This window comes from Mustela nivalis (assembly GCF_964662115.1).
Source record: "Mustela nivalis genome assembly, chromosome: 6".
Lineage (NCBI taxonomy): Eukaryota > Metazoa > Chordata > Mammalia > Carnivora > Mustelidae > Mustela > Mustela nivalis.
The window spans coordinates 31,937,840-32,058,656 of record NC_139025.1 but is presented as its reverse complement, the minus strand read 5'-3'; the positions used below and the strand labels follow the sequence as shown (position 1 = coordinate 32,058,656).

The 120,817-nt window shown below is 44.3% G+C and overlaps 3 protein-coding genes and 2 pseudogenes across 7 annotated transcripts; 3 read left to right on the top strand and 2 right to left on the bottom strand.

Moving 5' to 3' along the window:
* Nucleotides 1-2,225: 2,225 nt before the first annotated feature.
* On the bottom strand, nucleotides 2,226-19,385 carry ERH (ERH mRNA splicing and mitosis factor). The gene is made up of 4 exons (XM_082734019.1): nucleotides 19,286-19,385; nucleotides 14,763-14,850; nucleotides 6,196-6,316; nucleotides 2,226-2,732 (listed from the first exon to the last, which is right to left on the bottom strand). The coding sequence occupies exons 1-4, from the start codon at nucleotides 19,286-19,288 to the stop codon at nucleotides 2,630-2,632; spliced, it is 315 nt and encodes a 104-aa protein (XP_082590145.1). The 5' UTR covers nucleotides 19,289-19,385; the 3' UTR covers nucleotides 2,226-2,629.
* On the top strand, nucleotides 7,877-9,597 carry LOC309868082 (ADP-ribosylation factor-like protein 8B pseudogene; annotated as a pseudogene). The gene is made up of 2 exons: nucleotides 7,877-7,908; nucleotides 8,051-9,597. The product of its transcript is annotated as an ADP-ribosylation factor-like protein 8B pseudogene (transcript).
* Nucleotides 19,386-19,499: 114 nt separating the features above from the next.
* Nucleotides 19,500-81,215, top strand: SLC39A9 (solute carrier family 39 member 9). The gene is made up of 7 exons (XM_082734007.1): nucleotides 19,500-20,503; nucleotides 41,639-41,747; nucleotides 64,070-64,267; nucleotides 72,670-72,738; nucleotides 73,796-73,881; nucleotides 75,191-75,325; nucleotides 77,249-81,215. Exons 1-7 carry the CDS (start codon nucleotides 20,408-20,410, stop codon nucleotides 77,477-77,479), a joined length of 924 nt encoding a protein of 307 aa, XP_082590133.1. The 5' UTR covers nucleotides 19,500-20,407; the 3' UTR covers nucleotides 77,480-81,215.
* Nucleotides 50,740-51,146, bottom strand: LOC309868081 (large ribosomal subunit protein eL42 pseudogene; annotated as a pseudogene). The gene has a single exon. The product of its transcript is annotated as a large ribosomal subunit protein eL42 pseudogene (transcript).
* Nucleotides 81,216-90,273: 9,058 nt separating the features above from the next.
* PLEKHD1 (pleckstrin homology and coiled-coil domain containing D1) lies at nucleotides 90,274-120,452 on the top strand. 3 transcript variants are annotated; one of them, XM_082733996.1, is made up of 16 exons: nucleotides 90,280-90,664; nucleotides 90,773-90,835; nucleotides 91,472-91,569; nucleotides 94,240-94,312; nucleotides 102,356-102,449; nucleotides 102,790-102,879; nucleotides 103,109-103,185; nucleotides 104,051-104,142; nucleotides 105,162-105,214; nucleotides 112,978-113,072; nucleotides 114,453-114,546; nucleotides 116,167-116,345; nucleotides 116,902-117,034; nucleotides 117,385-117,529; nucleotides 117,899-118,048; nucleotides 118,269-120,452. In XM_082733996.1, exons 6-16 carry the CDS (start codon nucleotides 102,841-102,843, stop codon nucleotides 118,439-118,441), a joined length of 1,230 nt encoding a protein of 409 aa, XP_082590122.1. In that variant the 5' UTR covers nucleotides 90,280-90,664; nucleotides 90,773-90,835; nucleotides 91,472-91,569; nucleotides 94,240-94,312; nucleotides 102,356-102,449; nucleotides 102,790-102,840; the 3' UTR covers nucleotides 118,442-120,452. The 3 variants fall into 3 exon arrangements, with proteins under 3 accessions (XP_082590120.1, XP_082590122.1, XP_082590121.1); XM_082733994.1 differs by lacking the exon at nucleotides 94,240-94,312 and having other exon boundaries at nucleotides 90,274-90,664; nucleotides 91,027-91,569; XM_082733995.1 differs by lacking the exons at nucleotides 90,280-90,664; nucleotides 90,773-90,835; nucleotides 94,240-94,312 and having other exon boundaries at nucleotides 90,906-91,569.
* Nucleotides 120,453-120,817: the final 365 nt, after the last annotated feature.

Below are 120,817 nucleotides of genomic sequence, written 5' to 3'. Positions count from 1 at the left end.
AGTAAGGTGCTGCAAATATTTTAACTCAAGAACTGCCCGTGAAGTGAGACAGTTAAAAATCCCCCTTTTACACGCCTTAAACCTTTTAGATCAAATGCTGAGAGAGGGAGCGTTGTCAAGAAGTATCTTAGAAATGCTCAGGTATATAAAATAAGATGGAGAAGAGAATCAAGGATTTTGTAATTTGTCTGTAGGTTTCACTTGTAGGTGGTAGTGTGAAATATTATTGTATGAACAGTAATCAGACCTGTATTCCTTGTGGTTAGGAAAAGGCCAATCAATACACCAACTCTTAACAAGATGGGAAGGGTGGCTAGAGCTTGGCTAAACCACTGAAGGTTTTATCAGACTTCACCCTCCATGGTGAAAGTCTCCTTCTGTTCCTTTTCTGTGTGATTCTGGACATAAATGTCTACTTCCACATTTATTCCAGTCCTATTCTTCCTTAAGCCTTATAAAATATGATCCGAAATACTGCTTCCCTCCCTTTTGCTCTCATCACCCAAAATCTAGGACCCAGATGTTTTCCACTTTCCTTAGAAAATAGTATTTTCCTCTGCAAGCCCAATATTAGAAACTGTATTGTATCTGAGTATCAAGGGGTCCCATTCCCTCCAGGCGTGCTCTAGAGTTTTTTTTTTTTTTTCCCAAAAACTGAAGCCAAGATCACATCTGTTACAGAAATAAAAAACTATATTGGCAGGACAGACCAAATGAAAAGCAGGACAATCTGACTTACTGTTGGATCTATTCCTTTTTCACTGAGAGCATTTAAGCTTTAAAATCTGGCTGATTCACAGTGAAATATTAACCACAGCTATATGTAACTTAGTAAGTTATGCCCCTTAATTCAATTTTATTTTTTAGAAGACTTTATTTGAGAGAGAGAGAGCACAAGCAGGGAGGAGGAGCAGAGGGAGAGGGAGAAGCAGACTCCCTGCTGAACAGAGAGCCCGATGTGGGGCTTGATCCCCAAACTTCAGTATCAGTGATGAGGCAAAGACAGACACAACCGACTGAACCACCCAGGCATGCCAAGCACCCTAATTTTTTTAAAAAAAGATTTTATTTATTTATTTGACAGAGACCAGCAAGAGAGGGAGCACAGGCAGGGAAAGTAGGAGAGGGAGTAGCAGGGAGGCTCCTGCTCAGCAGGGAAGCTGATGCAGGGCTCGATCCCAGGACCCCTGGGATCATGACCTGAGTTGGGGGCAGATGCCTAATGACTGAGCCACCCAACTGCCCCCAAGCGCCCTAATTTTAATGATACTTTGGTACAGTGATGACATTTTTTAAAATAAGATTTTATTTATTTACTTGATAGAGAGCACAAGTAGGCAGAGCAGCAAGCAGAAGACGAGGGAGAAGCAGACTCCCTGCCAAGCAGGAGCCCAACAGGAGGTTCGATCCCAGGACCCTGGGATCACGACCTGAGTCAAAGGCAGCCGCTTAACTTACTGAGCTGCCCAGGTGCCCCAGTGATGACATTTCTTAATAGAAAAACTAATCTACAGATAAATTGAGTACACGAGACTACGAACTCAGAATTTCATTCTGCATAAAATAAGAAAAATAGTTAAGGCTCTAACGTGGAAGTAGGGCTAGGGACATGGGGAAGGCCAATCATAAAGCCTCCAAAGAAAATGCCAATCTTAGGGAGTGTGTAAAGATACTGGCTGTTGGTGAAGTGTGAGAACAGCAGAATTGGGGAATGTTTGCACATTTGGGATGACTGGAAGTACAGTGCAGTGTATGTTCGAGTCACAATGAGATCAACACTCTTTCCATTAAAAAAGCAAGATTATCTTGTCCTTTTCTTTGGTCTTTCCGTCACCCTCACACTTTCATACAGAAGTGGTAAACAGTGTTCAACTGCTGAAGACTATGAGAAGGACACAAGAAGCTCCCAGAAAGAGTACATTACCAAAATGAAGAACTAACTTGGCTGCTGCTGCAGACCCGCTACGTCACCAGAAAAACCCTGCATAACATTTGCATCAACAGCAAGTACAAACCTTGGAGCTACAACCAAGACTTACTTATTAGCCTGGAAAAAGGAGGGGAAAGCTTGTTAGCCTCACATAAACCACAGTGAAATGTACTCAATACATACATAAAAGGTTTCTCCAAATTCTTTGTGTGGCAGCCTAATGGTTTTGAAACTGATGCTAAGGAAATTCAATGTTCAGAGACCAAGAAAAAAAAAAAAACACTCAAGGGGAAAATATAACTAAAGAACATTTATTCATTTTTTCACTAAGACTTTATCTTGAGGACATAACTAAACTGTCACCACCACCCCCACCCCAACCTGAAGAAGGGTTAGTACAGTGAATGTTATAAAGCAGATATGAACAGTTTGAAGGATTGGAACCAACATTAACTGACAAACAACCTCCATCTAAATTATCATAAAAATGTTTAAGTAAAAAAAAAAAAGGTGGGAGGGAAGGGGGCAAAGGGGGTTTCAGATTGAACAAGATTCTCACATTTCATCTAATACATTCAATCCTGGCTGGAGTATACCAAAATGGAAACAGGATTACTATAATACAAAACTTCCACTACAGCACGCTGTACACACCTGTGTTCCAAGCCCACCCCCATCCCCCTACTGCTTCCAACTCAACTATTTCCCGGCCTGCTGAGCCTGCCGACGAAGGAGCACATAGATCTTCTCTTTAATCCAGTCTTTGTTATAGGGCTGGTATGTCTGGGTATCAGCTCGGTAACTGAGAAACAGAAAGGTAGAAATAATTATAATGGTCAATTACTGTTGTGTTTTTATTTATTTAAAAAAGTTTATTTATTTATATATTTGACAGAGAGAGAGAGAGAGAACACAAGTAGGCAGAGCAGCAGACAGAGAGAGAGAGGGGGAAGCAGGCTCCCCGCCGAGCAGAGCCCGACGTGGGGCTCGATCCCAGGACCCTGAGATCATGACCTGAGCCAAAGGCTGAGGCTTAACCCACTGAGCCACCCAAGCACCCTATTGTTGTTTTTAAAACCCTAAATTATAACTGCCCCATGATGGTACAGGTGGGCGTGTTTATACATGAATTTAATGAAAACATAGAAAGAGCCGCTCACATCACTGCTGAATTATAAGTGATAGGAACTTTAGACCACCAAATACAATTTTACAGCAGAAAACGAAACCAAGGTCTAGAAACCTTAAGTTAAATGCTCAATGTGTTACACATCTACTTCTTGACATAGTACGACCAGAAACTGTGAGTTCTTTCTCCTGTCTAGTTACAACTTTTATGGTTTATTATTAAAATACAAAAACTAAACACTGGTACAAACTTGAGATTTGCTAAATTTCTTTAGAATTAGCTAAAACATCTTAAAAAAATATGTTACTACTATGAAGACTTCTTCCCTAAAAAGTGTTAAGGAAATCTTTTAACCTCTATCTCAGGATTTCCCCTTTTAAAAAAGAGTTTTATTTATTTATTTGAAAGAGAGTACGCACTTGAGTGCACAAGCAAGGGAAGGAGCAGAGAGGGAGAAGCAGACTCTCTCCCCTGAGCAGGGAGCCCAACTCAGGGCTCAATGCCAGGACGCCAGGATCATGACCTGAGCCGAACACAGAAGCGTAACTGACAGCCACCCAGGTGCCCCAGGATTTGCTTTTATTTATTTATTTGACAGAGAGATCACAAGTAGACAGAAAGGCAGGCAGAGAGAGAGGAGGAAGCAGGCTCCCCACCAAGCAGAGAGCCCGATGTGGGGCTCGATCCCAAGACCCTGAGATCATGACCTGAGCCGAAGGCAGAGGCTTAACCCACTGAGCCACCCAGGTGCCCCCAGGATTTGCTTTTTAAGGTAAATCATACTACAGGCTCGTACAGAATTACTGGAAGACGTAACAAGCTTCAAAATAGTTCTAATCAGAAGAGGAGGGTCAGGAGAGCCAGGACTGGCGGCATTAGCAATGAGACTCCAGTGGACTCCAGGCATCCTGAGGCCAACATATCAATGAATAGCCAACCACTCAGGGTATCTGTACAAGACTAAGTACAAACATTCCAGTGACCTACCACTGAAATCTCATTGGTTAAGCATTAAAATCATTTTTGGGCTAAAAAACTAAGGCTAGAGTATAAAAAAGCAGAACATAAGTAACTAGAGATCGCACAAATACAAATCACTTCAGTGTCTCAAAGGCATGTGCATCATGTGGTAGAAACACTACATGGCATCCAAGAGACAGAGATGCACTTTGCCTTTAAAAAAAAAATTAAAAACCCACCAACCTTAGGGATACTTTAGAAAAACAGAATATCTAATTTATCATTATATAAAGTTATAAGATAATTTATAACTTTATAAGTTACATATAAAGTTATAAGATAACTTATCTCAATCAACTCACTTAATCCTTATTACAGCCCTATGAGTGGATACTATTTTTTAAAATTTATCTGAAAAGCAGACTCCCTGCTGAGCTTAGAGCTTGATGCAGGGCTTGATCCCAGGATGGGGTCATGACTTGAGCCAAACCAGATGCTTAACCAACTGAGCGACCTAGGTGCCCTGCGAGTAGATACCATTACCTCCTCTTTCTTTTTACAAAGGAGGAAACCAAAGAACAAGCAACTAGCTCAGTGATTTGGGCAGGCAGCAGAAGCTTAAAACACTCCTTGACAGAGTCCTCATTCTTAACTACTGAGCTAGGAATCTATGCTCCAACTACTGGCATGACAGACAAACTCAAAAGAAGGAATATTTTATACCACTATCATATTCTTCCCCTGAATAATAAGGTCAGAATCTGGTTTATTAAAAATGCATACATCTTCTACTTTTACAAAATGCTTAACAAAAAAAAAAAATAAAATAAAATAAGGGCTTACTAATCTCCTTTTGTTATAATGAGAAATATTCAAAAAAGTTAAATAATTTTCTCTGAATATTTTTTTTGTGCTTCCTAATTAAATAAGGGTTAACTTAGTCTACTTCAGATATGGTACAAAAGACTACAATATTTGTATCAATACTGGAGAACAACTAAAACAAGAACACAAATTTTTCAGAACTGTATCAGGGCGGGACAGACTTAAGATTTAATTATCTGGGGTGGGGGAAGTGCACAGTGGCGGGGGAGGAGCAGAGGGAGAGGGAGAATCAGACATCACACTAAGCACGGAGCCCAATGCAGGGCTCAATCCTGAGTCCCTGAGATCATGACCTGAGACCAAAATCAAGAGTCAGATGTTTAACTGACTAAGCCAACGAGGTGCCCCAAAAAACTTTCACACTGGGGCGCCTGGGCAGTGGTTATGCATCTGACTTCAGTTCAGGTCATGTTCTCAGGGTCCTGGGACTGAGTCCTGCGTAGGACTCTGTGTTCAGCGGGGCGTCTGCTTGACCCTTTTCCTTTGCCCCTTGCCCTCAGTTGTGCTGTCACTCATGCTCTCTCTAAATAAAATCTTTAAAAACAAAAAACAGTAAATAAAAACCCCTTTAATAATATATTTCATTAGAGACCAGACCTGAATCACTGGAATGTTTTGAGTTAGCTAAGTAAAACTCAAATATTCCAACAAAATACAAGTTTTCAACAGGAGTCACTGGTGAAAAAGCAAGTCCTGGTCTGGCCCCAGCTATAATCCAGGAGTCACATGAAGTGCCTGTGAGTAAGACATATATATTTCAAAAACATATTTGCTTCTAGGAAGTATTTGGCATGTAATATTTAAGCACCTGATGACTAAAGATTATCTCATTATAAGGTATTCTCATTTTTCCTTTGTCATGAAAACAGAGTCATCTTAGTTTTAACCTAAAGTCAACTTCTTTAGGACAAAGACTTTGAGGGAGAAAAAAATAAAAAACAAAAAAACTAAAACCAAACGAAACCCACAACAAAACAAAAAACCCCCAAAACCCCACCCCCCAAAACAAATGACTTTGGTTTAAGAAACCAAGATCAGGACTTTGAACTTCTCAGCATTACCTCTGCATACCAATTGCCATCAATTAGCAAAATTCTCAAGCTTCTCCTGCGCGTGTAGGTTTATGTTGCCAAATTATCAGCCATATGTAGATGAAATATCACTACATAGTAGTCAAAATGCAAATACCAGTTTCAGGCATAGAGTGACCTCACAATACCATAAATCACCTCAAACGGCTGGATGAATAACAGAAAAACACACCTTAAGAGATATGGTGGCTAATACTTACACAAGGCAGCTGAGGTCTGCCAGATCGTCAATAAAATCAAACAACTGACTGATATCATATGTGATAGAGGGGCTGTTGGGATTCATTCTCTTCAGATGTTCTTCATACATTTTACAAACACCTATGAGAGGAGAAAAAATAAGATCTTACAACTGTATAAACTTTAGATATGAACAGCATATATATAACATATATATAGCAATGCCATAGTATTTTTTTAAGGATTTAACTTTCTAAAGTAATCTCTACACCCAATGTGGGGCTTGAGCCTACAACCCTGAGATCAAGAGTCGCATGCTCCATTGACTGAACCAATCAGGGACCTCCATAATACTTAATTTTATAAAGTTGGGCTGGGAGTGGGACGCCTGGGTGGCTCAGTTGGTTAAGCCACTGCCTCTGGCTCAGGTCATGATCCCAGGTCCCAGGATCGAGCTTCACATCAGGCTCCTTGCTTACTGCTTCTCTCTCTGCCTCTGCCTGCCTCTCTGCCTGCTAGTGCACAAGCTTGCTCTCTCTCTCTCTCTGACAAATAAGTAAGTCAATAAATAAATGAAATCTTTAAAAAAAAAAAAAAAAAAAAGTTAGGCTGGGAAAAGAACAGTAAGTTGGTCACTTTCATTTTAGTTTGGCACTAGCAAATTTCTTTTAATTTTATCTATTTGCCAGAATGTTCAGTATTTTATGCCTTAATAATAAAATAAAATGATTACTTCAAGCCACTAGGTCTAAAAGAACTTTAAAGGCTTGTCATATGAGAGTCAAACAAGTGATGACAGTGTGGGTCTCACCAGGTTTTTCAATAAACAAATATTCCTAAAGACTCAGAATAAATAAAGAAAAACAGCACATTTGGGAATGAAGGATGACAAAACAGCCTTTCTATCCTGCTTTCAAATTTTGATACAATGCAAAAACAAATGAACAAAAAACTGGCACCCAGGAAGAGATTATGTTAAGAGTACTTAAGAGACGGGTCTCTGGATTCAGAGACTTGAATTCTAGCTCTGTCTTTTACAAAATAACGACTCCGTCCCCAGAACCCTACTTGTCAAATGGTGAGGATAACAATATTCTTGATGGAGCTATGGTGAAGGTTTTGCAAAATGGTGCATATAAAAGCATTATTAGCACATGTAAGTGCATGTAAGTACTCAAATATAAATCGTAAAAACACAATAAAATGAATCAAGTCACTGATAGCAAACACACATTAATTATCTAAAGAGGACATTATTTAAATTTTATTCAGTGACATACTCTTGTTTCCACACAATGGAAAAATAACCTTTTCTGTCAATTCCCACTAACAAATGCTTTTAATACCCTATGATGAATGAACAAGCGAATAAATGTCATCTGGGAAAACATGTCTTATCCTTTACACTCAAGGTCCTTCATGTACCTATAAACAGATTTAGTAAATTTCCCAACAGAAAGTAATATTATAAAAAAAGGTATGGTGTGCCTGGGTGGCTCAGTGGGTTGAGCCTCTGCCTTCGGCTCGGGTCATGATCCCAGGGTCCTGGGACTGAGCCCCACATCGGGCCCTCTGCTCAGCAGGGAGCCTGCTCCCCGCCCCCCGCCTACCTCTCTGCCTTCTTGTACTCTCTGTGTCAAAATAAATAAATAAAATCTTAAAAAAAAAAAAAAAAAAGAAGTAATATTCAACTCAAGATCTATGAAGAGCTCTCGAGTTAGGGTTTTTGACTGGTACTGGCACACCACACTGTGATCAGAGAGATTACTCATGAGTTACTGAACAGAAAGGTCGAAGTAGAAAGGAAATAAAAATCAGCAAAATGGGTGTCCGCCAGTGGTGCACCTCAGCCCCGAGGAGAAATTGAGGGGTCAGGGCTGAGGCCCGCTCACGCGGGAGCCGTCGCTGCTGCTGTCCTCCTGCCCTCCCAGCAGCCATCACGTTGGCGCTCAACTCCCGCCTGCTGGACTGGTTTTGCTCACTCTTCTGGAAAGAGGAAATGGAGCTGATGATGGTGGGGCTGCAGTACTCGGGCAAGACCACCTTCGTGCGTCAATGTCATGGCGTCAGGTCAGTTCAGAGAAGATATGGTACCCACAGTGGGCTTTAATGTAAGGAAAGTAACTAAAGATAACATCACAATAAAGATTTGGGACATAGGAGGACAACCCCGATTCTGGGGCATGTGGGAATGGTAATGCAGAGGTGTCAATGCCACTGTTTATATGACAGATGCTGACAGATGCTGCTGATCGTGAAAAGATAGAAGCCTCTAGAAATGAACTTCATAATCTTGGGATAAACCACAGTTACAAGGAATTCCAGTGCTAGTACTTGGAAAACAAGAGAGAGCTTCCTAATGCCTTGGATGAGAAACAGCTAACTGAAAAAATGAACCTGTCTGCTAATCAGGACAGAGAAATTTGCTGCTATTCAATTTCTTGCAAAGAAAAGGACAATACAGATTCATACTTCAGTGGCTTATTCAACATTCAAAATCTAGAAGAAGCTGAAGCATCTCCTGAAGTCTTCCGGTCCTTCCTGGCTATAATCCTGGAATTGCTGTCCGTTCCTCTGAAGTACTTCCCAGAATATGGTCCTTCGAAACCCAAGAAATTGCCTTTTCCAAAGTTTATTTCTTTTGTGCATTGCTGAAGGTGTGCATCCCTAATCCCTCATAAAGAATCACCTAAAGTTGTCATGATAAAGTCAGCACACACAGAAAAGCTGCTTATACATACTTGTCTCAAACAGTGTGTAGAGCCTTTTTAAAAACAAAAACAAAACAAAAGAACACATACAAAAAAACACTTGACCATCTTAAATCAAGAAAATGGCATATTTCTGCTCTGGTATTCCTGGGCCAGACTTTCATATTGGTTTTCAGTAAATGTCTATGGTATTTCATTGTAGAATCCATTCGCTTAATACTAATACTGACTTGATAACAACATGAAGTTTCTAGTGCCACACAGTATTTAAGAAACCTTAAGCTTGACTCATGTGGGATATAAACAGAATGTTTACATATCTCACAAATGCATGTGAAATGTATAACTACACCTTGGGAATTTTAAAAAATGGTCTGCAAGGAGTGAGCTGAGGCCCCAGATCCAGTGTTGTTATGGTTTTTTATACTGGTGAGATTGTGTATGAATTTTTAAAACATCTGCTTTCTGAGAATTCTTCATCAGAGATAGCAGTTGGCGATATGAGAGGAACTAAGGCATGCTGTTGTGTATCTGTCCAGATCATTACTTCTCTATTTTTTCTACTTTTTCTTTTTCTCTTTTTTGGAGTTGGGAGCGGGGCGCGGAGCTCAACACACTTTTATAAAGGGTTGGGAACTGAAGATTTTCTCAAAGGCTTTCATGGATTTAAAGCATTCCAACCAATGTAATAAAATGTGTTAAGAATGTCAGACTTTGGGGCGCCTGGGTGGCTCAGTGGTTTAGGCCTCTGCCTTCAGCTCAGGTCATGATCTCAGGGTCCTGGGATCGAGCCCCGCGTCGGGCTCTCTGTTCAGCGGGGGAGCCTGCTTCCCCCTCTCTCTCTGCCTGCCTCTCTGCCTACTTGTGTTCTCTCTCTATCAAATAAATAAATAAAAAAATCTTTAAAAAAAAAAAAAAAAAAAGAATGTCAGACTTTGTTCAAACACCTGTTTGTTCTTTTTATCTTGTCATTAAATCAGTGCTGCCGCATGACACTCTAACTCTCCACTTTTTATATCCAGACTGCTTCCCTTTCTCTCTCTGCCTGCTTGTGATCTCTGTCAAATAAATAAACAAAATCTTAAAAAAAAAAAAAAAAAAAAGGAGGAAAACAGCTCCATGTACAACAGCATCAAAAAATAAAATTCTTTCGGGGGGCGCCTGGGTGGCTCAGTGGGTTAAACCTCTGCCTTCAGCCTAGGTCATGATCTCAGGGTCCCAGGATCGATCCTGCATCAGGCTCCCTGCTCAGCCTGCTTCTCCCCTCTCTGCCTTCTGTTCTGCCTACTTATAATCTGTCTCTCTGTGTGTCAAATAAATAAATAAAATCTTAAAATACAATTCTTTGGAATAAATTTAATTAAAAAAGCATAGAGGGGCGCCTGGGTGGCTCAGTGGGTTAAAGCCTCTGCCTTCGGCTCAGGTCATGATCCCAGGGTCCTGGGATCGATGAGCCCTGCATCGGGCTCTCTGCTCAGCAGGGAGCCTGCTTCCTCCTCTCTCTCTGCCTGCCTCTCTGCCTACTTGTGATCTCTGTCTGTCAAATAAGCAAATAAAGTCTTAAAAAAAAAAAAAAAGAAAAAGAAAAAAGCATAGAATATACATTGAAAACTACAAAATGTCACTGAAAGTAAAGATTTCAAGTATTTGAAGATCTAGTATTCATGGATCATGAGACTTAACATTAAGTCAGTAATGCTCCACAAGGACACCTGGGTGGGTCAGTTAAGCATCCAACTCTTGATTTCAGCTCAGGACACGATCTCAGGGTTCTGAGATCTGAGCCCCTCATCAGTCTCCTGGTTCAGCAGGGAATCTGCTCCCCACCCCCACTCATGCTCTCTAATAAATAAATAAATCTCAAAAAAAAAAAAAAAAAAAAAAAGGAAGAAGATGGTAATGACCTTCAAAATGATCTATAAATTCAATGTAATCTCTATCAAAATCCAACCTAGTTTTGCAGAAATTGACAAGCTAATCTTAAATTTGATATGAAAATACAAGAAGCCCAGGATAACCCAAAGGATCTTGAAAAAGAACAAAGCTGAAGACTCACAATTACCAATTCCAAAACTTACTATGAAACTACACTAACAGAGTGTGGTACCGCTTCCACATTAAGTACCGCTTCCACAGATCAATAGAAAAGAAAAGAGGGTCTGCAAATAAACCCTCACATTTATAGTCAATTGCCCTTTAAAAAAAAAAAAAAGATTTTATTTATTTATTTATTTGACAGAAAGAGATCACAAGTAGGCAGAGAGGCAGGCAGAGAGAGAGACAGGGGGAAGTAGGCTCCCTGCTGAGCAGAGCGCCTGACGTGGGGCTCGACCCCAGGACTCTGGGATCATGACCTGAGCAGAAGGCGGAGGCTTTAACCCACTGAACCACCCAGGTGCCCCAGTCAATTGCTTTTTTGATCAGGATACAAAGACAAAACTTGAAAAGAAAGAACAGTCTTTTCAACAAATGGTGCTATGACAGCTGGAGAGTCACATGCAAAAGAATAAAGTAGGGCCCATACTTCACATCATAAATGGCCCAGAGACTTAACTGTAAAAGCCCAAACTATAACACTCCTGAAAGAAAATACAGGCACAGATTTTCATGACTTTGAACATCGCAATGGATTCTCAGATATGGCACCAAAACCATCAGAAGAAAAAAAAATAAACTGGAGTTCATCAAAATTTAAACCTTTTGTGCTTCAAAGGGCACTACTGAGAAAGTGAAAAGACAAGCCACAGACTGAGAGAAAATCTCTGCAAAACATACATCTGATATAGGACTAGCATCCAAAATATACAAAGAACTCATAAAACAACAATCCAAAAAAAAACAAAACAAAACAAAACAAAAAACACCAAACACCAAAAATCAAAAAACCAAACAACCAAAAAGTGGACAAGGGATCTGAACAGACAGCTCACCAAGGAAGATAAACAGGTGACAAATAAGCATGATGAAAAGATACTCAACATCATGTCATTAGCAAACTAAAAATTAAAACGAGGTATCACTATCTACCTATTAGAATGACAGAAATCTGAAACAATGACAGCACCAAATGCTGCGAAGGATGTGGAACAATGGGGATTCTCATTCATTGCTTGTGAGGATGCAACATGGTACAGCCACATCTGAAGACAGTTTGTCAGCTTTCTACCAAGTTAAATACAATCTTACCATATGTTGCAACAATCACATTCCTCAGTATTTACCCAAAGGGGTTGAAAATAGGTCCACACAGAAACCTGCACTCAAATGTTTGTAGCAGCTTTAACTGCCAATACCAGAAGCAATTACTATGTCCTTCAGTAGGCAAATAGATAACCAAACTGTGGTATTTTCAAATGATGGATTGCTCAGCAATAAAAAGAAAAGAGCTTTCAGGCCATCAAAAGATACTGAAGATTCTTAAAAGTACACTCTCTTGGGGGCACCTGGGTGGCTCCACTGGTTAAATGTCTGACTTTGACTCAGATCATGGTCTCAGGGCCCTGGGAAGCCCTGCTCAGTGGGGAGTCTGCTTGTCTCTCTTCCTCTGCCCCTCCCCTGGCTTGTGCTCAAATAAATAAATAAATAAATAAAATCTTTAAAAACAAACAAAAAACCCCACTATTTTGTGAAAAAGCCAACTTGAAAAAGCTATACCCTGTAGAACTTCAACTACATGACATTTTGGAAAGGTGATGATGCTATGGAGACATTAAAAAGATCAGTGGCTGCCGGAAGTTTAGGGGAAGGAATAGGTGAAGCACTAGAGACTTTTACTTTTAGATCAGTAAATGGTAGATACCTGTAATTATATAAGCCAAAACCCATAAAATGTCTGAAGCAAAGGCTGGACACTAATGTAAACTATGGCCTTTTAGTCAATAATAATGTATCAGTACTGCTTCTACAATTGTAATTAATGTACCACAGTGAAACAGGATGTCAGTGGTAGGGGAAACTGGAAGGACAAGGTAGAGAAGAAAGGGTGTGATGGAATTCTCTGTACTTTTCAATGTTCCTATAAACTTACAACTACTAGAAAGAAACTAAAGCTATTAATTTAAAAAGACATGGAAGAACCTCAAATGCATACTGCTGAGTGAAATAAGCCAGTCTGAAAGGGCTACATACGGTAATGATTCCAATTCTATGACATTCTGGAAAAGGCAAAACTAAGGAGGTGATAGTAAGACCAACAGTTGTCGGGGGCAAAGGGTGAACTGGGGAGGAGGGATGAACAGGTTGAGCACAGGGATTTTTAGGGTAACTGAAAATTGTTCTGTATGATACTATACCAATGGGTATATGTTATGCATTTGGTCAAACCCAAAGAACTGTAGAACATTAAGAATGAGCTTTAGTTAATAATAACAGACTTTAGTTAATAGTAGACTTTAGTTAGTAATAATAACAGACTTTAGTCAGTCACTGTATCCATACTGGGTTCATGCAGCACCTGGGTGACTTGGTTAAGCATCTGTCTTTGGCTCAGGTCATGATCTCAGGGTCCTGGGATCAAGCCCCATGTCCAGCTCCCTGCTCAGCAGGTAATCTGCTTCTCCCTCTGCCCCACCCTCTGCTTGTGTTTGCATGCTCTCTCTCAAATAAATAATCCTTAAAAAAAAAAAATTGGGTTTATCAACTGTAACAAACATATCACACCAAGGTCTTATTAATGGGGGAAATTGTGGAGGTGGGGAAAGGAAGTACATGGGAACTTTATATTTTCTATTTTCTTCTGTAAATCTTAAACTGCTCTAGAAATAAAGTGCATTAATTAGAAAGAAAAAAAAAACAGGCTTCACTAAAATCAGCAGAGGTTGGCAGGGTACTGCAGAAGCGAAGACATGGTAATACAGTTAAGGCCCTAATGTGCCAAGGTAGCACGTGCACAAAGTCCACCATAATGGTCAGCAGAGAAAGGGTCCTGAAATGGAAGGAAGAACAAGAGCTGCTATTCTTTTAACATTAAGAGAATCTGCAATCAGGAAGGCATGGTGCCAACTACTTAGATGTCTCTAATTATTACTAGTTTTTTTTTCCCACAGATCTACCCATTGTTGGCTTTATAAGGACAGATTTTAAGGCTAACCCAGTTAGTTTTAGATAATCAACAAATTCAGAGACATGCCCAGCAGCAAAAACAGAGAATATAAAAGCTTTATAGGAAGAAATAAAGAATGGACAACTGCTAAAAAGGGTGCAGAATGTGCACAACTGGTTTACTTGATATGATGATTAAATGTAAGGATGAATCCAATTTATGATGATCCAATCTATACCCTCTCATCTAATGGTTTGCTGAGTAAAGAAACATTAAGGGCTAATAGTTCCCTTCAGGGTGGTGTCAGCTTATCAAATGCACAATAAATTATACTTATTTGTTTCCATTTGCTTTTATTCTGAGCTAATTTTTAGTTTCTAACACTCTGATGGAGTATAACTAAACCTCAACAGCTTTTAATGTTTATTTGTTCAGACATTAGAAGATATCCCTAGAGCCAGTCTTAACAACTCTATAGTGCTTGAGTTTAACCACAATACATAAGGAGTAACTGATAAGATATTTACATATCACAATAAACAATGGGATATCAACATAACAAAGGGAGGCTTCAGAAAGTCATTCATTGTTTAAAAAAAAAAAGTCATTCATTTAATCAGGAGCTGGATAAAAAAATATTTGCAGCCAAAAGATAATATATATAATCAATGCTTGAACATTCAACAAATAAGGTCCTTAATATCTTCCTTCCCTGCTCAAATTAATAATTCAAGAAGTCTGGAGAAAAAACAAGCCCAGTTCCTAAATGAGACATGTTCTAATGTGAATGTCAGGAAAACAAAAATAAAAACTCTTGATTAGTGTTTAAACTCACCCTCCATGCATTCATTCACAGATTCATAGTCAGCGTAAGTTCTGCCTTCTGGCCTCTTGGTAGGCTGTACCAGCAAAATGGTGTGAGACTGCAGGGGGAAAAGTGATTTCAACATAAATTTCCAACTCATATTTGAGAAATTCATAGTATGATGTAAAATCCTCAGCCATGACACAATGACCATTGGTTATTAAAATATTATTAATTACGGTGCTCGTCCTACATTTATGCCTTCGTGCAAGTGTGGTGTCAGAAGGTGGACTGCCAGCTTCTCCCTAAAGTCTCTTCTCTGTAAGGTGTCCCACTCCTTAAGGGCTGCTTTCTGCAACTACTGGACCTACTGCATGTAAGCATTCAGCATAAACTACGTTGTACTCTTTTTTTTTTTTCTTTCCTATCATTCTCCCCAACCAGATCATAAACGTACTTAGTTTTCTATCTCTACTGGTCACTTTCTATCTCTAGCCTTATTAAGTCTCTTAATAAAAACTCAGATGGGGGCGTCTGGGTGGCTCAGTGGGTTAAAGCCTCTGCTTTTGGCTCAGGTCATGATCTCAGGGTCCTGGGATTGAGCCCTGTTATCGGGCTCTCTGTTTGGCGGGGAGCCTGCTTCCTCCCCTCTCTCTCTGCCTGCCTCTCTGCCTAATAAATAAATAAAATATTTCTAAGAAATAAAAATAAAAAAATAAAAACTCAGATGGAGGCTGATAAAAGTAGAAAAGGGGAAACACTATTATGACTGTAAGCACTGGATCTGATTTATGTTTTTTCCAACCTTGGCACAACAGTGGAGTCACCTCTTAGTCAGGGCTTAGACTCCAACATGAAGGCAGAAGATAAATGGGCACTATAAAATTAATAGAGTTAACATTACCCTAGAAAAACCATTAAACTATTCACCCAGTAGATGACTCACCTTCAGAGTCTCAAAATCACATTAAAAAAAAAAAAAAAAAGATTTTATTCATTTATTTGACAGAGAGCACAGCAGTGGTGAGCAGCAGGCAGAGGGAGAGGAAGAAGCAGGCCCACCGAGCAGGGAGCCCAACATGGGGCTCAATCCCAGGACCCAGGGATCATGACATGAGCAGAAGGCAGAGGCTTTAACCCACTGAGCCACCCAGGCGCCCCAAATCACGAATTTTTAAACACTAGAATCACACGAAATAGATGAGCACACTGTGATGACTGTGAATATACCTCCAACAGCAGACAGACTTCATATCTTCCACCTCATTCATCATGCTCAGTAGGGGGCACATTTTTGTTAGTGGGTCTATTGCAGTTTCTCAATCTCTGCACTTTTACAATCTGGGCTTGAAGGGTTCTCCTTACAGAGGTAGTCCTATGCATTGTAGGATGTTTAGAAGCATCCATGGCTTATTTCCACTAAATACCAGTAGCACTTGAACCCCCTGCTCCTTCCTGAACAAAACTGTGACAACGAAAAATGTCTCCAACTACTGGTCTATTGAAATTATGGACCCTTCCAATCTTTTGCCAAGTGTGTAAGGTCAATTAATTAAATCCAAGTATGATGCAACCTCATTGTAAACACAATCCTCCAACTATTCATATTTTTCTCTTTTACTTTTTGGGGTCCCAAAAATCCTTTATGGCAGGTCCCCCAAACTGTTTTGAAGTGGCAAGAATTGTTAAGTATCAAGATATTGGAACTGGGGGCGCCTGGGTGGCTTGGGTCATGATCCCAGGGTCCTGGGATCGAGCCCTGCATCAGGCTCTCTGCTCAGCAGGGAGCCTGCTTCCTCCTCTCTTTCTCTGCCTGCCTCTCTGCCTACTTGTGACCTCTATCTGTCAAATAAAATAAATAAAATCTAAAAAAAAAAAAAAAAAAAAGATATTGGAATAGTTGAGGCCTAGAGTTTCTGAATAAGCATCAAAAAAAACCCAGTACTCTGAACACTATATAAAAAGCAAAGAAATTGTTCATATTCCTCCCTCCTCATCAAGAACCAACTCACTCTGATGAAAACCTTTTTCCCCCCAAAGATTTTATTTATTTGACAGAAAAAAAGTGACAGCGAGAGGGACTACAAGCAGGGGGAGTGGGAGAGGGAGAAGCAGGCTTCCTGGGAACCCAATGTGGGCCTCGGTCCCAGGACGCTGGGATCATGACCTGAGCTGAAGGCAGATTCTTAACAACTGAGCCACCAGGCGCCCCTGATGAAAAGTTTGAGAGGATGTGAGATAAAAATAGACGTTGGTGACAAGAGATGAAGGGTAATTTTCACCTATAATGACCTGAGTAGTCAAGGCCTTTGTTAAATAGGCATTATAAACCAGAGAAAGCATTTTATTAGACTGTTACACAGCATATTTTCTAAGTCACCTACTCAAAAAACAGTAGTTATGATGGGTCACGTGTTGAGAAGAAAATAATTTTATAGAAACCACACTAGCATTCCGGCAGTATGGCTCTCGCTCTGTACATTAGCCACACCAGTGGCTACTATATTAATTCTGTTCTCATTCTAATGCAAACTGAGGGACTAATTTACTTAAGAGTAAAGATAAGGAAATGGCTATTCACTACGCTAATTTTTACAGTCTTAAAATGAACCTCTGACAAAGCTCAGTATTATCAATACTTACTACGCAAAGATGAGGATTAAAAACTACTAAGAACAAAAAGAAATGACTGAATTTACAAATCTGTAAGCAAAACGAGTATTATTTTTAAGTGGCAGTGCCTCTTATTAACATTTTAAGATCATAAAACTTCCCAAATCAATTTTGATCACTTTCTTCTTTCTGGAGCTATTTTTGAAGCCATTTGGTTTTATTAAAAAACAAATACATATACACAATATAAGTACATTCAAGCATATACATATGTATTTAAATTTCTCACAACAGAAAAATAAAATTGCAAAACCTAAATCAGGAAGAGGTATACAGAATTACCTTAGCAAAATCCTTATTCTCTCTGATTACCAGGCACAAGTGAATTACTTTAACGAATAATCTTGCATTACTAACTAAAAGTCTCACACACATGAACTCTAAGAACCATTCTACTGCTACAAAACAATACATACGATTTGCCCATAGCTTCAAATGCTTCTCCCAAACTATCAAAACAAAACAATAAAAACCAAAAAAACCCCTGCACCCAAAGTTTTTATTTTTAATAAAGCCAAAGGTATTTAAGACCATTGAACCAGGGGTGCCTGGGTGACTCAGTGGGTTAAATCCTCTGCCTTCGGCTTGGGTCATGGTCTCAGGGTCCTGGGATCGAGCCCCACAAGGAGACCCACATCGGGCTCTCTGCTCAGCAGGAAGCCTGCTTCCCCCCCCCTCTCTCTGCCTGCCTGCCTACTTGTGATGTTTGTCAAATAAATAAAAAAATCTTAAAAAAAAAAAGACCATTGAACCAAAAATTGTTTTATACACAAATTCTAATTTTTAATGCTACTTGGATTGAGAAGGAATTATCACTGATATTTGCACAACAAGAATGGGTTATTAATTGCTGTCACTTCCTGAGATTTTAAGCATTATAGCACAATACCAAATAATGACATTAAAGGCAGGGAAAGAAGGAAACTCAGAGATGAAAACACTTGTCCAAGTTCACATTGTTAGTTACCACAAAACAAGAACTGGAAACCCAGTCTCTCTTAATTCCTGGTGGTTCTCTGGGAAACCATGCTTGATCACACACTGAAACGTCCCAATTCAGAAAAGTACAACCTCAAAAAGTTCCTTGCTAACAACAGCTGTGTAACTTGTTAACAGTAACGGCAGCAATCAGAAAACGAAAGCTGAAGTGTGGAAGTAGCCATGATTCCTCATGATCCCTGTGGACCATATCTCCTTTTTGGTGGAATATAATAAAAAATGCAAACAAAATACCCACTCACTCCACTACCACCCCGATCAGATCTGAAGGAACCTGGACCCTCAGCTAAGCCTATCTTTTCCGCTTTCAGTCCCAAGAGAATGAATGCGAACAAGACTGAGGGCTGGGAAAAACGCCAGGTCAGGCATCTGGGGTCTTGGAAAAGAGAAAAATACGTTACGTGTATATTTAAAGGCAGAGCACAGAAAAGCAAAAGAGAGGAGTTGAGAAAGCGCACACAAAGCAAAGACGATTCCTCCCGGCCCACACGCTGGGTGTAGTACACTCAAATCTGTCAGCTCTGGGGACAGGTTTGTCAGACATCCCTCGGCCATTGTTCCCACACTGGGCCAGGGAGTATGGAGAGAACGAGCAGCATCCCCACGCCTGCCTCTACCAAGGAGCAACTGGGACAAAGCGCATCCTGCACACCGCAAGGCTCGCCGGAGCCCGCAGGCGGGCGCGCAAACGCAGGGCGGACCCGGGCTCCGGGGCCTAGTGCCAGGCCAAGCGTGTCCGCGGCGGGAAGGGGAAGGGTCCAGTCACAAACTGGGGGGCCAGGGAGGTGCACGCTCGACCTGGATGGGGTGGGGAAAAGATGAATCGGGTTGGGATCGCCCCAAAGGCCGGGGAATCGGGGAGCCGCTGAGGCCTTTCTCACCATCGCGCCAAACTCTCGCTGCAGCCGCTGCCGACACCACCGCCGCACACGAGCTTAGCCGCAACGCCGCCAACAGCCAATCCCCGCGAGAGGAGCCGCCGGAAGTCGTCAGAAACGCACCGCGAAAGAGCCTTATGGACCATAGAGGTGCATACATTTCCGGCAGCTAGAGCGGATACTGACTCTGTCTCAGCCATCTTGCTTAAGGGCTATGAAATACACAGGGAATTACTGCGGAACTTGAAAAACTATCATTTCTTGTGAAGACACAGTCTATCATACTCTCGTTATCAGAAATACGGATAGAGTAAACAGAGCTATGGACTCTGACACCAAACAGCTTGCATTAGCCCTACTCAAAAATGGCGGCAACATAAGAATCCCGGGCCATAGGTCGGTTGTAACCCGGAAGTACTCTTCTTAAAGGAGGGGGGCGGTGAAGCAATCCGGAAGTGGATGTAATGAAGAGGTGCCACTTGGCGGCCATGGCAGCTGTAGTATCCGTGGCTCTGGGTCAAGGCCCAGCGGAATGGAGTAATATGGGCAGCATCGGATATAGGGCAGAGACAGCTTTGTATCAGCTCCGCTGCTGAACCCCTGAGCCCATCGTTAGAGAGCTGCAGGACTCTTTCCTATTCTAGACTCGGAGGAGAGTTTCCCGGGACTGGTGGGCTGGTCCCAGCCTAAGGGGGACTGCCCCAGGGACGGAGGGGCGCCGGGAGAAAGAACAAGTTTGCTTGGGTTTTCCTCTTTTTCCACCTGGGACTTTGTCTGTGGAGGGAGTGGACTGATTTTTCCACCATCCCGAGACTGAAGAAATCTCCCGCATACCTTTAACTGCTAACCGTAGGGAATGCAATGACTGGCCTCTGAAAACGCAGGGGCTGGGACCTGAGATTGCTGAAAGTTCTCTCTGGTGCTAAGATCAGCAAAAGGGGGCTATTTCCAGGTGCGTTCCAGAGAAAGGGGTTTCGTGAACACATCTGCTGGTGGGGAGGACGAAAGAACTGGCAAGTCCACTTGTTCTCTTGGAATCACCACACGCGTTTAAGGACCTCCGGACCCTTTGAAGCCACTGAGAATTTGTAGTCTGGTGACTGTGGGTAAATAAAGGAGGACAGAATGGATGATTTCATCTCCATTAGTCTGCTGTCTCTGGCTATGTTGGTGGGATGTTACGTGGCTGGAATCGTTCCCTTGGCTGTTAATTTCTCTGAGGTAAGAAATTCTCAAATTTCTGTCAGCTGTTGAGAAGTAGTGACAGTTGTAAAGGGAAGATGCTTTCTCAATATCAGAGATGCACAACTTTTCTTAATAGAAACTAATCTCATTTTAAGCACTAGAGTCCTTAACGTGGAGTGGGTGAATCCACTGACGATCCTGGGGTACTATGAACCTTGTGAAATTGCTTACAAAAATTTAGGGCTCTGTGCGTTTTCCTGGAAAGAGGCACCATAACATTCTTTTGATTCCCAGAGGTTCCAAGGAATCGAGGTTCTGGATTGCTGTCAAGAAACATAAATGGAGAATATTATTTGTCCATATGCGTAGAAATGAGTATAGCTCCTTTTTTTGAGAAAATGAAGCATAGTTTTTTGGGGGAAAGGTAGTTTTTTGGATTAGAATCCAAAAAAGCTTTCTGGTGATTTGAATTTTTTGTGTTAGAATAAAGATAAGACAAAAGCTAAATTAGATTGCTCTTAACTCACATTTCCTTTTTTTTTTTTTTTTAAGATTTTATTTATTTGACAGAGATCACAGTAGACAGAGAGGCAGGCAGAGAGAGAGGAGGAAGCAGGATCCCTGCTGAGCAGAGAGCCCAATGCGGGACTCGATCCCAGGACCCTGAGATCATGACCTGAGCGGAAGGCAGCGGCTTAACCCACTGAGCCACCCAGGCGCCCCCTCACATTTCCTTTTAAGGAAGCATTGGAAAGCATATTTGAAGTTGTTTCAAATCTTTGCTTAGAAATGAATTTTTTGTGAATGTGTTTTGACATTTGGGTCAATTTGTTCATTTGTCATTACTTGAACAAACATAATGAACAGACATTAACTAGTGGGGAGAAGAGACGAAAGCAGTGAAAATACAGATAAGTTCTTCATAAAGACTTCATAGCATGCACAGTGCTCAAAAGATTTAGGGAGAAAAACTACTACATTTGGAGGGAACAGGATTTCATGAGTATCTTAGGGTTCCGCAGAAAAATAGGCCCAGTTTCACCACCATGAAGGAGCTTCATGAAAGAGGAAACTGGTAATCCTACCAAAACAAGCCCACAGACTTATTTTGTTAAAGTAAGTGGCAGAATATTCACTTTTATTATTATTATTGATTTTTGTCTCCATTTTCTCAAGACAACAGTTGGCTAGAGCTGAGTAACAGTAGATTGTCATAGTCCTCCTTGGATGTTGAAGCCTATTTCACTTATTTCGGCCACCTATCCAGTACTTTGTGAGCTTGCTTTATTTGGACATGAACTTATAACTGCATTAAAATTTAATTGACCTTATTAGGGCTGACATTTGTGAGATTTAAGTTGGTTTGTATATTTAAAAACTGATTGAGGTAACTTTGATCAGAAATTAAAACTGATTCAGGTTGCCTGGGTGGCTAAGTGGGTTAAAGCCTCTGCCTTCAGCTCAGGTCATGATCCCAGGGTCCTGGGATCGAGCCCAGCGTCAGGCTCTCTGCTTCTCAGGGAGCCTGCTTCCTCTCCTCTCTCTCTCTCTGCCTGCCTCTCTGTCTACTTGTGATCTCTCTCTGTCAAATAAATAAAATCTTAAAAAAAAAAAAAAAAGGAAATTATAACTGATTCAAATTCGAAATCAACAAACGTTTTATTTCTATAAAATGCTTAGAACTTTTCCCATTTCAGTATTTTCTTGAACTATTTATTTTTATTTTTTTTTAAATTTTTTTTTATTTTTTTATTTTTTATTTTTTTAAGATTTTGTTTATTTATTTGACAGAGAGAAATCACAAGTAGATGGAGAGGCAGGCAGAGAGAGAGAGAGAGAGGGAAGCAGGCTCCCTGCCGAGCAGAGAGCCCGATGCGGGACTCGATCCCAGGACCCTGAGATCATGACCTGAGCTGAAGGCAGCAGCCTAACCCACTGAGCCACCCAGGCGCCCAATGAACTATTTTTTTTTAAAAGATAATCAGTATGACATGTCATTTATGGCTGTCTGAATTGATGGTCAAGTGGTCTTTTCTATCTGTAGGCCTTAAAATGCTATAAATCACATTCAAAATATCTGTTTATTATAATAGCAGGAACAGTGCATTTTGAGCTCTTAGAATAAAAATGGAAGTTATATATAACATCAACTTAGAAGTAGACATCAACTTAGAATTCAACCAATGTTTTCTTTCTTCTGGTAATTAAACATTTTTTCTAGATAGATTATACTATTATAAATTGATGTAACATGAAACTAGTGAGATGATTTTGTAAAAAGTAAACTTCATTCATGGGGGCTGGGAAGCACAGTTTCTGCCTTTAGAACAGTTTCTACCCCAAGCTCCTCCATTGGCTAAACTACTGTACTTTTTAAGGAAATCTGGCTTTTCTTAGGGACTAGTGTTATTATAAAATAAAGAGACCAATCTAATTTATTTTGCAGTTCACTTTCATGTATATGAAAAGATATGCTATTTATTCATGTTCTTAATCTAGCTGCTGTTTTGTCACTCAATACCTTTTTTCCTCAGAATTTCCCAGAGGCAGGAATAAGAGTTTAAAAAACCCATTAATTATGGCAGGAATAGTATTTAGAAATGAGTTAAAATTAAGTGACCCAAAAATTGCTGTAGCAGTTCGTGCCTACCTGCTATACCTGACCCTCAAGAGGTTTACATGACATTGATCTCTCAGTGACTTTCTTCAACATTCCTTGTACCCAAAACAACTTTCTTGATGCTTTTGTAACTTCTTCCTTGTTTTTTGACCTGGTGACTTTGCCTTTATCCCTAAATGATTGCTGAAACAAAGGAAAAGAAATCTCTGATTCTTGAAAGCACTTACGAGTAACTGATAATCAAGATGCTCTCTTCTTCAGCCTATGGGAAGAAGGAAAACTGAACTTGTAAAGGAGGCCAAAGCATACCTTACACCAAGGAAGTCCCTTGTGGTAAAGGAGTTGGAACTACCAGCTTACCACTATCTTAACAATGTTAGATTCAGTTGGTAATGAGCAGTTGTCTTTGACTCTAAAGGAAAAAGCTACCTAGGTAGGTTGAGAGCCTACAACTTAACATTACCTAGAATTAACCCCACTTAGCAGGAACTCTGATTAATGAATGAAGTTAAAATGTAAACCATGGCCAAAGTGGTTGTAGATTGATTATCTAAGGATTGTTACTTACTTGAGCATGTCTCCTCTTTGCCACAGAGCTGGTAACAGAGAGCAAGCTGTTTGCACCAGAGATCTAGGGCAGTGCTCCTCCAACTATCTGGTAAATGACTAGCTCTTGTTTTTGTTTAATTTCCATTCCATTGCAGACCAATATATTTATAAAAATTAAATACTAAGAAAATGAAGTGAAAAAATACAAATTATAAACTCAAATGTAGTGTTATTATTTTTTAAGATTTTATTTATTTATTTGACAGAGATAACAATTAGGCAGGGAGGCAGGTGTGGGTGTGGGGGTGAGGTAGCAGGCTTCCTGCTGAGCAGAGAGCTCAGTGTGGGGCTCTACCCATGGATCCTGAGATCATGACCTGAGGCTAAGGCAGAGGCTTAACCCATTGAGCCACCAGGTACCCCTGTTATTATATTTACTAGACATACTCTTATATGTCTGTTACTATAACCCCTGTTAACTAAGTAACTAATAACTAACTAATAACTAATAACCCCTGTTATTATATTTACTAGACATACTCTTATCTGTTACTCCTCTAATTGTAATATTCATATTCTATGAAATTTTTTGAAGACTTTGTCTCAGTTTCATACTTTCCTTGTTGCACACCATTTTGGATTATAATGCCACATTCTTCATGTGTTAAAATAGTATGGACCCACAGGTATGCAGATGAAAGTAGTGCTGCTCTTACTTCAGTAAAGAATTCAAGATATTAGTAACACACGAATCTTCCAGGAACTGTCTGGGACAGATAGTGTAGTTCAAAATCAGTGTCACTATTTGAGCAAGCTATTTAACATCAAAGTCTCTTCTTTTAAATAACCTTATAGGATTGTTGTGAGGATGTAATTAATTATATGCATGCAAGAATATATTCTAGAATGTGATAAGAACTTCAGAAAATCTTGAGGATTATTCTCCTTACTAATTATGAAAACTCTTTAAGATTTTCATTTTTAGAACTTTGTTCAAAATTATAATTTTTAAGCCTTTATTTTGGAACAGACTTCTAATAATGGGTAAACTCCTCCATTTCCCTCTCCAGTTACCAGAAACTTCTCAACAAGTTGGGATCTGAAACGTCTTGTTTGGCGGTTGGCATTCCTATTCACCATGAATGTTCCATTTTGAGAGACCAAGCCTTCTTCTCTAGTCTCCCTGCCTTAGAGTATTTTTATTTGTATTCACCTTTCTTTTCTTCATTTATTTTCATTTTAAGGCTTGTCTTGTTTTTCATGTGTTAAAAAGTTTTGTTTTGTGTCTAACCATGATAACTGACTCATTCAGTAATAGATATCTTTAGGGCTTTGAGTTAACCAACAAATCAGACATTTGTGTCTGAAGAATAAATTTGTTCAGTTAGTATGCTCTTCTCTGACAATTGGTTCTTTTTGAAATAAATGTGACACAGTTGCATTTTTCAGGGCTTTTGCATTGTATGTTAAAAGTTTTATTCTCTTCAGGTAGTGCAACAGATGTTAATGTTGTGCCTATTGGGAATTTCATTTCTAAATTCAAGCATTTTACACTTTGCATTCTGATTTATCCATGTTTGGAAAGCAATCAGTAATTTTGCCTTTCCTCAGATTATTTTTTTTTTAAGATTTTATTTATTTGATAGAGAGAGACACAGTGAGAGATGGAACACAAGCAGGGGGAGTAGGAGAGGGAGAAGCAGGCTTCCCGCTGAGCAAGGAGCCCCATGTGGGGCTCCATCCCAGGACCCTGGGATCGTGACCTGAGACGAATGACTGAGCCACCCAGGCGCCCCAGATTGTTGTTTTATAAGGTTATTGTTTCAATAAGTATCTTTGCTAGATAAAAGTATTTGGATCAGATAAAATCTGATTGAATATTTTCCTGAAAAACTTTCTTTTCCCGAGGATATTCTATGGATAAGTGTTACTGAAACTTACCTGTTTAATAATACTAATAATAGTTAAAGCTTATTGAGTGCTTTCTGTGTAGTGCCAGGCACTGATGTGCATTGTCTTATTTAATCTTTAGGAGATTGAGGTAGATACTGTTAAATCTCATTTTACAGATGTGCACACTCCCGCTGAGAGAGTGTGGTAGACACTGGTAGGGATGGAATTTGAAACTAAGTCAGTTTGATTACCAGTCCAAAGCACTTGACTGTTAGGTGGTATTTCTTTTTCTGATGACTTGTGTAAAGAAGGATGAAAATACCATGAATCTAAATTGGCACCTTAGCTCCCCAAATTAGGAATGTCTTTAACACGACTAACATTATCTCCATTAGCTCCCCAAATTAGAAATATCTTTCACATCACTGACATTTGACCTTCCACAGTAAAACCTCCTATCTTGTGTTTTGTAGTGTAGCAGAATTGAAACCACAGAGATAAACCATCTTCAGATAGCACTGAAATGTTTAAGAAAGAGTGGATTTTGTCTTAGATGCCCTTTAAATTGACACCTGCCAAGTTAGAATCTAAAGCAGTTCCCATTTTGAACTATTTAAAATTAATTTCATACTTGATGTCTTCATAGTCAAGTCAGTTCTAAATTGTGATGTTCAAGAATTCACATCCTTTTTGAGGGAAGAAGACCTGAAATGGATTCTGAAATGCTTTTGTATGTGACAGGCTTAACCTTTCCTTTAATTGCAGAAGAAGTGCAACTTTTGAATGCTAACAAGGTTTAAGATCCTCTATAGCTCAGTTTGGAATTCGTGGTAACAAGTAGTAATACTAAGTGTAAATACAGGTATTTCTTAAAACCTTTGACAGAATTCTAGAATGTTGAATGTCTAATTTTATTAAAATAAAATAAAATAGAAATAGTATCAATTACTCTGGAAATTCTTCTGCCCCAGTTATATGGCTTTTAAGTGATGATGTCTTATGGTTAACTAATAGATAAGTACATCATACTATCTATTGCAAGCCCTGTATTTCTCAGGGGGTCAGTTTTCTAGTAACCAAAAAATTATACCCTGGCTTTTGTACCTTGTATGTTTCTTTCATGAGTTCTTCATGCATTTGACAAGGGCAAATTGGGGAAACAAGATGGGTGCTAAAAGCAAAAAATTAAACAATGAAATGAGTTTTGTAGTGAAGCAGTTTAGCATTGCATTTAAGAGTATAGATTCTGGGATGAACCTAGAGGGTATTATGCTAAGTGAAATAAGTCTGTCAGAGGAAGACAAATACCGTATGATTTCACTCGTGGAATTTAAGAAACAACATGAATATAGGGGAAAAGAAGGAAAAACAAAACAAGATGAAAATAGGTAGTCAAACCATAAGAGGCACTGAATTCTAGGAGACAAACAGAGGGTTGCTGGAGGGGAGGTAGGTGGGGGCAGGGGTAATTGGATGATGAACATTAAGGAGAGCACTTGATGTAATGAGTGTGATATGCAACTGATGAATCACTAAATTCTACCCCTGAAACTAGTAATACACTATATGTTAACGAAATTGAATTTAAGAAATTGAATTGAAGAAGAGTATAGATTTTGGAGCTAAATTACATAAATTCAGATTGTGGCTCTGCCATTTGCTGCCTGTTGTTATCTTGGGTACATTACTTGAACTTTTGTAAAGTGAAGATAATAGAAGTATCTATCTTGTAGGATTGTTTTAAGGATTAAATGAATTGATATATGTGAGATGACATTCTTGGCATAGTAAATACTTAATAAATATTAGTTATTATAATAGAGATGAAGGAGAATATTGGTAGCACCTCTTTTGTGTGGAACTTGTCCATCCAGAAACTTCGTTAATCTATAGCACCAGAAAAGTGTGTGAGTAGCTAAATAGGTAGCCTGAAGAGCAAGCATTTTACTTGCTCTCTTCTGTTCTTAGGTGTCACTTGGCTTCTGTGTCTTTTTTGGGTAATTTTAGTAGGTTAGTGTGTCATTTATCAATTTATTGCCTTTCAGCTCCAAATTTACTCTTCATTGACTACTCTGCAGAAACAGATCTGGGCCCTTTAAGTATTTTTCCTTTGCCAGCTGGCACAGTTAGAGGATACTGGAGAGAAATTGTAAGAGGAAGGGTGTTTCCTTCTTGGTCCATGTTTGCTCCTGGGCAACGACTCGGGTGACGATTCTTAGAGCACAGGCAGCCAGCCTCCCCAGTGCCCAGCGTCCCCAGTGCAGCCTGCTGCACACACACATTTGGCTTCTCTGGCCGCCAGGTAGGCTTCTCTGGCCGCCAGGTAGGCTTCTCCAGGGCCCAGCTCCTGCACTGCAGGCAGGTTTTCAAGCCAGAGGCTCCTGCTAAACACATACTTCTCCAGCACCCACCAGTCAGTAGTTCTCACTGGCACCACCCTGCCTTGGGTAGTTTTATAGGATAGGAGAGTCTCTCCTTGTAACACAGTTTCCCAGCAGCCAAGAGTACATATTTCTAGCAAGTTTCTCCAGTGTGGCACCACAGAAACTTCTCTGCCTCTAATATTGTACTTTATAATCAATATAGATTTGATCTTCCTATTTCCGGCACAGAGGTCCTAAAACCCTGGAATTTCCAAAGTGATGAGAGCCATAAAGATGTCTTTTGCTTTGTGAATGAAATGATTTCTAGAATGCCCCTAGGTCCTAAGGTTGGAGGCTGGTTGCCAGGAGAACCATGTGATTGGAAGGTTGGAACCTTCATTCCAAACCTGGAAGGGAGAGGGCCAGGAGGTTAAATTAATTGCCAATGGCCAATGATTTATTCAGCCCTGCCTATGTAATGAAGCCTTCATAAAAACCCAGAAAGACAGGGATCAGAGAACTTCTAGGTTGATGAACACATGGAGATGCTGGGAGAATTTTATGCCTGGAAGGGGCATGGAAGCTCTGAGCCCTTTCCCCATACTTGGCCCTGTGCAGCTCTTCTATCCGGCTGTATCTGAATTATACCTTTTCATAATAAACCAATTAATTAATCTGATAAGTAAAATGTTTCTTTGAGTTCTCTGAGCCACTGTAGCAGATTAATCAAACCCAAGGAAAGGAGGTCAGAAACATAGGTGACAATCTGGACTTGCACTGGCGTCTGGACGTAGGTGGGGTGCAGGGGCGCCTGAGCACCTGGCTCCAAGGGGGAGGGGTCCCAGACACACCAGGTTTGGCCACTAGCTGCTGACAAAATCCGAAGGCAGAGAGATAAGTAATTGTGAAATGAGAAAGGAGTTTATGTCAATGAGGTCAACACCAAGATGGCAGCTGGACTAAAGTCTCAAAGAGGTTTTTCCAAAGTACTGAAAATATTTCCAGGTTTATATGAGGAAAATGTGGCGCAAAGCTCAGTGGGTGCGGGCAGGTGGGCAGTAGCCAGGTCAGTCATTGCCTTGGGGTCAGTTATACAGGGTCTTGCTGCCTCAGGGCAGCCATTACTGTTTCAGGGGGTAGTTTTGTTTCCTTTGGGGGATGCTTTGCCTCTAGGGTCTTTTGCCACAGGTAAGAGATAAGCTGGAAAGAAGAACTTGGTAAGTTAGAAAGGTCAAGGTCAAAATGGAGGCAGTTGAAGTTCTCTTTTATAAAGCTGGGGGGCAGTCTTATAGGATAGAACCCTTAACCTGTGGGGATCTAATGTCTCCGAGTAGATAGTATTAGAATTAAGTTGGATTGTGGTACACCCAGCTGATGTCCCAGCATTGCTTGGTGTGGGGACCCCCCACCCCCACCCCACATACATCAGAATGGGTCCCAAAACCTTTTACTGCTCTTCATTGAGTCCCAGGCATGCCCTTTCAGCAGGGTTTAGATATTCGCACACATAGGACCTCTTCTTTGACCACTCTTACCTCAGTCCTACATCAGGCGCTCCTTTTATCTGCTATTCTTAAGAGTTTGGTCCTATTAGTTAACTTCTCATAATTCTGTCCCCTGTTTTAAACTTCCCTTGTTCAAATTATGATTTTTCTTTCTTGATTGGACCCTGACTAATACAACTAGGTAATGGGTCATAAAAGTCAATAACTGCTAAGGCTGGACTGTGAATCAGGCCTGGAGTAAGATAAAACACTTCAAGTGCTATGATAGGTGGTAGCTGACCTTGAGTGTCAGTGCCTGGGAGTCAGGAGGGAGGGGCAAGAACTGTGGTCATCTGAACAACCTGTGTCATTGGACGACCTAAGTCTTGGTGTGGCCAAATCATCCCACTTTTCAGAAGCTGGAAATTGGGATTTTTACATGAAATACTCTGAATTTTATATTTTGGCTCTAAATCAAATATTTTTAGATCACTGTGTGGGCCAGACAACCCATGTTTATGAATTGCCAGTCTAGAACTCTGGGCTAGACTCATTTCTAAGCCCTTTGAAAACTAGAAACAGCGGGGTACCTGGGTGGCTTAGTGGGTTAAGTCTGTGCCTTCAGCTCAGGTCATGATCTCAGGGTCCTGGGATCGAGCCCCATATTGGGCTGTCTGCTCAGCCAGGAGCCTGCTTCCCCTCTCTCTGCCTGCCTCTCTGCCTACTTGTGATCTCTCTCGCATGCTCTGTTAAATAAATAAATAAATAAATAAATAATTTTGAAGAAAGAAAGAAAGAAAAAAAGACTAGCTTACAGGCATAAAAAAGGAAAGAAAAGTAGAAACTGCAAACCAGAAGGGTTGGGGGAAGCAAGTGGGGAAAATACATCACAACATGACAAGAGGGGGAGACTAGAAAACATTTCAGATTATTACAGAACATTGAAGTGCAGTTGTTAGAACCACTTAATAAAGTGGAGGACATCTCCAAGTGTACATTATTAAGGTCATTGTGCTCTCTAATCCAACCACAGTATAATAATTAATAATAATAATAGCTGCAGTATTAATTTATGTGTCAAGATCTTTGTTGATTTTAACAGTAACCTTGAGAGCGAAGAATTCTTATTCTGTTTATGGATGAGGAAACTAAGTTCAGAGTGAGTTTAGTAAATTCAAAGCCGCTATTTTTACAGCCTCTAAATAAATGAACAAATTAAAAAAAAAAAAAAGCTCGGCTATATAATAGGCTCTTTGTGAAAATTTAGAAAATATGTTCATCTGTAAAAGGAAAATAAAATCATCTACCTTTTCACTGTCCAGTGAGAATTGCTAGTAACATTTTTTATATCTTTCCATTCTTTTTTTTCTATTTGCTTTTTTTTTTTTTTTTAAAGATTTTTTTTATTTATTTATTTGTGAGAGAGAGAGTGAGAGCGAGCACAGGCAGACAGAGTGGAAGGCAGAGTCAGAGGGAGAAGCAGGCTCCCTGCGGAGTAAGGAGCCCGATATGGGACTCGATCCCAGGACGCTGGGATCATGACCTGAGCCGAAGGCAGCTGCTTAACCAACTGAGCCACCCAGGCGTCCCTCTATTTGCTTTTTTAATGTGGTTAATTATGTGGTTTATGTATAATTTTACGTTCTCCCTTCTTTCACCTGGTAGTATAACATAAGCATTTTCTTTTCTTTCTTTTTTTTTTTTTAAAGATATTTATTTATTTATTTATTTATTTATTTGATAGAGATCACAAGTAGGCAGAGAGGCAGGCAGAGAGAGAGGAAGGTAAGCAGGCTCCCTGCTGAACAGAGAGCCTGATGCGGGGCTTGATCTCAGGACCCTGGGATCATGACCTGAGCTGAAGGCAGAGGCTTTAACCCACTGAGCCACCCAGGCGCCCCAAGCATTTTCTTTTATTACTAAAAATGTATTCTGGGCACTTTTTAATGTTTTCATTACACTCAGTTATTTTATGCATAAAAGTTATTTTTATGTATTTAACTTGTTCTCACATTTTTGCTATGACAGTAGTTTTGAATGAATGTTTCTGTGTCTAATGCTATGAACATATTTCAGATTATGTCCTTAGGAGTAGAATAACAAGATCAAAGGAAATAAATGTTCTTAAGAAGGTTCTCAATCTGTTTTATGAAGTTTTTTAAAAAATGCATTTTTTCCAACAAATGCAAATGACACAGTCTCACAAACGTTCAATACTATTTTGTTTTTAAAGATTTTATTTATTTATCTGACAGAGAGAGAGAGAACATATAAGCAGAGGGAACAGCTGGCAGAGGGAGAGGGAGAAACAGGCTCCTGCTGAGGAGGGAGCCGAGTGTGGGACTCGATCCTAGGACCCAAGGATCATGACCTGATCCGAAGGCAGACGCTTTACTGACTGAGAACCCAGGCATTCTGAATACTAGGTTTTTAAGCTTCGCTAATTTGATAAAGGAAAAAAATTTTAGGCGGGGTGAGACAGAGGGAGGGAGAGAATCTTTTTTTTTTTTAATATTTTTTTAAAGATTTTATTTATTTATTTGACAGACAGAGATCACAAGTAGGCAGAGAGACAGGCAGAGAGAAAAGGGAAGAAGCAGGCTCCCTGCCAAGCAGAGAGCTCTATGCGGGGCTGGATCCTAGAACCTTGAGATCATGGCCTGAGCCGAAGGCAGAGGCTTTAACCCACTGAGCCACCCAGGTGCCCCAGGAGGGAGAGAATCGTAAACAGGCTCCATGCATAGCATGAGCCTCATGTGGGGCTCAGACTCAAAACCCCGAGATCATGACTTGAGCCAAAATCAAGAGTTGGATGCTTAACTGAGTGAGGAACCCCAGAGTCCTGGGTAAATGTATTTTTATTATTTTAATTTTCTCAGGTCAATTAAACATCTTATATATTAATAATACAGTATGAATTGCCAGTGTTTTCCCAGTGGGTTTTTATTTGTTTTTGTAGTCACACTGAACCACCACAAAGGGGATTTCCATTTATGCTTAGCTCTTTTATGTTTGAAAAAACGCTTTAAAAAAATCAGTCTTGTTTTCCAAAATTGGAGAAAGTGGCATTAATAGAGTATTGCTAATTATTATCTCTAAGTCAAAAGAATTAAGAAAGTGGAAGCCTGTATGCCACTGGAAAAATGGCAAATATCAGAGCATTGTTTGCTGAATTTTTATCCAAATATCTGGGGCTTGATTTGTTATTCTTGTGAAGAAGGAGCTTAGGAAGCCCTTTCTGCATGCTGCTAATGATGTTAGAGATAATTGATAATGTGCTAAGTGTGCTGATGTCCTACTGCTGCATGATAATAGCAGTGTGGTCGTACCCCTCACAGAGGAGGACACTGAACTTACTCAGGGTCACTGCTGCAACTTAGAGGCAGGAAATTTTTAGGCATCTTGTCTCAGTTGTCGGGCCTTGAAGAGCAAGTTCGTATTTGAATTTTCTTCATTACCTGTTCCTGACAGTTAATAACAGGTAATATACCAATTAAATTGGCATAGGAAGGATCGCCTTGAAGTAGGTTTGTTTGTAAGAATATGGAGATGGCCTTTGTTGCTTGAACAAGAGTTACTGTGGACCCTAGGATATTTTATCCCTCAGTGCCTTGAGCTTTGAAGGGAGCAGTCTTTTTTTTTTCTTCAAGATTTTGTATTTTGATTTGTCAGAGAGAGAGAGCTGAGCAGAGAGCCTGATGTGGGGCTCAATCCCAGGACCCTGAGATCATGACCTGAGCGAAAGGCAGAGGCTTAACCCACTGAGCCACCCAGGCACCCAAATACAAGTTGTTTTAATTAATATATCTGGTCAGTCCTTTGGCTCAGTCAAACTGCAGCTGTGAAACCATAGAATGAAGTATTGGTTAATGGCATTGCAGAGTCCATGCTTCTTTTGAGAAATATGTCATTTCTCTGACAGAAACTATTGCTTTGGGAACCCCATTTTCATCTTGAACCACACTTGGAATATGTAGTTCTTCATTCAGATACATCCTTATAGTGACTTATAGTGACTTACCATAAGCAAAGAAGTGAACCTGTCAGCATTTTAACTTTGACATATGCATAGTTTTGAGATTGAATCTCAAGTTGTGAAGCTGTGAAAAAAAAAACAGTTATGCAGATAACCGGAACCACATCTTAGTGCTTGAAATAAATCAGATTGCATCTAAAATAATTTAGGTAGTTAATAAATTTTTATAAAGTAAAAATACAAACTACAACCTGTGACAGTGATGCTTATCTTTTGAAAACGGATTCTTTTTGTCATTACAAGTGGTACCTCTGTAATATTAGTCCCCCTGAGAAGGTTAGTAGACATTTACCTAGCTCATAAAAGTTACGGAGGATGAATAACCTTCATAGTGCTTTGTTGAAGATTGAAGAAGTAGTAACTGAGCAATGTTCTGAGCTCCTTGGAAAGAAAAAATAGATGTCATTTAAGATATTTGCATTAATGAGACAAATGACAGCACTGCTTCATGTTTACTGTAGTGGAATCCCATTGTGGTTCTTTATTATATGTACTTGAATAGACCTTGAGCTAAAGCATAAATTCCAAAGCAGCTAACCACTGAAAATTCTTGATATGATTATACTTGTAAGGAATATGTTAGGGCAATTTCCCAGGTGTAAAATGGTTCCACTACATCTGTGTATCTGTTGATACTGCAACCAGTGAAATCGGGGGGGGGGGGGTACCATGTCCCTAGTGCCTTTGTGTGGTGCTGGGCATTTAATTCATTCTTTCAGTAAATATTTAGGGAGAATTTGTTATATGCAGTTTCTGTTGAGCATTGAGCAGTAAATTAAAAACAAAAATCTCTTTTCCTTCATGGAACTTACAATTTGGGGGTAAGGACAAACATAGTATTCAGTGGATGTTTTGCTTCATTTGGTAAATATATGTGCTTTAATTAATTTCAGAAGGAACTAAACATAATGTAGTAATTTTAGCTCACACTGTCTTTTCTCCAAGGAGGTTTTATAAAAGTAGATGATTAACTGACGTTTACCTGGATCTCTCACAGTTTCTCAAATTCTTTGTTTCTAATTTGTTTATAGTATTATAATACAGATCTCATGTTTACACTGAAGATCAGGAGTTTCCAGGCTTTTGGGTCTCCCAGACCGGTAGTATTTTTGAAATTAGGGGAAATTGACACAGGATTGCCTGCTTTTAATTTTGCCAAGTAAGGATGCTAAAAATAAAAACCATTGTCACCATCATTTTTTTTAAAAGAAAGGATATTTTAAGGGGCACCTGAGTGGTTCAGTGGGTTAAGCCTCTGCCTTCGGCTCAGGTCATGATCCCAGGGTCTTGGGATCGAGCCCCACATTGGGCTCTCTGCTCAGTGAGAAGCCTGCTTCCTCCTCTCTCTTTGCCTGCCTCACTGCCTACTTGTGATCTCTCTCTGTCAAATAAATAAATAAAATCTTTTAAAAAAAAAAAAAAGAAAGGATATTTTAAGATGAAAAAGCAGATAGGACATAATCTCAGAATAAAGAATAGTCTTCTACATTGAAGAAATAACGCTAGGAAAGCTTGGTACCTTGTCCTCCTCGTACTTTGCCTTGAAGCTTTAGAATTTTGGTTTTCCTCTTGATGTTGTTTAGGGGTTTTCCCAGCTCATAATATTTAAAGAGGTGGTGTGATTGAATGTTACCTTTCTTCAGAGATAAATTTTGTATAACGAATTGTATATATTGTGCTATGTGTTGAAACATTGTCTTGGAATGTGTAGGGCAACAGAGTGCATTGTCAAATCTAATCATGTCCCTACCACTACCTATCTAAGCCATGGGATCTTTTTTTTTTTTTTTTTAAGATTTTTATTTCTTTATTTAACAGAGAGATCACAAGTAGGCAGAGAGGCAGAGAGAGAGGGGGAAACAGGCTCCCTGCTGAGCAGAGGGCCTGATGTGGGGCTCGATCCCAGGACCCTGAGACTATGACCTGAGCCAAAGGCAGAGGCCCAACCCACTGAGCCAACCAGGCACCCCTAAGCCATGGGATCTTAAGCAAATTATTTCTCACCTTTGACCTTTGATTCTTCATCTATATATCGAGAGAGGATCATTCTTTACATTTTCTTCCAGTTCTTAAATATGCATTCTGTCTTGGTAACTTTGGTAGCTAATGTATCCCTCTTTTTAAAGTATGTGTCTAAAGATTAACAAAATGAAAATAATTTTCATTGTGTCTTTTTAAAAATTTGGATAAGGCAGCATTTTAGGAGAATTTCTTTTACTTTATGGATTTGAAAGTTTCTTCTTTTATTTTTTCTTTTATTTTTATTTTTATTCTATTTTTTAAAAATATTTATTTATTTATTTCACAGAGAGAGAGATCACAAGCAGGCAGAGAGGCGGGGAGGGGGGGAGCAGGCACCCTGCTGAGCAGAGAGCCCAATGTGGGGCTCGATTCCAGGACCCTGAGATCATGACCTGAGCTGAAGGCAGAGGCTTAACCCACTGAGCCACCCAGGTGCCCCTTTATTTTATTTTTTAAAGATTTTATTTATTTATTTGACAGAGATCACAAGTAAGCAGAGAGGCAGGCAGAGAGAGAGGAAGGGAAGCAGGCTCCCTGCCAAGTAGAGAGCCCGATGCGGGGCTCGATCCCAGGATCCTGAGATCATGACCTGAGCCAAAGGCAGAGGCTGTAACCCACTGAGCCACGCAGGCTCCCCGAAAGTTTTTTTCTTAATGCCCGTAGATGTCTTAAGTTATTCTGGATGGCATGTATCCCTTAGTTATCTTACATGGTACTACTTCACTTGCAACTTCATGTTGTAGTACACAAGCCTCAAAAACTCACCTCTGTTCCTGCCTTTTTTTTTAGATTTTATTTATTTATTTGACAGAGATCACGAGCAGGCAGAGAGAGAGAAGGAAGTAGGCTCCCCGCTGAGCAGAGAGCCCGATATAGGGCTCGATCCCAGGATCCTGAGATCATGACCTGAGCCAAAGGCAGTGGCTTAACCCTCTGAGCCACCCAGGCGCCCCTGTTCCTGCTTTTTAAATCTTGACTCTATAGAACTTCACATGACACCAGTGTAGAATATTCTTTTTTTTTTTTTAAGATTTTATTTATTTATTTGACAGAGAGCGAGAGTTCACAAGTGGGCAGAGAGAGAAAGGGAAGCAGGCTCCCTGCTGTGCAGGGCTCAATCCCAGGACCCTGAGGTCAATCATGACCCTAGCCAAAGGCAGAGGCTTAACCTACTGAGCCACCCAGGTGCCCTGCCAATGTAGAATATTCTAAAGCACCTGGTGCGTGCCTAGTGAATTTGTAGGTTGGTCCAGAATTGTGAATACCTCTGGTTTTTCCAGCAGTCCTTTACATAAAATTGTGAGGAATGATTTTATTTTGCCTTTTTTTTTTTTTAAAGATTTATTTATTTGAGAGAGAGAGCATGAGAAGGGGGAAGGGTCAGAGGGAGAAGCGGACTCCCTGCTGAGCAGGGATCCTGATGTGGGATTCGATCCAGGACTCCAGATCATGACTTGTGCTGAAAGCAGTTGCTTAACTAACTGAGCCATACAGACACCCCTCGTGAGGAATTATTTTATTTTATTTTATTAAGGATTTTATTTATTTATTTGACAGAGAGAGAGACATCCCAAGTAGGCAGAGAGGCAGGCGGTGGTGGGGGAAGGGGGGAAGCAGGGGCCCTGCTGAGCAGAGAGCCAGATGCGGGGCTTTATGCCAGGACCCTGAGATCGTGACCTGAGCCAAAGGCAGAGGTTTAACCCACTGAGCCACCCAGGTGCCCCATGAGGAATGATTTTAAAGGAATGTCTGAATGACAGGTGAGTTGTTTAAGAAAAAATTTTCCAAGTATCTTTAGTATTCTACATAGACTTTGAGCTTGTTTTCAAAGAGCTGCCATAAAGAAGCTTTGTTAAAATTGAATAGCTCTAAAATGAATGCTTTCAGGGGTCGTGGCTGAATAAATCAGTACTTAGGTGGTTTTTTTATACGTATGCAATTTTGTAGAGTAAAAGGTACCTATCTTAATGCAGTTTGATGAATTTCAACAAATGTATAAAAATGTACCTCATGTCCCAGTCAAGATTTAGAACATTTGCATCATCCTAAAAAAAATAACTTGGTGCCATTTTCTAGTTAATGTTAATCCCTCTGGCCACTATGTTCTTACACTAACCCGTTTTGCTGCAGGCAGCCACTGTTCTGATTTCTTTTGCTAAGGGTTAGTTTGGCTTGCTTTTAAACTTCATATAAATGGACTCAGACAGTAAGTAACTCTTTTGTGTAAGGCTTCTTTCATTCAAACATCAGGATAATGTTTTTGAACTTCATCAGGTTGAGGTCTAGCAACTTTTTTTTTTTTAAGATTTTTAAAAAGATTTTTTTATTTATTGTCAGAGAGAGAGCACAAGCAGGCAGAGTAGCACGCAGAGGCAGAGAGGGAAAGCAGGCTCCCTGCTGGACAAGGAGCCTGATGCGGGACTCGATCCCAGCACCCTGGGATCATGACCTGAGCAGAAGGCAGCAGCTTAACCTACTGAGCCACCCAGGCGTCCCATGTAGCAGCTTTTTGTTACTGAGTAGTATTCCGTTGTGTGAGTGTACCACAGTTTGTGTATCTATTCTCCTGTTGATGGACAGCTGATCAAATTGTGCTTATTATTGATAAACCTCTGTGAACATTCTTGTACAAGTGTTTTTGTGAACATACATTTTTATTTCTCTTGGAAAATACCAAAAGTGGAATTGCTGGTTTAACTTGATAAGAGACTAAGAGTTGCCAGAGTGATTGTATCATTTTATGGTCCTGGCAGCAATGCACGGAGAGTTCCAGTTGTTCTGTATCTTTGCTATCATTTAGTGTCATCAGTCGTTAATCTGAGCCATTCTAGTGGGGGTAAGGAGGTATTTTGTAGTTTAGATTTGCATTTTCCTGGTGAGTAACGATGCTGAGCATCTTTTCATGGGTATATCATACATTCATATATCTTTGGTGACGTATCTATTCAATATTTTATTCATTTTTTGTTGTGTGGGTTTTTTGTTTGTTTGTGTTTACCTTTTACTGAGTTGAGAAAGTTGTGGAAGTTCTTTATATTTCACAAGCCCTTATCAGTTTCTTAGTCCATAGAAAATAGACTCTGAGAAGGAGATTTGCACGTAGGAAGTTTATTGGTGAGTGCTCTTGGGAATAACACGTGGGAAAGAGTATGTAGGGATAAGCAGATGGAGAAGTTGAACTGTAATTTGGTTACAATAGAGGCCTCAGGCTCACCTGGCTCTTGAGAGATACCCATAATTGAGGCAAGGGGACCTGGCTTTGTACCTCCTTCCATACAATGCAAGGGACTAGTCTTGGGATGTAGACTACCCTGTCAGAGGGAATATAGCCTTAGGTTAGTTGGTACCCTTGGGCCCAAGGTCAGGTCCTCAGAGGGACTCAGCTGTGAGCCAGCAGTAGGCAACACTCCCAGCAGCTCGGGGAGCAGGTGTCTCCAGCCTGGAGGAGATGGATGTGGGCAGTGTCACCGCAGCATCCACAACAGATAGATGTGTTGTGGGTATTTTCTTCCACTATGTAGCTGGTCTGTTCATTTTCTTAGTGGATCGGCAAATGTTTTAAATTCTTTTTGTGTATGTCCTTGCTAAGAAATTTTACGAACACTAAGATTGCAAAAATACTCTTCCCTTCTAGAAGTTTTGTGTTCTAGATTTTATATTAAAGTATAATCCATCAGGAATTAATTTATGCTTATGATGTGAGCTGCCACCTAAGCGATTGTTGAGGGTGCTCAGCTCTTTCTCTTTTAAATACATCCCTTTCATCACTTCTCATCTTCCCTTAATTTGCAAGGTAGGGGCATCTTTCATTTCCATTTCCCAGAGTAGAGCATAGTCGTAGTCAAAATGCTGAAAGGACAGCTTTCTTCCCCAGCAATTTATTCATTAGTTTGAATTTTGGAGTTCTGACACCAAGTCCCTACAGTGAAATGGTATGCTTAGTCCAGTTCAGTTTACCATTATTTTTGTCCTTCCTCAGGAGTAAAACTTTACATTTAAAACAAAGGTGGGATGCCTGGGTGGCACAGTTGGTTAAGCGGCTGCCTTCGGCTCAGGTCATGATCCCAGCGTCCTGGGATCGAGTCCCACATCGGGCTCCTTGCTTGGCGGGGAGCCTGTTTCTCCCTCTGCCTCTGCTGCCACTCTGCCTGCCTGTGCTCACTCACTCTCTCTCTCTCTCTCTCTGGCAAATAAATAAATAAAATCTTTTAAAAATTTTTTAAAATTAAAAATAAATAAATAAATAAATAAAACAAAGGTGACTTTTATGACTTCGTTAGAGAAAGTGATGAGAAGACTAAGTCATATACCATGTCCCCTTTTACACAGAACAGAGCTGCTTTTCTGTCTTGTGTTCTCCGTGCTCTGACAGTTGGTCTCAAATGAATGCCGTGATTAACAGTGCTTTGATGAGTTTAGTAACTTGTAAAAGACAAAAGCTCTTAGAATAGCTCAGTATTAAATATTAAAATAGTAACACCAGTTGTTTGGTGTCATGCTTCAATCACTTTCAATCACTTTGTCCTGTTGCCTCCCGTATAAGACATGTAAAAAAATATTTATTTAACAGAAGTAAAGCTAAAGTACTGAATTATTAACCGTGAAGTCAGTTCTGCCTCCCGAGCCAGTGTCCCCAACTGCGGGATGCATTCAGAATGCTCTGTTTACAAGTAGCTAATATTGGCCATCCTGAATGTAGCAAGGACCGACCTGGCCTTTGTGCTAGGGAGCAAGGAATCCCCCTCTTGCTGTATGGCAAGTGTGAGTTGGTGCTGACATTGCAGCTGTAGTTTCTCCATTTTCACTAGACACACAATGAGATACAGATTCCTTTCTTCTCCCAAATGAGGGGGTGGTAATGCTTCACCTAGCCTGTCAGCTAAGAAACCATTTTCCCATAGAGACAGCATATATGTATGCATATTATATACTTATCCCCTAGCCTCAGAGTCACAAGTTCAGTAGTATGTCAGAGATAATACAGCCATTGTTATTTTTGCTAACCTCTTAATACTAAAACAGAAATGTGAAGTACATGATACTCCATTAGTTACGGAAACTTTTTCTTGAAGTACAAAATTTCCCTCTTTTAGGCTTTAGGATCATTTTTCATACCGCTAAGACTCCAGGAAGCCATATAGGGTACACCACTACTTCAAGAAACTTTGAAATGTAATCTTTTATATCTCGTATGTCAGGAGGCAGTCTCTCAAAGAAATTTGGGTAGTAAGAAAAAAATTGAGATTAGCTCAGATCAAAACTATAAATCACTAATGGCATTGATTGTAATGATAGTTTCACAGATATATACTTATCTCTGTACACATCAAGTTGTATACATTAAATATTTACAGCTTTTGGATTCCAGTCACACCTCAGTAAAGCAGTTTTTGAAAGACATCCATAAAACATTTTAGTACTGTATTAATTAAGCATATTTTTTATTATATGAGTAATACATATTCATTGTTGTTCACTTACAAATATTTTTGTAAGTTGTGTATTACATATTATGCTTATGTTTTATAAAGTCAAAACATTTGTTAATGTTTGATTTACACTTGTTTTACCTATGTGTATACTTTTTATTACAAATATGAGATTTTCAATGCATATTGTTTGCCACCAGCTTTTTCCTCATAGCAGTGCATCATGACTTTCTGTATCTGTGAAGAGACCTGAATCATAATGTTTAATCGCTGGGTGTTGTTATACTGTGACGAAGTATTATGGTTTAGTCACGCAATCTCCTTTTTTGACTATTAGGATATTTTTAGGTTTGCACTCTTAGTGCAGTGATCATCTTTGCATAGTTCTTTCTTAGGATAAATTTCTAGAAGTGAAATTGCTGGATGAAAGAATTCACATTTTTGAGGCTTTAAATTGAAATTGCCAAATAGCGGTCACCATACGTTGTAGTAATTGACATTTCTCGCTGCCTCAGATAAATGTGCTTGTTTCTCCCATCATGGACGATAGACAAATTTTCCCACATCGTTGCCAATCTGGTAAATTTATAAGTGGCATCTCCTTGTTTTAATTGGCATTAATTCTTCATGAAGCTGACCGTGTTTCATGTTCACTAGCCATTGTAGATTTTGGTCTCACAAATGAGCAGCTCACGGTCTTGATTACAGATCCTTCAGAAACTTTTTCTCATTTGATCATCAATCTTTTCAACAGTTTCTGGTATTTTCTTTCCAGGAGCGGCTAAAGCTGGTGACAGTTTTGGGAGCTGGCCTTCTCTGTGGAACTGCACTGGCGGTCATCGTGCCCGAAGGAGTACATGCACTTTATGAAGATATTCTTGCGGGTGAGAGACAAAGAACAGGGTCTTCTTTGAGATACATTGTTGACATGGAGGACTGAAAGGAGAAGCCTCATGGGTTTTTTCCTGAACATAGTTCATATTTGTCATAGAATTCTGTCTTGGGAAAAGTTCTTAAAACATACCTTTTGACGTCTTTGACATTGAACACATCCTTAGCAGTTTGTGAATTGAATCCCCTGTTCATGAATGCCACTTAAGATTCATTTACTATAATGCATGAATTCCAGACTTTCTAAGTATGACAATCTTTTTTAAAGCCCACTTAAATTCTAAATGATAGTAATTGTATTTTTAATGTTCTTTAATTGAGAAAAGGAACAGGTGATAGACACTTGGATTTACGGAGTCTTTTCAGTAATTGGTACAGGTAATTTACAGGTAATTGGTGAGGATCTCTGCAAGTAAAGGAGAACTAAAAAAATGAAAGAAGTCTTTCCTGACCCTAAGAACAACAAGCAGAGAATGCACAGTATAGGTGTGTGAAAGTAAATATTGGGCAGGCAGCTTGCATCGCTCACCTGCTAGACAGTTTGGTCCTCACACCTGGAAACATGCTTGATTTAGATTTGTGACTCAGCAAAATCAGATTACTGCTTGTCACAAGACTTTAGGCACCTGTGAAAGATTGAAATCACAACTGTTACATTGGTGAGTGGAATCTTCAAGTGTCAGGACTCTACTGGACTCTAAGAGTAGTATAGAAAAGTAGGCACTTTCCAAACTTCATACTAGATACAATATAATAAGCAGCTTTTCAGATCTCAGTCAAGGAAAAAAACTGTCCTTTATCTAGAGTGATTATACTCTCCTCCCTGGGATGTGCACATAGGCATAATGAATGGTGTTAGAGGGTGGTGGCCAATGTTATGTATGAGTATTGTGGGGTCTTATTGCAAAATAGGAGAGAGAAATTTTTTAAAAGATTTTATTTATTTATTTGACAGACAGAGATCATAAGTAGGCAGAGAGAGAGAGGAGAAACCAGGCTCCCTGCTGAGCAGAGGACCTGATATGGGGCTCCATCCCACGACCCTGGGATCATGACCTGAGCTGAAGGCAGAAGCTTTAACCCACTGAGCCACCCAGACGCCCTGGTTTCTTCTCTTTTTTGATGACCCATCCTCTTGGGGGGGGGGGGGAAGATAAGCATGTACTATTGCACTGATTTACTGTATACATTTTAAAACGCAAACCTAAAATGGAAAATTTTGAAGTATGAGATTTAAAGTAAGTGTGCATAGAAGACCAGTAGGTTGACTCTCGAACAGCACAGGTTTGAACTCTGCGGGTCCACTTATATGTGGGTTTTTAAAAATACAGTACCGTAAATGTGTTTCCCCTTCCTTAATCTTTTCTCTGGCTTACTTTATTGTAAGAATACAGTATATAGTACATAAAACATATAAAATATTTGTTAAAAGACTTTATGTTATCAGTAAGGCTTCTGATTAATGGTAGGCTATTCGTAGTTAAGTTTTGGAGGAGCCAAAAGTTATATGCAGGTTTTCAACTGCACAGGGGGTCAGGACCCTAACCCCCATGTTTTTCAAGCATCATGTGTATTTTCTTTCCTATCTCAGTAGTTCACCTTGAATTTTTCTGACATGTGATTTTTTTCAGAATGTCATATAAAAAAAATTGTGTATCCTTTTGGTCTGGCTTCTTTTGCTTAGCCTAATGCATGTGAGAGCTATCATGTTATTCTGTGTATCTATTGCTGGTATGTGGTGCCTTTTTATTTCTGAGTAGTATTCCATTGTTTGGGTGAACTTTTTTCCTTCACTTTTTCCTTCCTTCCTTTAAAGCCATATTGGTTATTTTCAGTTTGTGTGGAAATATGAATAAAAACACTGTAAACATTTATATACAGGTTTTTGTGTGAACCTGAGTTTTTTTTTTTTTTTTCCCTTGTGTAATTACTTGCAAGTGGGGTGGTTGGATCATATGGCAAGTGTATGTTTAACTTAAGAAATAACCAAACTCTTTTTCAAAGTAGCTGTACCTTTTTGCATTCCCAAAAATAATGGGTGAGAGTTCAGTTGCTTCCCTTCCTTGTCAACTCTTGACGCTGTTTATTTTGTTTCGGTTTTGTTTTGTTTTTTTAAGATTTTATTTATTTATTTGACACAGAGAGAGATCACAAGTAGGCAGAGAGGCAGGCGGAGGGAGAGGGGAAAGCAGCTTCCCCGCCGAGCAGAGAGCCTAATGCGGGGCTTGATCCCAGGACCTTGAGATCACTACTTGAGCCGAAGGCAGAGACTTAACCCACTGAGCCACCCAAGTGCCCCTTGTTTCAGTTTTTTATTTTAACTGTTCTAATAAGTAGGTAATGCTATCCCTATGTGGTTTTAATTTGCAGTTCCCTCATGGCTGATGATGTTAAACATCTTTTCATATACTTGTTTGCCATTATTATGTGTTCTCTGATGATTCAAATTTTTGCCTATTTTTTTTTTAAAGATTTATTTATTTATTTATTTATTTAACAGAGAGAAATCACAAGTAGGCAGAGAGGCAGGCAGAGAGAGAGAGAGAGGAGGAAGCAGGCTCCCTGCCGAGCAGAGAGCCCGATGCGGGACTCGATCCCAGGACCCTGAGATCATGACCTGAGCCGAAGGCAGCGGCTTAACCACTGAGCCACCCAGGCGCCCTATTTTTGCCTATTTTTTAAGTTGAGTTTTCTTATTATTGAATTTTGAGGGTTCTTTACATGTTCTGGATTCAAGTTACTGTTTTTTTATTTTTTGTTTTTAAATAAGCTCTAGGCCCAACTAGAGATTGGGGCTCAAACTCATGATCCCAACATCAAGAGTTGCTTACTCTACCAACTGAGCCAGACAGGGGCCCCCGGATACAAGTCCTTCTTTTTTTTTAAAGATTGTATTTATCAGGGGGCCCCTGGGTGGCTCAGTGGGTTAAAGTCTCTGCCTTCAGCTCAGGTCATGATCCCAGGGTGGTGGAATCAAGCCCCACATTGGGCTCTCTGCTCAGCAGGGAGCCTGCTTCCTCCTTTCTCTCTCTGCCTGCTTCTCTGCCTGTCAAATAAATAAATAAAATCTTAAAAAAAAAAAAAAGATTGTATTTATCTATTTGATAGGCAGAGATCACAAGTAGGCAGAGAGGCAGGCAGAAGGGAGGGGGGAAACAGGCTCCCCGCTGAGCAGGGAGCCTGATGTGGGGCTCGATCCCAAGACCCAGGGATCATGACCTGAGGGCAGAGGCTTTAACCCACTGAGCCACCCAGGCACCCCTGGATACAAGTCTTTTATCAGATAGATGATCTGCAAATATTTTCTCCTAGTCTTTGGCTTATCTTTTCAGTCTCTTAACATTATCATTACAGAGTAGTTTTTAATTTTAATGAAGTCCAGTTTGTCAATTCTTTCATGAATTTCTAAAATCCCTTTGCTGAACCCAAGTTCACAGGTGTTTTCTCTTTTGTCCTCTATAAGTTTTATAATTTTCAGTTTTACACTTAGGTCTGTGATCCATTTTGAGTTAATTTTATATCTAATGTAAAGGTTCAGTTTTGGGGGGGATATGGATGGATGTCCAGTAGTTCCAACACCATTTGTTGAAGATAATAATTACCTTTGCACCTTTGTAAAAAATCAATTGACCACATTTGTGTTGGTCTGTTTCTAGACTCTCTATTCTGTCCAGTTGATCTACATTTCCAGTCTGTCCTTTGCTAATATAACCTTTTTTTTTCCCTAAGATTTTATTTATTTGAAAGAGTGAGCAAGCAAGAGCATGAGCAGGAACAAAGGGAGAAGGAAAAGCAGACTCCTTACTGAGCAGAGAGCCTGACAAAGGGCTCAATCCCGGGACCCTGGGATCATGACCTAAGCTGAAAGCAGATGCTTAACCGACTGAGCCACCCAGGTGCCCCCAATACAACCTTGTCTTGATGACTATATCTTTACAGCAAATCTTGACATCAGATAATGAAGTCCTTCTAAGTTTGTTCTAATTTTTCAAATGTGTCTTGGTTAAACTAGTTCTTTTGCTTTTCTATAAAAACTTTAGAATCAGAATGTCAATGTCTGCACAAAAAATCATGCTGAGACTCTGATTGAGTTGAATCTATAGATTAATTTGGGGAGAATTGACATCTTAAAAACATTGTATTTTCTAATCCATGAGTATAACATATCTCCCATTTTTTTCCAGTCTTTGATTTCTTTTATCAGTGTGGTAGTTTTTTAATTTTTAAATTAAATTTAATTTTTTTATTTTTATTTTTATTTATTTATTTATTTTTAAGATTTTGTTTATTTGACAGAGAGAGAGGGAGCAAGTGAAGGGGAGCGGCAGAGGGAGAGAGAGAGAAGCAGGCTCCCTAATGAGCAGGGAGCCCGATATGGGGCTCGATCCCAGGACCCTGAGATCATTACCTGAGCTGAAGGCAGAGGCTTAACCCACTGAGCCACCCAGGTGCCCCTAATTTTTAAATTTAATTAATTACTTTTTTTTTTTTTTTTTTTTTTTTGAGTAACCTCCATACCCATCATGGGGCTCAAACTCAGGCCCAAGAGCAAGACTCAATTGTTCCACTGACTGAGCCAGCTAGGCGCCCCCAGTGTTGTAGTTTTTAGCATACAGATCTGCAGTTATTCTGTCAGACTTATACCTAAATATTTTCCTGTTTATAGTGTGATTGTAAATGATACTTAAAAAGTATTTCAATTTCCAGTATTCTAGGATATAGAAATTTGCTAAACTCACTTGTTACAGCTTTTCTGTGGATTCCTTGTGAATTGGTGCACAATCATATCATCTATGAATATAGACAGTTTAATGCTTTCCTTTCCAGAGACACTTTAATGATTTTTTTCCCCAATATGCTTAAAATTTTTTTTTTCTTTTCTGTATTGCTCTGGCTAGACCATTTAGTATGAGGTTGATTAGGAATGAAAGTAGTCAGCCCTGCCCTATTCTCACTCAGTCTTTCACCATTAAGTATAATGAATGATAGCTGTAGATTTTTCAAAGATTCTCTCTTCAGGTTAAGGAAGTTTCCTTTTATTATTACTAATTTGTTGAGAGTTTTTATCGAGTTTGTTAATGTGGTGAAGTACGATGATATTCAAATATGCATATGCCACCCCCCTTATGGGCAGGGATTATCATGACTGGATTCCATGTGCTAAGATCCTGTTGAGGAGGGTTGCCTGGGTGGGTTAGAGCCTCTGCCTTCGGCAGGGTCATGATCCAGCCCCATGTCCGGCTCTCTGCTCAGCGGGGAGCCTGCTCCTCCCTCTCTCTGCCTGCTGCTCTACTTGTGATCTCTGTCAGTCAAAAAAAAAAAAAAAAGATCCTGTTGAGGATATTTGTATCTCTGTTCGTCAGGAGTATTGGTCTGTGGTTTTCTTTTCTTTTCTTACAATGTCTCTATGGTTTTGCTGTCAGAGTGCTGGCTTCTTAGGGATGGAAAGTGTTCCCTTCTCTACATTCTGGAAGAGACTGTATAGAATCAAAAATATTTCTTCCTTAAATATTTGTGAGAATTTACCAGTGAAACCATCTGGGCCTGGAGTTTCCTATGTTGGAAGGTTTTTAGCTATGAATTCAATTTCCTTAATAAATATAAAATTATTCAAGTTACTTGTTTCTTCTAAGTTGAAGAATTATTCATAGTAAGAGTTGTTCATTGAAATCTTTTATTATCCTTTTAATGTCTGCAGTAATATCTTCTTCTAAATATTTTTCCCAAAGAACCATGTTTGATTTCATTTTTTCTGCTTTGTATTTTATTGATTTCTACTTTGCTTTATCTACATTAAAGCTTTTTGGTCAGGTGTTTACACATTTAGGGTTGCTATGTCTTGTTGGTGAATTGACCTTTTTCATTATTATGTAATGTCCCTATTTATTCCTGGTAATATTTCTTATTGTCAGGTCTGCTTTATTTGATATTAACATAGCCACTCCAGTTTCCTTTTGATCAGTGTTTACATGATATATCTTTTTTTCATCCTTTTACTTTTATTTATTTTTATTTTTTATTTTTAAAGATTTTATTTAAAATCTTCAAGATTTTTATTTAAAATCTTTCAAAATCCTCTAGAGAATATTTATTTCTTTTGTTTTAGCGGTCCTTTAGCCTGGTGGGTTTCAGGCTGCCAGTTCTGTGGTGCCTTTTTGTGTGATGGTTTTAATTTTAGTTCAGTTTTCAAAGCCTTTGTAATGCTGCTTTGGGTATGTTCTATCCCCGCAGAGTTCAGGGGTAAGTCTGGGACTTGTGCCATTTGTATGAACTGTTAGGGGAGCCCTCCTTAGCTGTTTCCTCTCCAGTATTCGTCTCACAGTCCCTGGCTCCCAGGGGACCCTTTACCTAGTCCTCTGGCCACAAAGATGGGTTTTTTCTAGGAGTTGTAGCTGCCTGAGCTGTCACTGCACAGTTCTGTGTAACTTGGGGTGCCCTCAGGCCAAAGTGGCAGGAGAAAAGAGAGAACAGAATAACCAGATCCACCCCCCACCCCCGCAACTCCATCCTGGCCCCTGTGCTTTTCTGACCACTCTGGCCAAAAGTATGGTGTTTTTCTGGAGGTTTTCACTGCCTTTGTTGCTGCCATGCCGTTCTCCAACTGGGATTGTCTTCAAGCCTGGACTGAGAAAGAAAAAAGAGGTGGTTTCCCTCCATAGAGACATCCTCCAGCAGCCCCTTTCCCTGGTCTTCTAGCCAGAAGGACGAGGTTTGTTTTCCAGTTTTTGCTGCCCTCTCTTCTCTGGCTTTTATTTACCTGTGTAGTCCTTAGGTAGTTTTTTGGGCGTTTTGTCCAGAGTTTTTATAGTAATCATTGTGTGATTGAGGTGACACTGGGTTTTCTCCATCTGAGCCAGCTCCAGAAGTCCCCATTATTTTTTTTTTAAGATTTTATTTATTTGAGAGAGAGAGAGAGAGAGAGCATGAGAAGGGGGAGGATCAGAGGGAGAAGCAGACTCCCTGCCGAGCAGGGAGCCCGATGCAGGACTCTATCCTGGGATTCCAGGATCATGACCCAAGCCAAAGGCAGTTGCTTAGCCAACCAAGCCAACCAGGTGCCCCCCCCAATCATTCTTTTTAAAAAGTAAAATATTGATACCCCACTCTGTGAAAAGTTCTTTAAGGTAGCTTAACCGTCACAGTAACTGTAAGCTGTCGCCACATTTTCCACATCTGTCTGCACACTGGTGAGATTAGTCACATCGCTTTTGTTTCTACTGCTTTATCTTTTTCTCCCCCCACCCTTTCCCTCTTTTTCTTTATTATAGATCCAACCAGCTTTTCTCCCAGCTTCAAGAAAGGAGTTTGTGTACATGTTTACTACAACCTATAGTTTAGTTCTTCTGTGGACCTTATAATTATGATAATTAACATATTTTTTCAGAGCTCAATAGATCATGTTAACTGAGTGCTCTGGCACTTTAATAAGCATTAGTAAATACCAATTAATGTAAAAAGGAACCTCTCACATATTTTTCTATAATTATAGCTCTAGAATCACTGGAATTAGACCAGCATTCCTGTGACAGGACTGTCTACAGAAATAAGTTTTTATAAAAATATGATCTGTTGAGGACTGTGGTGCTTGTTTACCATGGGGCTACATTTGAAACCACCATAATTCTTTGGAACATGAGAATTGGTATATTGAGAAAGGCCAAGCTATGGGGTCAAAGACCTAAACAGAGGGGCGCCTAGGTGGCTCAGTGGGTTGAAGCCTCTGCCTTCGGCTCAGGTCATGGTCCCAGGGTCCCCGCATGGGGGGGGGTGTCTCTGCTCAGCAGGGAGCCTGCTTCCTCTTCTCTCTGCCTGCCTCTCTGCCTGCTTGTGATCTCTGTCTGTCAAATAAATAAAATCTTTAAAAAAAAAAAAAAAGAACTAAATAGAAACCTGAAACCTGTATTATTCATAATTGTTAGGATAGTTACTGGAACTGTTATCTGGAATGGTTCAATATAGATTATTTCACTAAATTTGTCCATGAATGCCACATATCATATTTTTTAGAGAAGTACAGTTATCTTATGGTTTTGTCATTTTGCTCTACATTTAAATAAAGGGAGAGGGTTAAATCTGTTTTATTTAACTAACTCTTGGCCTGTCATTCATTAATAAAAATGAAGCTCTTTAAAACTCTTACACTTAAAAAAATAATAATAGGGGCGCCTGGGTGGCTCAGTGGGTTAAAGCCTCTGCCTTCAGCTCAGGTCATGATCCCAGTGTCCTGGGATCGAGCCCCGCAACAGGCTCTCTGCTCAGTGGGGAGCCTGCTTCCTCCTCTCTCACTGCCTGCCTCTCTGCCTACTTGTGATCTGTCAAATAAATAAAATCTTTAATAATAATAATAATAATTAATAAATAAAATTCAATCAAAAAAATTCTTATACTTTATCCTCAGGATTCTGAAACATGGATGATGGGGGACTGATCTCTATCTCTTCTACTTCTTATTTTGTCTATTAAAATGTCTGATCTCTGCTTTTCTCCCTGATCCCTCCTCTCCCTTCCCCCAACATTGTTTTATTACTCACTGTTGTTTCTGACTGATACTCAGATAAATTGTATGATGTAAGTTGTTTAAAAATGAATCTTCCAAATCCCATTTATTATATAACCATGTTCCTGAACATTTAGCGAGCCCTTAGCATATACCAGGTATCGCGTGGAGCCCTTCACATTAACTGTCTCATCATCACAACAGCCATCTGAGGTGGGTACTGTTTTACACATGAGGACATGAAGCCACAAAGAGATTGAATGACATGTCCAGGGTAGTCAGCTAGTAAGTGTCACCATCAGCATTTAAACCCAGACAGTCTTACTCTAAATCCTACACTTTTTTTTTTTTTTAACCTTAAATTTCACCACAAGGAAAATTTTATTGATGGTGCTAGTTTATTTTCCTCTTAAAAGGCCAATTGTAACCAAACGAAGTGAACATACTTCAGGATTTTACTGTCTTCATACTATAATAAAATACGAAGCTCAGACCTGGATCGCTTGGCCTTTTCTCTTCGTGTCTCCTCCCAGTTCATATTGTTTGCATCGCTTAATGGCCAGCGTTCTCTCAGATCTGCAGTTGGGCTCAACACATTTAACCCTCAGCACAGTCGTCTTTGGAGTTTTAGCTTTTTTCCAGAAAATCCACTTAGTCTGCCCACCATAGCCACTCTTCCTGTCATGATGTTGTTTTCCCTGGGTGTAAAGAGAATCTTTGCCTTTCTTATACTGTGTCACTTTGTGGGGTTGGTACTTACAGAAACTTTCTTGTAGAAAGTCTGGTAGGTTTTAGGAACACTCACCATGTTTGTGAGAGTGCTGTCAGCATGGAAAAAAAAAAAAATGAAGCCTACATTCTTAATGATAGTCTGCTAGATGGTGTGCTTCATAAGGAATTTAAAATCACTATTGTAGTGTCTATCTGCTGAAGAAAAATTTTTTTGAGTCCTGGAGCCCAACACAAGGCTTAAACTCAGGACCCTGAGAGCAAGACCTGAGCTGAGATCAAGAGTTAGGCACTTGGGGCACCTGGGTGACTCAGTGGGTTAAGCCTCTGCCTTTGGCTCAGGTCATGATCTCAGGGTCCTGGGATCGAGCCCCATATTGGGCTCTCTGCTCAGCGGGGAGCCTGCTTCCCCTTCTCTCTCTGCCTGCCTCTCTGCCTACTTGTGATCTCTGCTAAATAAATAAATAAAATCTTTTTTTTTTTTTTTAAAAAGAGGCACTTAACTGAATGAACCATTCAAGTGTTCCTGAAGAAATCTTACAATAGATTTTCTTCTTTTTAGGGGTGCTTGGGTGTATCTGTCTGTTAAGGGTTGGACTCTTGATTTTGGCTAAGGTCATGATCTCAGGGTTGTGGGATCGAGCCTGCTTCAGACTCTGCACCCAGTGGGGAATCTGCTTGAGACTCTCTCTGCCTCTCTCTGCCCCTTCTCCCCCGGCCCCATGCATATGCCCATGTGTGCGTTCTATCTCTCTCTCTCGAGCAAATAAGTCTTAAAAAATTAAATATGAGGCATTTGGGTGCTCACTTAATGTCTGACTCTTGGTTTTGGCTCAGGTCATCATCTTATGGGTTGAGGCATCAAAGCCCAGAGTTGAGCTGGAGTACGCCTTCACTGGGCTCAGGGGGAGTCTGCTTGAAGATTCTCTCCCTCTGTCCCTCCCCCTGCTCACATGCATGTGCACTTTCTCTCTGTCTCAAGTAAATAAATGAATCTTTAAAAAATAAATTTTAAAAAATTAAAACAGTAATATTTTGATCAAAGATTCATTAATTAACATCCCTTTAAAAATGTCAACTATAGGGGCCCCTGGGTGGCCCAGTCAGTTAAGCATCTGCCTTCAGCTCTGGTTATGATCACAGGGTCCTGGGATGGAGCTCCACGTTGGGCTCCCTGCTCAGTGGGGAGTCTGCTTGTCCCTCTGCCCCTCTGCCTGCTTGTGCCCCCCCCCATAAATAAATAATAGCTTAAAAAAATAAAATATCAGCTTTATACAATTGACTGTGATCAGGTTTTCTCTTTTACATGAGAAATAATATGTCATCATTAAGCAGAAGCTATTGTGCCTTTATTACTAAAAATACATGTCATGTGTGATGAACTATTTGTCTTTGTTAGAAAAAAATACATATTAGAGGGCGCCTGGGTGGCTCAGTGGGTTAAGCCGCTGCCTTCGGCTCAGGTCATGATCTCAGGGTCCTGGGATCGAGTCCCGCATCGGGCTCTCTGCTCAGCAGGGAGCCTGCTTCCTCCTCTCTCTGCCTGCCTCTCTGCCTACTTGTGATCTCTCTCTGTCAAATAAATAAATAAAATCTTAAAAAAAAAATACATATTAGAGATCTGTAACAAGTTGTAAGTTATGAGTAGAAGTTAAGAAATTAAAAAACAATCAACAAAGGCCAAAAATATAAAAACAAAACTGGAGATCACTTTTTTAAAAAGCCAGACTACCTGAAAGTTTGTTTCTTTTATAGAAGCATATGTTAATCTGAAGGAGAAGCTTCAACAAATGTATTCAAAGGGTAAATTGATTCTGTTACCTTTGATGTTAATGTATGTCTGTGACAAAGGACAGCTACATACCATACTGATGGAACTGACTGGAAAGATTTCTATGTAAACATCTAGGCAAAGAAGTAAGCCCATAATGATTTGCTGAATACTCTCTTAGTGGCAGGAGAAAGATAAGTCTGATGTACAGGGTCTAGTCATAAAACCGTTGGTTTGTGTACTTTGCAGCAGGGAGTATGACGTGGAACATGTCTTGGCTAATGAATTACCAGCCAGTGTCTTGAGTAATCAGACATAATAACCTGAAAGCTTATTCATGAATGAGTAACATATATATACAACTTAATATATTTAAATTTATAGCTGGGTTTTCAGATTCCAGTTTTTACTAGTTTCAGTTCCTTGTCCAGAGTAGAAGGAAGAATGGGTAAATTAATATTCAATACCCAGATACCATTACTAATTTGTGTATGTATCATTAAGGTGATCATCACACTTTAAAAAGGGTTTATGTTTGGTTTTTTGCTTAATGTAAGCAAATAAAATCAAGGCTTACCATTGTGTATATTCTAGTAAGTATTTCATGTTTTTATATAAAGTTAAATTCCACTTAATGATAAGCATTCAGATCTTTTAGGAGAAACCTCAATCAACAGCATACTTATTTCAAGCAATATTTATTATATGTTGCTGACATATTACTTCTTTGCCAAAATTTTACATCAAAATAAGTATTAACCCCTTCAGAATTATAATTCATGAAATTAAGTACTTATAGAAGTGATTGCTCAAAAAATGTTGGAAATTATTCTTTGATTTACCTCCAGAATGTGCAGTACATTTAGATATCATCAGTAGCAGCAGCATTTTCCTCAAAAGTAGTTTTGGTTTGGGACGCCTGGGTGGCTCAGTTGGTTAAGCAGCTGCCTTCGGCTCAGGTCTTGATCCCAGAGTCCTGGGATTGAGTCCCGCATCAGGCTCCTTGCTTGGCGGGGAGCCTGCTTCTCCCTCTGCCTCTGCCTGCCATTCTGTCTGTCTGTGCTTGCTCTCTCGCCCTCTCTCTCTGATAAATAAATAAAATCTTAAAAAGAAAAAAAGTAGTTTTGGTTTTGGGGAATACAAAATTTGTTCAATGTCAGTCTGCATAATGAGATAGCTGATCAGTTCATTCAATACTATTTTATATCAAAAGCAGGTATGACTATGAAGTAATGTTAATTTTATTATGATTCATAAACTTGACCCTTAAGCAGTAAAAAGAAAAGTTCCAAAATTATTTAAAGAAAGCATTGCTAGTACCTTAACTCCTGTCAGAATGGCTAGAGGCAAAAAGACAATCAGAAGACAGTGTTGGCGAGGTTGCAGAGAAAGGGGAGCCCTCGTGCACTGTTGGTGGAAATGTGAATTGGTGTAGCCACTGGAAAACGGTATAGAGTTTCCTCGAAAAATTAAAAATAGAAATTCTGTATGAACTCGTAATTCCACTATTGATATTGACCTAAAGAAAACAAAATGCGGGGCGCCTGGGTGGCTCAGTGGTTTGGGCTGCTGCCTTCGGCTCGGGTCATGATCTCAGGGTCCTGGGATGGAGCCCCGCATCGGGCTCTCTGCTCCGCAGGAAGCCTGCTTCCCTCTCTCTCTCTCTCTCTCTCTCTCTCTCTCTGCCTGCCTCTCTGCCTGCTTGTGATCTCTGTCTGTCAAATAAATAAATAAAATCTTTAAAAAAAAAAAAAAGAAAACAAAATGCTAATTCAAAAAGATATATGCACCCCTGTGTTTATTGCAGCATTATTTACAATAGCCAAGATATGGAAGCAACCCAAGTGTCTACTGATTGATGAATGGATAAAGATGTGATTGACATATATATACATATATATATGTAGATATATATAAAACATTTTTTCTTTTTTTCTATATTTACTATATATATATATATACATATATATATGTAGATATATATAAAACATTTTTTTCTTTTTTTCTATATTTACTATTGAAAAGAATGAGTCTTACCATTTGCAACAACATGGATGGATCTGGAGGGTATTATACTAAGTGAAATACATCAGACAGAGAAAGACATACAGAGTGATTTCACTTATATGTAGAATCTAAAAAACAAAAAACCCAGACTCTCGGGGCATCTGGGTGGCTCAGTCAGTTAAGCATTAGACTCTTGGTTTTGGCTCAGGTCGTGATCTGAGGGTCATGAGGTAGAGCCCCGCATTGGCTCCGTGCTCAGTGCAGAGTCTGCTTGAGAGCCTTTCCTTCTCTCTGCCCCTCCCCCTGCTCTCTCTCTCTCTCTCAAATAAATAAATCTTAAGGGGGAAAAAAATTAAAAAACAAAAAACCAGACTCTTAAATGCAGAGAACAAACTGATGTTTACCAGAGGGATGATGAGTGAAATAGGTGAAGGGGATTTAGAGGTACATGCTTCCAGTTATAAAATAAGTCATTGAGATGGAAAGTGTGGCATAGGGAGTTTAGTCAATAATATTATAATAATGTTATGTGATGACAGTAACTATACTTACTGTGGTCAACACTAAATAATATAAAAAATTGTTGGATCAGTATGTTGGATCAGTATGATATCTGAAACTAATACAACATTGTATGTTAATTATATTCAGTCTTTTTAAAAAGGCATTGTTGGAATAAGATATGGAAGGATCTTATACTCATGTACATTTTAAAATTCTGATACAGGAGCACTTGGATGACTCAGTCGATTAAGAGTCTGCCTTCAGCTCAGGTCAGGATCCCAAGGTCCTGCATCAAGCCCCATGTTAGGCTCCCTGCTCGGCAGAGAGCCTGCTTCTTCCACTCCTTCTGCCAATCCCTCTGCTTGAGCTCTCTCTGTCTCGTCTCTGTCTCTGTCAAATAAATAAATAAAATCTTTTGAAAAAATAAAATTCTGATACAGTTATATCTCATAAAGTAAAATGATGTTGGGCGCCTGGGTGGCTCAGTGGGTTAAGCCGCTGCCTTCAGCTCAGGTCATGATCTCAGGGTCCTGGGATCAAGCCCCACATCAGACTCTCTGCACAGTGGGGAGCCTGCTCCCTCCTCTCTCTCTACCTGCCTCTCTGCCTGCTTGTGATCTCTCTCAAATAAATAAATAAAATCTTAAAAAAAAAAAAGTTATAATTAGGCTTACTGTTTAGTTTCAGTGCTATAGACATCCAAAAAGTAATTGCCTTTAAAAATTATGATGCCATGGTTCACAAATAATAGCATGCCTAACACCCCCCCCCTTTTTTTAAAAGATTTTATTTATTTATTTGACAGAGATCACAAGTAGGCAGAGAGGCAGGCAGAGAGAGAGAAGGAAGCAGGCTCCCTGCCGAGCAGAGAGCCTGATGCGGGACCCGATCCCAGGACCCTGAGATCATGACCTGAGCCAAAGGCAGAGGCTTTAACCCACTGAGACACCCAGGCACCCTGCCTAACACCCTTCAATAACATGTTAACCCATGCTTTTATCTAAACTCTTAGCATAACCTGTCACCTGACTTAATATAAATATCTGTTACCTATTGAATTTATAAAAAAGCATGTGCACAATTATTCTTAAAAGAAGACTAAAGGATTATAATTTATTTCCATTAAAAAAATCTTTTTCTTAGGGTGCCTGGGTAGCTCAGTCGGTTAGGTGTCTGACTCTTGATTTTGGCTCAGGTCATGGTCTCAGGGTCCTGAGATTGAGCGCTATGTTGGGCTCTGCACTGGATGTGAAGCCTGCTTGAGATTCTCTCTCCCTCTCTCTCTACCCCTTCCCCAACTCACATGCACTCTCTCAAAAAAGAAAAACAAAACACTTTTTATCTAGAAAATAATTTGTTATGCTCCACAAATCAGTGAAAACATATAATTGACTCTCTGCTTAACTTTCACTCAGCATAATCTCTTCCAGTCCCATCCATGTTGCTACAAAAGTTGGGTATTCATCCTTTCTGATGGAGGCATAATACTCCATAGTGTATATGGACCCCATCTTCCTTATCCATTCGTCCGTTGAAGGGCATCTTGGTTTTTTCCACAGTTTGGTGACCGTGGCCATTGCTGCTATAAACATTGGGGTACAGATAGCCCTTCTTTTCACGACATCTGTATCTTTGGGGTAAATACCCAGTAGTGCAATTGCAGGGTCATAGGGAAGCTCTATTTTTAATTTCTTGAGGAATCTCCACACTGCTCTCCAAAGTGGCTGCACCAACTTGAATTCCCACCAACAGTGTAAGAAGGTTCCCCTTTCTCCATATCCCCTCCAACACATATTGTTTCCTGTCTTGCTAATTTTGGCCATTCTAACTGGTGTAAGGTGATATCTCAATGTGGCTTTAATTTGAATCTCCCTGATGGCTAGTGATGATGAACATTTTTTCGTGTGTCTGATAGCCATTTGTATGTCTTCATTGGAGAAGTGTCTGTTCATATCTTCTGCCCATTTTTTGATATGATTATCTGTTTTGTGTGTGTTGAGTTTGAGGAGTTCTTTATAGATCCTGGATATCAACCTTTTGTCTGTACTGTCATTTGCAAATATCTTCTCCCATTCCGTGGGTTGCCTCTTTGTTTTCTTGTCTATTTCCTTTGCTGTGCAGAAGCTTTTGATTTTGATGAAGTCCCAAAAGTTTATTTTCGCTTTTGTTTCCTTTGCCTTTGGAGACATATCTTGAAAGAAGTTGCTGTGGCTGATATTGAAGAGATTACTGCCTATGTTCTCCTCTAGGATTCTGATGGATTCCTGTCTCACATTGAGGTCTTTTATCCACTTTGAGTTCATCTTTGTGTATGGTGTAAGAGAATGGTCGAGTTTCATTCTTCTACATCTAGCTGTCCAGTTTTCCCAGCACCGTTTATTGAAGAGACTGTCTTTTTTCCACTGTATATTTTTTCCTGTTTTGTCGAAGATTAGGCACGCTCTCTCTGTGTCTGATAGATAGATAGATAGATAGATAGATAGATGATAAATGGAAACATTGCATTTTAAAGACCTGACAGTACTCTGAAGTGAACTGTATTTTCTCTAAAATTGACAGATTTTAAGGGGAAAAAATGTCATCGAGGTGCTTCAGAGTTATACTTATATATATTTGATAGTGAAGCCATAGCCAAATCTCTGCCTCAGAAATGACTCACAGTGGAAAAGTTGCTTGAGGAAAGTAACACAAAAGGAAATGACCTGAATTAGTCTCTAGAAATCTGTCATTCCAAATGATTTTCTGAATTAATAATCTGGAAACAAATGTGAACACTGGTAGGATCTCAGGCTTGCAGAAAGATGCTGACTGGAATTGGGACCAAAATTAATGTTAACAAAAAAAAAAGGAAATGGGGAATGGGTTTGTCTAGAAAACTGTGGATCTGTATATATAAACAAAGAATGGAAGTATGACTAATAGGGTTGGTTTAATGGAAGAATCACAGAGAAATATTTTTAGTCTCAGATTCCTTCAGATAAACAAAAATAAAAACATTGCTCTTTTGGAAAACTGATTTCATGTGCCAAGTGGAAAAATACAGACATACTATTAAAATAAGTGTTTTAACACTGGTGCCGTAGAAAGGAACTTTTTTTTTCCGGACTACTACAAAATATTTTTAAGCAAGTATGTTACATAAATACTTAAACAAATACATTACTGTCTTGCATTCTGTATAACAGTTGACTTGTGATTATCCTGGCTAATAAAAAATCAAGTCATTTTCATTGGGAAAAAAAATAGAAAATAATTAATTGCTGGAACTTTTGAAATGAAATTCCACATTAAAAAATTATACAAGTAAAGGCCATTTTTTGCCTTCAGCATTTATTTGTTGAGTATTTGCTAGATTTCTGGCGTTCTATTGATTTGATTTTTAGCGGTTCAGAGATATAAGATATAGCCCCAGCCTTCAAGAATTCACAGCCAGTGGAAAATGAATAAGCATCAATAACAGCAGGGGTTGGCTTACATTTTCTGTGAAAGGCCAGATAGCAAATATTTTAGGCTTTGTGGGCCATATGGTTTCTGTTGCAGTTATTCAACCCTGGTGTCATAGTGTGAAAGCAGCCATAGATAATCTGTGAACAAATGAGCATGGCTGTGTTCCAATGCAATTTCTATTTACAAAAATAGGCACCAGCCCTGTACTGTAATTTGCTGATGTCTGAATTATAGTATAGTGAGGTATAAGACCTATGGTAGAAAGATGCCCAGTGTGCTGTGTATGATGAGGAGAAGAGGACACAGAAATCTCAAGGAAGAGGGGACTTCCAAGTAGAGTCTCGAGAGGCAAGTTGTGCAGGAGAAGCAGCATGGAGGGCCCATGGATTCATTAACTCACGCATATAGTATAGGCAAAGAGAGAGGTGGGAACCCAGGTTGGGTGTTAAGTGGGTACTTTATGAAAATGTAATCATTCAGATCCCCTCCAATAGCATATTTCTAAATTGTATCAAAAATTGTAGCTACCAAAATTCTGTGATTTACTTCTGATGGGTAGCTTCTTTTTTTTTTTTTCAAGATTTAATTTTTTTAATTTTTTAAAAAAGATTTTATTTATTTATTTGACAGAGAGAGAGAAATCCCAAGTAGGCAGAGAGGCAGGCGGGGGGGTGGGGCGGGGACGGGGAGCAGGCTCCCTGCTGAGCAGAGAGCCCAGTGCGGGGCTCTATTCCAGGACCCCGAGGTCATGATCTGAGCTAAAGGCAGAGGCTCAACCCACTGAGCCACCCAGACACCCCTAAAGATTTTATTTTTAAGTAGATTTTATTTTAAAGTAATCACATCCAACGTGGGGCTCGAACGTAGAGCCCTAGATCAAGAGTCGCACGCTTCACTGACTGAGCCAGCCAGATGCCCCACATGGCAGTTTCTTAACATCTATAAATATGAAGAATTAAATCATTGTTATCTATATTAAAATGGAAGTATACCTGGGGCGCCTGGGTGGCTCAGTTGGCTTAAAGTCTCTGCCTTGGGCTCAGGTCATGATCTCAGGGTCCTGGGATCAAGCCGTGCATCGAGCTCTCTGCTCCACGGGGAGCCTGCTTCCTCCTCTCTCTCTGCCTGCCTCTCTGCCTGCTTGTGATCTCTGTCTGTCAAATAAATAAATAAAATCTTAAAAATAAAAAAATGGAAGTATACCCAAAGTTGCCTTGTCTTTAGCAAAAACAAGATGTTTTAGTTCATTTATTTCACATTTTTGAGACCGTGCTAAACTAGTCCCCAGCTAACAAAGAAGACCCTAGTTGAAGAATGATGGGTGCAGCCATCTCAGTATTGGACACCAGAGTACTACATTTTGAATTTATTAATTTTTATCAAAATATTACATACAAAAATATACAAATGGGAAAATACGCATATTGGCAGGGTACAGCTCAATGATTTTCACAAACTAAATACAGTCATGTTACCACAAGGATACATTTTAATTGTTCAGCATTACTAATTCAAGATTCTTGGCCTCCTTTTGATACTTAATAATTTTTCATCTCTGAGCTTTTAGTCAGTTCTTTGGCTTAACATCCTTACTGGTAAAAATTTATTTTGTGTAAGGAACCAAGTGGGTACCTACAACCTGCCCACTCTTTTCTCTTAGGCTTGTTTAATGTTCAGCTCTCTTTAGTTGACCACTGCAGCCCAGGCTTCTAATTTCCAGAAAGTGCCCCTTATTCTAAAATCATTCATTTCTCCTCTGAGTCCAATAACCCTTTCAAACTGAAGGTAACAACTCAGTGGGTCTTCAGATAAATTTAGTGAGTTGGACTTGTGACCAGCATTTAAAAAGAGCCTGGTAGAGGGACAAAAAAAGAGGGAAAGAGAAAGAAATGGAAGACTGAGTTGTAACCATTATAAGCTTCACTGTTTGGTAAAATTTTGTATTTAGTTTTTCATGTATATAAAATTTACTTTTTACTATATAGGTCACGGTCTTGAAAGTTTAAAAAACATCATAAATCTCATTTCAGTAATTTAAAAATACTACTTAACATCAGAATAACTGTTGATAGTCATAGACCTTTTTTAAATCAATAAAATGGAAATGTATTGGCTGAAGAAGTCCTTTCTGTCTGTCTCTTGGAGGAACACCCCAACTCATTTTTTTATCCTTTTTTTAAAAAGATTTATTTATTTACTTATTTGACAGAGAGAGATCACAAGTAGGCAGAGAGGCAGGCAGCAGGGGTTGGGGGAAGCAGGCTCCCTGCTGATTAGAGAGCCCGATGTGGGACCCTGGGATCATGACCTGAGCTGAAGGCAGAAGCTTAACCCACTGAGCCACTCAGGTACCCCTACCCCAACTCATTTTAAGATACCAATGTGATTCAGAGATGTTACTGGAAAAGAGTTACAGGCAGATACTGCTCATCAATGTACACACAGCACTCCTTTACCAAATGTAGCAAACTGAATCCAGCAGTATAAGAAAAGGATAACACGTCTTGATCAATAGGAGTTTATGCCAGGAATATAAAGTAGGGGTTGGAATAATATTCAAAAAACAGTTTAATTCATTATGTTAATTGAATAATGTAGAAATACTATTTGATCATCTTTTTTTTAAAAAGATTTTATTTATTTATTTGACAGAAAGAGATCACAAGTAGGCAGAGAGGCAGGCAGAGAGAGAGAGAGGGAGCAGGCTCCCTACCAAGCAAAGAGCCTGATGCGGGACTTGATCCCAGGACCCTGAGATCATGACCTGAGCCGAAGGCAGAGGCTTGACCCACTGAGCTACCCAGGTGCCCTGTTTGATCATCCTTAACAAGTACAGAAAAGAGTTTGACAAAATTAAACTCTCCTTCATTAAAATAAAGTACAGCAAACTAGGAAAGAACTTCCTTACTGAGAAAGGGTGTATTTGAATACCCATGGTTAAGACACCTGTAAGATTCAGAACAAAGCTAGGCCATCTCCTCTCAGCCACTGGTATTTAACATTGTATTTGGGGTCCTGGCCAGAAAAAGAAAGAAAAGGCATAAAGATTGGAAAGAAGTAAAACTGCAGATAATGTGATTGAGTTTGTTAAGTGGTTAAAATTTTAAAGCCTCATATTATCAAATGTTGACAATGGTATAGAACAACTAGTACTGTCACACACTGCTGTTAGGTGTGTAAGATTGTACAATCACTGTGGAAGACAGTTTTTTTATAGCTAACCCTTCTGCAGAAAGACTTGTACCTAAATGCTCATAGAAGCTTTATTTAAAATAGACGATAACTGGAAATAACCCCAAAGTCCATCAGTGGGTGAATGGGTAAACACATTGTGATATGTCCATGCAGTGGAACATTATTCAGCAAAAAAAGAGGAAAAAACAAACTGATACATGCAAAGCATAGATAAATCCCAAAACATTGCTATAAGCAAAAGAATCCTTACATAAAAGTTATGCATTGTATGATTCCAATTATATAAAATCCTAGAACGGGGTGGGGGGGAGTGTTTCTGGGGACAGGAAGCACATCAGTCCTTGCTTGGGACCAGGAGCGATATATTGATATCAGAGGAGCAGAAGAGAACTTTTCTGGGATTTTAAAATCTTTGGTGTCTTGGTGGTAGTTACTAGAATTTTTTCATTGTGAAAGCGCATTGTGTCTTATTGTATGTAAATTATACCTCAATAAAGTTGATTTTTTACAAAAATAATAGATTTAGGGGTGTCGGGGTGGCTCAGTCAGTTAAGTGTCTGCCTTCAGCTCAGGTCATGATCCCGGGGTCCTGGGGTTGAGCCCTGTATCTGGCTCCCTGCTCAGTGGAGAGCCTGCTTCTCCCTCTCCCCACTCTTCCTGCTTGTACGCTCTTTCTCTCTCTGTCAAATAAATAAAATCTTTAAAAATAAATAAATAAATTTTTAAAAAATTAAAAAATAAAAAAGAGAGATTTGGGCATTCAATTTAAAAACAAGTAGATAAAATCACTATTAGGAAAAACAAACAAACAAACAAAACTGACCAGATTAAAAAATTCCATTGGGCTGATGAAGAAGTTCTAGAGCTAGATGACAGTGATGGTTGCAGAGCAGTGTGAATGTACTTAATGCTATAGAGCTGTACACTTAGAAATGGTTAAAATGGTAAGTAAATTTTATGTATATTTTACCACATTTTTAAAAAGATTAAAAAATGGCTATGAAAACAAAATCAGGAATTAGGAGAATATATAGTTGTTTTTTTGTTTGTTTTTTAATTTCACATGGCATGTGCTTTGTGTCCCTCAAAAATATCTTTTAAAGGATTAAGGGAGGGTCTAAAATATTACAAGCTTGTGTAATTTCTTTGATCAAAGGTGAAAATTCTTAATTTGATTGTAAATGAGAAATACCCATTATGTTAGCCTCTCTTCATTAAATACAGCGAAGATCAGGATTCTGGCATTGAGGTATTTATGCTTTGAGTGTCATATGTGAGTATAATAAACCAGAAGTGCTATTTGGCCAAGTGTCACTTCTATAATTCAGAGTATCCCAGCAATTATATTTCTAGAACTGAATTTAGATGGAAAGCTGTGTCTCTTAAACTGCTCTGCCCTTTTGGTTTCTAGTTAGTGATTGCCTACTGGTATATGTTTTTAAGATTTTATTTATTCATTTGAGAGAGAGAGCACGAGCAGGGGAGAGACACAGAGGGAGAGGGAGAAGCAGGATTCCCCGCTGAGCTGGGAGCCAAACTCAGGATTGATTCCAGGACCTAGAGATCATGACCGAAGCTGAAGGCAGACACTTAACTGAGCCACCCAGATGGCTCCCCTCCTGATATTTTTTAAAGCTAGAAGTTTTATACTCAGTTTGCTCTTTATTTGCAATTTCTAAATCAATTGAGGTCTAAAACTACATGAATTTGGTTGAAACTATTTTCATTACTACTGCTCTTCATTTGCCTGTCTTCATCAGAACAAAACTTACTGTAGTTTCTTGATGATATTGGCACAAATTTCTTAGCCAAAAAGAAGGATCTGAGGATGATATCACTTGGGAATATGACTGCTTTCTTGTTCAGTGATTTGCTTCCACTTCCAGGTGTTGAGAGTAATAGGCAGTTAAAACATCTACATGCCAGATACCTGGGTGGCCCAGTTGAAGCATCTTCCTTCAGCTCAGGTCATGTTCCAGGGTCCTGGGATTGAGCCCCACATTGGGCTCTCTGCTTAGTGGGGAGCCTGCTTCCCCCTCTCTCTCTGCCTGCCTCTCTGCCTACTTATGATCACTCTCTCTCTGTCAAATAAATAAATAAAATATTTAAAAAAAAAATGTTCCAAGGAGGAAAAGTTTTTCTCTTCATGGTTCATTCTGTTCTAGGTAAACACCACCAAGTGAGTGAAACACAGAATGTGATTGCGTCAGACAAAGCAGCAGAAATACCAGTTGCCCATGAACATGAGCACAACCATGACCACACACAGCTGCATGCCTACATTGGCGTTTCCCTTGTGCTGGGCTTCGTTTTCATGTTGCTGGTAGACCAGATTGGCAGCTCCCATGTGCATTCTACTGACGGTAAGTGGTCCCAAGGCTTTCTGGGCAGTACAATAAATTTACAGTTTAGAAAGTCACAGATGATTGAATAATTCAATATGTATCAATGGCCTTCTTTAGTGCCAAAAACTCTTGTCTTTCTTGGGTACTAGTGAACATTTTATTCAGTTGGGGGAGTTGGTGAGTTGTGACATGTGGCACAAGAGAGTGCTCGTTGGGTTATTACCATGCTTATTTCAAAGCTGTCTCATTTTGTTGAGTCTAGGGCAGAAATTCTTTTATTTGGAGGGGGGGTGCAGAAATTCTTAACCTTTTTTGTGCCGTGGAGCCCTTAGGCATTCTGAAGCCTGTGGACCTTTTATTGGAATCATGTTTTTAAACATGTAAACCATAATGTGTTGGATTACAGAGAAAACCCGATTATGTTGAAATATAGTTCCAAAACATTAAAAACAAATTTATGATACAGTAATGTATGTCTTCTTTATTGATGCATTAATTAATCAAGTAATATATTTAAATCATATGCAAGGTGGAGTTAAATTTTATTTTTTTAGGACAGCAGCATGACAGATAGCTTTTATTGCTTAGCTTGGCTAAAAACAAAATTGTGAGAGGGGATTCAACAAGGCAACAGAGTGTCAAGTTGAACATCCAGTTGATCTGGTTTTTTGTTTTGATGGTTACTAGTATAAAAATTCTTGTTTCAGGAAGATATTTTCTTACAAATACACTTAAACACCTTCATACCTTGCTTTCCAAGGAAAGATACATTTCCTCAACTACAACTACTATTCTCCAAGACTTAAAATTTAACTCCAGGCATAGTAGCTTTAGAAAAAAAATTTTTTTAATTAATTACTTATTTATTTATTTTTAAAGTAAACTCTAGGGGCACCTGAGTGGCTCAGTTGTTAAGCGTCTGCCTTCGGCTCAGGTCATGATCCCAAGGTCCTGGGATTGAGCCCTTCATCGGGCTCCTGGTTGGCGGGAAGCCTGCTTCTCCCTCTCCCACTCCCCCTGCTTGTGTTCCCTCTCTTGCTGTGTCTCTTTCTGTCAAATAAATAAATAAAAATCTTAAATAAATAAATAAAGTAAACTCTACACCCATCATGGGGCTCGAACCCATGACCCCAAGAAATCACATGTTCCACCAACTGAACCAGCAAGGCACCCCCAGATATAGTAACTTTTTTGTATTAAGATCAATGAATTCATTAGGAAACAAGACAGGTGAACATAGGGGAAGGGAAGGAAAAATAAGACAAAAACAGAGAGGGAGGCAAACCATAAAAAACTCTTTATAGGAAACAAAGTGAGGTTTGCTAGAGGGGCAGTGGGTGGGGGCATGGGGTAATTGGTGGTGGGCATTAAGGAAGGCATGTGATGTAATGAGCACTGGGTGTTTTATACAACTAATGAATCACTAAGTTCTACCCCTGCAACTAATAATAAACTATATGTTAACTAAATTGAATTTAAATTAAAAAAATTTTAAAAAAGATCAATGACTCCATCTTTGGCTGGGTCAGCATCTTTAATATGGCTTATATTATTTAAAAAATAAAGATTCTAATCCTTGATACAACATTAATGCCACCATGATAGAATAAATGTGGAAGAGTTGCATCAAACTCCCCTAGAGTTTATAGAGGGGTTTATAGATAATCTCTTTTCAAATACACTGACAGAACTTTGCGGACAGGCACTGCTGGAGAGCAGCATAGAGGTGTCGGTCCAGTGAGAGATCCCCTGACTCCTGCTGTTTAGTAGCTGAATGACTGCGTGCAGAGTTGCCTGAGAGGTGCCCAGCTTCGTCACGTGAGCATCTGCAAACACAGAGACTGTCATCGTGCAGTGTGGTGGCACTTTATATGCCTTTAAAGTAGTGATGAGTGGAAGCAATGATAGGAAGATATCCACGGCTGTAAAATAACATGAAGTTATCGGAGTACTCCTGGCAGTGAAGTATAGGTGGTGCCAGTATTTGCAGTTTTATGGTCTGTACCCATAATCCAAGGAAGTGGTGAGTTTCACTTAGAGGTTAGTAAAAATTAAAATGCACTTTTTTTCTGAGTCAGGGTCTCAGGCACCCCCTGCATTGCACCTGTGTTCTTCTGTGTGGACCCTAGGTTAAGAATGCATGGTCTACAAAAAAAAAATCTGAAAAAGCAGGCAAAAGACATGAACAGATAATTCATAAAAAGGTAATTAAAGGGGCGCCTGGGTGGCTCAGTGGTTTGGGCTGCTGCCTTTGGCTCGGGTCATGATCTCAGGGTCCTGGGATCGAGCCCCGCATCAGGCTCCCTGCTCCGCAGGAAGCCTGCTTCCCTCTCTCTCTCTCTCTGCCTGCCTCTCTGCCTACTTGTGATTTCCGTCTTTCAAATAAATAAATAAATAAAATCTTAAAAAAAAAAAAAGTAATTAAAGTGGTCCTTAAACATATGAAAAGATGTGCAATTTCACTTAAGAATGTACATCAAGGGACGCCTGGGTGGCTCAGTTAGTTGGACGACTGCCTTTGGCTTGGGTCATGATCCTGGAGTTCCGGGATCAAGTCCCGCATCGGGCTCCCAGCTCCATGGGGAGTCTGCTTCTCCCTCTGACCTTCTCCTTGCTCATGCTCTCTCTCACCACCTCTCTCTCTCAAATAAATAAATAAAATCTTAAAAAAAAAAAAAGAATGTACATCAAAACTCTGCCGAAATGCCACTTCGAACCTGTAAGGCAAAAATTCAAAAGCTTGAGAATATACTCTGTTATCAAAGCTACAGTGAAACATACCTTCACCTATTGCTATGAGAGTACAAAATTGTACGGCCGCTGCAGAGGGGAATTTGGCCATATCAAACAAGACTATGTTTGTATCTATCCTTCAACGCCAAAAATGCCACTTCTGAGAATTTATTCTAATAATGCAGCTCCAGTAGGAAAATACACATGCATGAGGTGATTCCGTACAGCATTATTTATCATTGTAAAACCACTTAAATGTCCAGTCATGGACATTGGTTGAATGAAGTGTGATGTGTGCATAGAATGGAGTTTTACAGGTCGCCCTGAAAAAGGATGAAGAATCAGTTCTTTGTGAATTGATAGGGAGAGATTTCTAGGAGATATTTTTAAGGGGGGAGGGAGCCAAAATGTAAATTAGTATCTATCATATACTACATTTTGTGTAAGAAAGAGGGGGACTAAAACACATACATCTGCTTATTTTTACAGAAAGGATACCAAAAGCTCAGCTAGACAACAGAGTTACCTGTAAGAGGTGGGTAGGATGGAGTAGAAGAGTTTCAGGAGGGCATGGCACTTCCCTGGGCATGCCTCTTTGATGTCCAGTCAAATGACTGGATGACTTTTGGAAACATGCTGCAATTTCCCATATTCAAAAAATAAAATGAAATCAACAAGGTTAGGGGAAGCTAACTGAAGCAGGTGAACTGTAATTCAAATGAATAACACAATCACACTGAAGGGGATTTAAGAAAAAACTCAGATGACATATGAATATAGTATTTGACTATATATTTTTAGTTTTGAATGGAGTTGGAGGAGAAGCATAAAAAATTACTGAACTCTTTTTAGTAGGCTTTGCTTTTTGTGAAAGTACAGGTAAAAACAATTCTGAAGCTGTTTTAGGTATATTCTAGGATTAAGCAAGTGTTACTCTCACTTGAGTAAGTGTGCTGCTGTTGGTGGAAGCAGAGTTCTTACTGTGGAAGAGGGGACGTGCAAATATGGAATGGGGGAAGGCAAGAAAGAACCCCTATAGGGATGGACTGGAGTTGGAGCTATTGGACTCATGATTTCTAAAATGTATGTGTGTATATGTGTACATATATATGTGTGTGTTTATGTATACATGTATGTATGTCCTAGCTCTGTCTGCAGAGAGGGCCTAGAAGTAAAGACACCCCAGTAGCAATGAGCATACCAGTGCTCTTCAGAGAAATGGCTGATTCCAGGAGAGGGGCAGGGTAAGTACAAAATGAGCTTGGAACATCTAGTGCTCAAAAAAAAAAGTAGGAAGGAAGGGGAAAAATGGAAGCTTGTCACAGAGTTTAGAACCAGCTTGAAGGGGTTCCTGCTGGCCAGATCTAAGACAGTTTGAGCACCAAAAATAATTACGAACAGTAATGAAACAAAAACCATTGAGAAAATGGGAAGCACTGAGCACATTCATGTAAGAGAGAAGAGGAGGAGGGAGAGCACTTGCTTCCAGGGTTGCTAAATGCCAACTTGTAAGTATAGAAAGAGTGCTGGCAGGAGAAAATCCTTTTTGCAAGCTTCGTGGTAAAAATTGGCACATGCCAGAGTCAACAAATGTTAAACCTAGGGAGTAAATTTTGATTTTTTTATTAGTTGCAAGGGAAAAAGGAATAATGAAATAAAGAAATCCGGTAGTATACTTGACCAGATGATCAAGGTTAAAGTCTTCAGTGTCTGTTTGCAATGTGAGCAAATAAGTGCCTATCAGACCAGCCTCCCCACAGATAACTGGGAAAATTTTTAAAAACCTCTATGAAAAGACACTAGGGAGTGGCCTAAAGCAGGAAAATTCTGAAGGGGCGTCAACCCTTAGAATAGGGTAAATTTCTGTTTTTACTGCTTTTAAGCAGTCAGCTCCCAGTTAGGGTAGCTAAAACTGATAGAAAACTCGGTCTCTCTGGCCTAAGGAACTAGAGGTCAGGTAGCTACAGCCACTGGAAATTGAGGGGAGAATCTTAGAAAGGAGAAATACAGAGAAACACAGCCCCAGATTTCATATATAAACTCAACCAACATCTGGCTGAGCCTCGAACCATTCTTTTGCAGGCAGACTCAGCTAAAGAGGAAAGAACTGACCTGGGATTCGGGCAGCTGCCGGAAAGACAGACTTGGCAGTTTAAGCCAAACCAAGTGACTTCAGGCAAAACACAAAGTGGACACTCTTTGGAGGCATATAATTGAATCCGGAGTATCCACAAAATGACATTCACAATTTCCAGGATATAATCCAAAATACACTGTACTAGCAAGCAGCAGATAGACATAGATTCTGTGCCTATAGACATCCTGAGAAGCAGCACCTGTGTGGTATTCCATCTGAGGATGCATAATCTCAGGCCGCATCAGACAAACCTAAAAGGAAAGGATCATTCTTTTCTTTCTTTCTTTTTTTTTTTTTAAAGATTTTATTTATTTATTTGACAGAGAGAGGTCACAAGTAGGCAGAGAGACAGGCAGAGAGAGAGAGGAGGAAGCAGGCTCCCTGCTGAGCAGAGAGCCTGATACAGGACTCGATCCCAGGACCCTGAGATCATGACCTGAGTCAAAGGCAGCGGCTTAACCCACTGAGCCACCCAGGCGCCCCCCCTTTTTTTGGTAAGATTTTATGTATTTGACAGAGAAAGGGCACAAACAGGGGGTGCAGGAGAGGGAGAAGCAGGCTCCTTACTGAGGAGGGAGCCTGACGTGGGACTCCATCCCAGAATCCTGGGATCATGACCTGAGCCACCCACGCGCCCTGGAAGGGATCATTCTATTAAAAAACAAGAAGGGCTCAGAAAGGGACATGTATTCTTCAGAGATACCAGTGTTGCAAAATCGAAGGCAAAGAAAATGCTCCAGATTAAAGGAGACTAAAGAGATACAACTAAGTGCATATATGACCCCAGACTGGATCCTTCCTGGGAAGGAAAAATGCTCTGAAAGACATTCCTGGACAGTTAACAAAATTAAAATATCCAAGAGAAATGAGAAAAAAAGTATCAATATTAAATTTACTGAAGTTGATCATTGTGATTATGTAAGATAATATCCTTTCTCTTAGGAAATATACTTTGAAATATCTGGGGGTAAAGAGTTTTCATGTATGCAACTTACTTTGAAAAATGTGTGTGTGTGTGTGGGGGTGGGTGTGGGTGTGGGTGGTTTGGATACAGAAAGAACATGAGCACAAATAATGAAGCAAATGGGGCAAAATGTTAGATAGTAGATCATTCTGAGAAATGAGTAATGAATGTTTTTTGAACATTCTTGAAACTTTTCTGAAGATTTGAGAGATTATTTCAAACTTTTATTTGAAAGATTACTTGAAAGATTTGAAATTATTTCCAAATAAATGGTTTTATTTTCCCAAATTCATTGAACTTAATTAGCCTTTTTAGTCCAAGGGTACTTTTTGTTTTGTTAATCTCCTTGCACATATTATTTCTTTTCAGTATTTTTCCATACACTTTTTCTTTTTCAACAGTCTTACATGTATTGGGAAATTGATTTAGCGATAAATGATTTTATTTGCGTGCTTTTTAAATAGCAAATGAGAAGCACCCTCTGGTGGGATGGTGTTTGATTCCAACTGGATTGCATAGTTGCTCCCAGTGGCATTTATGACATTTTCGTGATTCTCATCAGTTTCAATTTTAAATGCATTTAAAGGCCTACTGGTGCCCTATAATCCTATACAAAGAATTAAAAATAGCTTGTGTTCCTTTATTCTTCCTCCTCTTTCATCTCTTAAGTCACTGTTTTTGCTTGCTTTTATGTATCCAACAATTTGGTTTTACCTATTATCTACAGGGTTTTATATATTGTTAAATATTAGTAAAAATTCATTTATTAAATTTATGCTGCAGTATAATCTTTTCCTATAGATTTGTAAAAACTGTGTTTTAATTTTAAATCCTCTAATATTTATTAAGATGCTATTTATAACCAGACCTCAAGACTGTATAAAGGAAAGTCAAAACAAGCTTAGCATACAGTATAATATGATACTCTTCACAGTTTGGGGCTACATTGAAATATTTGGTGTCTCCAACCAATTAGGGACCTTACTGTCCCTTCCTTGTAGTGTTTAACCAGAAGATAATTTTATTTTTACTAAAAAGATAACATGTTACTTCACTTACATATGTTTTTTTCCACTATAAACCATTCCTTCTGTGTTCTGGTTTTTTCCAGAAGATTAAATCCTTTGGAATTTATTTGGGTAATGTCCATCTGTCATTTCATCTGGCTTTTTGATGTCCCCATTTTTAAATTTTATGTTGTTCGGACATTATTTACTCGCTTGTGTATTTCCTGCTATAGCAGAAACATTAATGTGACACAGAGAAATATTTTTCCTCTCTCCAATAAGGATTTTTTTTTTTAAAGATTTATTTATTTATTTGGCAGAGAGAGATTACAAGTAGGCAGAGAGGCAGGCAGAGAGAGAGAGGAGGAAGCAGGCTCCCTGCTGAGCAGAGAGCCTGATGCGGGACTCGATCCCAGGACCCTGAGATCATGACCTGAGCCGAAGGCAGCGGCTTAACCCACTGAGCCACCCAGGCACCCTCCAATAAGGATTTTTTAAGCAGCTGTTGGGTTTCCAGTGCTGTGCTACATTCTATAAGATGTAAAAAAGAAATGGAAAGAAGTGGAAAACTCACTTCTGTGTAGTCTACAGTCAGTCTGGGGATATAAGACCTATTTGAGTGAAAATAGCTGTATATATCTCAGATGTGATCTAGGAACAGATCTGAAGTAGCATGCAGAGTCTGTGCACATAGAGCTCTTGGTTTCTAGGCAAGGGGAACCTTTTGACCTGGAAATAATCTTTGATTCTTTCTTGAGGGAAGTGGTCCTAGAATTGGACTTTGAACAGTGGCTAGGTTTCAGATTGATGAGCTGAGAAGTTTAAGTTCATGCCCAGAATTAAGGAAGAGAGATTTGGGGGGAAGGACAATGAGAAGGTTTTGTTAGAAGGTGTTAAAGAAACTGGTGTAACTGGACCGAGTAGTGAAGAATCTGATGATACCAGCTAATAAAGAGATTAGGCACCCAGTGTGGACTGAATCTGAAAAGCAGCAGATAACTGGCATTTCAGAAGAGTGGGGTGATTCAGAATTGAATCCAACAAGGATGTGGAAGATGAGTTAGATGAGGGAGAAACGAGAACAGGGGGAGACCAGCTGGGAACCTGTTGCTCATTGACGTTCAGGTGGCTGCAGATTCAGGTTAGGACAGTGGCAATAAAATAGAGAAGGGCAAACATGACAGACATTTTGGTACTGGAATGAAGATAAAGTTGCAGGCGGCTGGGGGAGAGGGGTAGGTAGGCAATGACGAGATAGGTCTGTGGAGACACACCAAGAGGCCACCGAACACTTTCCAGGGAGAGCTGGAGGGTTAAGAGGTGTGAGGCAGTTGAGACAGTTGGGGGTCCCATATTGTCTGTTCAGGGAAGGCTGGGACTAATGAAGTGTCCCTTCCTGCCCCGCCTCTTTCAGGACAGGGGAAGCTTCCAAGTGTTTGAAGCCAAAGAGAAAAGACAGTCATAGGGAAAATACAATCAAAACTTGAAGAGCTTTCAAAGAATTCTACCTCCAGGTCATTTGTTCTGACACTTTCTGTTTCACATTGCTTCGTGGCTGACTTGTTTATTTGTACTTCAGATCCAGAAACAGCAAGGCCCAGCAATTCCAAAATCACCACCACCCTTGGTCTGGTTGTCCATGCTGCAGGTAGGTAGGATTGGGTGGTGGTGAGACCCTTTCTCTTATGTCCTGGCCTGGGAGGCTTAGTGTGTACATCGCAGGGACCATCCACATGAACTGCCCTTGGGCTGGCCTTTGTGGGGAGGGTTACTTCATGGAGTCCTCCCACACAAGCACTGGGCCAGGCGGACTCAGTGTCAGGGATTTGCAAGCCAAGAACAGTTTTTATATTTTTTTAATGGAGGAAAATATTTTGTGGCACATGAGAATTACACACAATTCAAATTCTAGTGCCTATAAATAAAGTTTTTTGGAACACAGTGATGCCCACTTGTTTACATATTATCTGTGACTGCCTTTGCACAGTGATGGCAGAATGGATAGTGACTACAAGGGAGCAGATGGCTTGCAAAGCCTGAAATATTTTGTCTCTGGCCCTTTAAGGAAAAATGTGCTGACTTCTGCGCTAGAGCCTCATCTGGAAAAGAGCCTTGACATTTTGGTACTGAGGAGCCAGTGCCTGTTGAGGCAGGGGTGGGCTGTAGAGTGCAGATGGTGCGGGATCGCTGACTGGGCATGCCTTAGAGTCATAACTGAAGACCAGTCCCAGCAGTAGGTATCTATGACCGACAAGGCGTGTGGAAGAGGACACACTGTCACCTGGACCTTTCTAGTGTAACATGCTTATCTGACAGAAGTTCACCCATTCAGCCAATATTTACTTCTTGAGCATAAGTCACCTATGTGGAGTTGGAGTATTTTTGTTTTTTGTTTTTTTCATCTACAAGATGCAGAGATGCTTGCTTTGCAATCTCTGCAATTTCTGTTTTAACAGCTGACATATTGCATACTTGGGGCCAGGTACTATGCTGTTTACGTATGTTATCTCATTTAACCCTCATGGAAATCCCAAGAATACATACTTCCTTGAGCCCATTTTAGAGATGAGAAGGCTAAGGTTCAGAAAAGTTAAGGAACCTTCCCAGAGTCACACAGCTCTACCTGACTCTAAAGCCCACACATGATACTACTATACTGTTGTTGTTTTTATACTGTTTTACATTTTATTTTTTTCCAAATTTAGCGGATGGAGTGGCCTTAGGAGCAGCAGCCTCTACTTCACAGACTAGCGTCCAATTAATTGTGTTTGTGGCAATAATGCTACATAAGGTAAGCGGAATTTTAGTGGAAGATTTGATATTGAATATATTCATAATTAAAATTTCTCTTGGTCATTGGTATTTTTTTGGAACGGGAAGTTTTTTTAGTTGTTTTCATAATTGCCATTCATTTGAGATAATTGACGGGCTCTGTTCATAGCTAGGGTTCTTTGTTACTCTTAAACTCACTTGAAGGGACTTTTTTTATGGTCATGTACACAAACTTTTTTTTTAACAGATTTTAATTTTATTTTGTTAAATTATCAATGGTAAATCAGTTAGTCTACCAATTTTAACACTTATATGGATCTGTGTAACCACAGTCAGGACATAGAACAGCTACATTACCCCCAAACCACCTCCCACCACCCCCAACCTATGGAAACCACTCAGCGGCCTCCCCTTGGCTCTTTTTGAGAATGTCATATGATTGGAATCATATAGTACATACTCTTTTGAGACTGGCTTCTTTCACTCATAATATCAACCTTTTCATACACTAAGAGGTTCTGTCCTGTGCTTTCCATCCTGTTCTGTCTTTCCTTGTTACAGTATCACGCTGTTTCCATTACTCTCTGTAACCTTACTGATGCGGCTCCAGCGTCTCTGGGGTCTGTCCGTGATATCTGAGTATCATTCGCTGATCCTTTATCACCCAGCAGTAGTCCCTGGTGCGGATGTACCACAGTTGTTCAACTAGTCACCTGCTGATGGACACTTGGGTTGTTTCCAGTTTTTTGGCAATTATAACTGGAGCGGTACAAGCATGTACAGGCTTTTGTGTGAACACAGCCGGTGTTTCTGTCATGTACACAAACTCTTAAATTCTCTATAGATCTCTACATTTTATTTTTTTTAAGATTTTATTTATTTATATATTTGACAGAGAGAGAGAGGGATCACAAGTAGGCAGAGAGGCAGGCGGGGGGGGGGGCCAGCACCGAGCAGAGAGCCGATGCAGGGCTCGATCCCAGGACCCTGAGATCATGTCCTGAGCCGAAGGCCGAGGCTTAACCCGCTGAGCCACCCAGGCATCCCGAGATTTTTATATTTTAAAGTAATTTTTTCTTCATAAATGTTTTTGTTTTCTTGTACTCTTTTCTTGCTGAAACACACACATACACACACACACAGAGACGCAGGATATTTTCTTAGCTTAGAACATTAATTCCTAAAAGGCAGAACTCAGTCTTGCTACCATGCCTGGTTGTTTTTTTATTTTTGTTTTTTTGGTGAGAATTCAGTCAAATGACACATGCTTTGTAATATAGAAGTGATTCATACTTTAAGAGTAATTAGGAATGCTTTTTCTTTTCTAGGCACCAGCTGCTTTTGGGCTGGTTTCCTTCTTAATGCATGCTGGCCTAGAACGTAATCGAATCAGAAAACACTTACTTGTCTTTGCACTGGCAGCACCAGTTATGTCCATGGTGACATACTTAGGACTAAGTAAGGTAAGTCTGACTCATTCCTCGCTTATCTAGACAAGTGTCTAATTCTATTGTGATTTACCAGAACCTGTGGTCTTCTATGTTGAATTATGCAATTAAGTTACCCATTCAAACTAAAGATGAAATTAAGATAAAAGCCAGTACAAAGTAAACATCTTAATTCCATGGCATTCTCTTCATAAATTTAGAGCATTTTTCCTATTCATTTATTTTGAAAATTTCTTCCCCATCAGTTCTGGAAACATTTGCACAGATATATGATCCTTATTTTTTTTTTTTAATATTTTATTTATTTATTTGACAGATAGAGATTATAAGTAGGCAGAGAGGCAGGCAGAGAGAGAGGAGGAAGCAGGCTCCCCGCTGAGCAGAGAGCCCGACGTGGGGCTCGATCCCAGGACCCTGGGATCATGACCTGAGCCGAAGGCAGCGGCTTAACCCACCGAGCCACCCAGGCGCCCCATGATCCTTTTTTTTTTTTTATCTTTATTTATTTTTTATTTTTTAAAGATTTTTTTTTTTAAGATTTTATTTATTTATCAGAGAGAGAGAGAGCACAGGCAGACAGAATGGCAGGCAGAGGCAGAGGGAGAAGCAGGCTCCCTGCTGAGCAAGGAGCCCGATGTGGGACTCGATCCCAGGACGCCAGGATCATGACCTGAGCCGAAGGCAGCTGCTTAACCAACTGAGCCACCCAGGCGTCCCTTTTTTTAAAGATTTTATTTATTTGTCAGAGAGAGAGAGAGAGAACACAGGCAGAGGGAGAAGCAGACTCACTGCTGAGCAAGGAGCCCAGTGTGAGACTCAATCCCAGGACCCTGGGATCATGATCTGAGCTGAAGGCACACACTTAACTGACTGAGCCACCAAAGTGTCCCCAGATATATGATCTTTAAAATAGCTTAACTGAAGCCTAACCAAACACACTAATTTTCTCTTCTTAAAAATTTAATTAACTGGGACGCCTGGATGGCTCAGTGGGTTAAGCCACTGCCTTCAGCTCGGGTCATGATCTCAGAGTCCTGGGATCGAGCCCTGAATTGGGCTCTCTGCTCAGCAGGGAGCCTGCTTCCTCCTCTCTCTGTCTGCCTCTCTGCCTGCTTGTGATCTCCGTCTGTCAAATAAATAAATTTTAAAAATCTTAAAAAAAAATTTAATTAACTGTCATAGTCCATAGGTCTACTTTTGTAATAGAAAAAATTGAAATTCATTGTGTCAGGATTAGCTTATAAGCTATTTCCAGCCTCTGTGAGGGCAGGTACTGCGTCTGCATTACCACTATATCTCAAGCACATCCTAGAGCCTGGTGTATAGGGATGTTCGTTAAATGTTAGTAGAATAAATGAATGAATGTGTGAAATTGAACACCTGCATTAATAATGCCGTTGGTTCCATTGTAAGAATAATACACGCTAGACCTGTTCAACCAGACTTGAAATTTGTTTGAAAAAGCAGTTGTGGGCGCCTGGGTGGCTCAGAGGGTTGGGCCGCTGCCTTCGGCTCGGGTCATGATCTCGGGGTCCTGGGATCGAGTCCCGCATCGGGCTCTCTGCTCGGCGGGGAGCCTGCTTCCCTCTCTCTCTCTCTCTCTGCCTGCCTCTCCATCTACTTGTGATTTCTCTCTGTCAAATAAATAAATAAATAAATCTTTAAAAAAAAAAAAGAAAAGAAAAAGCAGTTGTGTTTGTGGCAATAAACAGCAGTTTATAAAACTTATAAAAAGCAGTTGTGTACGTCATCAATAGTCTTAAATTTGGAAGTTTCTCATCAATAACAAAATTGCTCTCATATCAAGTTTTCCCCAGTGTCCCATATCGCACCAGTTGTGTTACTGAGTGGTGGTGTTTTTTTAATCAGGACTTTCTTCTGACCCTGAATTTTACTGGTTTTAATTTTTCTTCTTTCTCTCTCTCTCTTAATTCACAGAGCAGTAAAGAAGCCCTTTCAGAGGTCAATGCCACTGGAGTGGCCATGCTTTTTTCTGCTGGGACATTTCTTTATGTTGCCACAGTACATGTCCTCCCTGAGGTGGGCGGAATGGGGCACAGCCACAAATCCGACCCCACTGGCGGGAGGGGCCTCAGCCGCCTGGAGGTGGCCGCCCTGGTCCTGGGTTGCCTCATCCCGCTCATCCTGTCAGTAGGGCACCAGCATTAAACGTCGGATTCTGCCTCGGCTGTTTGCCGTCCTGGGAGGACAGCCAGCACGGGACAGCTGCTCACTCCCTCGGTCTCTTGTCTCACCTTGCCCATCTCCGCCCAAATTCCTAGAGTCCAGAGGGAGGTGAGATTAAAACCTGGAGCAATGGAAAGCTTTTAGAGTAGAAACAACACTCTGCGACTGGACACAGACATTCCGTTGTGTTGTTTTTTTAAAAGGCCCTTGGCATTTTGAGTTTTGATGTTTCTCTTAACCCTATTCTCAGGGAAGATGGAATTTCATTTTAAGGAAAAGTGGACAACTTCATACTCACAATGAAACAGTAATTATGAAAGTACAGTGTTCCATAATTAAGCTAAATCTCTTTCTTCATTTAGAGGCTCTGCCACTTACTTTGTCCATTGATTTTGAACATGGCTGTCGCTGTGTGAGACCGGTGCTTTAGCATCTCTGCCACATACCTTAGTAAAGGTTATAATGCCCACTGTCTTAGATGCTAAAGAGAATTGTAGTTTATTTGGGGCAGGAGTCAGGAAAATGACAGCAAGGCACATGAAAAGCTGACTTTTTACTCAAGAACTATCCATTGAAAAGAGGATGTCTGGAGAGACTTACCTCCTTTTGCACCTGCCTCTTTAAAGAGAGACTGCTGTCCCATCCTGGAGCCACAGAGATGAGCTAGCATTGAAGGAGGCAACACGAATTTCCTCTCAAGGTCTCCTTTGCAGAATTCCTGCCTCCCGTGCAGAGGAGCCAAGTTCTGGTAGGTTCAGGCCCACTCAGGCCTTTCTTCCAGAACAGCCAGGTCCCAAAGTGTCTTTTGAAATGAAAGGATGTTAATTTTAAGTGAATTTGGATAGTAACTGACATCTTTATCATAATCTTTTCAAAAGTAAGATTACCAAGACCTATGTTTTCTCTTTTTTTCTTTTTATATATTTATCTTAGCACACTAGCAGTCCCTATGGCAAAATACTTGGTGTCCCTTGGGGAGCGCTAGGTCAACATCACATAAGCACCTGTAGCAGTGAAGAAAGTCAAGACGTATGACAAGTGGGAAATGTTTGCCTCTTGATTTAAAGCTTATTGAAATCATGTCTGTTGTCTCTTCATCTTCTCCATGCTTTTCTCTGGACTCCTCTTACACGCCCCTCCTCCCTGTCTATAATTTGCTGCTTACTGAGGGTGGCACCGTTAGTTATCTGTGTGAATTGAATTCTCATCAGGACAACCACTTCTTGAACTGTGTTGATGAAGATAACATTGTTTCTGTTCTTCATTCCCTTCAATGAAGTTACCTTTGTGTCAAATGCAACTTCGTTAAGTCCTTAAAATATCACTTCTACATATATGAGATGACACAATCATTAATATTCTGGTCATTTAAACAGTTGAGATAGTAAAAGTGTTTAACCAACTGGGATGGTTTTTCCATATTTGCCAAAATCCCTGTAAACTTTGTGTTATCAACTAAGTGTATAATACTATGTTATTAATTTATTTTGATTTTCTATACCATTTCAAAACACATTATATAAAGAGGGAACCAAGGCTATTTTCTTCAGGGAAGTGGGTTTAGGAGTTCGTAAGATATTTTATATGACGTACATGCCAGCATGCCTATAATTTCTTTATTTCCTTCCTAGATTTGTCACTGGGTCCGCAGCTATGGAAATAGAGCTTGTGAGCCCTCTGCTGGCCGTAGACCAAAGTAGCATTCATAGGATATGGTTTTGTATAGTGGCTGGCAACCATTGCATATGATATCAAAACCAACAGAAGGTACAGTCTGGAAAGTCTGAGTGACTTTCCTCATAACAACTCTTGACTTACAGGAATCATGGGGCTTCGTTTGGTCCTCTGAGATGTCATGGTTGCCTTGATTCTCCCTGCAGATTTACTTTGTTAAATAAATAGTACATCTTAGTGTCTGGTTTGATTTGGGTAGCAGCACTTTCTATCATCCTGTTGCGTGCAATGATGAGAAATTCATTCTGCCGGCCAAAGCCCCTTTGAGCAGTGCCTTGCCATCATTAAAAGTTTGGCTAAAATATATTGCTGGGGGGGTGGGCAGGGGGAGCTTGAACTCTGGCAAGGATTGAACCATCAAACCTCCAAATTTGCCTTCCCCTGTGGACCTCACGTTAACAAGCATACCTTTTAAGGCCTGTCAGCCCTCGGGATCTGTGGGCTTTCCCAGATTTTAAAGCTGCTGCCCCCAGAGCTACTCATTTCTCTCCTGGTCAGCAGGCAGAAATGGCCATACTAACCTCAGAGGGCTCAAAGGCACCTCCAGGCAGCAGGGGACCGAGCAGTGTGGCAGAGGCCTTCTTCACAGGGGTACGAACTTGCTCATGCTGGGCGGTGTCCCAGAAGGGGCCGCAGTGGTGGTCACTTACTGGCGCATTTCAGTTCTGTTTTCCTCTCGTGTTTACTGCCTCCTTCGATGTAGTTGCCTTAATGCGCTCACACATTTGGAAACATTGGCAGTCTTAGGTTGCTGCCGTGATTACAGATGGAATTACTGGCTACCAAAGAGATGCAGCTGATAATGACGGGCACGGCCCTCCTTCCTCGTAACCAGACTTAGTCTTCATTGCAGTTTGTCTCCATTTCCTCGGTAGGGGCAGATTTCTTCAGATTCCGAATGTACTCTTAAATGGCAAATGAAGTTGGAAAATGCTACTGGTCCATTCCCCTCCCTTGTTTTCCAGCGGATAGCATATCAGTCCCCACTTCCCGAAGCAGCGCCCTTCCAGGGCTGGCTGCTTTCCTGTGCACGCTGCTGCCAGATTTCTTTAGGCAAAGGCTCTGCACTGGAGCGTAGAGAATTGGAAACAGTTCCATCTACAGAGGCTATGTGTTCTCTCTTCCCCCATCCCCTTTTTATCTCCCTATTCAAAACAGTTGAGTCAGTCTGGTTTCCTGTATTTTGAATCATTAGAGAAAGGACAGAGGTGGTCATTTTGAGGGGTCAGTTCTTTGTAGAGAGGAGACGATGAAATTGTGTCTTTTACCAGCCCACTTCTAAGTGTCACTGCCTGGTTTTTCTCTTTTTCAAGGATTAGAACTGGGAAGACACACCAGCATTGGAGTGTTATGCCCCTCAAACCCATGGTAGCTAGGTACTAAATAGGGGAGCTGTCTACCAACCAGAAAATGTTCTTGCCTACAGGTCCTCTGGGCTTCTTAAGAGATGAGAATAGTGACCAGATTCTCCCAGACTGCTGCAATGGAAGGTGATCTATAAGAGAACCATCCTTCCATTAGAAAAGTTCTACTCAAAACAGAATGATCCCAGGAGCACTGTTGAAGATGCTATGACATTAAAACCAGTGATGGAGCCCACCCCCTGCCCTGTACCTGAGACATCTAGATTCACCCCAGGAGACTTGAAGGAAATTTGTGACTTATAGGAAAGGACTAGACAACCATTGGGAACTGTCTAGATGTGCTCAGCCGAACGGAAGGAAATTGGCTTTGATTTGTTTTCTGATAGCATCTTCTATCAAGTTGGAAGTCTCATGGGATAAAACTGCAGTTCCCCTGGTTCAGTAGCCTGAACAGCGATTTTTAAATGTCCCCTTTTCTGGATCCTTTGTAAACATGAATCATTCCATGGATGGCTGCCTTATAATTTTGTCTCTTTCCACGTTAATTGTGAATGGTTAAAAAAATTTTTTTTTTTGCTGTTTTCTGATTTGTTTTATGATATTAAATTTTTATTAGTGGATACCTTATGTGAGTGGCTCATTACTTAATCTCTTGGCAGTTTGCTTCTCTGTTTGACGACTAGACTTGACCCCCATTTGAACACCAGAAAAGGTAATGAAAAGCTTTCAAGGACGGGGAAAGATGCACCCACTATATGCAGATCCTTTAGGGAAGGAGGGATGCAAAGGAGGAAGAGAGATGAAGGAAACAATATACCATGTGTCCCAAACAATACTAACTCATTGACTTTTACTTTGCTTTGCCAGCATTTTTAAGAAATATTTAGGGAGGTAGTATACTCAGAAAAGAGAAGCAGGCAACAGACCCCCCATCACAGTGAGTTCAGTCCAAGGACAGAGTTGCTGTAGGAATATATAGAGGCTGTGAACACCTGACCCTAGAAATAGAGATTCTAATAGAAGTTCAGTTTGTAAATTTGTTTCTAATGCCTAGAAGTTAGGGCAGCATCCTACAGTGTAGTTTTTTACAGTGTCAGAAATAAGGTACCTTGTGTCCAATCCCTAGGTCTAAAATGCCCTTCCCCGGCTCCCTCACCTCCTTCTAGCCTCGATCTAAAGTCTCCTTCAGTTAGGTCCCCTGTGACCACCCGATTTAAAACTATTATGTCCCACCTTGCCCCAGTGCTCCTTAGTTTGTCCTGTTATTTCTTTTTTAGTAGCACTGGTCACCTTTTAATTTGCTTTCTAATCTATATCCTTACTTTGTCCCTCCCTACTAAAATATAAGCTCCAGGAAGCTAGGTTCTGGATAAATAGGTGTAGTTGAATGAATTGATGTTCCCTGAGGAGGCACTTTCTAAGCCGAGGCCGAGTGGCACTAATCTGTAGCAGGGCTCTAGCCAGCGGCAGAACCAGCTGCCAGCCCTGCATTTGGCTCTGCCCCCGCTCACACTACGAGTCTGCACACAGGGCTGAGTGTACAGGTGGGAAATTAACTAGGTTTGGGTTCCTAACCCACAACCAGCTAAAGTTGGTAAGGTGCTGTGTGACTGACTGAGGGACCTGAACATCTGGTTCCCATTTTGGGCTCCGCTCCTCATTTCTGTTGCAATGTTCCCCATTGCCCAGTTTTCTAAAGTTGGGTAGGAATGTGAGGGAAGACCTGTCCCATTCCGACTGCCTTCTTTATGGAGGGAGCCTAACAAATACGAGAGCCATCAGAGGAGGGAGCCTAGTGGAGACAGGATGAGAAGCCAGAGCATTTGAAGAGATGTGGAAGGAACTGAGTGTTTGCCTTCATCTGGAATGTTCTTGGGGGACAGAATTTGGTAACCACCATCAGATACTTCAAGGGCTGTCAAGTATACAAGAACACATGCTATTTTATCCAGAAGGTGGAATGGAATATAAGCTGAGCCCTACCTCTTCTCCATTTACCTCTTCATTCGGCAGCACTAACTCAACACAGAGCCCTTCCAACAGACCGGGCACTTGAAAGTGCTGAGTGTTCAAAAGGGAGTAGGGGTCATTTCCAGTCCATAAAGACCTTGTGATTCTGAGAAGGATTCAACAAGAAGACACAGTTGCCAGTAGGACCAGGAGGCAGGCACAGGGGGCTCGGGGAACGCATGGGAGCAAGGAACCCACAGTGAGGCTTCAGGAATGACATCGAGAGGGAGAGGAGGCCTGCGTGAATCGCCGGTAGAGCAGTCGGAACGGCTCTCGGGGCAGGAGGACCTCGTGGCAAAGGCCTGGTAGCACAGGAGAGAGAACACGGACTCCGCATAGAAGGTGCCATGAACTGGCTCAAGGACAGGGGAGGTACCAACAGGTGATGTGTGACGTGTCCATTCCCTAGGCGACGTCTGTGCTTCCAGATGTAAAATTGCACAGATAACTGGGCCTAGCCAGGGTCTCTGTGATTCCCTCCTTGCTGGCAGCCATCCCAGGTGTAGTCCCGGCTGACCTCAGGAGTTCTGTCATCACTTGGATCATTCATGGACATGGTAGTCCAGAGACCCCTGTGCTCCACAGGCTCTTCTGGCCCCTCAGGGTGGAGCTTGGTGACTTTTTTCCTTCCTCATCCCTACTTGTCTCCCCCACTTCCTGGCTGGGGCCCAGAGACACCCCTCCATCCTGCTGGCGAACATCTGTGTTAGTTACAGTTTGTACAGAGGGCCAGGTGGAAGCTCAGTCTTCCTTCCATCCTTTGGTTCTCCCTCTCCGAAAGTCCTCTGCCACCCCGTACTCCGATTTACCCAAGAGCACATGTCATGGAACATGGCCCTCTGTGGTCACTGTCTGACTGGAGTCTCCACCCTCCACCTCTTCCAGCTGTCCAGGCCCTGTGTGAAGGTGGAGATGGGGGCAGGAGGGGCAGGAACGAGAGCAGATCCTCCCCCGCGCCCCCATTCTCTTCTGCCCATGACCTCGCCCTGCTTGGTATTTGGAGAAACCAGAAAAGAACGTCTGCTACTGGACCTGGAGAAAGCATTCCAAGGGTTGCACGATGCTGACAGTTGGCGGGGCCCCTTTTTGATTCATTAACCTGCGAGGTCTTTGATATATGAAGCCCAAGGTCTTTAATCAAGTACAGGTGGAGCCCTTGGCACCTGATCCAATGAATTGTTAATTTTGTTCCAGATGAAAAACCAGCCCCTTGGCTCTTCCTCAGAGGTCCTGGGAGAGTGTGTGGGATTGTAACTAGAAATGGCTTTGAGCCTGTTGGCCAGACTGAACACATCCCTCTCCCCCAGTGAAATGTACTTGCTCTTAGAAGCCAAAGGAATGTATACCTTTTAATCCACACATCACCCACAAGGGGGAGCACTGGATACCTTCAGGGTTCCTAAGCAGTGTGCTCCCCACAGCGATGGCCTTGGATGCCACGGGGACCATGTTAGTGCCCCAAAGCCACTGGCAGGCGTGAAAGCAGTAAGTTCTTGGGCCCCTCCCAGAAACACTTCGACATTGGCAACCTTGGGTGTGAGCTGTCTCCAGGCTGAGAGAGGGCAGAAGCCTGGCCAGAGGTTGACTCTGCTGATGAGAACAGAACTATTTCATGTAATGCAAGAATCTGCCAGCTCAGGCCATCTCAAATGTGGGACTGCCGGGACCCAGGGCCATTGGTCTGTGCCGGCACATACTCTCCTTTGATTTCCTGAGCCCCTTCACTTGGTCTCCTGGCTTTGAACATGCATGTGGTGCCCTGTATCCCACTCCCCCTCCCTCTTGGGTTCCCTTGGGGGGCTGCCAAGCCCTGTGCAGGCAAAGGAGCCTGAGACCCATGCTTGGCCTTAGAAAATGCAGTCATGGGAATGCAAGCTGGTGCAGCCACTCTGGAAAACAGTATGGACGTTCCTCAAAAAGTCAGAAACAGAGCTACCCTACGCACCAATACTCCTGGGTATTTACCCAAAGATACAAATGTAGTGATCCAAAGGGGCACCTGCATCCCAATGTTTACAGCAGCAATGTCCACAAGAGCCAAACTATGGAAAGAGCCTAGATGTCCATCAACAGATGAATGGATAAAGAAGATGTGGTATATATATACCATGGAATACTATGCAGCCACCAAAAAATGAAATCCTGCCATTTGCATCGACATGAATGGAACTAGAGGGTATTATGCTAAGAGAAATAAGTCAGTCAGAGAGAATATCATATGATCTCACTGATACGAGGAATTTGAGAAACGAGGCAGAGGATCATAGGGGAAAGGAGGGAAAAATGAAGATGAAGCCAAAGAGGGAGATAAGTCATAGGAGATTCTTAATCTCAGGAAACAAACAGGGTTGCTGAAGGGGAGGGAGGTAGGAGGGCTAGGGTGGCTGGTGGAGGGGGGTATGTGCTGTAGTGAGTGCTGTGACTTGCATAAGACTGAGGATTCATAGATCTGCACCCCTGAAACAAATAATACATTATATGTTACTAGAAAAATAATAATACAATAAAAATTTTTTTAAAAGTTGCCACATTTCCCAAACACTCTTTCAATCCAGTTGTGACTAACATTTTGGAGAACTAATTCCTGTGACAAATTCGAAGCAGTGTACAATGTGTAAGTATTCTTAGAAAGTCAATAAATTTTTACTTAGAATATTAAAAAAATAAATTTTAAAAAGGAAAATGCAGTCAAAGTGGAATATACAATTCAATAAAAAGAGGTAGGTGGTCTTCTAAACCTCAGAAGAGGAGGCGGGTGTGGCTTCACAAAAGATGAGTCATCCGAGCTGAATCTTGCAGTTGGGATTTGGGGGAGATGAGAAGAAAAGCACTCTGGACTGAGGAGCTGTGAAGGCTTGGTGGCTTCTCAGAATATCAGACCTGGCGTGGCTGGGACAGCTTGGGGGCAAGAGTTGAGGGAGAGCCCAGACAACAGGTTGGGAGGAAGGAATGCGACCCAGTGGGGCTGAGAGAACCCTGAGGCCCAGAGACACCCGGTGATTGTCCTCAGTTCACACAACTGATGGCAGAGCTGGATTTAAACCCCTCTTAACACTAAAACCAGGCAACAAGTCTGCCATCTCCACAGATTGTTTTCTCCTACATTCCCCACCACACCAGGAACCCCCCCCCTTTTTTTATTGAGGCCCTGGGGGGTGGAGGTTGGGGGGTGTCATGCTCCATTTGATGTGCAAACAAATAAGAAATTGCAGGCCCTGAATGGGGCCAAGTAACACTAATGGATTCAGTAAGTGTTTCTTGAGTATCTATTACAGGCCCTAGACTCTGTCTGTCCTCAGGGATCTCACCATCTGGAAGGGATGCAAACACAGAGAGCGCCAAAGGAGGCAGACAGACCGTACTAGAATGGGAGGAGGGGCAGAGTTCCACAGGAACCAAGCGGAGATAACCCGAGGGATGGTGGTGCGGTTCCTGCTGAATTAGTGCCATACCTTGTGGAATCCAGGACTGGAACCCCAATGATGGAATTAGGGTGGGCGGAGGGGAAAAGTTTCCATGAGATCTGATGCTGCAGGAGGGCCTGGCCTGGAGCCCAGATCTCTTCCGCCTCTTCAGCTTCTTGGCCCCATAGGGATGCTTGGGCAGGATCTAGCTAGCAGCCTGACATCAGTGCCAGGGCAGCCTAGGGAACTGAAAATAGGCACACTCCTGGGTCCTTCACTTGGCGCCAGCCTGGCCCACCTGCCTGAGACTGGGGTCGGGACAAAGAGGGCTGGGAGCTGAGGAGGCTGCCCTATGGGAAGATCTGCTCTTGTCCCAGTTGCTGAGAGCTTTTGAGGCCCGATCAGGATGTGACTGCAGAGAGACCCTTGTCACCCTTTCCTGAGAATGTCTTCCTGCCCATTCCTGACTGGAGTGGGTTAAGGAAGACTCTGGCTCACTCTAGCTGAAGTGTAAGATCAGTGACCTGCACCCCAGTCAATATTCACACATTGTCTTACCATGGGCTAGTCACGTGTTGTGGCCATACCAATACCTGCTTCATGCAACGATGGTGACTATCAGGTGGGCATGCAGATTCTGGATAAAGGCAACATCATGGTGATGTATGTTCTTTCATACAGCCATAGAAATCATCAGAATGGAAAGACAACCTAAGGAATGGGGGAAAATATTTACAAACCATATCTCTGATAAGAGTTAATATCCAAAATATGCAAGGAACTCATAACTCAGTATAACCTGATCAGAAAATGGGCAGAGGTCTGGAATAGACATACGAGTACCAAGGTAGGGCTGTTGGTATAGGTGCCAACCGAGACACTTATGTGCAATGTAAACACACCCTCTGATGATTTTAAAGGACAAAATATATGGTATCATCCACCAGGGAATATGCCTAATCCAGGGGTGGTATTGGCTCATGAGGACCAAACCACTACTGTGTTATCACTAATGAAGATTTAACTAAAGCAAAAGCAACAAAAGCAAAAATAAACATGTGGGACTCTGCCGAACCAAAAACCTGCACAGCAAACCAGCAACAAAATGAAAAGGCAGCCTATGGAATGGGAGAAGATATTTGTAAATCAGTGATCTGATAGGAGGCTAATATCCAAAGAAGACAACTCAATATATATATTTTTAATCCAATTAAAAAGTGGGCAGAGGAACTGAATAGATATTTTTCCAAAGAAGATATACGAATGTCTAACAGGTGCTCAGCGTCACTAATCAGGAAAATGCAAGTCAAAACTACGATGAGATATCATTTCACACATAGCATAGCTGTTGTCAAAAAGGAGATAGTAAGTGTTGGCAAAGAGGTGGAGGAAAGGGAACTCTCGTGCACTGTTGGTAGGAATGTAAATTGGTACAGCCACTATGGAAAACAGCGTGGAGATTGCTTAAAAAGTTAAAAATAGAACTACCCTGTGATCCAACAATATCACTTCAGGGTATAATATTCAAAGGAAGTATCCTGAAGAGATGTCTGCACTCCCATGTTCGTTGCAGTGTTATTCACAACAGCCAAGATACGGCAACCATGTCAGTGTCTACAGATGGATGAATAAATGAAGAAAATGTGGTTCATATATGCACAATGGGATAGTATTCAACTGTAAAAATAAGGACTTTCGGCCATTTGCAATAACATGGATGAACTTGGAGGACCTATGATAATGGAAATGAAACCAAACACAGAAGGACAAATGCCCTCTGATCTCACTCATGTGTAGAATCTTAAAAAGTCAAATTCATTGAACCAGAGAATGGGGAGATGTTGGTCCAAGGGTACAAACTTTCAGTTATAAAATGAGTAAGGTCTGGAGATTGAGTGTACAGCATGAGGTCTATAGTTAATAATACTGCATTGTATACTCGAGATTTGCTGAGAGTAGGTCTGAAGTGTTCTCACCACACACAGGCACACAAACAAAATGGTAACTATGTGAGGTGATGAATACATTAACTTGATTGTGGTAAGCATTTCCCAATATGCATGTAGTAAGTCATGTTGAACAATGTAAATATTTACGTCAGTCATGCCTCACTAAAGCTGAGGAAACAAATAAAGGCCAAAAGAAAATAAAATATATACTCCTGTCACTTCCCACATTCCGCACGTATTTGAGGGTGTTTCATGCTCCAGAAATGACTAGGGGAGTAGTAGACAACCTTTTTGAAAAGTAATAGACAACTTTTTGAACTTCATTTTACTCCCCTGGAGAATGAAAACTAATACGTACCTCACTGAGACTGTTTCAAAAATTCAACGAAATGGATAGGATGTAAACAAGCTTCTTAGAACATCAGCTCTGGGGCTGAGTATCTGCCCTTGACTGGTCTCACCCAGTTCCTGGTTAAGATTGAGCAACACCAGCCCCTGCTGGGTCCAAGGCACTGAATTGTCACCAGCTTGTTTGTCTTCCTCAGAAGCACCTGCCTGGCCTTCAGCACTCTCACCAGCGAGGGCAGAGAGCACAATGGAAGCAGAAACGGCTTCTCCCAGGGCTCACTTGGTATGATCTGGGCTGCTTAGTTGAGGGAAGCATGCCTCAGCCATTATTTAAGGTCAGGTCAGGTGTCCTGTGTGTAGAGGGAACCGGCAAAGATTGGTTTCTCTTCGCCCCTGAAGAAACTTGTGCTCTGTTTGTTCCAGTAAAGACATTGAACATTTCCCAGGAGCCACCTGGGCTCATTCCGCCCAGCTCCTTGGGAACAGTTTCCTTAAGAACGCTTCCAGGTATCCTGCCTTTCTCCCTCCTATGGCTCAGGAGCTCAGCACTAGTTCTTCCCAAGCAGCTAAAGCTGGTCCTGACCTGATTAAGCAGAAAAGGAATTAATAGAGTAAAAGGACATTGGCAGGGCTAGAGAACTAGACCTGACCAGAGGTAAAGCTTCCAGGAATGCTGCCACACTGAGGAAGCCCGCTGATGACAAAGCTGCCACCACCACAGAACTCTTGATGCTGCTGTCTGCATGTCACCTGCCCAGGACAGCCAGTGTAGCCAGTGTGGACACTGCTTGCTGCCTGGGGGGGACGCAATCTTGCAGCCACAGCTGACCCCCAGTCATGTGCTCCGAGTACCACCTTCCCTGGAGACACCGATGCCTCTGCAGGCTTTTTTCTTCTTGTCTGTCACCAGCATCTCCAAGTCCTGTCCTAGTACCCCCAACCCATGCCCTCCACCCCAAAAGGCTTCCAGCGCAAGTTTTCTAGCTTCCATCTGGGAAAAGCAGGACTCCTAAAGTGGAACATTTTCCATGCTTTGGAACCTGTGTCCAAAAGAGCCCTGAAGCGTGTAAAATGTCCACTCTGCCTTCTATCCTAGCCCTGTCTCTTCCCACCTGGTGGACCGGGGCCCTGGGCCGGACCTGACACGTTTCTGCAGGGGCATGAGGAGGCACAAGGGTATTCAGATGTGGCAGTTTGGACAATGAGCACCAACGTATGCAGCGGGGGCTTGGGAACTCCAGAGTTCATTAGGGGAAGGTGTGGGAGCCCTTGGGGAGACCCCTTCTTGACCAGACTCATGAAATGAAACGTTAGACCTGGGAAGGCTGTGGGGAGGACATAGTGAGGATGGCAAGCTCAAATCCCTACAGGGAGGAGGCAGGCAGTTAATAAATGAGCATGACAAGCTGAGCAAAGGACAATAGGGCATGGCGGGTCTGGAAGAAGGCCATTTTAGGCAGGAACATTTTTAAAATGTTTAAAGGTGTGCAAATGTTGCTAAGAGAAAGCAGTTGCTTAGGAGGGGGTGGGGGATGGCAGTTGACTGGATAGGGGCAGGTAGGAACTTTCTGGGGTGATGGAAATATTCTGTATCTTGTTTGGTGGTGGTTACTCTGTGTACATAATTAACAAAATACACTTGGCCAGATAAATACTTAAGGTCTGTGCATTTATCCTGTAATAATTACACCTCAATTTTTTACTTGGGCAAATTAATACAGTATATCTATAAACCGATCTGGCTCTTAGGCGACCCATTTGCAAACTTCTGTTCTAATCCAACTCCTTTTTCTTACACAGGAGGAATCAGAGCTCCTGGGGGGCGTGGCGTGGGGTGGTTTTTCTCAAGGGCACAGAGGTGGCTCCTCCGCCCGGAAGGGTGACTGCAGTGTGGTCTAGCAGGCTGCCTCTTACTGCGCAAACTCACTCCCCTGCTTTTGGAGCGGTGCCAGCGAACCGCGGGGTAACACAGCCCTTCCGTCCAGGGTCCCCAGAGGTTGGACAGACGTCTACCTAGGCGTGGAGGCCAGCGGGTCACCCAGAGCCCAGGCGGAGAGGAGCGGAAGTGGGTGGAGCGCCGGACCCCGCAACACCCGCCAGGCGCGCAGATAAATCACGGACGCAAAGTGCACTGACGTTCGGCGCTGGCACCGAGTGCCAAGTGCCGACGCGGACAGCCAAGTTCTGGGAAGAGGAATCTGATCCCGGCGAGGCGGCAGCGGTGCCGACTGAAACCCACTCTAGGGGGGGCGGGAAGGGCGGGGAGCCTGCTCTCCCTGCGGGCGCTTCGGGCACTTAACGGAATTCTTACCTGGCCCGCGCCCAGCCCGAGGAGGCACTGGCATCTCCGCTTCACAGGTGAGAGAAGCAAGGCTCCCCGCAGCTCCTCGGAGCTGCGTGAGGACTCAGCTGGGGTTCCAAACCTGTCTAACACCAAACCCTTGCCCCTTGCTCTCCTCTACCTAGCTCGAGTAGGTGTCTGCAGGAGTGAACCAAGCACATTACAAAGCACATGACTTCCCAACTTCGGTGAGGCCCTGCCCGCACGCCGGAGGGTACAGGAGGTGGCGGTGCGGGGTAGAGCGGGGCGCGAGGGGTGGGGGTGGGGCAACGCAGAGACCGCATCCCGGGCCGAGCGACCCGCCGGGACCTTCCGGGCGCGCGGAGCCCGGCCCTCCAGCCGGCGCCCGCACTGATTGGCGCTCGCGGTCGGCCTCCAGCTAGCTCACCTGCCCCTCCCAGCCAATCGGGGCCACCAGAATTGGGACTGTCGCGGGGAGCTGGAGGGAGATGCTGCCGGCTGGAGGCTGAGCCGCCCTCCCAGCCGAGTTCCCACCGGGCCCGCCCCAGCGGCGAGTCCTAGGCGCAGGCTGCGCGCCCCGCGACCCTTCGGCGCCGCGCTTCACGCCCCTCGCGCTTTCCGGCAGCGGGTCCTGGCCCGGGCGGCTCGGCGCCTCTGCGGGCTGGAACGCGCCCCGACGGCGCACGAAGCCGCGCGCCGACGCCGCCTCCCCGCAGCCCTCCGTCGCGCGCCCGCCCTCGCCGGAAGCCCCCAGTCTGTGCCGACCCCGGGGAGTGGGTGGGCCCGGCCCCGGGCAGCCCCGCGGAGGCAGGATGTTCACGTCCAAGTCCAACTCGGTGTCGCCCTCGCCGTCCCTGGAGCAGACTGACTCGGACGCGCTGGACATCAGCACCAAAGTGCAGCTCTACGGTGTGCTGTGGAAGCGGCCTTTCGGGAGGCCGTCGGCCAAGTGGTCCCGGCGGTGAGTGCGCCTCCTGCGCCGGGTGAGAACCGCCTGGGGAGGGAGCCCGGGGCCTAAGAACCCTGTACCATTCTCGCTATTACCGTCGGCCTCTGACTTCCTTGGTGACCTTGGCCTCGCCCTATTTCACTCCTGCCTTGGCTGTCCCTGGAAGATGTGGATCTCCGCTGGGACCCGGGCCATCCCTGTCGGAGTGCTGGCCCACCCAGGGTGGTACCACTGGCCCGGGGACCGGGCGGGGGGGGGGGGTGAGATTCCTCTATGGAATGCATCTAAGTCTGAGTGGGGAGGTAGGGCATGGTCCGAAGAGGTCATGGCCATGATAAGTGCCCATCTGGGTCAGGTTAGGTCAGACTCTGCCTGGGAGGGAAAGATATCCAGCCACCAAAGATATCCTCCTGGGATCCCCACGGACAATTCCATCATCTTCACAAGCCCCCCTCTCCCCCACTTGACCCTGTGCTAGCTCCACCGTGGGCTTCTGAAAGACTCAGCCAAGAAAGAGAGGAAGGGTGAAGAAAGGTCTGTGCCTGCGCTTGGTGGCAGTCATGTGGCAACCCCTCCAACTCTCCCTTGAACTGATTTTTAGAAATCTGAACCTTAGGGAAAAGAGTCTCCAGTGCTCTGGCACAGAAGCCGAAGAGGAGGAACTGAGCTGAGACAGAGATGCGTGGAGACTGAGGGGGCAGGGGAGAGGATGGATCGGTCCTGTCCCAGGGATCGATATGTAGGAAGGGGTGTTAAAGAGGGTCAGAGCAGCCCCAGCCCAGCTTCCCTGTCCACAACTCAGAGGGGACTCCCCAGATGCCAGGCAGTAGCCACTTTCCACTTACAAAGGGGCCCAGAAGGTACTGGAGGAAGGGGCTTCTTACAGGAGGAAGGTATTGGAGGGATGGCTCATAGCCTTGAACTTGAGGGAAGCTCCCCACACTGGCTGCAGGAACAATGGGCCATCTTCTGGACAGCTTCCACCCTCAAGCCAATCTCAGTTCTGAGATTTGCTATTAGAATGGTCGCTAGAGCACAGACCCTGATCCAGCCTCTCCCTGGAGGTACGACCCTGCACGGAAAGGAGGAGTGTGTCCAGATGCTCTTTCCCATCCCCCTGTGAGTCTGTCCTGGAGCAGGGCCTCAGATATCCCAGAACCACAGATCACAGAGATGTTGCAGCAGTTGGTTCTGATGTTCTGTTTTGATGAATAATTTAATATTTCTATAAGACCCGTAGAACAAAAGGATCCATGGAAGATGCTTCATGATTTACGGAGCGGGTTTCACCTACCTTTGTTGGTTCTGCCAGGTTTCTCTCTGGGATTGAGTGGGAGATAGGTTTCTCGAATTCCTCCAAAATTAAACTTCTCTCTCATCCCCTAAATGGAGGCCCGGGGCAACGCGGAGGGCATCTTCTGGGGGGCTTCCAAGGTTGGGCTAAGAAGCAGTTCCTGGTCTTTATTTTATTTTAAAAGATTTTATTTATTTATTTGACAGACAGAAATCACAAGTAGGCAGAGAGGCAGGCAGAGAGAGGGGGGGGGAAGCAGGCTCCCCGCCGAGCAGAGAGACCCATGCGGAACTCGATCCCAGGACCCTGAGATCATGACCCGAGCCGAAGGCAGCAGCCCAAACCACTGAGCCACCCAGGCGCCCCAGTTCCTGGTCTTTAGCAGGGCACCCTGGTGGGGAAAGGGAGTGGGAAGGTTGCTTGTAAATTCAAGTACCATTATCGCAGTGACCCCCATGCCCCTCTCTTCTGCCTTAATTGCTCCCAGCAGCTACTGGTCCCACCCCATCGGGTCTGGCTCCTGCCCTGAGTCTGGGTCTCATCCTCCAAGACCTTTCTTGCCAGCCACTTGCACCTGATCACATCTTTAGTAAATACTAGGGGCCTGTGAACCCCAGGGTCTATCTCCTAGCCCCCCTCACTTACAGTGGTGGGGACCCGGGCCCTGTACCCACAGTTGTTTTCAGGATTGGGAGATGTCAGGGGCAAAGGATCCCAGCTCAAAGCCCATTGAGGGCACCAAGGGAGGCCTGGGAGGCTTTAGCTCCCCCACCCATACTCTCCATCAGTAGCCCCCACAGCCGCTCCAAAAACCATCCAGTCTCATTGAGAACAGCGTGTGCTCTGCAAATACAGCTTCAGCTCAAGTCCTCCAGCCTCCTTCTGAGGGGGTTGTCACCTCTGTTCCCTTCTTTTATAGGAATTCTAGAGCTGCCACTTAACAGAGTCCCCCTCCCCTGGGGTTCAGGGAACAACTAACAGCCCACCTGCCAGTTGGGGGTGGGGGAGGCCTGATGCTAAGCTTAGCCCCCTCTTGCTTCCCGGCAGGGCCCCCTGGGCCCCAGTTCCTCATTTGTGAAATAGAGTCTGGACTTCAGCTAATTAGTGGCCACAGGAAGGCTTGGGGAGGGGGCAGCCTAGGCCCATTAAGGCGATCGATGCCCTGGCTGGGGCAGCTAAGGGGAGGGGGCCTGGAAAGGCTCCCGCCGCATCAATAACGGGCAGGATGGAACCAGCGGTGGCCAGCTGGGTTCTATAAAGCCTCTTCCGCTCAGTAGCTCAGGACCCATCTCAGGGCCTTTGCCTCCCAACCATACCCCACCCGAGCAGCCCTGCCCTTCCTGGGGTGGGAAGATTCCCTCAAGCTAAAGGATCCGCTTTCTCCCCAGGGGCTACCAAAGGGGAAAGGAATCAAAACCTTACTTAGAAGAGAGAAGAGAACCTGGGAGAAGTGACTAGAGGGTAAGGTTGATGACTCAGTGCTCCCTCGTCTGTGAGCAGTGGAAATGCAGAGGCTGTTGGCAAAGACCAGGAGGAAAGGTGCCGAGAGTGTCTCAGCCTCAGCCAGTGTCAGTTGCTGCAGGTCTGGACCCACAGGCAGGCCAGCCCTCCCAGGGTTCAATCCTCTCCCCAGCCTCTAGTCCCTGTCCCAAACCCTTCTGAACAAATGCCAAGGCCTGAGCCCCTGAGGAGGAGGGCCCAGTCAATTCCTGCAGCAGGGCCTTCTATACAGCCCCGGGTTCCTCCTTCCCCCATATAAGGTGGCCATTAGGGCAAGCTAGGAGTCAGTGTCCATTAAGTGCCAGGGGAACTTAGGGAACTTAGTGGACACTTAGGAGAACCCTTCTGAACAAATGCCAGGGGAACCGTGAGACGGTGGCCCCACTTCCCAGATCTCAGGGCATAACCTGCCCGGGTGTGGAAAGATCATCTGTGGTCACCGTACCAAAAAAATCTCGGGGAGACTCTATTCCCACAGGGATTTGGGTCTGGGAGTTTCATCAGTGGCCCTGAGTGCTGTTTCCTAGCGATGACGTCACCACGCGGAGCCGGCTCCCAGGCTGAAGGGAAGACCTAGCATGTCAGCAGCACACGCCAGACTCAGGCTCTCGTGGCAGTGCGACTTGGTCTCGCTTTCTGGCTGACACAGAACTCCGCACAGCTGGCTGCCTGAGGTGTCCCATGGGCACAGCGGTAGCGTTATTGCTCGTCTTCTGTGCCTGCGCACTCCTCTTCTTATCATCGACTTGGGTCCTTCAAGCTTCATCTAGTGCCACAGTGTGGTGGAACGTGGCCAGGGGGCAGGTGAGGATCTCTCCAGATCCTTCAGTCTGTTACCCCTGCCCCTTTTGGAGGTGGTGGCTTCCAGGTTCCTCTGAGCCCTTAGGTTAAGGAGGTGGGTGCCATCTCACAGCCAAACAATGCAATACCAGCTGTTCATTCCGGCTTCACTCACACGTGATGATTCACGGGAACTTCTTTTTTTATTTTTTTTTTTATAAACATATAATATATTATTAGCCCCAGGGGTACAGGTCTGTGAATCGCCAGGTTTACACACTTCACAGCACTCACCATAGCACATACCCTCCCCAATGTCCATAACCCTACCACCCCCTCCTGACCCCCCTTCCCCCAGCAACCCTCAGTTTGCTTTGTGAGATTAAGAGTTTCTTATGGTTTGTCTCCCTCCTGATCCCATCTTGTTTCATTTATTCTTCTCCTTCCCCCCAAACCCTCCACATTGCATCTCCGCGTCCTCATATCAGGGAGATCATATGATATTTGTCTTTCTCCGATTGACTTATTTCACTAAGCATAATACCCTCTAGTTCTATCCACATTGTTGCAAAAGGCAAGATTTCCTTTTTGATGGCTGCATAGTATTCCAATGTGTGTGTTTGTGTGTGTATATACCACATCTTCTTTATCCATTCATCTGTTGATGGACATCTAGGTTCTTTCCATAGTTTGGCTATTGTGCACATTGCTGCTATAAACATTCGGGTGCACGTGCCCCTTCAGATCACTACGTTTGTATCTTTGGTGTAAATACCCAGTAGTGCAATTGCTGGGTCATAGGGTAGCTCTATTTTCAACTTTTGAGGAACCTCCACGCTGTTTTCCAGAGTGGCTGCACCAGATTGCATTCCCACCAACAGTGTAGGAGGGTTCCTCACGGGGACTTCTGAAGGGAATCGGTTACCAGTGCAAACAAGCCCCGCTTCCCTCAGCCCCCAAGCCCAGGAGCTGGGCCTCGTGGCTGCTGACGGTCTGTTTGAAAATGGGCCTCCCCGGAATAGGGGTCAGACCTCAAGCAGGGCCCACGCAGGCAGTTCAGGACTTGGAAATATGAAAGCGACTTCCTTTGAGAGCAGCTCTGGCTGTGCTGGAAAGCAAACCTAGGCTTAGAGTTGGGCGCTTAGAGTTCAGGTCTGGGCCTGCGGGAGACCAGCTGCTGAGCCAGGCCAGGGGCCCTGCCCCATCTCACCTCACGGGCTGCTGCAGTGGAGGTGGGTCACGCTGTGGTTTTTCAGCTGTGTTCTGTGGAGGACTCTAGAGATCCCTTGACCGTACCTAACCACAACGGGGTGGGGCTCCCAGCCTCTGCCCACTTCACCCAGTGCCTCTGCACTCCGGTTGGTATTACATAGTAACCTTGTCTTTACTGTATTGTTTGAAGAATTGCGCTACCATTTGTGAAAACTCCCTTGGACTTGATGATGTCTGCATAAACTCCAACTTGCCATTCCTGGTGCCCTTCACAGCGAGGTTTCCTGCTGTCCTGCTGTCCACACAAGTGGCATAGGCCAGGACAAGCGTCCCTGGAGCCCACCGGGTCACTCGGCATGAATAGAAAGGGACATACGCTGGGGGCTCTGTCTTTTCTTACCTTCCTTCTGCCACTGCTGAAAAAGGACACTTCTGATGAGCTATCCTTCCCCTGCTCTAGGATTTACCTGGCCCCAAACACCACACACCTGTTCTCAGTGCCCGAGAGTCTCAGGGATAAGGGAGAGGGTGTGTCGGTCTATTCTGGAAGTTTGTGCCCAGGGAAGAAGGGGCAGCCAGGCAGCCAAGACATCCGCCTTCCGGTGAAACGTAACCCGTGTGTAGCTCACCTGTCTACTGGGCTCTCGCTGCCCTCTTGAGAGTGAAGTTAACTGACCCGAGGTCTAATCCCACCTCCTGAGGAAACCTACACCTGCCCCAGGGCTTCTGGTAATCCTCGGGGAGCTCCAAACGCTTATTTCCTGAGGGGTCTTCTGCAGCGGGTCCTCCCTGCAGCAGCTCAGCTCATCCCTCCGTCTCCCCACCCCCCTTCCCCACCCCCGCAGGGACATACCCGCCTTTCACACAAGGTATTTGCGAAGAGGTTTGGCAATGAAAAACGACGGAAGAGGCATTTAAATCACAGAAGTGTGAACCCTGTCTCATTGAATGCTGGCTCCCTGTTTTCCGGAGCCTTCCAGACACCCCATCTTGCCACCCCCAGAGATGGGATTGTTCACCACTGTCTCTTGACACTGTAGGACCCAGCCGCTCACATCTGCCCTGGGGCCTCTGTCCTCTGCACTCTCCCACCAACCCTCCTCCCCACAGCCCTCCAGGATCTCCCCTGGCTCCAACTTGCTCTCGCTCTCGCTCTGTGCTCCAAGGCCCTTTCCGGCCCTGACTCCCAAACTTGACTTTTGCCTTTTCAAAGAGTAAGGAGCTCAGCAGAGTGGATCCCTTTCTTAAACAGGACCTGCCCAACTTTGAAGATACCCGTGGGTCTAAGTGTACTGCCTGTCCTCTCACTTCTGACTGGATTGACCATGAGGCCATTGTTGGCCATGAGGCTCTAGCTGAGCCCTCGTTGCGTTCAGAGCACTGAGGAGGGGAGTAAAAGGTGGAGACAAAGCTTAGGAAATACCTCCCAGAGTCCCTTGTTCGTACTGGATGGCACTGGTGTCCACCCTGTCACCTAAGCCGGCAGCTGCCCTCATCAACAAGAAGCAGCCCCACCCTGCTCTGGTCCCTGCTTCTCTCTTTGACCTTCACTCACCCCCTACTGTCCCTCCCCCATACCCCAGCCTACCCCTTTTCTATTCATCTGCCAGTAATACCAGACATGTTTTATTAACCTTGAACACATGGTTCTTTACATGTGCTGTCCCTTCTGTCTGGAATGCATTTCTCCCTTTGCCTTCCTCCCAGAGTCCTGACATACTCCTATTCAGCCTTCAAAACCCTGATCAGTTGTCACCTCCTCTCAGAGAATTCCCTTGGCTGGACACCTAAACCATCACTTCTCCCCAGTCTATACTCTTCTTGTACCTCATACAAACTGGTAATGTCAGCGTGTATCTGTGTGCTTTACAGTGTCCCGGGGTGTGCTGGTGCTTGGCCATGTTGCAGTGCCCTGCCGATGCCTTACAATCATCCCAGCTCCCTCACTTACCAGCTGTGTGACCTAGGGCATATGACTTAACTCCTCTGCGCTCCTTACCTTGCCTCACTCATGTGAGGAACGAATGAGTTAACACACATAATGATGTTACCAGAACAGCGCCTGGTGCAAAGGAGAAGCTCGATAAGCATTAGCTGTTTTTTTAAAGGATTGATTTCTACCCGGTCTCTCCTGTATTCGACTCTAAGCTCCTCGAGGGCAGGGAGTCAGAAAGCCTCAGAGGCCCACTGAGGACTTGGCTCTACCCAGTGATTCATTAATGCCTCCTGACCTGAGCTGACCGGGAGCTTGCCATCTGTCCACCGAGATGAGTTCTAGGAAAACAGCCACTGCAGGCAGGAGGGATTGGGAGGGTCAGGCTGAGCCATGAGGACCGGCCATCCCAGAGCACAACAGTCCAGAACATCAGCTGCGTCAGCGGACCGAGCCGACTTCCCAGTCTGCTCCTCCCTTGCTGCTTGATCTCCCTGTGCCTCCACTGAGTCACCAGCATCCAGAAGCACAAATACCTCCATCTCTTAGAGTCGCTGTGAGAGATAGAAAAAGATAATGCCAGTGAAATACTTGCCAAAGTGAGCGTCCTGGCACCTTGCAAATGCTCATTTAGCTGGACATGCAAATACCATCCTTTAGGGCCTGAGAGAGGAGGCCGTGGCCTTGACCAGACCCTTCCCCTCACTCACACGCTCTGGGCTGCACCCCAGGTGGAGTGGGGCGGGGCTCACTAGCGGGGCTGCCAGGGAGAAGCCTGGGACTGCCGACAGAGCTCCGGTCAGGCCTGAAGTTGTTCCTGGATGGAAGGGTGGGCCTTGGACAGGAGGGAGCTGAGATGCAGGGAGAAGCCCGGTGCTTGGAGGACAGGGGCTGGCCAGCTGGGCTGGAGGGGCCGAGGGCTGCTGCCAGTAGGAGCCAGTGGTCTGGCAGGGGAGATGGGAACAGAGGCTGGGGCAGCCTGCCGCAGACTCTAAAATATAAATAATAATAAATAATATTATAATCATATTTATTATAACCATAATAATAACAACAGCAGTAATAAAACTAAGCATTTATTGAATATTTACCATGTGTCACAATACACTACGTCTTTATATGAACAAGCTCATTTACTTATCCCCCAAACCCTAAGAGATGTAGCTGCTATGATTGTCCTCAGTCACACTTGGACCTGAGGCCTGGAGAGACCAGGTGACCTGCCCTGGCCGCACAGCTGGTACGTGACGAGCTCTGACCCGGGACTCCCCAGCCTCAGCACCTCTCGCCTCCGGCTGGTGGTTTCCTGCCCGGTGCTGCCATGAGCAGAAGCAGCTCCGCCCGAGGGGAAGTAGGAGCAGGGACTGTGGTCTGCAGGCTCCTGTCCCAGCCCTATCTCTGCCCAAGCTGGGTGACTTTGCCCATGTTATTTCTGCCGTGGGCCTCAGTTTCCTCATCTGTCAAATGGGAACAAAAGTCCCGTCTTCCAGGATTGTGACCTCAATCAAACACTCAGGCACACTCAGAACACTAAGCAGGGGAGCCAGCACACGAGAACAGCTAAATAATGGGGGTTGTCTCGGCCCTGGCATCGTCCGCCAACTGCACAGGGCACAGAAGGAGATGCCTCTGGCTCGCAGTCAGAATGAGAGCGTCGGGGAGCAAGGGGAATTTGAAGAAAGGGACGGGAAGAAGACATGTCCTTCTGTGCCGGGCCACTCCGGTTCTGGGCTCTCACCTGCTGAGAGGAAGCTGGGCGTCATTAGTGGGAGCAAGGGCTGTCACTGAGACAGGTTTCTGAATGAAGGTGGCTCCTGGAACCTGGCAGTGTACTGGCCGAACGCACCCTTTGTTGGGCGGTACTCACCCCTGCCCGCTGCGGAGTCGCTCTCCTCCAGGTTCATGCTGGCCCCCCTCCCTTGACCTTCACGCCCACCCAAACCAAGCTGAGCAGAGCTGACGCGAGGCTGGCCTTGGTGTGCATAGTGTGTGGACCCTTCATGGGCCCCGTTATCGGGTCTTGCTACAGCCATGCTGTGAGCCTCACGGTTCCTTCCAGAGCCCAACTTGCTTCTCAGGGCCTTTGCACCTGGGGCTTCTCTGCCAGGAGCATCTTCTCAAATGTCACCTTCATGATCAGGCGCTCCCTGAGCACCGTGTTTAATATTGAAACCCCCACCCACTACTCACCCCGTTACTTATCCCACTTTATTTCCCCCCTGAGCATTTGTTGGTATCTGGTACGTGGACTTTCTCTCTTGCTTACTTACCGTTGGCCTGCCCATGCACACATACTCAACTGTAAGCTCTATGTGTCTCTCTTGCCCACAGTTCGCTCCCTAGCACCGAGTACAGTGCCTGGCACACAACGGGAGCTCAGCAATGAGTCTTTACAGCAGCCCCAAGAGACAAATATTTGTACCCCTCATGTTATAGAGAAGCTTTGAAAGGGAGGCTGAGCAAAGCTGAGAGCTCGCCTGAGATCGTGGCTTGAGGGATGGGGACTGTTTGACGCCAGAGCCCCTGTTGTCTCCTTGCCCATTGTGGCCAGTGACCATCCACCTGTTGTCCCTTCTCCCCAGCTACGTCCCTGGCACAGCGCTGTACCCTCGGTGGGGAGGGGACTCCGGAAGTGTCAGGAAGGAAAGAACCTATTTGTCTTTGTTAGGCTCCCGTAACAAAACACCAGAGACGGGGCAAATAGCCACTTAAACTGTTCCAGCTCTTCTGGGGTAGGTGTTATCATCCCCATTCCACAGGTAAATAAACTGATGCTCAGAGAAGTGAGCTAACTCGCCCAGGGTCCCCCAGCTGGGACATGCCAGGTCTGTCTGGTGCCAAAGCCTGTGTTCTTAACTACCCTATGAAGTTTCTCGGAAACCAGCAGGGGGCCTCTCCCTTGGCCTGTGGATCAGAGAGGGCATGCCCCTGCCCCTCAGGAGCCCAGCATCCCCTCAGGACAAGAGGAACACCTTAGTGCATATGGACGCTAAGGGTCCAGCGCACGGCCCAGTCAGCAAGGGCAGGAGGAGCTGGGATGGCACTGTGGGCTGGGCAGGTTCCCAAGGAAGGGGGCAGCCAGATGAAAAGCAATAGGCAGGGCTTTCCGGGGAGGATGCACAATCTCCTTCGCAGGACTGTACAAAATGTAGTGAGGTGAGGGGTGGTGAGGTCAAGGTCAGTGTTGGCTTGGACAGAGAGGCTGAGGGCAGAAGTGGCGAGAAACCCACCGGGGTCAGGTGCTGGAGGGCCCAAACTGTCCCTGCATCTGGGCAGAAGGTGGTATTGGTGTCCTTTCTCCATCAGGGGTCGAGAGGCGTGGGGGAGGAGGGCACTGACAGGAAGTCCACAGCTCCGTTCGGTGTTTGGCTGGGCCAAGAGGGTCGGTGTAAATAAAGAACTAGGATTGGCGATGGGCTCATACCACAGGACAAAGCTGAGCTTCTCTTTCCTGGGAGAGGTGAGGTGGCAGCTGTGGGTGCCCCGGGGACCCTCTCCCTGCAGCTGCAGCCTCAGGAAAGGTCATGGGGCTGGTGGGCCTCCATACCCACATTCCATGCCATCGCCAGCATCATGATTACTTGTCAGAAGACGCATCTTGGGATCTTACACAATCTGTTAGCAAGGAGGGAGGCCTCCCAAAGCTCTGTGTTTCCTACAACAGAGAGGCTGAGAGGCAGAAATGGTGGCAAAGCTTTCTCCTTTCTTTCCCTCCTCCCCCTCTCTTGGGGGAGACCCTAAGCGACTAGAGCTATGGCTCAAGGGATTGAAGATACTGGAGGGGAAGGACTACAGGTGCCCTCCTGTGCCAAGGATGGCAGTGTGGCAGGAGGGAGGTAGCCAAACATGGAGGTCCGTTGTGGGCGTCTCACTTCTGCTTCCCACTGGGGCGAGGGCCAGGCCGTTCCGGCGGTGGGTGACTGGCCAGCTGAGGCCTTGGCCCAGATGGGGAATGTGAGTTGGTGATGAGTCTGAGCTGGTGTCCCCAGGGTGGCAGGACCTCCGAGGCCTTCTTACTGTCCCAAGAAACCTCACGCCTTCCCTCCTGGTTGCCTCTTCTTCCCCACCACCCACTCTAGGTTTTTCATCATCAAAGAGAGCTTTCTTCTTTACTACTCTGAGAGCGAGAAAAAGAACTTTGAAAGCAATAAATACTTCAATATACATCCTAAGGTGAGACATTCTCCCCCCCAGGGCCACAGGGGGAAGGTCTCGTGGGGACAATGGGGGAGTGTATCCTGTAAGGGTAGAAGACCTTCTCTCTTCTTGCTCTGGTCTAGCAGAGAGTCTGGAGAACAAATCCTTCCTGGGGCACAAGACTCCCTGCCTCTCCTGGGCTGACCCCTGTGCCCTCCTGTGCCCCAGAGCCTGCCCCAGCCCTTCCTCTTCCTTTTGGGAGTCAGTCTGGCCCCCAGCCTGGGGTGCTGGGCAGGACCTGGCTTTGGCTGAGGGCTCCCAGAGGCCTTGAGTGACCTGGGCGGGGTGGGGGCTGCCTATTCTGGTTCTTTCCCAGGGCGTCATCCCCCTAGGAGGCTGCCTGGTGGAGGCCAGGGAGGAGCCCAGCATGCCCTATGCCATGAAAATCTCCCACCAGGACTTCCATGTGAGTAAACTCTCCCCTTAGCGTGGACTTAGCGGGGCAGACCAGCCTCTCCAAGGACCTCCAGACTCCCTAGGGGCAGCCTGTCCAGTGGCCTGGCCTGGGAGGGTGTCCATGTCCTAGGGATGTGTGATGGAGGAGCAGAGCTGGGCCATTGGGGCCTTGTGGGTGGTCTCTGACGTCCCGGGAGTGGCCTCCCCTCAGGGACACCTGTGGCTCCTTTTCCTGGCAGGGCAACATCTTGCTGGCTGCTGAGTCCGAGTTTGAGCAGACCCAGTGGCTGGAGATGCTACAGGAGTCCGGGAAGGTGTAAGTGCTCATAGGCAGGGGGACAGGTCCCGAAAGGGAATGGTTATGGGCTGGGTCCACCCTGATCTCCTTGCCTCTCCACTGGGATCCTGGGTGGGCACTGAGACCCCAGGAAAGGACAGGGTAGGGAGAAAAATAGCTGGGCCTCCTTGGAAACAGAGCTGTGGATGCTGGTTAGGGTGGGAAGAAAGGCCAGGCCAGGTGTAGAGCATCTGAGGGGGATCTGCTAAGTGGGCTTTGAGCACAGTGAGCTTGGCCTGTCTGGAGTCATCGGTGGCAGACGTGGACAGCACTTGTCCTGAACTCCTGGGAGCAAATCCAGCATCGTTTGGGGGGTTTGGCTGCCTCCCGACGCCCATCTCACCTCCCCAGGCCCACAGTGAATCCTGGCACAGCCTGACACTGGTGCTTTGTAAATCAGATTCCAGATCATAGAAACCTCCAGCCTAGCACGATCTGTTTATCCATAAACCCCTGTCCTGGCACCTGCCTGTTCACGCCGGATCATGCTTTCAGTTCAACAAATAACACCGAGCGGGCCCTACACCAGGCCCTGTGCCCCGGGGGTGGCATGCAAGGATGTGGAAGGAGCCTGGGAAGCAATCTCTTCCCCGCTCCGCAAGTGCTGCTGGCCCTGTCCACGGTGGCCCACTTTGCAGCCTGGGCCAGTCTCCAGGGACGGTAACTGATCGATGCTGGTGGCATGCCCAGAACCACGGGTGCCGGAGTGAATGGGGCTGGGATTCTGGAGGAGACGGGATGGGTGAGCGCAAACCATGCCCAGTCTCCTTCTCTGCCAGCCTTCCGTTGTGACGATTTTGTGTTTCTTCTTCTCTTCTCTGTCCCATCTGCCCTCCCTCCCCAGGACTTGGAAGAATGCCCAGCTGGGAGAAGCCATGATCAAAAGCCTGGAGGCCCAGGGGCTGCAATTGGCCAAGGAGAAGCAGGAGTATTTAGGTTGGCTAGAGGGATAGCCTGGAAGCTGAGGCTCCCTAGGTAGCAAGAACTTTGGGGCCAGGGATTAGAGCGTGGGCTTGGCAGTGGAGCTGGGGGCAGGGCTTAACGAGCTCTAGGGAGACACAGATCAGCCGGAAGCCTAGAGGCTTTGACCTTGTAACCTGTGTCCTTTTGGCCAGCATGACAGGGGGCAGGAGGACCTGGTGGCCAGGAGCCTGAGCTCTGGCCACAGCTTTGCCCCTTCTCTGTCAGCTGTGTAGTCCCCACGCAATGTAGCCCCCATGAACCTCAATGTCCTCATCCTTAAAATGGAGACGAGAATAGTCCCTAGGTTTCAGAGGTGGCGGAGGGCCAGGGCAAATGAGAACATGCCTGAAAGTCCTTATTTCTTGCCCACACGGTATGGGCCCCAAAAATGGAGTTGATGTTATCCTGCCGTGGGTCCCCAGGTCCCGGCTTTGCCCCTAATCTCTCGTACCTGCCAGCTCACTTTAAACCTGACCTTGTGCTGGTGACTGGCTGGCCAACATGTTCTGTTTGGGAAAGAAGGTGAGACTTGGGGTTTGATCCTTTAGCTGGGATCCTCTCCCCTGCCACCTCCTTAGACACTTGGGGCCTCAGCCCCGGTTCCTTAGACAGCCCTGTCCCCCCAGGACCTGCCCTCCCCCACCCGCCAGACACTGGTGCAGAGGGGTGGTGATCTGAGCAGCAGCACAATTAACAGCACTTCTAGGGGGGTACAGACACCCACCCACCTGAGCTTCTGAAGATGAGGCCATCCTTGCCTTGTGAATGCATGAACAGGGACAGTGAGTAGAAAGGAGGTGCGGCAGCTGAGGCCAGCACGGCGGCTCCCAGCCCCAGGAGCTGGCGCGGCTCTCTGGCCGGCCTGGGCATGGCAGGACGGACCATTTCCCTGGGAGATCCTGGGAGTGAAGGAGGTTCCTAGAAGGCACCGGCCCCTTCCTCTCCGGAGCTGCAGTGAGCTTTCTGTGAGAGGGTGCGTGCTTGCTTTGCAGACAAGCTGATGGAGGAGACGGAAGAACTCTGCCTTCAGAGGGAGCAGAGAGAGGTAGGCGCGCTGGGCTGCTCGGTACGGCTGCCCCTCCCCAGCATGTCCCACTCTGGTGACTCCTTCGCAGACTGGCCTGTGTTTCTGGCATTTGGGAATCATGCCGGGGAGCAAGACCCCCAGAGAACTCGCTGGAAAGTCAGCCAGGTGGAGCAGAGAGGCCATGGGGTGACAGTGCTTGGGGCTGGCTTGGGCTTCTTGTCAGCAGTGTGTTTCTTCTTGCCGGTGCCCAGGGACAAAAGTGAAAAGCGTAGGTGACCACTTTCTAGAGAGAGTCATCCCCAAATTGTATGAGCTAGCTTGTCACTGGTGATCTTCGCGGGAGGCTGGCATGGCCTCTGTGATCTGGAGAGGGGCTTCTGCATATCGGGGTGATTGCATTGGATGATTTCAGGGGTTCCTTCCTTCTCTAAGTGACACAATGGAAGTACCAAAAAAGCCAAGCTAATGGGACATTAGCCTGGGGCAGCCTGTAGAGAAAGGGAGACTCTGGCCTCATTAAGGACAGGGAGCCACTGAAGTCCCCTTCATTTGGAATCTCCATGCAGCCTTGGGCCTTGCCTGTCCTGAAGGGCCATCACACCCCTGAAGGTCAGAGACGGGGAGTGTTTAGCAGTACAGACTTGGAGCGAGGCTGCCTAGGTCTGTGTTTGGTCTTTACCGCTTCTAGCGGTGTAACCTTGGACAAGTTACCTATCCTCTCTGAACGTCCATATTCTTACATGAAAAATGGAGATCATGGAACCCATCTTCTCAGGATGCTGTGAAGATTAAGTGAGATGTTACATATAAAATACTTGGCACATAGGGCTGAGTGAATACCCATGTTTGTCAGTATCACGCTCAGATTATTATTAACTAGGGGCCCAACCCGCATGTGAGCTGCCCGAGGCCTGAGGCTGCGGAGTGGCCTGCCCACGGGGGAGCCCGATTCAGCCCACTGCTCTTTGTCCCCTTGATTTTCCTTGTCCTCATGGGGCCGGGCCCGTCAGCCCCGGCTCAGTGCCCGCCTCTGTGACTTCCCTCTCGCCAAGCATCTTTCCCGACCACCCCTCCCTGGGCTCTGAGGCAGACCCTACAGTCAGGAAGAGTCACCTTCCTGGAGCAGCCTGAATATTCCCCAGGCCCAGACCGCAGCTGGCCTAGGATGAGAGCTTGATAAATGCAGGATGACTCCATGAGTGAGCGTTTTGGATTCTTATAATTTCGCATTACATCTTGATTTTCATCCACTGGGACGATTCATCCTCATTTCTCTCCTTCCCCCAAATGGTGTCTGATATTCTTGCCTACTCATCCTTCCAGCTGGCCTTGACGCTCACTTTGTCAATGCACAGCAACAGAAAAAAAAACCCAAACCAAACCCAAAACAAAACCCCAAAGCCAGTGGGGATTTGTATTAGGATTGCGTGGATTTGAGGATCGGCCTTGTGACAGCGCTGAGCCTCCCCTCCCCGACCCGCCGCGGCGGGTATGTGGGCCTCCCTGCGTCCCTGCTGTCATCCAGGTCCTGTGTCAGACTCTTGGCATTTTCTTCACACAGTTCTGTCACTTTGAGAAGCCGGACTTCCGGTGCGTTGTCGGCAACCTAGAGACAGGTAATTGAAGCCAGAGGAAGGGATGGAATGACGGACACAGCCACCGGCAGGGAGAGAGACAGACTTATCCATCAGAGAGGCTAAATCTGGGGCAGCAGTCAGTCGGAGGAAAATTTAGACACTCTATCTAGGTCTTTAGGCAGGAATTGAGGACAGCGGAGACCCACTGCACGCCAGCCTCACTTAAAGCCATAGCACGTTGAAGGAATGAAGCCTGACAGCTGTGAACTTCCTGGTTTTGTGGCCCAAGAACGTGACTCCCTCTGGCCCGGCCGATTCCCACAGCGAAGGCCGCTGTGGACGGGCAGAAGGGAAAGGTCTGGGGCCAGGAGACTCAGATTGGAGTCTCAGCTCCATCACTGACTGCATGGCCTTGGGGGCCTCAGTTTCTCCATCTGTGATGCTCTGATAAGAGTTAACGACTGTGCCCGCCCAGCTCCTGGGTTGCCTTGAATCTCGGTGACTAGAAGTTACAGAGTGCATCAGGGACGCCCAAGGCCCTCGCAGGTGTGTGCCATGCGTGGTGGGGCCACACGATCCTCCATCGGGAAGGAAGGCCCTGGGACTCTAGACACGTGAGCAGAGAGTGTAGGTGGACCCCCCCAGCCCCCCGGGGCTCATCTGCCCTGGGGCAGGAGGCCATGCCCTTCCCTGGGTGCAGGTCCCTCCAATGTCCCTGGCTCCCTGTGACCTCATCTCTCTCATCCCCTGGAGCAGGGCAGCCTGCCTACCTTTCCTTTTCTGGCTGAACTCTGAGAGCTCTGCCTTGCCTGTGAGCAGGCACACAGGAAGTTAGAAATGCCCAGGGCCCGTTAGGCAGGCATCTTGCCACCCAGGCTGCTCCTGGTCAGAACAGACTCTGGGTGTTGGAAAGAACCTTCCACTTCAGGGTGAGGCTCTCTGCTCACCTCCCTGAGGGATGATATCCTGATTCTGTTGTGGGTAACTCACAGGCTCTGGAGCTATTCTCTGCCTTTTTGCTCTGTTGTTTGAAAGCTCTTCCTTCCTTTGAGCTGAAATTTGCCTTCGGGTGACTTCTCTCCAACCCTGAGCTCCTGCACCTTAGGTCAGGCCCGGGGGTCAGAGGAACAAGCCCTAGACTGCAAAGACAGGCTTCAGCTGCTGCAGGTAGGTCTTGGCTGACCTCAGCCTGTGGCAGGGCTGCTCCAAGTGCTCAGACCCTCTTGGCTGCAGGAACAGAAGGTTCTGGATGCTCCGGGTTTATAGATTCTGCTGTCATCCAGGCTTCTCAGGCTATACCCGGGTATCAGTTTTAGTTAAGACTCACACAGGTGAAGTGAAAGGTGGAAAAGAAGTGAGTGACTGGGAAGAGGTTTCTGTTTCTTTGTCCTCATTAGTCCGTAACCTTCTTGTTAACAGTAGAAATCATGCTTTCTGTAGAACAGCCTGAAAACAAGCGTTATCCTCGATCCCACAGTGAACAGACAACTGCTGCCAACATTTTGGTATTTTTCTTCAGTCTTTAAAAATACATATTATTGTAGGAGCGCCTGGGTGGCTTAGTCGGTGACGCATCCGGACTCTTAGTTTCAGCTCAGGTCATGATCTCAGAGTTGTGAGATCGAGTTCTGCAGTGGGCTTCACACACAGCATGGAGTCTAGCTGACATTCTCTCCCTCTCTCTGCCTGTGCCCCTCCACCTGCTTGTGCTCTCTTTCTCTCTAAATAGATAAAATATTTAAATATATATTTATATACATATATTTATATATATATTATTCTTATACCTATTTTCAACATAAGAGGATATTCAGTTTTATTTATTTATTTTTTAAAGATTTTATTTATTTGAGAGAGAGAGTGAGAGTGAGAGAGAGAGCATGAGAGGGAAGAAGGTCAGAGGGAGGGGCGCCTGGGTGGCTCAGTGGGTTAAGCCGCTGCCTTTGGCTCAGGTCATGATCTCGGGGTCCTGGGATCGAGTCCCGCGTCGGGCTCTCTGCTCAGCAGGGAGCCTGCTTCCCTCTCTCTCTCTCTCTGCCTGCCTCTCCATCTACTTGTGATTTCTCTCTGTCAAATAAATAAATAAAATCTTTAAAAAAAAAAAAAAAAAAAAAAAAGAAGGTCAGAGGGAGAAGCAGACTCCCCATGGAGCTGGGAGCCCGATGTGGGACTCGATCCCGGGATATTGGGATCATGACCTGAGCCAAAGGCAGTTGCTTAACCAACTGAGCCACCCAGGTGTCCAAATATTCTGTTTTATAGCCACTTTTTCATGATACCTTCATTAACACTGTACCTTTAGCAAGTTTTCATGTCATTCAACATTCTTCAAAAACTTCATTCTTAATGACCACGTACCAGTTCATCCGATGTGGTGTTCCATTTAACTACTCTTCTATCTTTGGAAACCTAGACTGTTTTCACTATTTTTTTTTAAGATTTTATTTATTTATTTATTTGACAGAGAGAGAGAGAGAGATCACAAGTAGGCAGCGAGGCAGGCAGAGAGGTGGGGAGAAGCAGGCTCCCCGCTGAGCAGAGAGCTGGACTCTGGACTCGATCCCAGGACCCTAAGACCATGACCTGAGGCGAAGGCAGAGGCTTAACCCACTGAGCCACCCAGGTGCCCCTAGACTGTTTTCACTATTTTAAATTATGGCACAGCAAACATTTCTATACACTTAACTCTTGGTCTGCTGTCTAATTGTTTAGGAGAGATTCCAATGGGGGAAATCACTGAGTTTGAGCAATAAATTTTAAGACTCCTGAGGCATATTGAAAAATTGCTTTCCAGAAAATTTGCACCAGCTTTCACTCTCCCCAGCAGTGCGTAGCCATTTCCTTCTTGCTCTATGCTGCTACCCGCGTTTGAGTCCTTCCTTCATCATTGACTAGCTACCGTGTGGGGAAAAGGGAACAAGTTTCCTTGACCTTTAGGTACCTCCGCTTTCTTCATCTGTAAGATGAGGATAAAAATATTATCCACTTTCAGAGCTGTTATGAGGATTAACTGAGTTAATACGTGTAAAGTACTTAGAACAGTAAGCTCACAGAGAATATTATCCATCATTGTCATTATTATCACATACAAGACCTGTTTCAGAATTCCCTTTTCTGTTCCTTTCAATTGCTGTATATCCGTGAACAGATACCACACAATTTTGGTTATAATACCATCTATCCTTTATTAAGCACGGACTATGTTGCAGACAATTTGCATAGATTAACTCATGTGATCTTCCCATTAACCCTACAAAGTAGTACTGCCCATCTCTAAGAGTAGCTCCATACCCTCTCTTCTCTCTGCACTACATCCAAAGGCAGTCGAGACCACACCACTGGCTTCATTTCCTGTGTGCGTGCAAATGACTCCCCATTGACAGGTGCAGTCCCTTTTCTCTGCTGAGCTCCAGCCCCTTAATATCCAACTGTTGATGTCACATCTCCAGCCAGATGTCTGAAAAGTTCTGCAAACTCAGCATGTCCAAGGGTACTCATGATCTGTCCCAGCAGAGCTGGTGGTCCTCTAGAGCTCCCTATCTCAAGGAATTCACCACCATCCATTGTTGGTGCAGACTGGAAACCCGGGAGTCATGCCTCTCCCAAGGTCTGATAGCATTGCCCCCACAAGCTCTTGAACCCACCTGGCCACTTCTCTACATTTCACTGCCCTGTTCTGGCTCACATTACCAGGTCTTGCTGGACTAAGGCAGTGACCTCCCACCTGGGTTCCTTGTATCCCTCCAGGCCCCTCTTCATCCCTTTTCTCCATGCTGCAGCCAGAGTCACGGTTCACAATGGAAGTCGGATTCTGTTGCCCGCCTTCTTCGCCTACTCCTTGCCCAAAACCTTGCTCTTGCTCAGGAAAAAAGACCCCAAATCCCCAGCATAGCCCAAGGCCCTGTGTGGCCTAGACTCCTCCCACCCCCCCTCACTCTGGGCCCAGCTGTATGAGTCTGTCTTGCTTCTTTCGGGGCAGGAGGTTTCCGAAGGGCCTTTGCACATACTGATCCTTCTTCCTGGCATGTTCTTCCCTCTTATCTACCTTCTGCTCCCCCCACTAGTCATATCCTCCTTCTTGTCCAAGGCAGCTTTCCATAGGCCTGTGTCCCTGTCCTGCACATCACGGGCCTTGGTTTGTAAACACACTCTCGTGTGTACTTATTTTATTAGTTTCTGATTCTTGCGTTGAGCCGTAAGCTCCGTGAGAACTGAGACGTGTCTGGTTTTGCTCATCTTCACATCCTCAGTGCGGAGCCTGGCAGGTGCTTGGCAATATTAAGCACCCAATAAATATGTGTGGCATGAATGAATGAAACCATTAAAAAAAATCTCATTGGGATTTTTACTGAAATCGCATTGAGCCTGTAAATTAACTGGGAAGACCCTTTACTATAATCTTCCAAATCAGGGGCCTGAATTCTTTTCAAAAGCATAATTACTTTTTACTGGGGATTCAGAAATAACACAATGAAGCATGGTGGACAGGGATTATCTGGCTTGGAGGAGAGGAGACTTGGGGACAGAGGAGTCGTCCCCAACACCTGAAGGGAAAACGGATCAGTCTTGTTTTATGGATCTGAGGGGAGAAGCCGGACCTGCCGGTGAAGTTACGAGAAGGCAGCTTTGGGCTCAGTTGGCCCAGGTGGATGAAATGGGCTGCCCCTTCTCCTAGGTGTACTTGGAGGACTCAGGGTGTCCACAAGTTGGCTGTGTCCTTGGCTTTGCCAGTCTTCTGTTTTGCTAAGCGCCATTCCCCAGCTCTTCCTTTGCTGGCTAGGATCTTCAGGGTTCAAGGCTGAGGAATGGTAGCTGAGGACAGCAAGTTCCCAGTGAGGGAGGTAGATGCTGAAGGGAGAGAGTGTGGTCCAAAGACAGAGGCGGCGACAGGAGCATTGGAGGGAAGTTTTGCTCCATCAACAAGAGTCAGCCCTCTCCTCTGAACCCTGCAAGACTTGTGGCAAATTCTGGGCCCTTCCTCAATGCTTCTGTATTTGTAGCTTTTAGAAAGGGCCCATGCTGAGGTTGAACCCGGAAGGAAGAGCTGTGAGCAGGTTGTTCTGGAGTGAAACAGGCTGTCTGAAGGGGCGAGTTACCTGTCATGAAAGCCGCTCGAGCAGAACCCGGGCCATCTCTTGGCAGGAAAACTGATCCAGGGATTCGAGGGTCTGACGAAGACAAACACACCTTTTAAGTGCCCTTGACTGTAAAGGGCTCTGATTCATGGGTTCCCGTTTCTCTGACTGTCGCCCAGCACTCAGTGTGGGCCGGGCCCGTGGTTACAGACTCAGGTGGGAAAAGCATGTATCGCACAGACCTGGGGCCAACACAGGGAGGAGGGGTAGGAGAAGCCCAATGACTGAGTGTGTTATCTTCAGGAGCATCGGTTTCACTCTCTGGTTCTTAGAGGCATCGCCAGGGTCTGCTGGCATCTGAAGTGCCAGAAAATTCTATCTTCCCGCAGTGTGAACTGTGGAGGAGCAAAGCAGTTGTTGCAAAACTGCTAGCAGCTAAGCTTCTCTCCAAGCGCACCCTGCAATCCCACCTGCCGGTGAGGCCTGGGAAAACAGGGCCTGTGGAGGGCACATACTTGCTGGAAAAAGATGGTGCTGGCCAGCATTCCTAACAGCACAAGTCTGGCCCTGCCTGGGGGCCTGCCCGGCGCTTTCTGGCTCTCCTGTGCCCTTTGGGCCGAGCACAGGGAAAGTTGCAGCCACTGGGCTGCTTCCTAGAAGCCCCGAGGAAAAAAGAGCCCTGAAAAATGGGGAAATGGCTTTTCTTCGCCACCCTTCACAGATGGCACTCTAGGGATCTTTGATGGGAATAGACACTCATCCCTTTTTCCTCTGGCACTTGAGAGCCGGCCAACACGCCTGAGGGTGTTAGCGACTGGAGTTGTCTGGCAGAGTAGATGTCTGGAATGATCTCCACCTCCAGTCCCAGGGAAACAACCTTGCCAGCCTTTCTAAATGCGGCAGCATGCTCAGTGTGTCTGATAAGGCCAAACCCCGCACAGACCTTGGGTTTGTTGAGATTGGGTGTCACTGAGTGGGACCAAGCCTCCTTGGGACTTGCCCCCGAGTCTGCTCCCATAGAGCCTGGCCTGGACTGCATCCCAGGGGGCTCCTGGATAAGAGCTGCGGTTCCAACCTCAGAAGTCCTTCGCTGCGCATGACTCTTCTCTTCCCCTCTGGTTCTCCTCAGGAGCTTGAACGCCTGAACCAGGTGCTGGAAGCCGAGAAGCAGCAGTTTGAGGAGGTGGTGCAGGAGCTGAAAATGGAGCAGGAGCAGATCAAAAGGTGGGGGTGGTGCCCAGGAAGGGGTGGGAGGGAGGTGCGCCTTGGACAGAGGGTGAGAACCCATGTTTCCCGTCAGGCCTGGGGAGCTCTCGGCCAGCAGAGCCTCACTACGTGATGGCTTGGTTTGGGTCTCTCTTACCAGTGCTCCAGGCCTCAGGGTACCCAGAAGGAGCTGTAGAGCCCACACAGACTGGACATGAGGCACGGGCAGGTGCAGACCAGCGCTCCCTTCCCCCCAGCAAGCCTCTGTCAAGCCTTCCTTACCCAGGGGCAGACGGGAGGTGCCATTAACCAAGACCCCCAATAGCCCCTCTTCTCGTTCTGGCTAATTCTGTCCCTTGGGATCTTTAGTCCTGGGTATGATTTGCAAACCCAGTTGCCCAGCTACACATTCCGATTGTGTAGCAGAATGAGAATCTCTTGAAGGTAGGGTCCAGAGAGCTATATTTTCAAAAGCTTTCCGGGTCACTCTGATTCGGACTCTCTAGGGATTTGGAGACTAATGCTCTGGATTCTGCTGTGGGGGTGGTTGTCACCCTCCTCCTCATCATCACTACTGATAATCAGTGTTAGCTCAGAAAGACTTTTCTTGCAACAACCTTATAAAAGGAAGTCAATTAGACAATGGCTGTGGGGATGGAAAAGCTCCAAGAATCTTAACAAGTAAACAGCCAAGCACCTGCTTATCTTCAGAATTGTGCCAGATACTGGAATAGAAGATAAGTACTCTTATCTTACAGTGCAGGATCTTACAATTTGGTTGGGAAAACCAGACTCACACCCAGGAAACATCAACACAGTAATATATAATCAGCCATTAGGAGGCACAGTGCAGACTCCCTGTGTCATCGGAATTAAGGTATACATGTGATCCTCGTGGGCAAAAGAGAGGTTCGATTGAGCTGGACCTTGAAGGATGGGTAGGTTTTCAGAAATTGGGCAGGAGGAAGGGAAACCAGGAGTAAATGCCTGAGGGGGCCTAGGCTTGCAACAAGGAGATTATCACCCCAGAGAGGGGCCTCAGCCATGTCCCAATTCAGAGTGAGTAGGGGTTCTAGTAGGGTCCGTCTGCAGAAGACAGGGGGTGGGGCCGGGATCTCCATGGTTTCTCCAGTGCTTCTCTCTGCCTGCGGGGTGGTCCTGGGTTTATCCCATCTGCCTGTGTACCTGGAGCACGTGACTTCAACCCCACTTGGCTGGCATCTCCTTCTTTCAGCCCCAAGTCCCTACAGCTGCTGTCAGGACCCCACCAGGCAGAGGGACTGACCTTCCAAGGACCCCTCTGAGCCATATCGGGAGGTGAAACAGAAGCATTTCTGTGTGCAGAGGGGATTGGGAGAGGTGGTGGACACAGCCATACCCAGCCCTCTGTCCCTGCAGGGAACTCGAGCTGACAGCAAGATGCCTCAAGGGTGTGGAGCAAGAGAAGAAGGAGCTGAGGCACCTCACAGAGTCCCTGCAGCAGACGCTGGAGGTGAGGGGCCACTGGTTGGCCTGGAGCCAGGCTGGTTGGTTGGGCCATATGACACTGTTTTCCCAGCAGCATTTCCCCAGAGGGTTCTCCATAAAGGGAATGGGGCATGATGGAGTTCTGATCTAAAAGATTTCTTCTCTGTGGACCAGCGAGCCCAGGAGGCCTAATGCAGGACCCAGGACCCAGGTCCTGCTGTGACTGTGGCCTTGGGAAATCCACCTTCTTCAGTGTTCATATATATATATATTTTTTTTAAATAAATTTCTTTTTTTCTTTTCTTTTTTTTTCAAGATTTTATTTATTGGACAGACAGAGATCACAAGTAGACAGAGAGGCAGGCAAAGAGAGAGAGGAGGAAGCAGGCTCCCTGCTGAGCAGAGAACCTGATGGGGGGCTGGATCCCAGGACCCTGGGATCATGACCTGAGCCGAAGGCAGAGGCTTTAACCCACTGAGCCACCTAGGCGCCCCCAGTGTTGATATTTTTATACCAGATGAAGAATTACTTCTTGTGGCTCATTCACATAGCTGCTCCTGGGTGAAACTGATCATGAAGGGAAATCAACTGTCATATTACCTCCGTTTGATGCCACAGAAACTGAGGGGGAGGAAGGAGGTGGCATGTACCAAGGACCAAGTGCCAACTCTGTCCCCAGCTCCTCCTCCTTGACTTTTCCTTGGTTGTTCCTCCACACCTTGCACAAAGACACTCTGACTCCTCCTCCAAACCACTGAGCTCATGTGTCCTGGGGAAACCTAGCTCTTTCAGATTCTACACCCTTGCCCAAGCTGTTCCTTCTACACAGAATGTCCTTCCACCTCTTCTCTGCCTGGAGAACTCATCCATCCTTCTAAGACTCAACTCCAGCATCACCATACCCTAGCTTCCCTGACTCTTCCAGGCAAGGGTTTGTTCTGAGCTCTAGGCTCCTGCTGCACTTTGCACATCTGTTATGGGACACTAGGTTGTGTTTTCCAAACTGTGAAGTTCACTAGACTGTTTCTTAAGGTCTCTCCAAACCCAGCACCTAGCAGGAGCCTGGTACATTGCTAATGTTTACTGAATTCATGAATTACCTTAAAGGCTGCAAGGTTTCTATTTTCTCTCAGCTGACTGGGGCTTTATTTATGGTTCTTTTATTTGTTTATCTTTCCACTTCACATCATGATAGATGGTTCTCGTGGAGTGTTTCAACTCCAGAACTTTTGGGTAGTGCAAGACCCCAGATTGATAAATGGGGAAGACGTCTACCTCTGTTCTGGGCTCACTCCTCTTGGGTGTTCTTCATGAGCCCAACACACTCCATCACTTGCCCTTGGAGGAATAAAGACCCCCGAAGGTCATGGTGCCCTTGGGCCCCGGCTGTACAGGTGTCAAGTTCCCTGGAAGCTGCAGCGGGCTCCTCCCCGAGTCCCTTGGTGAAGGAGTAACCTTACCTCTTTGTTAAGGAGATCTTGCTTTACCTTTTATCACCAGGGAAGAAGTAAGATATTTCAGGTGTCTCTCCTAGAATGTCGAGTGAGGAGGGCATCACTCCCTGAAATTGAAGGGCAGATGAGGGCAGCCATGTTGGAGAGCCTAGATTAGGCTCTTTCTCTTCCCTCCCTCCCTCCATGCCAGGAACTCTCCATAGAGAAGAAGAAAACCCTGGCGATGCTGGAAGAGAATGAGAACCAGCTGCAGACACTGGCCAATCAGAGTGAGCAGCCCCCTCCCAGTGGGGGTCTCCACAGCAACCTGAGGCAGATAGAGGAGAAGATGCAGCAGCTCTTGGAAGAGAAGCTTCTGGCTGAGAAGCGGTGAGAGGCCCTTCAAGCTCTGAGTCCAGTGTGGTAACGTTCCTTGAACTGCACACCCACATTCTTGAGTTCTAGCTGGCATTGACCAGATAGATCAATTACTTCCTTTTGCCTAGGACTCACTTTCCCCATGAGGCAAAGGCAAAGAAAATTTTCACTACCCAGAGCTGACTTGATCATTATCTCTTGCAGTTGTGGGGACCATACAGAGAGGCATTAGGTCGATCTAACAGTGCTTTGTCACAGGTTGGGGATGTCTTCATAGCTCCTTTGTACAAATGAGGAAACCAAGCCTAGGAGGGTTGATAGGACTTTCCTGAAGTTACAGAACTAGCAAGACTAGGATCCGAGACTCTGGTCTTCTGACTCTAAGCCAGGGGCTTCTCCTCACTGTCCATACCACTCCTCTCATCCCCTGGGTGACAGAACGTAGAAAGTTCTGGGGTTCAGGAAGCCTGGGTGTCAGACTTCTCCAGCCAGGTCTCCAGGAGAGGCTGCCCTCCCACTGGAAAGCCCCCTCCATGAGGAAGCACTGAGCACCCCCTCGGCCCCGCAGGATGAAGGAGAACGAGGAGCGCTCTCGGGCCCTGGAGGAAGAGCGGGAGTTCTACTCGACCCAGTCCCAGGCCCTGCAGAACTCGCTGCAGGAGCTGACCGCAGAGAAGCAGCAGGCCGAGCGGGAGCTCAAGGTGTTGGCCAGGGCCTGTGGGCAGCTGCCGGGTTTTTTGCACATTCCCTCTCACATCCCTTACCCCGCCGCTACCTCAATTATCTCGGCCAGTCTGACCCGCTAGGGGCAGGCGATGGAGCCACCCCTTGGGGAGCAGCTAACCCGCTACTAGGGTGCAGAGGCTGAGTCCGGGCCATCTGCTCAAGGGCGCCTACCCTAGTCAGGATATGGTAACTTCCATCCAAGTCCAGAGGCAAGCAAGCCCTCTTGATGGGGGGTGGGGGTGGGGTGACCAGGGAGGGCTTCCACCGGAGATGGCAACTGCTCCCCAGGACCCCTTTTCGTCTGTTTTCCCTCTCCCCGCCCCAGGCCGAGGTGAAGGTCCGCATGGACCTGGAGAGGCGTCTGCGGGAGGCAGAGGGGGCCTTGCGGAGCCTGGAACAGGGGCTCAACTCCAAGGTGCGGAACAAAGAGAAGGAGGAGAGGATGCGGGCTGACGTGAGCCACCTGAAAAGTAAGGCCCAGCCCCGGGTGCCAGCCCCCAGCCCTCGGGCTCAGCCCTCACGGGAGTCCAGACCCTGCGGAGCCGGGATCCGGGCCGGGAGCGCCGCACGGGCCCCGGGGCGCATTAGGCGGTCCCGAGCTACCAAGGGAGTTTCTTCTCCAGGCTCCTGCCGCCTGCGCGTCCTGGGCTAGGCTTCCTGGGTCTCTCGCACCCGGGTGGGGGCGCGGCGGGGAGTTCCGTGCCCTGCCCGGGCGGGTGGGCGGGGGGCGCGTGTTTGCGGCGGGAGTGAGAGCCGGGAGCCGGGGTGGGGGTGGGGGGGAGGGGGGAGGGGTCGGGCCGGGGCCAGGCGGGAAGGACGCAGCGGCACTGCGGCCGCAGGGTTCTTCGAGGAGTGCATCCGGAACGCGGAGCTGGAGGCCAAGATGCCGGTCATCATGAAGAACTCCGTGTACATCCACAAGGCGGCCACTCGCCGCATCAAGAGCTGCCGCTTCCACCGGCGCCGCTCCAGCACCTCCTGGAATGACAGTGAGTGCGTCTGTCCGCTCGCGCCTGCCAGGGTGGGAAGTGCTGGTCCAGCTTGGAGGCCGGACTAGGCAGCCTGCACCTGGCTCCCCCGGGCCTGGCCTCGGGCATCTTCCAGGATTCCGAGAAGCTTGTGGGGTGGGGAGCGAGGGTGGCGGGCTGGGGTTGGGGCCCCGGGCAAGCCTCGGCGGAGGGAGGCTGCTCACGGCCTCCCTCTCCCCAGTGAAGCCGTCCCAGTCTTTCATGACCTCCCAGCTGGATGCCAACAACATGGAGGAGCTAAAGGAGGTGGCCAAGCGGCTCAGCCGGGACCAGCGCTTCCGAGAATCCATCTACCACATCATGGCAAACCAACCAGGAGCGCCGTCTGTGGCTCCTCGGGGTGGGAAGTCATGAGGGGGCCTGCCCTGCTTCCCGGGTCTTTCCTCAGCCGCTGGGTGGGCGAGGGGGGGGGTCTGACTCTACCCTCTCTGCTCGCCTCTGGGGAGCTCCACCCGCAGCAGCCTCACCCTCAAAGCACAGGGATGGCCCCTTGCTCTCCCAGACTCTACCCTACCCTCACGTTTACATCAGGCCCAGTCAGGCCCCAGCTGGGTCCTGCCTGGTGCTCACCTCAGGCTCCCTTGGAGGCCAGGGGGGGCCTGGCTGCGCTTGGAGACCTTTTGGTTGGGGAGTGGTGTAGGCCAGGCCCACAGCCCTTTCTTGTGCCCACTGCATCTCTCTGCAATGCTGTCGCCCTGTCCTTGTGTATGAAGGCCTCCCCGCCTTGCCTTGTCACCTGCTTCCCTCCTGGGGTTCCTAACCCTGTCTTTGCTTCTAAGACCCACAGATATCCCACAGCCAAGGCCCTCACTTTTACTACATTGTGGGGCAGGGAAGAGAGGGGCCTAACACAGTGACTTTTGGGTTTGTGGCATACCACACTTGCCATGGTGTCTCCTTTCCTGAGGTTGGGCCCTGATAGAGGGGCTACCCACTCGCTCCCGTCCTCAGGAGAGTTCTCCCACCTGCGGCTTCAGGTGGCTTGGAGGGTGACGTGACCCTGCCCCTTTTCCCTCACATTCCTCCTGCTGGGTATCTAGGGCCCAGGGCCCTTACTGAGATATGGGGCCGGCAGTGATTCTGAGGGCTCTCCCAGATGACAAGTAGTAAGCTCAGGGGGTGGGACAAGGTGGCATTGCCTCCTACTGGTTGGATAAGGAGGAAGCTGCTTCTGACTGTGGGGGCCCTGTTGGTCTGTGGGATCACAGTTGCCTCCCTCTGAGCTGCTCCTGCTTTAGCCACCTTGCAGCCTCCTCTTTCTGCAGAGGCTTTGCCCACTGAAGCAATGTGACCCTGGAAGATGAAGGGCCTGGACCTGTAGAAGACCAGTAGCCATTGGCTGGCCCCATTGTCATTGGGGGTGAAGCTGAAACATCTTGCTGGTGGTCTGTGAGGGGACAGCCCTCAGCCACAGACCGACTGCTCTTCTCTCTTCCTAGCCACACTCTCCAAAGCTGCCTGGGTCTGTTGATCTCTGCCAAAGAAAGGGGGTCTACCTGGGATCTGGGTGCTCATGGTCACTGTTGGTATTAAAGGTGCTGATCTTCTGTTGCTTGGCAAACAGAGCAAGGAGCCCGGTCTGAGCGGTGCACAGATGGCTGCCAGGCACGCGCCAGCAGAGGTGCTGCCCCCACCCCCCCAAATGCGTGCATATCTGCTGGACGGCCTGCCCAGGCCAGGCCGCGGTGCACTGCTCATGGTGCTCACGGCTGCCCAGCAAAGCTAAGGGGGACTCAGCTAAAGTCCTGGGTGGACTCTGATGGCTTTAGCCAGTCTCTGCGGAAGCCGGGTGGGAACAGGGGCAGAGACACTTAGAATCGATGCGTCTGAAAAGGGATGAGTCTAAATGTAAAAACTCCAAACATGTAGAAACCTGCATAGACTTGGAACTCATTTATCTAACATTTATAGAGGATGGACTTTGAAATAAGGAGGAAGAGGTATACAGTCAAGATTACCGTGTTTTTGGTTTTTTAAATAATTCTGTTAATAATGGTTTGCTCTTGGAAAAAGATCCTTTGGAAATTTTCGAATGTGTTTTTCCCCGAGGCAAGCTATTAACCAGAAGAGAAAGTGCTTTTCCGTGCACATTCACCAATTCTTATTTCCTCTCCTCCTATTTTACCTTGTACTTTCTATACCTCAGGCAAGTCTGGGCTATCTGGGTTATCTTCACCAACTGAGCCATCCATAAGTATTTATTTGTTAAAAGCTCACTATGTACCTAACACTGTAAATAGAAAAAAAGCAACATCTCTATATGAAAATATATCACAGTGGAAATGGCTTATTGGAAATGTACTGATCTGATTTTTTAAAAAAAACAAAACCCGTACTCCGTAGCCAATTAAATGGGTTTCTTGCAGTAACGCTTCTGGTGTGATCATTGCTGGAGAGATGTTGCCCCCTGCAGGCCAAATATGGACTTGGGCGATTCCAGGCATGTAGTCTTTTTTATTTTTATTATTATTTTCCATTAACTTAGTGTATTATTTGTTTTAGGGGTACCAGTCTGTGATTCATCAGTCTTACACAATTCACAGCATCATCGTAGCACATATCCTTCCCCAGTTTTCATAACTTAGCCACCCCATCCCTCCCATCCCCCAGCAACCCTCAGTTTATTTTCTGATATGAAGAGTGTTATGGTTTATGTCCCTCTCTGGTTTCATCCCATTTCACTTTTTCCTCTCTTCCCCCATGATCCACTGCCTTGTTTCTCAAATTCCA

Excerpts from the sequence above, each read along its gene's own strand:
- ERH (XM_082734019.1), bottom strand. Across the intron at positions 6,317-14,762 it reads TGTGAATGAATGCATGGAGG|GTGTTTGTAAAATGTATGAA; the intron begins GTGAGTTTAAAC and ends CTCCTCTCATAG. Across the intron at positions 2,733-6,195 it reads GCAGACCTCAGCTGCCTTGT|TTACCGAGCTGATACCCAGA; the intron begins GTAAGTATTAGC and ends TCTGTTTCTCAG.
- SLC39A9 (XM_082734007.1), top strand. The coding sequence starts at position 20,408 with ATGGATGATTTCATCTCCATTAGTCTGCTGTCTCTGGCTATGTTGGTG. Across the intron at positions 41,748-64,069 it reads TTATGAAGATATTCTTGCGG|GTAAACACCACCAAGTGAGT; the intron begins GTGAGAGACAAA and ends ATTCTGTTCTAG. Across the intron at positions 75,326-77,248 it reads CATACTTAGGACTAAGTAAG|AGCAGTAAAGAAGCCCTTTC; the intron begins GTAAGTCTGACT and ends CTTAATTCACAG.
- PLEKHD1 (XM_082733994.1), top strand. The coding sequence starts at position 91,421 with ATGTTCACGTCCAAGTCCAACTCGGTGTCGCCCTCGCCGTCCCTGGAG. Across the intron at positions 113,073-114,452 it reads GAGCAGGAGCAGATCAAAAG|GGAACTCGAGCTGACAGCAA; the intron begins GTGGGGGTGGTG and ends CTGTCCCTGCAG. Across the intron at positions 116,346-116,901 it reads AAGCTTCTGGCTGAGAAGCG|GATGAAGGAGAACGAGGAGC; the intron begins GTGAGAGGCCCT and ends TCGGCCCCGCAG.